Source organism: Schistocerca gregaria, unplaced genomic scaffold (assembly GCF_023897955.1).
Source record: "Schistocerca gregaria isolate iqSchGreg1 unplaced genomic scaffold, iqSchGreg1.2 ptg000001l___fragment_3, whole genome shotgun sequence".
In the NCBI taxonomy this organism is placed as follows: Eukaryota; Metazoa; Arthropoda; class Insecta; order Orthoptera; family Acrididae; genus Schistocerca; species Schistocerca gregaria.
In genome coordinates this window covers 4483130-4627308 of record NW_026061699.1, presented here as the reverse complement: position 1 = coordinate 4627308, position 144179 = coordinate 4483130, and positions in this window count along the sequence as shown.

The window sequence follows — 144179 nt, the reverse complement described above, 5'->3', positions numbered from 1 at the left end:
CAGAAAATGCATCGGGATTGAATACAACAGTCACCATGCGCACTTTCCTCCACGGGAGTATTGTCACAAACAATCTACGCTTCGATCGTTCCCTGGAAGACCAGTAGTAGTTTCCGATGCTCCTCTGGTGGCATTCTGTAATGTGTAGACTATCAGAGTGTTGATGAAACACAGAAATTGGATCGGGATTGAATACAACATTCTCCATGTGCAGTTTCCTCCATGGGAGTAATGTCTCAAACAGTCTACGCTTTGATCGTTCCCTGGAAGACCAGTAGTAGTTTCCGATGCAAATTTGGAGGCATTCTGTAATCTGTGGAGTATCAGAGTGTTGATGAAACACAGAAATTGCATCGGGATTGAATACAACAGTCACCATGCGCACTTTCCTCCATGGGAGTAATGTCACAAACAGTCTACGCTTTGATCGTTCAAGGGGAGGCCAGTAGTAGTTTCCGATGCACATCTCGTGGCATTCTGTAATCTGTGGACTATCGGAGTGTTGATGAAACACAGAAAATGCATCGGGAATGAATACAACAGTAACCATGCGCACTTTCCTCCATGGGAGTAATGTCTCAAAGAGTTTACGCTTTGATTGTTCCCTGGAAGACCAGTAGTAGTTTCCGATGCACATCTGGAGGCATTCTGTAATCTGTGGACTATTAGAGTGTTGATGAAACACAGAAATTGCATCGGGATTGAAAACAACAGTCACCATGCGCACATTCCTTCATAAAAGTAATGTCTCAAACAGTCTACGCTTTGATCGTTAGCTGGAAGACCAGTAGTAGTTTCCGATGCACATCTCGTGGCATTCTGTAATCTGTGGACTATCAGAGTGTTGATGAAACACAGAGAATGCATCGGGATTGAAAACAATAGTCACCATGCGCACTTTCCTCCATGGGAGTAATGTCTCAAAGAGTTTACGCTTTGATCGTTCCCTGGAAGACCAGTAGTAGTTTCCGATGCACCTCTGGTGGCATTCTGTAATGTGTAAGCTATCAGAGTGTTGATGAAACACAGTAATTGCATCGGGATTGAATAAAACAGTCATAATGCTCACTTTCCTCCGTGGGAGTAATGTCTCTAACAGTTTACGCTTTGATCGTTCCCTGGAAGACCAGTCGTAGTTTCCGATTCACATGTGGAGGCATTCTGTAATCTGTGGACTATCAGAGTGTTGATGAAACACAGAAATTGCATCGGGATTGAATACAACAGTCACCATGCGCTGTTTCTTACATAAAAGTAATGTCTCAAACAGTCTACGCTTTCATCGTTCCCTGGAAGACCAGTAGTGGTTTCCGATGCACATCTCGTGGCATTCTGTAATCTGTGGTCTATCAGAGTGTTGATGAAACACAGTAAATTGCATCGGGATTGAATACAACAGTCACCATGCGCACTTTCCTCCATGGGAGTGATGTCTCAAAGAGTTTACGCTTTGATTCTTCAGTGAAAGACCAGTAGTAGTTTCCGATGCACATCTGGAGGCACTCTGTAATCTGTGGACTATTAGAGTGTTGATGAAACACAGAAATTGCATCGGGATTGAATACAACAGTCACCATGCGCACATTCCTCCATAAAAGTAATGTCTCAAACTGTCTACGCTTTGATCGTTCCCTGGAAGACCAGTAGTAGTTTCCGATGCACATCTGGAGGCATTCTGTAATCTGTGGAGAATCAGAGTGTTGATGAAACACAGAAATTGCATCGGTATTGAATACAACAGTAACCATGCGCACTTTCCTCCATGTGAGTAATGTCTCAAACAGTCTACGCTTTGATCGTTCCCTGGAAGACCAGTAGTAGTTTCCGATGCATATCTGCAGGCATTCTGTTATCTGTGGACTATCAGAGTGTTGATGAAACACAGAAAATGCATCGGGATTGAATACAACAGTCACCATGCGCACTTTCCTCCACGGGAGTATTGTCACAAACAATCTACGCTTCGATCGTTCCCTGGAAGACCAGTAGTAGTTTCCGATGCTCCTCTGGTGGCATTCTGTAATGTGTAGACTATCAGAGTGTTGATGAAACACAGAAATTGGATCGGGATTGAATACAACATTCTCCATGTGCAGTTTCCTCCATGGGAGTAATGTCTCAAACAGTCTACGCTTTGATCGTTCCCTGGAAGACCAGTAGTAGTTTCCGATGCAAATTTGGAGGCATTCTGTAATCTGTGAAGTATCAGAGTGTTGATGAAACACAGAAATTGCATCGGGATTGAATACAACAGTCACCATGCGCACTTTCCTCCATGGGAGTAATGTCACAAACAGTCTACGCTTTGATCGTTCCCTGGAAGACCAGTAGTAGTTTCCGATGCACATCTCGTGGCATTCTGTAATCTGTGGACTATCGGAGTGTTGATGAAACACAGAAAATGCATCGGGAATGAATACAACAGTAACCATGCGCACTTTCCTCCATGGGAGTAATGTCTCAAAGAGTTTACGCTTTGATTGTTCCCTGGAAGACCAGTAGTAGTTTCCGATGCACATCTGGAGAAATTCTGTAATCTGTGGACTATTAGAGTGTTGATGAAACACAGAAATTGCATCGGGATTGAAAACAACAGTCACCATGCGCACATTCCTTCATAAAAGTAATGTCTCAAACAGTCTACGCTTTGATCGTTAGCTGGAAAACCAGTAGTAGTTTCCGATGCACATCTCGTGGCATTCTGTAATCTGTGGACTATCAGAGTGTTGATGAAACACAGAGAATGCATCGGGATTGAAAACAATAGTCACCATGCGCACTTTCCTCCATGGGAGTAATGTCTCAAAGAGTTTACGCTTTGATCGTTCCCTGGAAGACCAGTAGTAGTTTCCGATGCACCTCTGGTGGCATTCTGTAATGTGTAAGCTATCAGAGTGTTGATGAAACACAGTAATTGCATCGGGATTGAATAAAACAGTCATAATGCTCACTTTCCTCCGTGGGAGTAATGTCTCTAACAGTCTACGCTTTGATCGTTCCCTGGATGACCAGTCGTAGTTTCCGATTCACATGTGGAGGCATTCTGTAATCTGTGGACTATCAGAGTGTTGATGAAACACAGAAATTGCATCGGGATTGAATACAACAGTCACCATGCGCTGTTTCTTACATAAAAGTAATGTCTCAAACAGTCTACGCTTTCATCGTTCCCTGGAAGACCAGTAGTGGTTTCCGATGCACATCTCGTGGCATTCTGTAATCTGTGGTCTATCAGAGTGTTGATGAAACACAGTAAATTGCATCGGGATTGAATACAACAGTCACCATGCGCACTTTCCTCCATGGGAGTGATGTCTCAAAGAGTTTACGCTTTGATTCTTCAGTGAAAGACCAGTAGTAGTTTCCGATGCACATCTGGAGGCACTCTGTAATCTGTGGACTATTAGAGTGTTGATGAAACACAGAAATTGCATCGGGATTGAATACAACAGTCACCATGCGCACATTCCTCCATAAAAGTAATGTCTCAAACTGTCTACGCTTTGATCGTTCCCTGGAAGACCAGTAGTAGTTTCCGATGCACATCTGGAGGCATTCTGTAATCTGTGGAGAATCAGAGTGTTGATGAAACACAGAAATTGCATCGGTATTGAATACAACAGTCACCATGCGCACTTTCCTCCATGTGAGTAATGTCTCAAACAGTCTACAGTTTGATCGTTCCCTGGAAGACCAGTAGTAGTTTCCGATGCATATCTGCAGGCATTCTGTTATCTGTGGACTATCAGAGTGTTGATGAAACACAGAAAATGCCTCGGGATTGAATACAACAGTCACCATGCGCACTTTCCTCTACGGGAGTATTGTCACAAACAATCTACGCTTTGATCGTTCCCTGGAAGACCAGTAGTAGTTTCCGATGCACCTCTGGTGGCATTCTGTAATGTGTAGACTATCAGAGTGTTGATGAAACACAGAAATCGGATCGGGATTGAATACAACATTCTCCATGCGCAGTTTCCTCCATGGGAGTAATGTCTCAAACAGTCTACGCTTTGATCGTTCCCTGGAAGACCAGTAGTAGTTTCCGATGCAAATTTGGAGGCATTCTGTAATCTGTGGAGTATCAGAGTGTTGAAGAAACACAGAAATTGCATCGGGATTGAAAACAACAGTCACCATGGGCACATTCCTTCATAAAAGTAATGTCTCAAACGGTCTACGCTTTGATCGTTCCCTGGAAGACCAGTAGTAGTTTCCGATGCACATCTCGTGGCATTCTGTAATCTGTGGACTATCGGAGTGTTGATGAAACACAGAGAATGCATCGGGATTGAATACAATAGTCACCATGCCCACTTTCCTCCATGGGAGTAATGTCTCGAAGAGTTTACGCTTTGATCGTTCCCTGGAAGACCAGTAGTAGCTTCCGATGCACATTTGGGGCATTCTGTAATCTGTGGACTATCAGAGTGTTGATGAAACACAGAAATTGCATCGGGATTGAATACAACAGTCAGCATGCGCTGTTTCTTATATAAAAGTAATGTGTCAAACAATCTATGCTTTGATCGTTCCCTCGAAGACCAGTAGTAGTTTCCGATGCACCTCTGGTGGCATTCTGTAATGTGTAGACTATCAGAGTGTTGATGAAACACAGTAATTGCATCGGGATTGAATAAAACAGTCATAATGCTCACTTTCCTCCGTGGGAGTAACGTCTCAAACAGTCTACGTTTTGATCGCTCCCTGGAAGACCAGTAGAAGTTTCCGATGCACTTCTGGTGGCATTCTGTAATGTGTAGACTATCAGAGTACTGATGAAACACAGTAATTGCATCGGGATTGAATAAAACAGTCACCATGCTCACTTTCCTCCATGGGAGTAATGTCTCAATGAGTTTACGCTTTGATTGTTCCCTGGAAGACCAGTAGTAGTTTCCGATGCACATCTGGAGGCATTCTGTAATCTGTGGACTATTAGAGTGTTGATGAAACACAGAAATTGTATCGGGATTGTATACAACAGTCACCATGCGCACATTCCTCCATAAAAGTAATGTCTCAAACAGTCTACGCTTTGATCGTTCCCTGGAAGACCAGTAGTAGTTTCCGATGCACATCTGGAGGCATTCTGTAATCTGTGGACTATTAGAGTGTTGATGAAACACAGAAATTGCATCGGGATTGAATACAACAGTCACCATGCGCACATTCCTCCATAAAAGTAATGTCTCAAACAGTCTACGCTTTGATCGTTCCCTGGAAGAGCAGTAGTACTTTCCGATGCACATCTGGAGGCATTCTGTAATCTGTGGACTATCAGTGTGTTGATGAAACACAGAAAATGCATCGGGATTGGATACAACAGTCACCATGCGCACTTTCCTCCATGGGAGTAATGTCTCAAAGAGTCTACGATTTGATCGTTCCCGGGAAGACCAGTAGTAGTTTCCGATGCACATCTCGTGGCATTCTGTAATCAGTGGTCTATCAGAGTGTTGATGAAACACTGTCAATGCATCGGGATTGAATACAACTGTCACCATGCGCCCTTTCCTCCATGGGAGTAATGTAACAAACAGCCTACGCTTTGATCGTTAACTGGAAGACCAGTAGTAGTTTCCGATTAACATCTGGAGGCATTCTGTAATCTGTGGGCTATCAGAGTGTTGATGAAACACAGAAATTGCATCGGGATTGAATACAACATTCTCCATGCGCAGTTCCCTCCATAGGAGTAATGTCTCAAACAGTCTACGCTTTGATCGTTCAGTGGAAGGCCAGTAGTAGTTTCAACTGCACATCTGGTGGCATTCTGTAATCTGTTGAGTATCAGAGTGTTGATGAAACACAGAAATTGCATCGGGATTGAATACAACAGTCACCATGCGCACTTTCCTCCATGGAAGTAATGTCTCAAAGAGTCTACGCTTTGATCGTTCCCGGGAAGTCCAGTAGTAGTTTCTGATGCACTTCTCGTGGCTTTCTGTAATCTGTGGACTATCAGAGTGTTGATGAAACACAGAAAATGCATCGGGATTGAATACAACAGTCACTATGCGCACATTCCTCCATGGGAGTAATGTCTCAAACAGTCTACGCTTTGATCGTTCCCTGGAAGAGCAGTAGTAGTTTCCGATGCACATCTGGAGGCATTCTGTAATCTGTGGACTATCAGAGTGTTGATGAAACACAGATATTGCATCGGGATTGAATACGACAGTCACCATGCGCACTTTCCTCCATGGGAGTAATGTCTCAAACAGTCTACGCTTTGACCGTTCCCGGGAAGACCAGTAGTAGTTTCCGATGCACGTCTCGTGGCATTCTGTAATCTGTGGACTATCAAAGTGTTGATGAAACACAGAAATTGCATCGGGATTGAATACAACATTCTCCAAGCGCAGTTTCCTCCATTCGAGTAATGTCTCAAAGAGTCTACGCTTTGATCGTTCCCTGGAAGACCAGTAGTAGTTTCCGATTAACATCTGGAGGCATTCTGTAATCTGTGGACTATCAGAGTGTTGATGAAACACATAAATTGCATGGGGATTGAATACAACAGTCACCATGCGTACATTCCTCCATAAATGTAATGTCTCAAACAGTCTACGCTTTGATGGTTACCTGGAAGACCAGTAGTAGTTTCCGATTCACATGTGGAGGCATTCTGTAATTTGTGGACTATCAGAGTGTTAATGAAACTCAGAAATTGCATCGGGATTGAATACAACAGTCACCATGCGTTGTTTCTTACATAAAAGTAATGTCTCAAACAGTCTACGCATTCATCGTTCCCTGGAGACCAGTAGTAGTTTCCGATGCACATCTCGTGGCATTCTGTAATCTGTGGTCTATCAGAGTGTTGATGAAACACTGTAAATGCATCGGGATTGAATACAACAGTCACCATGCGCCCTTACCTCCATGGGAGTAATGTAACAAACAGCCTACGATTTGATCGTTCCCTGGAAGACCAGTAGTAGTTTCCGATGCACATCTCTTGGCATTCTGTAATCTGTGGACTATCAGAGTGTTGATGAGACACAGTGTTTGCATCGGGAATGAATACAACAGTCACCATGCGCACATTCCTCCATGGGAGTAATGTCTCAAACAGTCTACAATTTGATCGTTCCCTGGAAGACCAGTAGAAGTTTCCGATGCACATCTGGAGGCATTCTGTAATCTGTTTAGTATTAGAGAGTTGATGAAACTCAGAAATTGTATCGGGATTGAATAAAACAGTCATCATCCGCACTTTCCTCCATGGGAGTAATGTCTGAAACAGTCTACAATTTGATCGTTCCCTGGAAGACCAGTAGAAGTTTCCGATCCACAACTGGAGGCATTCTGTAATCTGTGGAGTATTAGAGAGTTGATGAAACACAGAAATTGTATCGGGATTGAATAAAACAGTCACCATCCGCACTTTCCTCCATGGGAGTAATGTCTGAAACAGTCTACGCTTTGATCGTTCCCGGGAAGACCAGTAGTAGTTTCCGATTAACATCTGGAGGCATTCTGTAATCTGTGGACTATCAGAGTGTTCATGAAACACAGAAATTGCATCGGTATTGAATACAACAGTCACCATGCGCACATTCCTCCATAAAAGTAATGTCTCAAACAGTCTACGCTTTGATCGGTCCCTGGAAGAGCAGTAGTAGTCTCCGATGCACATCTGGAGGCATTCTGTAATCTGTGGACTATCAGAGTGTTGATGAAACACAGAAAATGCATCGGGATTGAATATAACAGTCACCATGCGCACTTTCCTCCACGGGAGTAATGTCTCAAACAATCTACACTTTGATCGTTCCCTGGAAGACCAGTAGTAGTTTCCGATGCACCTCTGGTGGCATTCTGTAATGTGTAGACTATCAGTGTGTTGATGAAACACAGTAATTGCATCCGGATTGAATAAAACAGTCACCATGCTCACTTTCCTCCATGGGAGTAATGTCTCTAACAGTCTACGCCTTGATCGTTCCCTGGAAGACCAGTTGTAGTTTCCGCTGAACTTCTGGAGGCTTTCTGTAATCTGTGGACTATCAGAGTGTTGATGAAACACAGAAATTGCATCGGGATTGAATACGACAATCACCATGCGCACTTTCCTCCATGGGAGTAATGTCTCAAACAGTCTACGCTTTGATCGTTGCCGGGAAGACCAGTAGTAGTTTCCGATGCACATCTCGTGGCATTCTGTAATCTGTGGAGTATCAGAGTGTTGATGAAACATAGAAATTGCATCGGGATTGAATACAACAGTCACCATGCGCACTTTCCTTCATGGGAGTAATGTCCCAAGGACCAGTAGTAGTTTCCGTTTAACATCTGGAGGCATTCTGTAGTCTGTGGACTATCAGAGTGTTGATGAAACTCAGAAATTGCATCGGGAGTGAATACAACAGTCACCATGCGTACATTCCGCCATAAAAGTAATGTCTCAAACAGTCTACGCTTTGATGGTTTCCAAGAAGACCAGTAGTAGTTTCTGATTCACATGTGGAGGCATTCTGTAATCTGTGGACTATCAGAGTGTTGATGAAACACAGAAATTTCATCGGGATTCAATACAACAGTCACCATGCGCTGTTTCTTACATAAAAGTAATGTCTCAAACGGTCTACGCTTTCATCGTTCCCTGGAGACCAGTAGTAGTTTCCGATTCACATCTCGTGGCATTCTGTAATCTGTGGACTATCAGAGTGTTGATGAAACACGGAAAATGCTTCGGGATTGAATACAACAGTCACCATGCGCACTTTCCTCCATGAGAGTAATGTCTCAAAGAGTTTACGCTTTGATCGTTCCCTGGAAGACCAGTAGTAGTTTCTGATGCACATTTGGAGGCATTCCGTAATCTGTGGAGTATCAGAGTGTTGATAAAACACAGAAATTGCATCGGGATTGAATACAACAGTCACTATGCGCACATTCCTCCATGGGAGTAATGTCTCAAACAATCCACGCTTTGATCGTTCCCTGGAAGACCAGTAGCAGTTTCCGATGCACCTCTCGTGGCATTCTGTAATCTGTAGACTATCAGAGTGTTGATGAAACACAGTAATTGCATCCGGATTGAATAAAACACTCACCATGCTCACTTTCCTCCATGGGAGTAATGTCTCTAACAGTCTACGCTTTGATCGTTCCCTGGAAGACCAGTAGTAGTTTCCGATGAACTTCTGGAGGCTTTCTGTAATCTGTGGACTATCAGAGTGTTTATGAAACACAGAATCTGCATCGGGATTGAATACGACAGTCACCATGCGCACTTTCCTCCATGGGAGTAATGTCTCAAACAGTCTACGATTTGATCGTTCCCTGTAAGACCAGTAGTAGTTTCCGATGCACATCTGGAGGCATTCTGTAATCTGTGGACTATTAGAGTGTTGATGAAACACAGAAATTGCATCGGGTTTGAATACAACAGTCACCATGCGCACATTCCTCCATAAAAGTAATGTCTCAAACAGTCTACGCTTTGATCGTTCCCTGGAAGACCAGTAGTAGTTTCCGATGCACATCTGGAGGCATTCTGTAATCTGTGGACTATCTGAGTGTTGATGAAACACAGAAATTGCATCGGTATTGAATACAACAGTCACCATGCGCACTTTCCTCCATGGGAGTAATGTCTCAAACAGTCTACGCTCTGATCGGTCCCTGGAAGAGCAGTAGTAGTTTCCGATGCACATCTGGAGGCATTCTGTAATCTGTGGACTATCAGAGTGTTGATGAAACACAGAAAATGCATCGGGATTGAATACAACAGTCACCATGCGCACTTTCCTCCACGGGAGTAATGTCTCAAACAGTCTACGCTTTGATCGTTCCCTGGAAGACCAGTAGTAGTTTCCGATGCACCTCTGGTGGCATTCTGTAATGTGTAGACTATCAGAGTGTTGATGAAACACAGTAATTACATCCGGATTGAATAAAACAGTCACCATGCTCACTTTCCTCCATGGGAGTAATGTCTCTAACAGTCTACGCTTTGATCGTTCCCTGGAAGACCAGTTGTAGTTTCCGCTGAACTTCTGGAGGCTTTCTGTAATCTGTGGACTATCAGAGTGTTGATGAAGCACAGAAATTGCATCGGGATTGAATACGACAGTCTCCATGGGCACTTTCCTCCATGGGAGTAATGTCTCAAACAGTCTACGCTTTGATCGTTGCCGGGAAGACCAGTAGTAGTTTCCGATACACATCTCGTGGCATTCTGTAATCTGTGGACTATCAGAGTGTTGATGAAACACAGAAAATGCATCGGGATCGGATACAAAAGTCACCATGCGCACTTTCCTCCATGGGAGTAATGTCTCAAATAGTCTACGCTTTGATCGTTCCCTGGAAGACTAGTAGTAGTTTCCGATGCACATTTGGAGGCATTCTGTAATCTGTGGAGTATCAGAGTGTTGATGAAACACAGAAATTGTATCGGGATTGAATACAACAGTCACCATGCGCACTTTCATTCATGGGAGTAATGTCCCAAACAGTCTACGCTTTGATCGTTCCCTGGAGGACCAGTAGTAGTTTCCGTTTAACATCTGGAGGCATTTTGTAATCTGTGGACTATCAGAGTGTTGATGAAACACATAAATTGCATCGGGATTGAATACAACGTTCTCCATGCGCAGTTTCCTCCATGAAGTAATGTCTCAAACAGTCTACGCTTTGATCGTTCCCTGGAAGACCAGTAGTAGTTTCCGATGCACATCTCGTCGCATTCTGTAATGTGTAGACTATCAGAGTGTTGATGAAACACAGTAATTGCATCGGGATTGAATACAACAGTCACCATGCGCACATTCCTCCATAAAAGTAATGTCTCAAACAGTCTACGCTTTGATCGTTCCCTGGAAGACCAGTAGTAGTTTCCGATGCACAGCTGGAGGCATTCTGTAATCTGTGGACTATTAGAGTGTTGATGAAACACAGAAATTGCATCGGGATTGAATACAACAGTCACCATGCGCACATTCCTCCATAAAAGTAATGTCTCAAACAGTCTACGCTTTGATCGTTCCCTGGAAGAGCAGTAGTACTTTCCGATGCACATCTGGAGGCATTCTGTAATCTGTGGACTATCAGTGTGTTGATGAAACACAGAAAATGCATCGGGATTGAATACAACAGTCACCATGCGCACTTTCCTCCACGGGAATAATGTCTCAAACAATCTACGCTTTTATCGTTCCCTGGAAGACCAGTAGTAGTTTCCGATGCACCTCTGGTGGCATTCTGTAATGTGTAGACTATCAGAGTGTTGATGAAACACAGAAAATGCATCGGGATTGGATACAACAGTCACCATGCGCACTTTCCTCCATGGGAGTAATGTCTCAAACAGTCTACGCTTTGATCGTTCCCTGGAAGACCAGTAGTTGTTTCAATTGCACATCTGGAGGCATTCTGTAATCTGTGGAGTATCAGAGAGTTGATGAAACACAGAAATTGCATCGGTATTGAATACAACAGTCACCATGCGCACTTTCCTCCATGGGAGTAATGTCTCAAACTGTCTACGCTTTGATCGTTCCCTGGAAGAGCAGTAGTAGTTTCCGATGCACATCTGGAGGCATTCTGTAATCTGTGGACTATCAGTGTGTTGATGAAACACAGAAAATGCATCGGGATTGAATACAACAGTCACCACTCGCACTTTCCTCCACGAGAGTAATGTCTCAAACAATCTACGCTTTGATCGTTTCCTGAAAGACCAGTAGTAGTTTCCGATGCACCTCTGGTGGTATTCTGTAATGTGTAGACTATCACAGTGTTGATGAAACACAGTTATTGCATCCGGATTGAATAAAACAGTCACCATGCTCACTTTCCTCCATGGGAGTAATGTCCCAAACAGTCTACGCTTTGATCGTTCCCTGGAAGACCAGTAGTAGTTTCCGATGCACATCTCGTGGCATTCTGTAATCAGTGGTCTATCAGAGTGTTGATGAAACACTGTCAATGCATCGGGATTGAATACAACTGTCACCATGCGCCCTTTCCTCCATGGGAGTAATGTAACAAACAGCCTACGCTTTGATCGTTAACTGGAAGACCAGTAGTAGTTTCCGATTAACATCTGGAGGCATTCTGTAATCTGTGGACTATCAGAGTGTTGATGAAACACAGAAATTGCATCGGGATTGAATACAACATTCTCCATGCGCAGTTCCCTCCATAGGAGTAATGTCTCAAACTGTCTACGCTTTGATCGTTCAGTGGAAGGCCAGTAGTAGTTTCAACTGCACATCTGGAGGCATTCTGTAATCTGTTGAGTATCAGAGTGTTGATGAAACACAGAAATTGCATCGGGATTGAATACAACAGTCACCATGCGCACTTTCCTCCATGGAAGTAATGTCTCAAAGAGTCTACGCTTTGATCGTTCCCGGGAAGCCCAGTAGTAGTTTCTGATGCACTTCTCGTGGCTTTCTGTAATCTGTGGACTATCAGAGTGTTGATGAAACACAGAAAATGCATCGGGATTGAATACAACAGTCACCATGCGCACTTTCCTCCAAGGGACTAATGTCTCAAAGAGTTTACGCTTTGATCGTTCCCTGGAAGACCAGTAGTAGTTTCCGATGCACATTTGGAGGCATTCCGTAATCTGTGGAGTATCAGAGTGTTGATAAAACACAGAAATTGCATCGGGATTGAATACAACAGTCACTATGCGCACATTCCTCCATGGGAGTAATGTCTCAAACAGTCTACGCTTTGATCGTTCCCTGGAAGAGCAGTAGTAGTTTCCGATGCACATCTGGAGGCATTCTGTAATCTGTGGACTATCAGAGTGTTGATGAAACACAGAAATTGCATCGGGATTGAATACAACATTCTCCATGCGCAGTTTCCTCCATGGGAGTAATGTCTCAAAGAGTCTACGCTTTGATCGTTCCCTGGAAGACCAGTAGTAGTTTCCGATTAACATCTGGAGGCATTCTGTAATCTGTGGACTATCAGAGTGTTGATGAAACACAGAAATTGCATGGGGATTGAATACAACAGTCACCATGCGTACATTCCTCCATAAAAGTAATGTCTCAAACAGTCTACGCTTTGATGGTTACCTGGAAGACCAGTAGTAGTTTCCGATTCACATGTGGAGGCATTCTGTAATCTGTGGACTATCAGAGTGTTAATGAAACTCAGAAATTGCATCGGGATTCAATACAACAGTCACCATGCGCTGTTTCTTACATAAAAGTAATGTCTCAAACAGTCTGCGCTTTCATCGTTCCCTGGAGACCAGTAGTAGTTTCCGATGCACATCTCGTGGCATTCTATAATCTGTGGTCTATCAGAGTGTTGATGAAACACTGTAAATGCATCGGGATTGAATACAACAGTCACCATGTGCACATTCCTCCATGGGAGTAATGTCTCAAACAGTCTACAATTTGATCGTTCCCTGGAAGACCAGTAGAAGTTTCCGATGCACATCTGGAGGCATTCTGTAATCTGTGGAGTATTAGAGAGTTGATGAAACACAGAAATTGTATCGGGATTGAATAAAACAGTCATCATCCGCACTTTCCTCCATGGGAGTAATGTCTGAAACAGTCTACAATTTGATCGTTCCCTGGAAGACCAGTAGAAGTTTCCGATCCACAACTGGAGGCATTCTGTAATCTGTGGAGTATTAGAGAGTTGATGAAACACAGAAATTGTATCGGGATTGAATAAAACAGTCACCATCCGCACTTTCCTCCATGGGAGTAATGTCTGAAACAGTCTACGCTTTGATCGTCCCGGGAAGACCAGTAGTAGTTTCCGATTAACATCTGGAGGCATTCTGTAATCTGTGGACTATCAGAGTGTTCATGAAACACAGAAATTGCATCGGTATTGAATACAACAGTCACCATGCGCACTTTCCTCCATGGGAGTAATGTCTCAAACAGTCTACGCTTTGATCGGTCCCTGGAAGAGCAGTAGTAGTTTCCGATGCACATCTGGAGGCATTCTGTAATCTGTGGACTATCAGAGTGTTGATGAAACACAGAAAATGCATCGGGATTGAATACAACAGTCACCATGCGCACTTTCCTCCACGGGAGTAATGTCTCAAACAGTCTACGCTTTGATCGTTCCCTGGAAGACCAGTAGTAGTTTCCGATGCACCTCTGGTGGCATTCTGTAATGTGTAGACTATCAGAGTGTTGATGAAACACAGTAATTGCATCCGGATTGAATAAAACAGTCACCATGCTCACTTTCCTCCATGGGAGTAATGTCTCTAACAGTCTACGCTTTGATCGTTCCCTGGAAGTCCAGTTGTAGTTTCCGCTGAACTTCTGGAGGCTTTCTGTAATCTGTGGACTATCAGAGTGTTGATGAAACACAGAAATTGCATCGGGATTGAACACGACAGTCACCATGGGCACTTTCCTCCATGGGAGTAATGTCTCAAACAGTCTACACTTTGATCGTTGCCGGGTAGACCAGTAGTAGTTTCCGATACACATCTCGTGGCATTCTGTAATCTGTGGACTATCAGAGTGTTGATGAAACACAGAAAATGCATCGGGATCGGATACAACAGTCACCATGCGCACTTTCCACCATGGGAGTAATGTCTCAAATAGTCTACGCTTTGATCGTTCCCTGGAAGACTAGTAGTAGTTTCCGATGCACATTTGGAGGCATTCTGTAATCTGTGGAGTATCAGAGTGTTGATGAAACACAGATATTGTATCGGGATTGAATACAACAGTCACCATGCGCACTTTCATTCATGGGAGTAATGTCCCAAACAGTCTACGCTTTGATCGTTCCCTGGAGGACCAGTAGTAGTTTCCGTTTAACATCTGGAGGCATTTTGTAATCTGTGGACTATCAGAGTGTTGACGAAACACATAAATTGCATCGGGATTGAATACAACATTCTCCATGCGCAGTTTCCTCCATGGGAGTAATGTCTCAAACAGTCTACGCTTTGATCGTCCCCTTGAAGACCAGTAGTAGTTTCCGATTAACATCTGGAGGCATTCTGTAATCTGTGGACTATCAGAGTGTTAATGAAACACAGAAATTGCATCGGGATTGAATACAACATTCTCCATGTGCAGTTCCCTGCATAGGAGTAATGTCTCAAAGAGTCTACGCTTTGATCGTTCAGTGGAAGGCCAGTAGTAGTTTCAACTACACATCTGGAGGCATTCTGTAATCTGTTGAGTATCAGAGTGTTGATGAAACACAGAAATTGCATCGGGATTGAATACAACAGTCACCATGCGCCCTTTCCTCCATGGGAGTAATGTCTCAAAGGGTCTACGCTTTGATCGTTCCCGGGAAGACCAGTAGTAGTTTCCGATGCACTTCTCGTGGCATTCTGTAATCTGTGGACTATCAGAGTGTTGATGAAACACAGAAAATGCATCGGGATTGAATACAACAGTCACCATGCGCACTTTCCTCCATGGGAGTAATGTCTCAAAGAGTTTACGCTTTGATCGTTCCCTGGAAGACCAGTAGTAGTTTCCGATGCACATTTGGAGGCATTCTGTAATCTGTGGAGTATCAGACTGTTGATAAAACACAGAAATTGCATCGGGATTGAATACAACAGTAACTATGCGCACATTCCTCCATGGGAGTAATGTCTCAAACAGTCTACGCTTTGATCGTTCCCTGGAAGAGCAGTAGTAGTTTCCGATGCACATCTGGAGGCATTCTGTAATCTGTGGACTATCAGAGTGTTGATGAAACACAGAAAATGCTTCGGGATTGAATACAACAATCACCATGCGCACTTTCCTCCACGGGAGTAATGTCTCAAACAATCTACGCTTTGATCGTTCCCTGGAAGACCAGTAGTAGTTTCCGATGCACATTTGGAGGCATTCTGTAATCTGTGGAGTATCAGAGTGTTGATGAAACACAGAAATTGCATCGGGATTGAATACAACAGTCACCATGCGCACTTTCCTTCATGGGAGTAATGTCCCAAACAGTCTACGCTTTGATCGTTCCCTGGAGGACCAGTAGTAGTTTCCGATTAACATCTGGCGGCATTTTGTAAACTGTGGAATATCAGAGTGTTGATGAAACACAGAAATTGCATCGGGATTGAATACAACATTCTCCATGCGCAGTTCCCTCCATGGGAGTAATGTCTCAAACAATCTACGCTTTGATCGTTCCCTGGAAGACCAGTAGTAGATTCCGATGAACCTCTAATGGCATTCTGTAATCTGTAGACTATCAGAGTGTTGATGAAACACATTAATTGCATCCGGATTGAATAAAACACTCACCATGCTCACTTTCCTCCATGGGAGCAATGTCTCTAACAGTCTGCGCTTTGATCGTTCCCTGGAAGACCAGTAGTAGTTTCCGATGAACTTCTGGAGGCTTTCTGTAAACTGTGGACTATCAGAGTGTTTATGAAACACAGAAATTGCATCGGGATTGAATACGACAGTCACCATGGGCACTTTCCTCCATGGGAGTAATGTCTCAAACAGTCTACGCTTTGATCGTTGCCGGGAAGACCAGTAGTAGTTTCCGTTTAACATCTGGAGGCATTTTGTAATCTGTGGACTATCAGAGTGTTGATGAAACACATAAATTGCATCGGGATTGAATACAACATTCTCCATGCGCAGTTTCCTCCATGGGAGTAATGTCTCAAACAGTCTACGCTTTGATCGTTCCCTGGAAGACCAGTAGTAGTTTCCGATGCACATCTCGTCGCATTCTGTAATGTGTAGACCATCAGAGTGTTGATGAAACACAGTAATTGCATCGGGATTGAATACAACAGTCACCATGCGCACATTCCTCCATAAAAGTAATGTCTCAAACAGTCTACGCTTTGATCGTTCCCTGGAAGACCAGTAGTAGTTTCCGATGCACAGCTGGAGGCATTCTGTAATCTGTGGACTATTAGAGTGTTGATGAAACACAGAAATTGCATCGGGATTGAATACAACAGTCACCATGCGCACATTCCTCCATAAAAGTAATGTCTCAAACAGTCTACGCTTTGATCGTTCCCTGGAAGAGCAGTAGTACTTTCCGATGCACATCTGGAGGCATTCTGTAATCTGTGGACTATCAGTGTGTTGATGAAACACAGAAAATGCATCGGGATTGAAGACAATAGTCACCATGCGCACTTTCCTCCACGGGAATAATGTCTCAAACAATCTACGCTTTTATCGTTCCCTGGAAGACCAGTAGTAGTTTCCGATGCACCTCTGGTGGCATTCTGTAATGTGTAGACTATCAGAGTGTTGATGAAACAGAGAAAATGCATCGGGATTGGATACAACAGTCACCATGCGCACTTTCCTCCATGGGAGTAATGTCTCAAACAGTCTACGCTTTGATCGTTCCCTGGAAGACCAGTAGTTGTTTCAATTGCACATCTGGAGGCATTCTGTAATCTGTGGAGTATCAGAGAGTTGATGAAACACAGAAATTGCATCGGTATTGAATACAACAGTCACCATGCGCACTTTCCTCCATGGGAGTAATGTCTCAAACTGTCTACGCTTTGATCGTTCCCTGGAAGAGCAGTAGTAGTTTCCGATGCACATCTGGAGGCATTCTGTAATCTGTGGACTATCAGTGTGTTGATGAAACACAGAAAATGCATCGGGATTGAATACAACAGTCACCACTCGCACTTTCCTCCACGAGAGTAATGTCTCAAACAATCTACGCTTTGATCGTTCCCTGAAAGACCAGTAGTAGTTTCCGATGCACCTCTGGTGGTATTCTGTAATGTGTAGACTATCAGAGTGTTGATGAAACACAGTTATTGCATCCGGATTGAATAAAACAGTCACCATGCTCACTATCCTCGATGGGAGTAATGTCCCAAACAGTCTACGCTTTGATCGTTCCCTGGAAGACCAGTAGTAGTTTCCGATGCACATCTCGTGGCATTCTGTAATCAGTGGTCTATCAGAGTGTTGATGAAACACTGTCAATGCATCGGGATTGAATACAACTGTCACCATGCGCCCTTTCCTCCATGGGAGTAATGTAACAAACAGCCTACGCTTTGATCGTTAACTGGAAGACCAGTAGTAGTTTCCGATTAACATCTGGAGGCATTCTGTAATCTGTGGACAATCAGAGTGTTGATGAAACACAGAAATTGCATGGGGATTGAATACAACAGTCACCATGCGTACATTCCTCCATAAAAGTAATGTCTCAAACAGTCTACGCTTTGATGGTTACCTGGAAGACCAGTAGTAGTTTCCGATTCACATGTGGAGGCATTCTGTAATCTGTGGACTATCAGAGTGTTAATGAAACTCAGAAATTGCATCGGGATTCAATACAACAGTCACCATGCGCTGTTTCTTACATAAAAGTAATGTCTCAAACAGTCTGCGCTTTCATCGTTCCCTGGAGACCAGTAGTAGTTTCCGATGCACATCTCGTGGCATTCTGTAATCTGTGGTCTATCAGAGTGTTGATGAAACACTGTAAATGCATCGGGATTGAATACAACAGTCACCATGCGCACATTCCTCCATGGGAGTAATGTCTCAAACAGTCTACAATTTGTTCGTTCCCTGGAAGACCAGTAGAAGTTTCCGATGCACATCTGGAGGCATTCTGTAATCTGTGGAGTATTAGAGAGTTGATGAAACACAGAAATTGTATCGGGATTGAATAAAACAGTCATCATCCGCACTTTCCTCCATGGGAGTAATGTCTGAAACAGTCTACAATTTGATCGTTGCCTGGAAGACTAGTAGAAGTTTCCGATCCACAACTGGAGGCATTCTGTAATCTGTGGAGTATTAGAGAGTTGATGAAACACATAAATTGTATCGGGATTGAATAAAACAGTCACCATCCGCACTTTCCTCCATGGGAGTAATGTCTGAAACAGTCTACGCTTTGATCGGTCCCTGGAAGAGCAGTAGTAGTTTCCGATGCACATCTGGAGGCATTCTGTAATCTGTGGACTATCAGAGTGTTGATGAAACACAGAAAATGCATCGGGATTGAATTCAACAGTCACCATGCGCACTTTCCTCCACGGGAGTAATGTCTCAAACAGTCTACGCTTTGATCGTTCCCTGGAAGACCAGTAGTAGTTTCCGATGCACATCTGGAGGCATTCTGTAATCTGTGGACTATCAGAGTGTTGATGAAACACAGAAAATGCATCGGGATTGAATTCAACAGTCACCATGCGCACTTTCCTCCACGGGAGTAATGTCTCAAACAGTCTACGCTTTGATCGTTCCCTGGAAGACCAGTAGTAGTTTCCGATGCACCTCTGGTGGCATTCTGTAATGTGTAGACTATCAGAGTGTTGATGAAACACAGTAATTGCATCCGGATTGAATAAAACAGTCACCATGCTCACTTTCCTCCATGGGAGTAATGTCTCTAACAGTCTACGCTTTGATCGTTCCCTGGAAGTCCAGTTGTAGTTTCCGCTGAACTTCTGGAGGCTTTCTGTAATCTGTGGACTATCAGAGTGTTGATGAAACACAGAAATTGCATCGGGATTGAACACGACAGTCACCATGGGCACTTTCCTCCATGGGAGTAATGTCTCAAACAGTCTACGCTTTGATCGTTGCCGGGAAGACCAGTAGTAGTTTCCGATACACATCTCGTGGCATTCTGTAATCTGTGGACTATCAGAGTGTTGATGAAACACAGAAAATGCATCGGGATCGGATACAACAGTCACAATGCGCACTTTCCACCATGGGAGTAATGTCTCAAATAGTCTACGCTTTGATCGTTCCCTGGAAGACTAGTAGTAGTTTCCGATGCACATTTGGAGGCATTCTGTAATCTGTGGAGTATCAGAGTGTTGATGAAACACAGAAATTGTATCGGGATTGAATACAACAGTCACCATGCGCACTTTCATTCATGGGAGTAATGTCCCAAACAGTCTACGCTTTGATCGTTCCCTGGAGGACCAGTGGTAGTTTCCGTTTAACATCTGGAGGCATTTTGTAATCTGTGGACTATCAGAGTGTTGATGAAACACATAAATTGCATCGGGATTGAATATAACATTCTCCATGCGCAGTTTCCTCCATGGGAGTAATGTCTCAAACAGTCTACGCTTTGATCGTTCCCTGGAAGACCAGTAGTAGTTTCCGATTAACATCTGGAGGCATTCTGTAATCTGTGGACTATCAGAGTGTTAATGAAACACAGAAATTGCATCGGGATTGAATACAACATTCTCCATGCGCAGTTCCCTCCATAGGAGTAATGTCTCAAAGAGTCTACGCTTTGATCGTTCAGTGGAAGGCCAGTAGTAGTTTCAACTACACATCTGGAGGCATTCTGTAATCTGTTGAGTATCAGAGTGTTGATGAAACACAGAAATTGCATCGGGATTGAATACAACAGTCACCATGCGCACTTTCCTCCATGGGAGTAATGTCTCAAAGGGTCTACGCTTTGATCGTTCCCGGGAAGACCAGTAGTAGTTTCCGATGCACTTCTCGTGGCATTCTGTAATCTGTGGACTATCAGAGTGTTGATGAAACACAGAAAATGCATCGGGATTGAATACAACAGTCACCATGCGCACTTTCCTCCATGGGAGTAATGTCTCAAAGAGTTTACGCTTTGATCGTTCCCTGGAAGACCAGTAGTAGTTTCCGATGCACATTTGGAGGCATTCTGTAATCTGTGGAGTATCAGACTGTTGATAAAACACAGAAATTGCATCGGGATTGAATACAACAGTCACTATGCGCACATTCCTCCATGGGAGTAATGTCTCAAACAGTCTACGCTTTGATCGTTCCCTGGAAGAGCAGTAGTAGTTTCCGATGCACATCTGGAGGCATTCTGTAATCTGTGGACTATTAGAGTGTTGATGAAACACAGAAATTGCATCGGGATTGAATACAACAGCCACCATGCGCACTTTCCTCCACGGGAGTAATTTCTCAAACAGTCTACGCTTTGATCGTTCCCTGGAAGACCAGTAGTAGTTTCCGATTAACATCTGGAGGAATTCTGTAATCTGTGGTTTATCAGAGTGTTGATGAAACACAGAAATTGCATCGGAATTGAATACAACAGTCCCCATGCCTACATTCCTCCATAAAAGTAATGTCTTAAACAGTCTACGCTTTGATGGTTTCCTGGAAGACCAGTAGTAGTTTCCGATTCACATCTGGAGGCATTCTGTAATCTGTGGACTATCAGAGTGTTGATGAAACACAGAAATTGCATCGGGATTCAATACAACAGTCACCATGCGCTGTTTCTTACATAAGAGTAATGTCTCAAACAGTCTACGCTTTCATCGTTCCCTGGAGACCAGTAGTAGTTTCCGATGCACATCTCGTGGCATTCTGTAATCTGTGGTCTATCAGAGTGTTGATTAAACACTGTAAATGCATCGGGATTGAATACAACTGTCACCATGCGCACTTTCCTCCATGGGAGTAATGTCTCAAAGAGTCTACGCTTTGATCGTTCCCGGGAAGACCAGTAGTAGTTTCCGATGCACTTCTCGTGGCATTCTGTAATCTGTGGACTATCAGAGTGTTGATGAAACACAGAAAATGCATCGGGATTGAATACAACAGTCACCATGCGCACTTTCCTCAACGGGAGTAATGTCTCAAACAATCTTCGCTTTGATCGTTCCCTGGAAGACCAGTAGTAGTTTCCAATGCACCTCTGGTGGCATTCTGTAATCTGTAGACTATCAGAGTGTTGATGAAACACAGTAATTGCATCCGGATTGAATAAAACACTCACCATGCTCACTTTCCTCCATGGGAGTAATGTCTCTAACAGTCTACGCTTTGATCGTTCCCTGGAAGACCAGTAGTAGTTTCCGATGAACTTCTGGAGGCTTTCTGTAATCTGTGGACTATCAGAGTGTTGATGAAACACAGAAATTGCATCGGGATTGAATACGACAGTCACCATGCGCACTTTCCTCCATGGGAGTAATGTCTCAAACAGTCTACGCTTTGATCGTTCCCGGGAAGACCAGTAGTAGTTTCCGATGCACATCTCGTGGCATTCTGTAATCTGTGGACTACCAGAGTGTTGATGAAACACAGAAAATGCATCGGGATTGGATACAACAGTCGCCATGCGCACTTTCCTCAATGGGAGTAATGTCTCAAACAGTCTACGCTTTGATCGTTCCCTGGAGGACCAGTAGTAGTTTCCGATTAACATCTGGAGGCATTTTGTAAACTGTGGACTATCAGAGTGTTGATGAAACACAGAAATTGCATCGAGATTGAATACAACATTCTCCATGCGCAGTTTCCTCCATGGGAGTAATTTCTCAAACAGTCTACGCTTTGATCGTTCCCTGGAAGACCAGTAGTAGTTTCCGATTAACATCTGGAATCATTCTGTAGTCCGTGGACTATCAGAGTGTTGATGAAACACAGAAATAGCATCGGGATTGAATACAACAGTCACCATGAGTACATTCCTCCATAAAAGTAATGTCTTAAGCAGTCTACGCTTTGAAGGTTTCCTGGAAGACCATTAGTAGTTTCCGATTCACATGTGGAGGCATTCTGTAATCTGTTGAGTATCAGAGTGTTGATGAAACACAGAAATTGCATCGGGATTGAATACAACAGTCACCATGCGCACTTTCCTCCATGGGAGTAATGTCTCAAAGAGTCTACGCTTTGATCTTTCCCGGGAAGACCAGTAATAGTTTCCGATGCTCATTTGGAGGCATTCTGTAATCTGTGGAGTATTATAGTGTTGATAAAACACAGAAATTGCATCGGGATTGAATACAACAGTCACTATGAGCACATTCCTCCATGGGAGTAATGTCTCAAACAGTCTACGCTTTGATCGATCCCTGGAAGAGCAGTAGTAGTTTCCGATGCACAGTAGTAGTAGTAGTAGTAGTAGTTTCCGCTGTTTCTTACATAAAAGTAATGTCTCAAACAGTCTACGCTTTCATCGTTCCCTGGAGACCAGTAGTAGTTTCCGATGCACATCTCGTGGCATTCTGTAATCTGTGGTCTATCAGAGTGTTGATGAAACACTGTAAATGGATCGGGATTGAATACAACTGTCACCATGCGCCCTTTCCTCAGTGGGAGTAATGTAACAAACAGCCTACGCTTTGATCGTTAACTGGAAGACCAGTAGTAGTTTCTGATTAACATCTGGAGGCATTCTGTAATCTGTGGACTATCAGAGTGTTGATGAAACACAGAAATTGCATCGGGATTGAATACAACATTCTCCATGCGCAGTTCCCTCCATAGGAGTAATGTCTCAAACAGTCTACGCTTTGATCGTTCAGTGGAAGGCCAGTAGTAGTTTCCACTGCACATCTTGAGGCATTCTGTAATCTGTTGAGTATCAGAGTGTTGATGAAACACAGAAATTGCATCGTGATTGAATACAACAGTCACCATGCGCACTTTCCTCCATGGGAGTAATGTCTCAAAGAGTCTACGCTTTGATCGTTCCCGGGAAGACCAGTAGTAGTTTCCGATGCACTGCTCGTGGCATTCTGTAATCTGTGGACTATCAGAGTGTTGATGAAACACAGAAAATGCATCGGGATTGAATACAACAGTCACCATGCGCACTTTCCTCCATGGGAGTAATGTCTCAAAGAGTTTACGCTTTGATCGTTCCCTGGAAGACCAGTAGTAGTTTCCGGTGCACATTTGGAGGCATTCTGTAATCTGTGGAGTATCAGAGTGTTGATAAAACACAGAAATTGCATCGGGATTGAATACAACAGTCACCATGCGCAGTTTCCTCCATGGGAGTAATGTCTCAAACAGTCTACGCTTTGATCGTTCCCTGGAAGACCAGTAGTCGTTTCCGATGCACATCTGGAGGCATTCTGTAATCTGTGGACTATCAGAGTTTTGATGAAACACAGAAATTGCTTCGGGATTGAATACAACAGTCACAATGCGCACTTTCCTCCATAGGAGTAATTCTCAAGCAGTCTACGCATTGATCGTTCCCTGGAAGACCAGTAGTATTTCCTATGCACATCTGGTGGCATTCTGTAATCTGTGGACTATCAGAGTATTGATGAAACACAGAAATTGCATCGGGATTGAATACAACAGTCACCATGCGCACTATCCTCCATGGGAGTAATGTCCCAAACAGTCTATGCTTTTATCGTTCCCTGGATGACCAGTAGTAGTTTCCGATTAACATCTGGAGGCATTCTGTAATCTGTGGACTATCAGAATGTTGATGAAACACAGATATTGCATCGGGATTGAATACAACACTCTCCATGCGCAGTTTCCTCCATGGGAGTAATGTCTCAAACAGTCTACGATTTGATCGTTCAGTGGAAGGCCAGTAGTAGTTTCAACTGCACATCAGGAGGCATTCTGTAATCTGTTGAGTATCAGAGTGTTGAAGAAACACAGAAATGGCATCGGGATTGAATACAACATTCTCCATGCGCAGTTTCCTCCATGGGAGTAATGTCTCATACAGTCTACGCTTTGATCGTTCCCTGGAAGACCAGTAGTAGTTTCCGATTAACATCTGGAGGCATTCTGTAATCTGTGGACTATCAGAGTGTTGATGAAACACAGAAATTGCATCGGGATTGAATACAACAGTCACCATGCGTACATTCCTCCATAAAAGTAATGTCTCAAACAGTCTACGCTTTGATGGTTTCCTGGAAGACCAGTAGTAGTTTCCGATTAACATCTGGAGGCATTCTGTAATCTGTGGACTATCAGAGTGTTGATGAAACACAGAATATGCATCGAGATTGAATACAACAGTCACCATGCGTACATTCCTCCATAAAAGTAATGTCTCAAACAGTCTACGCTTTGATGGTTTCCTGAAAGACCCGTAGTAGTTTCCGATTCACATGTGGAGGCATTCTGTAATCTGTGGACTATCAGAGTGTTGATGAAACACAGAAAATGCATCGGGATTGAATACAACAGTCACCATGCGCACTTTCCTCCACGGGAGTAATGTCTCAAACAATCTACGCTTTGATCGTTCCCTGGAAGAGCAGTAGTAATTTCCGATGCACCTCTGGTGGCATTCTGTAATCTGTAGACTATCAGAGTGTTGATGAAACTCAGTAATTGCATCCGGATTGAATAAAACACTCGCCATGCTCACTTTCCTCCATGGGAGTAAAGTCTCTAAGAGTCTACGCTTTGATCGTTCCCTGGAAGACCAGTAGTAGTTTCCGATGAACTTCTGGAGGCTTTCTGTCATCTGTGGACTATCAGAGTGTTGATGAAACACAGAAATTGCATCGGGATTGAATACAGCCGTCACCATGCGCACTTTCCTCCATGGAAGTAATGTCTCAAACAGTCTACGCTTTGATCGTTCCCTGGAAGACCAGTAGTAGTTTCCGATTAACATCTGGAGGCATTCTGTAATCCGTGGACTATCAGATTGTTGATGAAACACAGAAATTGCATCGGGATTGAATACAACAGTCACCATGCGTACATTCCTCCATAAAAGTAATGTCTCAAACAGTCTACGCTTTGATGGTTTCCTGGAAGACTAGTAGTGGTTTCCGATTCACATGTGGAGGCATTCTGTAATCTGTGGACTATCAGAGTGTTGATGAAACACAGAAATTGCATCGGGATTCAATACAACAGTCACCATGCGCTGTTTCTTACATAAAAGTAATGTCTCAAACAGTCTACGCTTTCATCGTTCCCTGGAGAATAGTAGTAGTTTCCGATGCACATCTCGTGGCATTCTGTAATCTGTGGTCTATCAGAGTGTTGATGAAACACTGTAAATGCATCGGGATTGAATACAACAGTCACCATGCGAACTTTCCTCCATGGGAGTAATGTCTCAAAGAGTCTACGTTTGGTCGTTCCCGGGAAGACCAGTAGTAGTTTCCGATGCACCTCTGGTGGCATTCTGTAATCTGTAGACTATCAGAGTGTTGATGAAACACAGTAATTGCATCGGGATTGAATGCAACAGTCACCATGCGCACTTTCCTCCATGGGAGTAATGTCCCAAACAGTCTACGCTTTGATCGTTCCCTGGAAGACCTGTAGTAGTTTCCGATTAACATCTGGAGGCATTTTGTAATCTGTGGAATATCAGAGTGTTGATGAAACACAGAAATTGCATCGGGATTGAATACGACAGTCACCATGCGCACTTTCCTCCATGGGAGTAATGTCCCAAACAGTCTACGCTTTGATCGTTTCCTGGAAGACCAGTAGTAGTTTCCGATTAACATCTGGAGGCATTCTGTAATCTGTGGACTATCAGAGTGTTGATGAAACACAGAAAATGCATCGGGATTGAATACAACAGTCACCATGCGCACTTTCCTCCACGGGAGTAATGTCTCAAACAATCTACGCTTTGATCGTTCCCTGGAAGACCAGTAGTAGTTTCCGATGCACCTCTGGTGGCATTCTGTAATCTGTAGACTATCAGAGTGTTGATCAAACACAGTAATTGCATCCGGATTGAATAAAACTCTCACCATGCTCACTTTCCTCCATGGGAGTAATGTCTCTAACAGTCTACGCCTTGATCGTTCCCTGGAAGACCAGTAGTAGTTTCCGATGAACTTCTGGAGGCTTTCTGTAATCTGTGGACTATCAGAGTGTTTATGAAACACAGAAATTGCATCGGGATTGAATACGACAGTCACCATGCGCACTTTCCTCCATGGGAGTAATGTCTCAAACAGTCTACGATTTGATCGTTCCCGGGAAGACCAGTAGTAGTTTCCGATGCACATCTCGTGGCATTCTGTAATCTGTGGAGTATCAGAGTGTTGATAAAACACAGAAATTGCATCGGGAGTGAATACAACAGTCACTATGCGCACATTCCTCCATGGGAGTATTGTCTCAAACAGTCTACGCTTTGATCGTTCCCTGGAAGAGCAGTAGTAGTTTCCGATTCACATCTGGAGGCATTCTGTAATCTGTGGACTATCAGAGTGTTGATAAAACACAGACAATGCATCGGGATTGAATACAACATTCTCCATGCGCAGTTTCCTCCATGGGAGTAATGTCTCAAACAGTCTACGCTTTGATCGTTCCCTGGAGGACCAGTAGTAGTTTCCGATTAACATCTGGAGGCATTTTGTAAACTGTGGACTATCAGAGTGTTGATGAAACACAGAAATTGCATCGGGATTGAATACAACAGTCACCATGCGTACATTCCTCCATAAAAGTAAAGTCTTAAACAGTCTACACTTTGATGGTTTCCTGGAAGACCAGTAGTAGTTTCCGATTCACATGTGGAGGCATTCTGTAATCTGTGGACTATCAGAGTGTTGATGAAACACAGAAATTGCATCGGGATTCAATACAACAGTCACCATGCGCTGTTTCTTACATAAAAGTAATGTCTCAAACAGTCTACGCTTTCATCGTTCCCTGGAGACCAGTAGTAGTTTCCGATGCACATTTCGTGGCATTCTGTAATCTGTGGTCTATCAGAGTGTTGATTAAACACTGTAAATGCATCGGGATTGAATACAACAGTCACCATGCGCACTTTCCTCAACTGGAGTAATGTCTCAAACAATCTACGCTTTGATCGTTCCCTGGTAGACCAGTAGTAGTTTCCGATGCACATCTCGTGGCATTCTGTAATCTGTAATCTATCAGAGTGTTGATTAAACACTGTAAATGCATCGGGATTGAATACAACTGTCACCATGCGCCCTTTCCTCCATGGGAGTAATGTAATAAACAGCCTACGCTTTGATCGTTAACTGGAAGACCAGTAGTAGTTTCCGATTAACATCTGGAGGCATTCTGTAATCTGTGGACTATCAGAATGTTGATGAAACACAGATATTGCATCGGGATTGAATACAACACTCTCCATGCGCAGTTTCCTCCATGGGAGTAATGTCTCAAACAGTCTACGATTTGATCGTTCAGTGGAAGGCCAGTAGTAGTTTCAACTGCACATCAGGAGGCATTCTGTAATCTGTTGAGTATCAGAGTGTTGAAGAAACACAGAAATGGCATCGGGATTGAATACAACATTCTCCATGCGCAGTTTCCTCCATGGGAGTAATGTCTCATACAGTCTACGCTTTGATCGTTCCCTGGAAGACCAGTAGTAGTTTCCGATTAACATCTGGAGGCATTCTGTAATCTGTGGACTATCAGAGCGTTGATGAAACACAGAAATTGCATCGGGATTGAATACAACAGTCACCATGCGTACATTCCTCCATAAAAGTAATGTCTCAAACAGTCTACGCTTTGATGGTTTCCTGGAAGACCAGTAGTAGTTTCCGATTAACATCTGGAGGCATTCTGTAATCTGTGGACTATCAGAGTGTTGATGAAACACAGAATATGCATCGAGATTGAATACAACAGTCACCATGCGTACATTCCTCCATAAAAGTAATGTCTCAAACAGTCTACGCTTTGATGGTTTCCTGAAAGACCCGTAGTAGTTTCCGATTCACATGTGGAGGCATTCTGTAATCTGTGGACTATCAGAGTGTTGATGAAACACAGAAAGTGCATCGGGATTGAATACAACAGTCACCATGCGCACTTTCCTCCACGGGAGTAATGTCTCAAACAATCTACGCTTTGATCGTTCCCTGGAAGACCAGTAGTAATTTCCGATGCACCTCTGGTGGCATTCTGTAATCTGTAGACTATCAGAGTGTTGATGAAACTCAGTAATTGCATCCGGATTGAATAAAACACTCACCATGCTCACTTTCGTCCATGGGAGTAAAGTCTCTAAGAGTCTACGCTTTGATCGTTCCCTGGAAGACCAGTAGTAGTTTCCGATGAACTTCTGGAGGCTTTCTGTCATCTGTGGACTATCAGAGTGTTGATGAAACACAGAAATTGCATCGGGATTGAATACAGCCGTCACCATGCGCACTTTCCTCCATGGAAGTAATGTCTCAAACAGTCTACGCTTTGATCGTTCCCTGGAAGACCAGTAGTAGTTTCCGATTAACATCTGGAGGCATTCTGTAATCTGTGGACTATCAGATTGTTGATGAAACACAGAAATTGCATCGGGATTGAATACAACAGTCACCATGCGTACATTCCTCCATAAAAGTAATGTCTCAAACAGTCTACGCTTTGATGGTTTCCTGGAAGACTAGTAGTAGTTTCCGATTCACATGTGGAGGCATTCTGTAATCTGTGGACTATCAGAGTGTTGATGAAACACAGAAATTGCATCGGGATTCAATACAACAGTCACCATGCGCTGTTTCTTACATAAAAGTAATGTCTCAAACAGTCTACGCTTTCATCGTTCCCTGGAGAATAGTAGTAGTTTCCGATGCACATCTCGTGGCATTCTGTAATCTGTGGTCTATCAGAGTGTTGATGAAACACTGTAAATGCATCGGGATTGAATACAACAGTCACCATGCGAACTTTCCTCCATGGGAGTAATGTCTCAAAGAGTCTACGTTTGGTCGTTCCCGGGAAGACCAGTAGTAGTTTCCGATGCACCTCTGGTGGCATTCTGTAATCTGTAGACTATCAGAGTGTTGATGAAACACAGTAATTGCATCGGGATTGAATGCAACAGTCACCATGCGCACTTTCCTCCATGGGAGTAATGTCCCAAACAGTCTACGCTTTGATCGTTCCCTGGAAGACCTGTAGTAGTTTCCGATTAACATCTGGAGGCATTTTGTAATCTGTGGAATATCAGAGTGTTGATGAAACACAGAAATTGCATCGGGATTGAATACGACAGTCACCATGCGCACTTTCCTCCATGGGAGTAATGTCCCAAACAGTCTACGCTTTGATCGTTTCCTGGAAGACCAGTAGTAGTTTCCGATTAACATCTGGAGGCATTCTGTAATCTGTGGACTATCAGAGTGTTGATGAAACACAGAAAATGCATCGGGATTGAATACAACAGTCACCATGCGCACTTTCCTCCACGGGAGTAACGTCTCAAACAATCTACGCTTTGATCGTTCCCTGGAAGACCAGTAGTAGTTTCCGATGCACCTCTGGTGGCATTCTGTAATCTGTAGACTATCAGAGTGTTGATCAAACACAGTAATTGCATCCGGATTGAATAAAACTCTCACCATGCTCACTTTCCTCCATGGGAGTAATGTCTCTAACAGTCTACGCCTTGATCGTTCCCTGGAAGACCAGTAGTAGTTTCCGATGAACTTCTGGAGGCTTTCTGTAATCTGTGGACTATCAGAGTGTTTATGAAACACAGAAATTGCATCGGGATTGAATACGACAGTCACCATGCGCACTTTCCTCCATGGGAGTAATGTCTCAAACAGTCTACGATTTGATCGTTCCCGGGAAGACCAGTAGTAGTTTCCGATGCACATCTCGTGGCATTCTGTAATCTGTGGAGTATCAGAGTGTTGATAAAACACAGAAATTGCATCGGGAGTGAATACAACAGTCACTATGCGCACATTCCTCCATGGGAGTATTGTCTCAAACAGTCTACGCTTTGATCGTTCCCTGGAAGAGCAGTAGTAGTTTCCGATTCACATCTGGAGGCATTCTGTAATCTGTGGACTATCAGAGTGTTGATAAAACACAGACAATGCATCGGGATTGAATACAACATTCTCCATGCGCAGTTTCCTCCATGGGAGTAATGTCTCAAACAGTCTACGCTTTGATCGTTCCCTGGAGGACCAGTAGTAGTTTCCGATTAACATCTGGAGGCATTTTGTAAACTGTGGACTATCAGAGTGTTGATGAAACACAGAAATTGCATCGGGATTGAATACAACAGTCACCATGCGTACATTCCTCCATAAAAGTAAAGTCTTAAACAGTCTACACTTTGATGGTTTCCTGGAAGACCAGTAGTAGTTTCCGATTCACATGTGGAGGCATTCTGTAATCTGTGGACTATCAGAGTGTTGATGAAACACAGAAATTGCATCGGGATTCAATACAACAGTCACCATGCGCTGTTTCTTACATAAAAGTAATGTCTCAAACAGTCTACGCTTTCATCGTTCCCTGGAGACCAGTAGTAGTTTCCGATGCACATTTCGTGGCATTCTGTAATCTGTGGTCTATCAGAGTGTTGATTAAACACTGTAAATGCATCGGGATTGAATACAACAGTCACCATGCGCACTTTCCTCAACTGGAGTAATGTCTCAAACAATCTACGCTTTGATCGTTCCCTGGTAGACCAGTAGTAGTTTCCGATGCACATCTCGTGGCATTCTGTAATCTGTGGACTATCAGAGTGTTGATGAAACACAGAAAATGCATCGGGATTGAATACAACAGTCACCATGCGCACTTTCCTCCACGGGAGTAATGTCTCAAACAATCTACGCTTTGATCGTTCCCTGGAAGACCAGTAGTAATTTCCGATGCACCTCTGGTGGCATTCTGTAATCTGTAGACTATCAGAGTGTTGATGAAACTCAGTAATTGCATCCGGATTGAATAAAACACTCACCATGCTCACTTTCGTCCATGGGAGTAAAGTCTCTAAGAGTCTACGCTTTGATCGTTCCCTGGAAGACCAGTAGTAGTTTCCGATGAACTTCTGGAGGCTTTCTGTCATCTGTGGACTATCAGAGTGTTGATGAAACACAGAAATTGCATCGGGATTGAATACAGCCGTCACCATGCGCACTTTCCTCCATGGAAGTAATGTCTCAAACAGTCTACGCTTTGATCGTTCCCTGGAAGACCAGTAGTAGTTTCCGATTAACATCTGGAGGCATTCTGTAATCTGTGGACTATCAGATTGTTGATGAAACACAGAAATTGCATCGGGATTGAATACAACAGTCACCATGCGTACATTCCTCCATAAAAGTAATGTCTCAAACAGTCTACGCTTTGATGGTTTCCTGGAAGACTAGTAGTAGTTTCCGATTCACATGTGGAGGCATTCTGTAATCTGTGGACTATCAGAGTGTTGATGAAACACAGAAATTGCATCGGGATTCAATACAACAGTCACCATGCGCTGTTTCTTACATAAAAGTAGTGTCTCAAACAGTCTACGCTTTCATCGTTCCCTGGAGAATAGTAGTAGTTTCCGATGCACATCTCGTGGCATTCTGTAATCTGTGGTCTATCAGAGTGTTGATGAAACACTGTAAATGCATCGGGATTGAATACAACAGTCACCATGCGAACTTTCCTCCATGGGAGTAATGTCTCAAAGAGTCTACGTTTGGTCGTTCCCGGGAAGACCAGTAGTAGTTTCCGATGCACCTCTGGTGGCATTCTGTAATCTGTAGACTATCAGAGTGTTGATGAAACACAGTAATTGCATCGGGATTGAATGCAACAGTCACCATGCGCACTTTCCTCCATGGGAGTAATGTCCCAAACAGTCTACGCTTTGATCGTTCCCTGGAAGACCTGTAGTAGTTTCCGATTAACATCTGGAGGCATTTTGTAATCTGTGGAATATCAGAGTGTTGATGAAACACAGAAATTGCATCGGGATTGAATACGACAGTCACCATGCGCACTTTCCTCCATGGGAGTAATGTCCCAAACAGTCTACGCTTTGATCGTTTCCTGGAAGACCAGTAGTAGTTTCCGATTAACATCTGGAGGCATTCTGTAATCTGTGGACTATCAGAGTGTTGATGAAACACAGAAAATGCATCGGGATTGAATACAACAGTCACCATGCGCACTTTCCTCCACGGGAGTAATGTCTCAAACAATCTACGCTTTGATCGTTCCCTGGAAGACCAGTAGTAGTTTCCGATGCACCTCTGGTGGCATTCTGTAATCTGTAGACTATCAGAGTGTTGATCAAACACAGTAATTGCATCCGGATTGAATAAAACTCTCACCATGCTCACTTTCCTCCATGGGAGTAATGTCTCTAACAGTCTACGCCTTGATCGTTCCCTGGAAGACCAGTAGTAGTTTCCGATGAACTTCTGGAGGCTTTCTGTAATCTGTGGACTATCAGAGTGTTTATGAAACACAGAAATTGCATCGGGATTGAATACGACAGTCACCATGCGCACTTTCCTCCATGGGAGTAATGTCTCAAACAGTCTACGATTTGATCGTTCCCGGGAAGACCAGTAGTAGTTTCCGATGCACATCTCGTGGCATTCTGTAATCTGTGGAGTATCAGAGTGTTGATAAAACACAGAAATTGCATCGGGAGTGAATACAACAGTCACTATGCGCACATTCCTCCATGGGAGTATTGTCTCAAACAGTCTACGCTTTGATCGTTCCCTGGAAGAGCAGTAGTAGTTTCCGATTCACATCTGGAGGCATTCTGTAATCTGTGGACTATCAGAGTGTTGATAAAACACAGACAATGCATCGGGATTGAATACAACATTCTCCATGCGCAGTTTCCTCCATGGGAGTAATGTCTCAAACAGTCTACGCTTTGATCGTTCCCTGGAGGACCAGTAGTAGTTTCCGATTAACATCTGGAGGCATTTTGTAAACTGTGGACTATCAGAGTGTTGATGAAACACAGAAATTGCATCGGGATTGAATACAACAGTCACCATGCGTACATTCCTCCATAAAAGTAAAGTCTTAAACAGTCTACACTTTGATGGTTTCCTGGAAGACCAGTAGTAGTTTCCGATTCACATGTGGAGGCATTCTGTAATCTGTGGACTATCAGAGTGTTGATGAAACACAGAAATTGCATCGGGATTCAATACAACAGTCACCATGCGCTGTTTCTTACATAAAAGTAATGTCTCAAACAGTCTACGCTTTCATCGTTCCCTGGAGACCAGTAGTAGTTTCCGATGCACATTTCGTGGCATTCTGTAATCTGTGGTCTATCAGAGTGTTGATTAAACACTGTAAATGCATCGGGATTGAATACAACAGTCACCATGCGCACTTTCCTCAACTGGAGTAATGTCTCAAACAATCTACGCTTTGATCGTTCCCTGGTAGACCAGTAGTAGTTTCCGATGCACATCTCGTGGCATTCTGTAATCTGTAATCTATCAGAGTGTTGATTAAACACTGTAAATGCATCGGGATTGAATACAACTGTCACCATGCGCCCTTTCCTCCATGGGAGTAATGTAATAAACAGCCTACGCTTTGATCGTTAACTGGAAGACCAGTGGTAGTTTCCGATTAACATCTGGAGGCATTCTGTAATCTGTGGACTATCAGAGTGTTGATGAAACACAGAAATTGCATTGGGATTGAATACAACATTCTCCATGCGCAGTTCCCTCCATAGGAGTAATGTCTCAAACAGTCTACGCTTTGATCGTTCAGTGGAAGGCCAGTAGTAGTTTCAACTGCACATCTGGAGGCATTCTGTAATCTCTTGAGTATCAGAGTGTTGATGAAACACAGAAATTGCATCGGGATTGAATACAACAGTCACCATGCGCACTTTCCTCCATGGGAGTAATGTCTCAAAGAGTTTACGCTTTGATCGTTCCCTGGAAGACCAGTAGTAGTTTCCGATGCACATTTGGAGGCATTCTGTAATCTGTGGAGTATTAGAGTGTTGATAAAACACAGAAATTGCATCGGGATTGAATACAACAGTCACTATGCGCACATACCTCCATGGGAGTAATGTCTCAAACAGTCTACGCTTTGGTCGGTCCCTGGAAGAGCAGTAGTAGTTTCCGATGCACATCTGGAGGCATTGTGTAATCTGTGGACTATCAGAGTGTTGATGAAACACAGAAAATGCATCGGGATTGAATACAACAGTCACCATGCGCACTTTCCAACACGGGAGTAATGTCTCAAACAATCTACTCTTTGATCGTTCCCTGGAAGACCAGTAGTAGTTTCCGATGCACATTTGGAGGCATTCTGTAATCTGTGGAGTATCAGAGTGTTGATGAAACATAGAAATTGCATCGGGATTGAATACAACAGTCACCATGCGCACTTTCCTTCATGGGAGTAGTGTCCCAAACAGTCTACGCTTTGATCGTTCCCTGGAGGACCAGTAGCAGTTTCCGATTAACATCTGGAGGCATTTTGTAATCTGTGGACTATCAGAGTGTTGATGAAACACAGAAATTGCATCGGGATTGAATACAACATTCTCCATGCGCAGTTTCCTCCATGGGAGTAATGTCTCAAACAGTCTACGCTTTGATCGTTCCCTGGAAGACCAGTAGTAGTTTCCGATTAACATCTGGAGGCATTCTGTAATCTGTGGACTATCAGAGTGTTGATGAAACACAGAAATTGCATCGGGATTGAATACAACAGTCACCATGCGTACATTCCTCCATAAAAGTAATGTCTCAAACAGTCTACGCTTTGATGGTTTCCTGGAACACCAGTAGTAGTTTCCGATTCACATGTGGAGGCATTCTGTAATCTGTGGACTATCAGAGTGTTGATGAAACACAGAAATTGCATCGGGATTCAATACAACAGTCACCATGCGCTGTTTCTTACATAAAAGTAATTTCTCAAACAGTCTACGCTTTCATCGTTCCCTGGAGACCAGTAGTAGTTTCCGATGCACATCTCGTTTCATGCTGTAATCTGTGGTCTATCAGAGTGTTGATGAAACACAGAAATTGCATCGGGATTGAATACAACTGTCACCATGCGCCCTTTCCTCAGTGGGAGTAATGTCCCAAACAGTCTACGCTTTGATCGTTAACTGGAAGACCAGTAGTAGTTTCCGATTAACATCTGGAGGCATTCTGTAATCTGTGGACTATCAGAGTGTTGATGAAACACAGAAATTGCATCGGGATTGAATACAACATTCTAGATGCGCAATTCCCTCCATAGGAGTAATGTCTCAAACAGTCTACGCTTTGATCGTTCAGTGGAAGGCCAGTAGTAGTTTCAACTGCACATCTGGAGGCATTCTGTAATCTGTTGAGTATCAGAGTGTTGATGAAACACAGAAAATGCATCGGGATTGAATACAACAGTCACCATGCGCACTTTCCTCCATGGGAGTAATGTCTCAAAGAGTTTACGCTTTGATCGATCCCTGGAAGACCAGTAGTAGTTTCCGATGCACATTTGGAGGCATTCTGTAATCTGTGGAGTATCAGAGTGTTGATAAAACACAGAAATTGCATCGGGATTGAATACAACAGTCACCATGCGCACTTTCCTTCATGGGAGTAATGTCCCAAACAGTCTACGCTTTGATCGTTCCCTGGAGGACCAGTAGTAGTTTCCGATTAACATCTGGAGGCATTCTGTAGATTGTGGACTATCAGAGTGTTGATGAAACACAGACATTGCATCGGGATTGAATACAACAGTCACCATGCGTACATTCCTCCATAAAAGTAATGTCTCAAACAGTCTAGGCTTTGATGGTTTCCTGGAAGACCAGTAGTAGTTTCCGATTCATATGTGGAGGCATTCTGTAATCTGTGGACTATCAGAGTGTTGATGAAACACAGAAAATGCAACGGGATTGAATACAACAGTCACCATGCGCACTTTCCTCCACGGGAGTAATGTCTCAAACAATCTACGCTTTGATCGTTCCCTGGAAGACCAGTAGTAGTTTCCGATGCACCTCTGGTGGCATTCTGTAATCTGTAGACTATCAGAGTGTTGATGAAACACAGTAATTGCATCCGGATTGAATAAAACACTCACCATGCTCACTTTCCTCCATGGGAGTAAAGTCTCTAACTGTCTACGCTTTGATCGTTCCCTGGAAGACCAGTAGTAGTTTCCGATGAACTTCTGGAGGATTTCAGTAATCTGTGGACTATCAGAGTGTTGATGAAACACAGAAATTGCATCGGGATTGATACAACAATCTCCATGCGCAGTTTCCTCCATGGGAGTAATCTCTCAAACAGTCTACGCTTTGATCGTTCCCTGGAACACCAGTAGTAGTTTCCGATTAACATCTGGAAGCATTCTGTAATCTGTGGACTATCAGATTGTTGATGAAACACAGAAATTGCATCGGGATTGAATACAACAGTCACCATGCGTACATTCCACCATAACAGTAATGTCTCAAAGAGTCTACGCTTTGATGGTTTCCTTGAAGACCAGTAGTAGTTTCCGATTCACATGTGGAGGCATTCTGTAATCTGTGGACTATCAGAGTGTTGATGAAACACAGAAATTGCATCGGGTATCAATACAACGGTCACCATGCGCTGTTTCTTACATAAAAGTAATGTCTCAAACAGTCTACGCTTTCATCGTTCCCTGGAGACCAGTAGTAGTTTCCGATGCACATTTGGAGGCTTTCTGTAATCTGTGGAGTATCAGAGTGTTGATGAAACAAAGAAATTGCATCGGGATTGAATACAACAGTCACCATGCGTACATTCCTCCATAAAAGTAATGTCTCAAAGAGTCTACGCTTTGATGGTTTCCTTGAAGACCAGTAGTAGTTTCCGATACACATGTGGAGGCATTCTGTAATCTGTGGACTATCAGAGTGTTGATGAAACACAGAAATTGCATCGGGATTGAATACAACAGTCACCATGCGCACTTTCCTTCATGGGAGTAATGTCCCAAACAGTCTACGCTTTGATCGTTCCCTGGAGGACCAGTAGTAGTTTCCGATTAACATCTGGAGGCATTTTGTAATCTGTGGACTATCAGAGTGTTGATGAAACACAGAAATTGCATCGGGATTGAATACAACATTCTCCAAGCGTAGTTTCCTCCATTGGAGTAACGTCTCAAACAGTCTATGCTTTGATCGGTCCCTGGAAGACCAGCAGTAGTTTCCGATTCACATGTGGAGGCATTCTGTAATCTGTGGACTATCAGAGTGTTGATGAAACACAGAAATTGCATCGGGATTGAATACAACAGTCACCATGAATACATTCGTCCATAAAAGTAATGTCTCAAACAGTCTACGCTTTGATGGTTTCCTGGAAGACCAGTAGTAGTTTCCGATTCACATGTGGAGGCATTCTGTAATCTGTGGACTATCAGAGTGTTGATGAAACACAGAAATTGCATCGGGATTCAATACAACAGTCACCATGCGCTGTTTCTTACATAAAAGTAATGTCTCAAACAGTCTACGCTTTCATCGTTCCCTGGAGACCAGTAGTAGTTTCCGATGCACATCACGTGGCATTCTGTAATCTGTGGTCTATCAGAGTGTTGATGAAACACTGTAAATGCATCGGGATTGAATACAACTGTCACCATGCGCCCTTTCCTCCGTGGGAGTAATGTAACAAACAGCCTACGCTTTGATCGTTAACTGGAAGACCAGTAGTAGTTTCCGATTAACATCTGGAGGCATTCTGTAATCTGTGGACTATCAGAGTGTGGATGAAACACGGAAGTTGCATCGGGATTGAATACAACAGTCACCATGAATACATTCGTCCATAAAAGTAATGTCTCAAACAGTCTACGCTTTGATGGTTTCCTGGAAGACCAGTAGTAGTTTCCGATTCACATGTGGAGGCATTCTGTAATCTGTGGACTATCAGAGTGTTGATGAAACACAGAAATTGCATCGGGATTCAATACAACAGTCACCATGCGCTGTTTCTTACATAAAAGTAATGTCTCAAACAGTCTACGCTTTCATCGTTCCCTGGAGGACCAGTAGTAGTTTCCGATTAACATCTGGAGGCATTTTGTAAACTGTGGACTATCAGAGTGTTGATGAAACACAGAAATTGCATCGGGATTGAATACAACAATCTCCATGCGCAGTTTCCTCCATGGGAGTAATGTCTCAAAGAGTCTACGTTTGGTCGTTCCTGGGAAGAACAGTAGTAGTTTCCGATGCACATCTCGTGGCATTCTGTAATCTGTGGACTATCAGAGTGTTGATGAAACACAGAAAATGCATCGGGATTGAATACAACATTCACCATGTGCACTTTCCTACATGGGAGTAATGTCTCAAAGAGTTTACGCTTTGATCGTTCCCTGGAAGGCCAGTAGTAGTTTCCGATGCACATTTGGAGGCATTCTGTAATCTGTGGAGTATTAGAGTGTTGATGAAACTCAGAAATTGCATCGGGATTGAATACAACAATCACCATGCGCACTTTCCTACATGGGAGTAATGTCCCAAACAGTCTACGCTTTGATCGTTCCCTGGAAGACCAGTAGTAGTTTCCGATTAACATCTGGAGGCATTTTGTAATCTGTGGACTATCAGAGTGTTGATGAAACACAGAAATTGCATCAGGATTGAATACAACACTCACCATGCGTACATTCCTCAAAAAAATTAATGTCTCAAACAGTCTACGCTTTGATCGTTTCTGGAAGAACAGTAGTAGTTTCCGATTCACATGTGGAGGCATTCTGTAATCTGTGGACTATCAGAGTGTTGATGAAACACAGAAATTGCATCGGGATTGAATACAACAGTCACCATGCCCTGTTTCTTACATAAAAGTAATGTCTTAAACAGTCTACGCTTTTATCGTTCCCTGCAAGACCAGTAGTATTTTCCGATGCATATCTCGTGGCAATCTGTAATCTGTGGTCTATCAGAGTGTTGATGAAACACAGTAAATGCATCGGGATTGAATAAAACAGTCACCATGCGCACTTTCCTCCATGGGAGTAATGTCTCAAAGAGTTTACGCTTTGATTGTTCCCTGGAAGACCAGTAGTAGTTTCCGATGCACATCTGGAGGCATTCTGTAATCTGTGGACTATTAGAGTGTTGATGAAACACAGAAATTGCTTCGGGATTGAATACAACAGTCACCATGCGCACATACCTCCATAAAAGTAATGTCTCAAACAGTCTACGCTTTGATCGTTCCCTGGAAGACCAGTAATAGTTTACGATGCACATCTGGAGGCATCCTGTAATCTGTGGAGTATCAGAGTGTTGATGAAACACAGATATTGCATCGGTATTGAATACAACAGTCACCATGCGCACTTACCTCCATGTGAGTAATGTCTCAAACAGTCTACGTTTTGATCGTTCCCTGGGAGACCAGTAGTAGTTTCCGATGCACATCTGCAGGCATTCAGTAATCTGTGGACTATCAGAGTGTTGATGAAACACAGAAAATGCATCGGGATTGAATACAACAGTCACCATGCGCACTTCCCTCCACGGGAGTATTGTCACAACCAATCTACGATTTGATCGTTCCCTGGAAGACCAGTAGTAGTTTCCGATGCACATCTGGAGGCATTCTGTAATCTGTAGTCTATCAGAGTGTTGATGAAACACAGAAATTGCATCGGGATTGAATACAACAGTCACCATGCGCACTTTACTCCGTGGGAGTAATGTCTCTAACAGTCTACGCTTTGATCGTTCCCTGGAAGACCAGTAGTGGTTTCCGATGTACATCTGCAGGCATTCAGTAATCTGTGGACTATCAGAGTGTTGATGAAACACAGAAAATGCATCAGGATTGAATACAACAGTCACCATGCGCACTTTCCTCCACGGGAGTATTGTCACAAACAATCTACGCTTTGAACGTTCCCTGGAAGACCAGTAGTCGTTTCCGATGCACATCTGGAGGCATTCTGTAATCTGTGGACTATTAGAGTGTTGTTGAAACACAGTAATTGCATCGGGATTGAATAAAACAGTCACCATGCTCACTTTCCTCCGTGGAAGTAATGTCTCTAACAGTCTACGCTTTGATCGTTCCCTGGAAGACCAGTAGTACTTTCCGATGAACATCTGGAGGCTTTCTGTAATCTGTGGACTATCAGAGTGTTGATGAAACACAGAAATTGCATCGGGATTGAATACAACATTCTCCATGCGCAGTTTCCTCCGTCGGAGTAATGTCTCAAACAGACTACGCTTTGATCGTTAAGTGGAAGACCAGTAGTAGTTTCAACTGCACATCTGGAGGCATTCTGTAATCTGTGGAGTATCAGAGTGTTGATGAAACACAGAAATTGCATCGGGATAGAATACAACAGTCACCATGCGCACTTTCCTCCATGGGACTAATGTCTCAAACAGTCTACGCTTCGATCGTTCCCGGGAAGACCAGTAGTACTTTCCGATGCACATCTCGTGGCATTCTGTAATCTGTGGACTATCAGAGTGTTGATGAAACACAGAAAATGCATCGGGATTGAATGCAACAGTCACCATGCGCACTTTCCTCCATGGGAGTATTGTCTCAAAGAGTTTACGCTTTGATCGTTACATGGAAGACCAGTAGTAGTTTCCGATGCACATTTGGAGGCATTCTGTAATCTGTGGAATATCAGAGTGTTGATAAAACACAGAAATTGCATCGGGATTGAATACAATAGTCACCATGCGCACATTCCTCCATGGGAGTAATGTCTCAAACAGTCTACAATTTGATCGTTCCCTGGAAGACCAGTAGAAGTTTCCGATGCACATCTGGAGGCATTCTGTAATCTGTGGAGTATTAGAGAGTTGATGAAACACAGAAATTGTATCGGGATTGAATAAAACAGTCCTCATCCGCACTTTCCTCCATGGGAGTAATGTCTGAAACAGTCTACGCGTTGATCGTTCCCGGGTAGACCAGTAGTAGTTTCCGATTAACATCTGGAGGCATTCTGTTATCTGTCGAGTATCAGAGTGTTGATGTAACACAGAAATTGCATCGGGATTGAATACAACAGTCACCATGCGCACTTTCCTCCAAGGGAGTAATGTCAAAAACAGTCTACGTTTTGATCGTTCCCTGGAAGACCAGTAGTAGTTCCCGATGCACATCTGGAGGCATTCTGTAATCTGTGGAGTATCAGAGTGTTGATGAAACACAGAAATTGCATCGGGATTGAATACAACAGTCACCATGCGCACTTTCCTCCATGGGAGTAATGTCTCAAAGAGTCTACGCTTTGATCGTTCCCGGGAAGACCAGTAGTAGTTTCCGATGCACATCTCGTGGCATTCTGTAATCTGTGGACTATCAGAGTGTTGATGAAACACAGAAAATGCATCGGGATTGAATACAACAGTCACCATGCGCACTTTCCTCCATAGGAGTAATGTCTCAAAGAGTTTACGCTTTGATCGTTCCCTGAAAGGCCAGTAGTAGTTTCCGATGCACATTTGGAGGCATTCTGTAATCTGTGGAGTATCAGAGTGTTGATGAAACTCAGAAATTGCATCGGGATTGAATACAACAGTCACCATGCGCACTTTCCTCCATGGGAGTAATGTCCCAAACAGTCTACGCTTTGATCGTTCCCTGGAAGACCAGTAGTAGTTTCCGATTAACAACTGGGGGCATTCTGTAATCTGTGAACTATCAGAGTGTTGATGAAACACAGAAATTGCATCGGGATTGAATACAACAGTCACCATGCGCTGTTTCTTACATAAACGTAATGTCTCAAACAGTCTACGCTTTGATCGTTCCCTGGAAGACCAGCAGTAGTTTCCGAAGAACATCTGGAGGCATTCTGTAATCTGTGGACTATCAGAGTGTTGATGAAACACAGAAATTGCATCGGGATTGAATACAACAGTCACCATGCGCACATTCCTCCACGGGAGTAATGTCTCAAACTGTCTACGCTTTGATCGTTCCCTGGAAGACCAGTAGTAGTTTCCGATGCACATCTGGAGGCATTCTGTAATCTGTGGAGTATCAGAGTGTTGATGAAACACAGAAATTGCATCGGGATTGAATACAACAGACACCATGCGCACTTCCCTCCATGGGAGTATTTCTCAAACAGTCTACGCTTTGATCGTTCCCTGGAAGACCAGTAGTAGTTTCCGATGCACATCTCGTGGCATTCTGTAATCTGTGGACTATCAGAATGTTGATGAAACACAGAAAATGCATCGGGATTGAATACAACAGTCACCATGCGCACTTTCCTCCATGAGAGTAATGTCTAAAACAGTCTACGCTTTGATCGTTCCCTGGAGGACCAGTAGTAGTCCCCGATGCACATCTGGAGGCTTTCTGTAATCTGTGGACTACCAGAGTGTTGATGAAACACAGAAATTGCATCGGGATTGAATACAACAGTCACCATGCGCACTTTCTTCCATGGGAGTAATTCTCAAACAGTCTACGCTTTGATCGTTCCCTGGAAGACCAGTAGTAGTTTCCGATACAAATTTGGAGGCATTCTGTAATCTGTGGAGTATCAGAGTGTTGATGAAACACAGAAATTGCATCGGGATTGAATACAACAGTCACCATGCGCACTTTCCTCCATGGGAGTAATGTCACAAACAGTCTACGCTTTAATCGTTCCCAGGAAGACCAGTAGTAGTTTACGATGCACATCTCGTGGCATTCTGTAATCTGTGGACTATCAGAGTGTTGATGAAACACAGAAAATGCATCGGGATTGAATACAACAGTCACAATGCACACTTTCCTCCATGGGAGTAATGTCTCAAAGAGTTTACGCTTTCATTGTTCCCTGGAAGACCAGTAGTAGTTTCCTATGCACATCTGCAGGCATTCTGTAATCTGTGGACTATCAGAGTGTTGATGCAACACAGAAAATGCATCGGGATTGAATTCAACAGTCACCATGCGCACATTCCTCCATAAAAGTAATGTCTCAAACAGTCTACGCTTTGATCGTTCCCTGGAAGACCAGTAGTAGTTTCCGATGCACATCTCGTGGCATTCTGTAATCTGTGGACTACCAGAGTGTTGATGAAACACAGAAAATTCATCGGTATTGAATACAATAGTCACCATGCGCACTTTCCTCCATGGCAGTAATGTCTCAAAGAAATTACGCTTTGACCGTTCCCTGGAAGACCAGTAGTATTTTCCGATGCACATTTGGAGGCATTCTGTAATCTGTGGACTATCAGAGTGTTGATGAAACACAGAAATTGCATCGGGATTGAATACAACAGTCACCATGCGCTGTTTCTTACATAAAAGTAATGTGTCAAACAATCTATGCTTTGATCGTTCCCTCGAAGACCAGTAGTAGTTTCCGATGCACCTCTGGTGGCATTCTGTAATGTGTAGACTATCAGAGTGTTGATGAAACACAGTAATTGCATCGGGATTGAGTACAACAGTCACCATGCTCACTTTCCTCCGTGGGAGTAATGTATCTAACAGTCTACGCTTTGATCGTTCCCTGGAAGACCAGTAATAGTTTCCGATGAACATCTGGAGGCTTTCTGTAATCTGTGGACTATCAGAGTGTTGATGAAACACAGAAATTGCATCGGGATTGAATACAACAGTCACCATGCGCACTTTCCTCCATGGGAGTAATTTCTCTAACAGTCTACGCTTTGATCGTTCCCTGGAAGACCAGCAGTAGTTTCCGAAGCACATCTGGAGGCTTTCCGTAATCTGTGGACTATCAGAGTGTTGATGAAACACAGAAATTGCATCGGGATTGAATACAACAGTCACCATGCGCACTTTCCTACATGGGAGTAATGTCTCAAACGCTCTACGCTTCGATCGTTCCCGGGAAGACCAGTAGTAGTTTCAAATGCACATCTCGTGGCATTCTGTAATCTGTGGACTATCAGAGTGTTGATGAAACACAGAAAATGCATCGGGATTGAATGCAACAGTCACCATGCGCACTTTCCTCCATGGGAGTAATGTCTCAAAGAGTTTACGCTTTGATCGTTACATGGAAGACCAGTAGTAGTTTCCGATGCACATTTGGTGGCATTCTGTAATCTGTGGAGTATCAGAGTGTTGATAAAACACAGAAATTGCATCGGGATTGATTACAACAGTCACCATGCGCACATTCCTCCATGGGAGTAATGTTCCAAACAGTCTACAATTTGATCGTTCCCTGGAAGACCAGTAGAAGTTTCCGATGCACATCTGGAGGCATTCTGTAATCTGTGGAGTGTTAGAGAGTTGATGAAACACAGAAAGTGTATCGGGATTGAATAAAACAGTCACCATCCGCACTTTCCTCCAGGGGAGTAATGTCTGAAACAGTCTACGCTTTGATCGTTCCCAGGAAGACCAGTAGTGTTTCCGATTAACATCTGGAGGCATTCTGTAATCTGTGGACTATCAGAGTGTTGATGAAAGACACAAATTGCATCGGGATTGAATACAACAGTCACGATGCGCACTTTCCTCCATGGGAGTAAAGTCTCAAACACTCTACGCTTTGATCGTTCCCTGGAAGACCAGTAGTAGTTTCCTATGAACTTCTGGAGGCTTTCTGTAATCTGTGGACTATCAGAGTGTTGATGAAACACAGAAATTGCATCGGGATTGAATACGACAGTCACCATGCGCACTTTCCCCCATGGGAGTAATGTCTCAAACAGTCTACGCTTTGATCTTTCCCGGGAAGACCAGTAGTAGTTTCCGATGTACATCTCGTGGCATTCTGTAATCTGTGGACTATCAGAGTGTTGATGAAACACAGAAAATGCATCGGGATTGGATACAACAGTTACCATGCGCACTTTCCTCCATGGGAGTAATGTCTCAAACAGTCTACGCTTTGATCGTTCCCTTTAAGACCAGCAGTAGTTTCCGATGCACATTTGGAGGCATTCTGTAATCTGTGGAGTATCAGAGTGTTGATGAAACACAGAAATTGCATCGGGATTGAATACAACAGTCTCCATGCGCACTTTCCTTCATGGGAGTAATGTCCCAAACAGTCCACGCTTTGATCGTCCCCTGGAGGACCAGTAGTAGTTTCCGATTAACATCTGGAGGCATTTTGTAATCTGTGGACTATCAGAGTGTTGATGAAACATAGAAATTGCATCGGGATTGAATACAACAATCACCATGAGCACATTCCTCCATAAAAGTAATGTCTCAAACAGTCTACGCTTTGATCGTTCCCTGGAAGACCAGTAGTAGTTTCCGATGCAGTTCTGGTGGCATTCTGTAATGTGTAGACTATCAGAGTACTGATGAAACACAGTAATTACATCGGGATTGAATAAAACAGTCACCATGCCCACTTTCCTCCATGGGAGTAATGTCTCAAAGAGTTTTTCGCTTTGATTGTTCCCTGGAAGACCAGTAGTAGTTTCCGATGCACATCTGGAGGCATTCTGTAATCTGTGGACTATTAGAGTGTTGATGAAACACAGAAATTGCATCGGGATTGAATACAACAGTCACCATGCGCACTTTCCTCCATGGGAGTAATGTCTCAAACAGTCTACGCTTTGATCGGTCCCTGGAAGAGCAGTAGTAGTGTCCGATGCACATCTGGAGGCATTCTGTAATCTTTGGACTATCAGAGTGTTGATGAAACACAGAAAATGCATCGGGATTGAATACAACAGTCACCATGCACACTTTCCTCCGCGGGAGTAATGTCTCAAACAATGTACGCTTTGATCGTTCCCTGGAAGACCAGTAGTAGTTTCCGATGCACCTCTGGTGGCATTCTGTAATGTGTATACTATCAGAGTGTTGATGAAACACAGTAATTGCATCCGGATTGAATTAAACAGTCACCATGCTCACTTACCTCCATGGGGGTAATGTTTCTAACAGTCTACACTTTGATCGTTCCCTGGAAGACCAGTAGTAGTTTCCGATGCACATTTGGAGGCATTCTGTAATCTGTGGAGTATCAGAGTGTTGATGAAACACAGAAATTTCATCGGGATTGAATACGACAGTCACCATGCGCACTTTCCTCCATGGGAGTAATGCCTCAAACAGTCTACGCTTTGATCGTTCCCGGGAAGACCAGTAGTAGTTTCCGATACACATCTCGTGGCATTCTGTAATCTGTGGACTATCAGAGTGTTGATGAAACACAGAAATTGCATCGGGATTGAATACAACATTCTCCATGCGCAGTTTCCTCCATGGGAGTAATGTCTCAAACAGTCTACGCTTTGATCGTTAACTGGAAGACCAGTAGTAGTTTCCGATTAACATCTGGAGACATTCTGTAATCCGTGGACTATCAGAGTGTTGATGAAACACAGAAGTTGCATGGGGATTGAATACAACAGTCACCATGCGTACATTCCTCCATAAAAGTAATGTCTCAAACAGTCTACGCTTTGATGGTTTCCTGGAAGACCAGTAGTAGTTTCCGAAGCACATCTCGTGGCATTCTGTAATCTGTGGTCTATCAGAGTGTTGATGAAACACTGTAAATGCATCGGGATTGAATACAACAGTCACCATGCGCCCTTTCCTCCATGGGAGTAATGTAACAAACAGCCTACGCTTTGTTGGTTAACTGGAAGACCAGTAGTAGTTTCCGATTAACATCTGGAGGCATTCTGTAATCTGTGGACTATCAGAGTGTTGATGAAACACAGAAATTTCATCGGGATTGAATACAACATTCTCCATGCGCAGTTCGATCCATAGGAGTAATGTCTCAAACAGTCTACGCTTTGATCGTTCAGTGGAAGGCCAGTAGTAGTTTCAACTGCACATCTGGAGGCATTCTGTAATCTGTTGAGTATCAGAGTGTTGATGAAACACAGAAATTGCATCGGGATTGAATACAACAGTCACCATGCGCACTTTCCTCCATGGGAGTAATGTCTCAAAGAGTCTACGCTTTGATCGTTCCCGGGAAGACCAGTAGTCGTTTCCGATGCACATTTGGAGGCATTCTGTAATCTGTGGAGTATCAGAGTGTTGATGAAACACAGAAAATGCATCGGGATTGAATACAACAGTCACCATGATCACTTTACTCCATGGGAGTAATGTCTCAAAGAGTTTACGCTTTGATCGTTCCCTGGAAGACCAGTAGTAGCTTCCGATGCACATTTGGAGGCATTCTGTAATCTGTGGACTATCAGAGTGTTGACGAAACACAGAAATTGCATTGGGATTGAATACAACAGTCACCATGCACACTTTCCTCCATGGCAGTAATGTCTCAAACAGTCTACGCTTTGATCGTTCCAAGGGAAGACAAGTAGTAGCTTCCGATGCACATCTCGTGGCATTCTGTAATCTGTGGACTATCAGAGTGTTGATGAAACACAGAAAATGCATCGGGATTGGATACAACAGTCACCATGCGCACTTTCCTCCATGGGAGTAATTTCTCTAACAGTCTACGCTTTGATCGTTCCCTGGAAGACCAGCAGTAGTTTCCGAAGCACATCTGGAGGCTTTCCGTAATCTGTGGACTATCAGAGTGTTGATGAAACACAGAAATTGCATCGGGATTGAATACAACAGTCACCATGCGCACTTTCCTACATGGGAGTAATGTCTCAAACGCTCTACGCTTCGATCGTTCCCGGGAAGACCAGTAGTAGTTTCAAATGCACATCTCGTGGCATTCTGTAATCTGTGGACTATCAGAGTGTTGATGAAACACAGAAAATGCATCGGGATTGAATGCAACAGTCACCATGCGCACTTTCCTCCATGGGAGTAATGTCTCAAAGAGTTTACGCTTTGATCGTTACATGGAAGACCAGTAGTAGTTTCCGATGCACATTTGGTGGCATTCTGTAATCTGTGGAGTATCAGAGTGTTGATAAAACACAGAAATTGCATCGGGATTGATTACAACAGTCACCATGCGCACATTCCTCCATGGGAGTAATGTTCCAAACAGTCTACAATTTGATCGTTCCCTGGAAGACCAGTAGAAGTTTCCGATGCACATCTGGAGGCATTCTGTAATCTGTGGAGTGTTAGAGAGTTGATGAAACACAGAAAGTGTATCGGGATTGAATAAAACAGTCACCATCCGCACTTTCCTCCAGGGGAGTAATGTCTGAAACAGTCTACGCTTTGATCGTTCCCAGGAAGACCAGTAGTGTTTCCGATTAACATCTGGAGGCATTCTGTAATCTGTGGACTATCAGAGTGTTGATGAAAGACACAAATTGCATCGGGATTGAATACAACAGTCACGATGCGCACTTTCCTCCATGGGAGTAAAGTCTCAAACACTCTACGCTTTGATCGTTCCCTGGAAGACCAGTAGTAGTTTCCTATGAACTTCTGGAGGCTTTCTGTAATCTGTGGACTATCAGAGTGTTGATGAAACACAGAAATTGCATCGGGATTGAATACGACAGTCACCATGCGCACTTTCCCCCATGGGAGTAATGTCTCAAACAGTCTACGCTTTGATCTTTCCCGGGAAGACCAGTAGTAGTTTCCGATGTACATCTCGTGGCATTCTGTAATCTGTGGACTATCAGAGTGTTGATGAAACACAGAAAATGCATCGGGATTGGATACAACAGTTACCATGCGCACTTTCCTCCATGGGAGTAATGTCTCAAACAGTCTACGCTTTGATCGTTCCCTTTAAGACCAGCAGTAGTTTCCGATGCACATTTGGAGGCATTCTGTAATCTGTGGAGTATCAGAGTGTTGATGAAACACAGAAATTGCATCGGGATTGAATACAACAGTCTCCATGCGCACTTTCCTTCATGGGAGTAATGTCCCAAACAGTCCACGCTTTGATCGTCCCCTGGAGGACCAGTAGTAGTTTCCGATTAACATCTGGAGGCATTTTGTAATCTGTGGACTATCAGAGTGTTGATGAAACATAGAAATTGCATCGGGATTGAATACAACAATCACCATGAGCACATTCCTCCATAAAAGTAATGTCTCAAACAGTCTACGCTTTGATCGTTCCCTGGAAGACCAGTAGTAGTTTCCGATGCAGTTCTGGTGGCATTCTGTAATGTGTAGACTATCAGAGTACTGATGAAACACAGTAATTACATCGGGATTGAATAAAACAGTCACCATGCCCACTTTCCTCCATGGGAGTAATGTCTCAAAGAGTTTTTCGCTTTGATTGTTCCCTGGAAGACCAGTAGTAGTTTCCGATGCACATCTGGAGGCATTCTGTAATCTGTGGACTATTAGAGTGTTGATGAAACACAGAAATTGCATCGGGATTGAATACAACAGTCACCATGCGCACTTTCCTCCATGGGAGTAATGTCTCAAACAGTCTACGCTTTGATCGGTCCCTGGAAGAGCAGTAGTAGTGTCCGATGCACATCTGGAGGCATTCTGTAATCTTTGGACTATCAGAGTGTTGATGAAACACAGAAAATGCATCGGGATTGAATACAACAGTCACCATGCACACTTTCCTCCGCGGGAGTAATGTCTCAAACAATGTACGCTTTGATCGTTCCCTGGAAGACCAGTAGTAGTTTCCGATGCACCTCTGGTGGCATTCTGTAATGTGTATACTATCAGAGTGTTGATGAAACACAGTAATTGCATCCGGATTGAATTAAACAGTCACCATGCTCACTTACCTCCATGGGGGTAATGTTTCTAACAGTCTACACTTTGATCGTTCCCTGGAAGACCAGTAGTAGTTTCCGATGCACATTTGGAGGCATTCTGTAATCTGTGGAGTATCAGAGTGTTGATGAAACACAGAAATTTCATCGGGATTGAATACGACAGTCACCATGCGCACTTTCCTCCATGGGAGTAATGCCTCAAACAGTCTACGCTTTGATCGTTCCCGGGAAGACCAGTAGTAGTTTCCGATACACATCTCGTGGCATTCTGTAATCTGTGGACTATCAGAGTGTTGATGAAACACAGAAATTGCATCGGGATTGAATACAACATTCTCCATGCGCAGTTTCCTCCATGGGAGTAATGTCTCAAACAGTCTACGCTTTGATCGTTAACTGGAAGACCAGTAGTAGTTTCCGATTAACATCTGGAGACATTCTGTAATCCGTGGACTATCAGAGTGTTGATGAAACACAGAAGTTGCATGGGGATTGAATACAACAGTCACCATGCGTACATTCCTCCATAAAAGTAATGTCTCAAACAGTCTACGCTTTGATGGTTTCCTGGAAGACCAGTAGTAGTTTCCGAAGCACATCTCGTGGCATTCTGTAATCTGTGGTCTATCAGAGTGTTGATGAAACACTGTAAATGCATCGGGATTGAATACAACAGTCACCATGCGCCCTTTCCTCCATGGGAGTAATGTAACAAACAGCCTACGCTTTGTTGGTTAACTGGAAGACCAGTAGTAGTTTCCGATTAACATCTGGAGGCATTCTGTAATCTGTGGACTATCAGAGTGTTGATGAAACACAGAAATTTCATCGGGATTGAATACAACATTCTCCATGCGCAGTTCGATCCATAGGAGTAATGTCTCAAACAGTCTACGCTTTGATCGTTCAGTGGAAGGCCAGTAGTAGTTTCAACTGCACATCTGGAGGCATTCTGTAATCTGTTGAGTATCAGAGTGTTGATGAAACACAGAAATTGCATCGGGATTGAATACAACAGTCACCATGCGCACTTTCCTCCATGGGAGTAATGTCTCAAAGAGTCTACGCTTTGATCGTTCCCGGGAAGACCAGTAGTCGTTTCCGATGCACATTTGGAGGCATTCTGTAATCTGTGGAGTATCAGAGTGTTGATGAAACACAGAAAATGCATCGGGATTGAATACAACAGTCACCATGATCACTTTACTCCATGGGAGTAATGTCTCAAAGAGTTTACGCTTTGATCGTTCCCTGGAAGACCAGTAGTAGCTTCCGATGCACATTTGGAGGCATTCTGTAATCTGTGGACTATCAGAGTGTTGACGAAACACAGAAATTGCATTGGGATTGAATACAACAGTCACCATGCACACTTTCCTCCATGGCAGTAATGTCTCAAACAGTCTACGCTTTGATCGTTCCAAGGGAAGACAAGTAGTAGCTTCCGATGCACATCTCGTGGCATTCTGTAATCTGTGGACTATCAGAGTGTTGATGAAACACAGAAAATGCATCGGGATTGGATACAACAGTCACCATGCGCACTTTCCTCCATGGGAGTAATGTCTCAAACAGTCTACGCTTTGATCGTTCCCGGGAAGACCAGTAGTAGTTTCCGATGCACATCTCGTGGCATTCTGTAATCTGTGGACTATCAGAGTGTTGATGAAACACAGAAAATGCATCGGGATTGAATACAACAGTCACCATGCACACTTTCCTCCATGGGAGTAATGTCTCAAAGAGTTTACGCTTTCATTGTTCCCTGGAAGACCAGTAGTAGTTTCCTATGCACATCTGCAGGCATTCTGTAATCTGTGGACTATCAGAGTGTTGATGCAACACAGAAAATGCATCGGTATTGAATTCAACAGTCACCATGCGCACATTCCTCCATAAAAGTAATGTCTCGAACAGTCTACGCTTTGATCGTTCCCTGGAAGACCAGTAGTAGTTTCCGATGCACATCTCGTGGCATTCTGTAATCTGTGGACTACCAGAGTGTTGATGAAACACAGAAATTGCATCGGGATTGAATACAACAGTCACCACGCGCTGTTTCTTACATAAAAGTAATGTGTCAAACAATCTATGCTTTGATCGTTCCCTCGAAGACCAGTAGTAGTTTCCGATGCACCTCTGGTGGCATTCTGTAATGTGTAGACTATCAGAGTGTTGATGAAACACAGTAATTGCATCGGGATTGAGTACAACAGTCACCATGCTCACTTTCCTCCGTGGGAGTAATGTATCTAACAGTCTACGCTTTGATCGTTCCCTGGAAGACCAGTAATAGTTTCCGATGAACATCTGGAGGCTTTCTGTAATCTGTGGACTATCAGAGTGTTGATGAAACACAGAAATTGCATCGGGATTGAATACAACAGTCACCATGCGCACTTTCCTCCATGGGAGTAATGTCTCTAACAGTCTACGCTTTGATCGTTCCCTGAAAGACCAGTAGTAGTTTCCGAAGCACATCTGGAGGCTTTCCGTAATCTGTGGACTATCAGAGTGTTGATGAAACACAGAAATTGCATCGGGATTGAATACAACAGTCACCATGCGCACTTTCCTACATGGGAGTAATGTCTCAAACGCTCTACGCTTCGATCGTTCCCGGGAAGACCAGTAGTAGTTTCAAATGCACATCTCGTGGCATTCTGTAATCTGTGGACTATCAGAGTGTTGATGAAACACAGAAAATGCATCGGGATTGAATGCAACAGTCACCATGCGCACTTTCCTCCATGGGAGTAATGTCTCAAAGAGTTTACGCTTTGATCGTTACATGGAAGACCAGTAGTAGTTTCCGATGCACATTTGGTGGCATTCTGTAATCTGTGGAGTATCAGAGTGTTGATAAAACACAGAAATTGCATCGGGATTGATTACAACAGTCACCATGCGCACATTCCTCCATGGGAGTAATGTTCCAAACAGTCTACAATTTGATCGTTCCCTGGAAGACCAGTAGAAGTTTCCGATGCACATCTGGAGGCATTCTGTAATCTGTGGAGTGTTAGAGAGTTGATGAAACACAGAAAGTGTATCGGGATTGAATAAAACAGTCACCATCCGCACTTTCCTCCAGGGGAGTAATGACTGAAACAGTCTACGCTTTGATCGTTCCCAGGAAGACCAGTAGTAGTTTCCGATTAACATCTGGAGGCATTCTGTAATCTGTGGACTATCAGACTGTTGATGAAAGACACAAATTGCATCGGGATTGAATACAACAGTCACGATGCGCACTTTCCTCCATGGGAGTAAAGTCTCAAACACTCTACGCTTTGATCGTTCCCTGGAAGACCAGTAGTAGTTTCCTATGAACTTCTGGAGGCTTTCTGTAATCTGTGGACTATCAGAGTGTTGATGAAACACAGAAATTGCATCGGGATTGAATACGACAGTCACCATGCGCACTTTCCCCCATGGGAGTAATGTCTCAAACAGTCTACGCTTTGATCTTTCCCGGGAAGACCAGTAGTAGTTTCCGATTAACATCTGGAGGCATTTTGTAATCTGTGGACTATCAGAGTGTTGATGAAACATAGAAATTGCATCGGGATTGAATACAACAATCACCATGAGCACATTCCTCCATAAAAGTAATGTCTCAAACAGTCTACGCTTTGATCGTTCCCTGGAAGACCAGTAGTAGTTTCCGATGCACTTCTGGTGGCATTCTGTAATGTGTAGACTATCAGAGTACTGATGAAACACAGTAATTGCATCGGGATTGAATAAAACAGTCACCATGCCCACTTTCCTCAATGGGAGTAATGTCTCAAAGAGTTTTTCGCTTTGATTGTTCCCTGGAAGACCAGTAGTAGTTTCCGATGCACATCTGGAGGCATTCTGTAATCTGTGGACTATTAGAGTGTTGATGAAACACAGAAATTGCATCGGGATTGAATACAACAGTCACCATGCGCACTTTCCTCCATGGGAGTAATGTCTCAAACAGTCTACGCTTTGATCGGTCCCTGGAAGAGCAGTAGTAGTGTCCGATGCACATCTGGAGGCATTCTGTAATCTTTGGACTATCAGAGTGTTGATGAAACACAGAAAATGCATCGGGATTGAATACAACAGTCACCATGCACACTTTCCTCCGCGGGAGTAATGTCTCAAACAATGTACGCTTTGATCGTTCCCTGGAAGACCAGTAGTAGTTTCCGATGCACCTCTGGTGGCATTCTGTAATGTGTATACTATCAGAGTGTTGATGAAACACAGTAATTGCATCCGGATTGAATTAAACAGTCACCATGCTCACTTACCTCCATGGGGGTAATGTTTCTAACAGTCTACACTTTGATCGTTCCCTGGAAGACCAGTAGTAGTTTCCGATGCACATTTGGAGGCATTCTGTAATCTGTGGACTATCAGAGTGTTGATGAAACACAGAAATTTCATCGGGATTGAATACGACAGTCACCATGCGCACTTTCCTCCATGGGAGTAATGCCTCAAACAGTCTACGCTTTGATCGTTCCCGAGAAGACCAGTAGTAGTTTCCGATACACATCTCGTGGCATTCTGTAATCTGTGGACTATCAGAGTGTTGATGAAACACAGAAAATGCATCGGGATTGGATACAACAGTCACCATGCGCACTTTCCTCCATGGTAGTAATGTCTCAAACAGTCTACGCTTTGATCGTTCCCTGGAAGACCAGTAGTAGTTTCCGATGCCCATTTTTAGGCATTCTGTAATCTGTGGAGTATCAGAGTGTTGATGAAACACAGAAATTGCATCGGGATTGAATACTACAGTCACATTGCGCACTTTCCTTCATGGGAGTAATGTCCCAAACAGTCTACGCTTTGATAGTTCACTGGAGAACCAGTAGTAGTTTCCGATTAACGTCTGTGAGGCGTTTTGTAATCTGTGGACTATCAGAGTGTTGATGAAACACAGAAATTGCATCGGGATTGAATACAACATTCTCCATGCGCAGTTTCCTCCATGGGAGTAATGTCTCAAACAGTCTACGCTTTGATCGTTAACTGGAAGACCAGTAGTAGTTTCCGATTAACATCTGGAGACATTCTGTAATCCGTGGACTATCAGAGTGTTGATGAAACACAGAAGTTGCATGGGGATTGAATACAACAGTCACCATGCGTACATTCCTCCATAAAAGTAATGTCTCAAACAGTCTACGCTTTGATGGTTTCCTGGAAGACCAGTAGTAGTTTCCGATTCACATGTGGAGGCATTCTGTAATCTGTGGACTATCAGAGTGTTGATGAAACACAGAAATTGCAGCGGGATTCAATACAACAGTCACCATGCGCTGTTTCTTACATAAATGTAATGTCTCAAACAGTCTACGCTTTCATCGTTCCCTGGAGACCAGTAGTAGTTTCCGAAGCACATCTCGTGGCATTCTGTAATCTGTGGTCTATCAGAGTGTTGATGAAACACTGTAAATGCATCGGGATTGAATACAACAGTCACCATGCGCCCTTTCCTCCATGGGAGTAATGTAACAAACAGCCTACGCTTTGTTGGTTAACTGGAAGACCAGTAGTAGTTTCCGATTAACATCTGGAGGCATTCTGTAATCTGTGGACTATCAGAGTGTTGATGAAACACAGAAATTTCATCGGGATTGAATACAACATTCTCCATGCGCAGTTCGATCCATAGGAGTAATGTCTCAAACAGTCTACGCTTTGATCGTTCAGTGGAAGGCCAGTAGTAGTTTCAACTGCACATCTGGAGGCATTCTGTAATCTGTTGAGTATCAGAGTGTTTATGAAACACAGAAATTGCATCGGGATTGAATACAACAGTCACCATGCGCACTTTCCTCCATGGGAGTAATGTCTCAAAGAGTCTACGCTTTGATCGTTCCCGGGAAGACCAGTAGTAGTTTCCGATGCACATTTGGAGGCATTCTGTAATCTGTGGAGTATCAGAGTGTTGATGAAACACAAAAAAAGCATCGGGATTGAATACAACAGTCACCATGATCACTTTCCTCCATGGGAGTAATGTCTCAAAGAGTTTACACTTTGATCGTTCCCTGGAAGACCAGTAGTAGTTTCCGATGCACATTTGGAGGCATTCTGTAATCTGTGGAGTATCAGAGTGTTGATAAAACACAGAAATTGCATCGGGATTGAATACAACAGTCACTATGCGCACATTCCTCCATGGGAGTAATGTCTCAAACAGTCTACGCTTTGATCGTTCCCGGGAAGACCAGTAGTAGTTTCCGATGCACATCTCGTGGCATTCTGTAAACTGTGGACTATCAGAGTGTTGATGAAACACAGAAAATGCATCGGGATTGAATACAACAGTCACCATGCGCACTTTACTCCATGGGAGTAATGTCTCAAAGAGTTTACGCTTTGATCGTTCCCTGGAAGACCAGTAGTAGTTTCCGATGCACATTTGGAGGCATTCTGTAATCTGTGGACTATCAGAGTGTTGACGAAACACAGAAATTGCATTGGGATTGAATACAACAGTCACCATGCACACTTTCCTCCATGGCAGTAATGTCTCAAACAGTCTACGCTTTGATCGTTCCAAGGGAAGACAAGTAGTAGCTTCCGATGCACATCTCGTGGCATTCTGTAATCTGTGGACTATCAGAGTGTTGATGAAACACAGAAAATGCATCTGGATTGGATACAACAGTCACCATGCGCACTTTCCTCCATGGGAGTAATGTCTCAAACAGTCTACGCTTTGATCATTCCCGGGAAGACCAGTAGTAGTTTCCGATGTACATCTCGTGGCATTCTGTAATCTGTGGACTATCAGAGTGTTGATGAAACACAGAAAATGCATCGGGATTGGATACAACAGTTACCATGCGCACTTTCCTCCATGGGAGTAATGTCTCAAACAGTCTACGCTTTGATCGTTCCCTTTAAGACCAGCAGTAGTTTCCGATGCACATTTGGAGGCATTCTGTAATCTGTGGAGTATCAGAGTGTTGATGAAACACAGAAATTGCATCGGGATTGAATACAACAGTCTCCATGCGCACTTTCCTTCATGGGAGTAATGTCCCAAACAGTCCACGCTTTGATCGTCCCCTGGAGGACCAGTAGTAGTTTCCGATTAACATCTGGAGGCATTTTGTAATCTGTGGACTATCAGAGTGTTGATGAAACATAGAAATTGCATCGGGATTGAATACAACAATCACCATGAGCACATTCCTCCATAAAAGTAATGTCTCAAACAGTCTACGCTTTGATCGTTCCCTGGAAGACCAGTAGTAGTTTCCGATGCACTTCTGGTGGCATTCTGTAATGTGTAGACTATCAGAGTACTGATGAAACACAGTAATTGCATCGGGATTGAATAAAACAGTCACCATGCCCACTTTCCTCCATGGGAGTAATGTCTCAAAGAGTTTTTCGCTTTGATTGTTCCCTGGAAGACCAGTAGTAGTTTCCGATGCACATCTGGAGGCATTCTGTAATCTGTGGACTATTAGAGTGTTGATGAAACACAGAAATTGCATCGGGATTGAATACAACAGTCACCATGCGCACTTTCCTCCATGGGAGTAATGTCTCAAACAGTCTACGCTTTGATCGGTCCCTGGAAGAGCAGTAGTAGTGTCCGATGCACATCTGGAGGCATTCTGTAATCTTTGGACTATCAGAGTGTTGATGAAACACAGAAAATGCATCGGGATTGAATACAACAGTCACCATGCACACTTTCCTCCGCGGGAGTAATGTCTCAAACAATGTACGCTTTGATCGTTCCCTGGAAGACCAGTAGTAGTTTCCGATGCACCTCTGGTGGCATTCTGTAATGTGTATACTATCAGAGTGTTGATGAAACACAGTAATTGCATCCGGATTGAATTAAACAGTCACCATGCTCACTTACCTCCATGGGGGTAATGTTTCTAACAGTCTACACTTTGATCGTTCCCTGGAAGACCAGTAGTAGTTTCCGATACACATCTCGTGGCATTCTGTAATCTGTGGACTATCAGAGTGTTGATGAAACACAGAAATTTCATCGGGATTGAATACAACATTCTCCATGCGCAGTTTCCTCCATGGGAGTAATGTCTCAAACAGTCTACGCTTTGATCGTTAACTGGAAGACCAGTAGTAGTTTCCGATTAACATCTGGAGACATTCTGTAATCCGTGGACTATCAGAGTGTTGATGAAACACAGAAGTTGCATGGGGATTGAATACAACAGTCACCATGCGTACATTCCTCCATAAACGTAATGTCTCAAACAGTCTACGCTTTGATGGTTTCCTGGAAGACCAGTAGTAGTTTCCGAAGCACATCTCGTGGCATTCTGTAATCTGTGGTCTATCAGAGTGTTGATGAAACACTGTAAATGCATCGGGATTGAATACAACAGTCACCATGCGCCCTTTCCTCCATGGGAGTAATGTAACAAACAGCCTACGCTTTGTTGGTTAACTGGAAGACCAGTAGTAGTTTCCGATTAACATCTGGAGGCATTCTGTAATCTGTGGACTATCAGAGTGTTGATGAAACACAGAAATTTCATCGGGATTGAATACAACATTCTCCATGCGCAGTTCGATCCATAGGAGTAATGTCTCAAACAGTCTACGCTTTGATCGTTCAGTGGAAGGCCAGTAGTAGTTTCAACTGCACATCTGGAGGCATTCTGTAATCTGTTGAGTATCAGAGTGTTGATGAAACACAGAAATTGCATCGGGATTGAATACAACAGTCACCATGCGCACTTTCCTCCATGGGAGTAATGTCTCAAAGAGTCTACGCTTTGATCGTTCCCGGGAAGACCAGTAGTAGTTTCCGATGCACATTTGGAGGCATTCTGTAATCTGTGGAGTATCAGAGTGTTGATGAAACACAGAAAATGCATCGGGATTGAATACAACAGTCACCATGATCACTTTACTCCATGGGAGTAATGTCTCAAAGAGTTTACGCTTTGATCGTTCCCTGGAAGACCAGTAGTAGTTTCCGATGCACATTTGGAGGCATTCTGTAATCTGTGGACTATCAGAGTGTTGACGAAACACAGAAATTGCATTGGGATTGAATACAACAGTCACCATGCACACTTTCCTCCATGGCAGTAATGTCTCAAACAGTCTACGCTTTGATCGTTCCAAGGGAAGACAAGTAGTAGCTTCCGATGCACATCTCGTGGCATTCTGTAATCTGTGGACTATCAGAGTGTTGATGAAACACAGAAAATGCATCGGGATTGGATACAACAGTCACCATGCGCACTTTCCTCCATGGGAGTAATGTCTCAAACAGTCTACGCTTTGATCGTTCCCGGGAAGACCAGTAGTAGTTTCCGATGCACATCTCGTGGCATTCTGTAATCTGTGGACTATCAGAGTGTTGATGAAACACAGAAAATGCATCGGGATTGAATACAACAGTCACCATGCACACTTTCCTCCATGGGAGTAATGTCTCAAAGAGTTTACGCTTTCATTGTTCCCTGGAAGACCAGTAGTAGTTTCCTATGCACATCTGCAGGCATTCTGTAATCTGTGGACTATCAGAGTGTTGATGCAACACAGAAAATGCATCGGTATTGAATTCAACAGTCACCATGCGCACATTCCTCCATAAAAGTAATGTCTCAAACAGTCTACGCTTTGATCGTTCCCTGGAAGACCAGTAGTAGTTTCCGATGCACATCTCGTGGCATTCTGTAATCTGTGGACTACCAGAGTGTTGATGAAACACAGAAATTGCATCGGGATTGAATACAACAGTCACCACGCGCTGTTTCTTACATAAAAGTAATGTGTCAAACAATCTATGCTTTGATCGTTCCCTCGAAGACCAGTAGTAGTTTCCGATGCACCTCTGGTGGCATTCTGTAATGTGTAGACTATCAGAGTGTTGATGAAACACAGTAATTGCATCGGGATTGAGTACAACAGTCACCATGCTCACTTTCCTCCGTGGGAGTAATGTATCTAACAGTCTACGCTTTGATCGTTCCCTGGAAGACCAGTAATAGTTTCCGATGAACATCTGGAGGCTTTCTGTAATCTGTGGACTATCAGAGTGTTGATGAAACACAGAAATTGCATCGGGATTGAATACAACAGTCACCATGCGCACTTTCCTCCATGGGAGTAATGTCTCAAACAGTCTACGCTTTGATCGGTCCCTGGAAGAGCAGTAGTAGTGTCCGATGCACATCTGGAGGCATTCTGTAATCTTTGGACTATCAGAGTGTTGATGAAACACAGAAAATGCATCGGGATTGAATACAACAGTCACCATGCACACTTTCCTCCGCGGGAGTAATGTCTCAAACAATGTACGCTTTGATCGTTCCCTGGAAGACCAGTAGTAGTTTCCGATGCACCTCTGGTGGCATTCTGTAATGTGTATACTATCAGAGTGTTGATGAAACACAGTAATTGCATCCGGATTGAATTAAACAGTCACCATGCTCACTTACCTCCATGGGGGTAATGTTTCTAACAGTCTACACTTTGATCGTTCCCTGGAAGACCAGTAGTAGTTTCCGATGCACATTTGGAGGCATTCTGTAATCTGTGGAGTATCAGAGTGTTGATGAAACACAGAAATTTCATCGGGATTGAATACGACAGTCACCATGCGCACTTTCCTCCATGGGAGTAATGCCTCAAACAGTCTACGCTTTGATCGTTCCCGGGAAGACCAGTAGTAGTTTCCGATACACATCTCGTGGCATTCTGTAATCTGTGGACTATCAGAGTGTTGATGAAACACAGAAATTGCATCGGGATTGAATACAACATTCTCCATGCGCAGTTTCCTCCATGGGAGTAATGTCTCAAACAGTCTACGCTTTGATCGTTAACTGGAAGACCAGTAGTAGTTTCCGATTAACATCTGGAGACATTCTGTAATCCGTGGACTATCAGAGTGTTGATGAAACACAGAAGTTGCATGGGGATTGAATACAACAGTCACCATGCGTACATTCCTCCATAAACGTAATGTCTCAAACAGTCTACGCTTTGATGGTTTCCTGGAAGACCAGTAGTAGTTTCCGAAGCACATCTCGTGGCATTCTGTAATCTGTGGTCTATCAGAGTGTTGATGAAACACTGTAAATGCATCGGGATTGAATACAACAGTCACCATGCGCCCTTTCCTCCATGGGAGTAATGTAACAAACAGCCTACGCTTTGTTGGTTAACTGGAAGACCAGTAGTAGTTTCCGATTAACATCTGGAGGCATTCTGTAATCTGTGGACTATCAGAGTGTTGATGAAACACAGAAATTTCATCGGGATTGAATACAACATTCTCCATGCGCAGTTCGATCCATAGGAGTAATGTCTCAAACAGTCTACGCTTTGATCGTTCAGTGGAAGGCCAGTAGTAGTTTCAACTGCACATCTGGAGGCATTCTGTAATCTGTTGAGTATCAGAGTGTTGATGAAACACAGAAATTGCATCGGGATTGAATACAACAGTCACCATGCGCACTTTCCTCCATGGGAGTAATGTCTCAAAGAGTCTACGCTTTGATCGTTCCCGGGAAGACCAGTAGTAGTTTCCGATGCACATTTGGAGGCATTCTGTAATCTGTGGAGTATCAGAGTGTTGATGAAACACAGAAAATGCATCGGGATTGAATACAACAGTCACCATGATCACTTTACTCCATGGGAGTAATGTCTCAAAGAGTTTACGCTTTGATCGTTCCCTGGAAGACCAGTAGTAGTTTCCGATGCACATTTGGAGGCATTCTGTAATCTGTGGACTATCAGAGTGTTGACGAAACACAGAAATTGCATTGGGATTGAATACAACAGTCACCATGCACACTTTCCTCCATGGCAGTAATGTCTCAAACAGTCTACGCTTTGATCGTTCCAAGGGAAGACAAGTAGTAGCTTCCGATGCACATCTCGTGGCATTCTGTAATCTGTGGACTATCAGAGTGTTGATGAAACACAGAAAATGCATCGGGATTGGATACAACAGTCACCATGCGCACTTTCCTCCATGGGAGTAATGTCTCAAACAGTCTACGCTTTGATCGTTCCCGGGAAGACCAGTAGTAGTTTCCGATGCACATCTCGTGGCATTCTGTAATCTGTGGACTATCAGAGTGTTGATGAAACACAGAAAATGCATCGGGATTGAATACAACAGTCACCATGCACACTTTCCTCCATGGGAGTAATGTCTCAAAGAGTTTACGCTTTCATTGTTCCCTGGAAGACCAGTAGTAGTTTCCTATGCACATCTGCAGGCATTCTGTAATCTGTGGACTATCAGAGTGTTGATGCAACACAGAAAATGCATCGGTATTGAATTCAACAGTCACCATGCGCACATTCCTCCATAAAAGTAATGTCTCAAACAGTCTACGCTTTGATCGTTCCCTGGAAGACCAGTAGTAGTTTCCGATGCACATCTCGTGGCATTCTGTAATCTGTGGACTACCAGAGTGTTGATGAAACACAGAAATTGCATCGGGATTGAATACAACAGTCACCACGCGCTGTTTCTTACATAAAAGTAATGTGTCAAACAATCTATGCTTTGATCGTTCCCTCGAAGACCAGTAGTAGTTTCCGATGCACCTCTGGTGGCATTCTGTAATGTGTAGACTATCAGAGTGTTGATGAAACACAGTAATTGCATCGGGATTGAGTACAACAGTCACCATGCTCACTTTCCTCCGTGGGAGTAATGTATCTAACAGTCTACGCTTTGATCGTTCCCTGGAAGACCAGTAATAGTTTCCGATGAACATCTGGAGGCTTTCTGTAATCTGTGGACTATCAGAGTGTTGATGAAACACAGAAATTGCATCGGGATTGAATACAACAGTCACCATGCGCACTTTCCTCCATGGGAGTAATGTCTCTAACAGTCTACGCTTTGATCGTTCCCTGAAAGACCAGTAGTAGTTTCCGAAGCACATCTGGAGGCTTTCCGTAATCTGTGGACTATCAGAGTGTTGATGAAACACAGAAATTGCATCGGGATTGAATACAACAGTCACCATGCGCACTTTCCTACATGGGAGTAATGTCTCAAACGCTCTACGCTTCGATCGTTCCCGGGAAGACCAGTAGTAGTTTCAAATGCACATCTCGTGGCATTCTGTAATCTGTGGACTATCAGAGTGTTGATGAAACACAGAAAATGCATCGGGATTGAATGCAACAGTCACCATGCGCACTTTCCTCCATGGGAGTAATGTCTCAAAGAGTTTACGCTTTGATCGTTACATGGAAGACCAGTAGTAGTTTCCGATGCACATTTGGTGGCATTCTGTAATCTGTGGAGTATCAGAGTGTTGATAAAACACAGAAATTGCATCGGGATTGATTACAACAGTCACCATGCGCACATTCCTCCATGGGAGTAATGTTCCAAACAGTCTACAATTTGATCGTTCCCTGGAAGACCAGTAGAAGTTTCCGATGCACATCTGGAGGCATTCTGTAATCTGTGGAGTGTTAGAGAGTTGATGAAACACAGAAAGTGTATCGGGATTGAATAAAACAGTCACCATCCGCACTTTCCTCCAGGGGAGTAATGACTGAAACAGTCTACGCTTTGATCGTTCCCAGGAAGACCAGTAGTAGTTTCCGATTAACATCTGGAGGCATTCTGTAATCTGTGGACTATCAGAGTGTTGATAAAAGACACAAATTGCATCGGGATTGAATACAACAGTCACGATGCGCACTTTCCTCCATGGGAGTAAAGTCTCAAACACTCTACGCTTTGATCGTTCCCTGGACGACCAGTAGTAGTTTCCTATGAACTTCTGGAGGCTTTCTGTAATCTGTGGACTATCAGAGTGTTGATGAAACACAGAAATTGCATCGGGATTGAATACGACAGTCACCATGCGCACTTTCCCCCATGGGAGTAATGTCTCAAACAGTCTACGCTTTGATCTTTCCCGGGAAGACCAGTAGTAGTTTCCGATTAACATCTGGAGGCATTTTGTAATCTGTGGACTATCAGAGTGTTGATGAAACATAGAAATTGCATCGGGATTGAATACAACAATCACCATGAGTACATTCCTCCATAAAAGTAATGTCTCAAACAGTCTACGCTTTGATCGTTCCCTGGAAGACCAGTAGTAGTTTCCGATGCACTTCTGGTGGCATTCTGTAATGTGTAGACTATCAGAGTACTGATGAAACACAGTAATTGCATCGGGATTGAATAAAACAGTCACCATGCCCACTTTCCTCCATGGGAGTAATGTCTCAAAGAGTTTTTCGCTTTGATTGTTCCCTGGAAGACCAGTAGTAGTTTCCGATGCACATCTGGAGGCATTCTGTAATCTGTGGACTATTAGAGTGTTGATGAAACACAGAAATTGCATCGGGATTGAATACAACAGTCACCATGCGCACTTTCCTCCATGGGAGTAATGTCTCAAACAGTCTACGCTTTGATCGGTCCCTGGAAGAGCAGTAGTAGTGTCCGATGCACATCTGGAGGCATTCTGTAATCTTTGGACTATCAGAGTGTTGATGAAACACAGAAAATGCATCGGGATTGAATACAACAGTCACCATGCACACTTTCCTCCGCGGGAGTAATGTCTCAAACAATGTACGCTTTGATCGTTCCCTGGAAGACCAGTAGTAGTTTCCGATGCACCTCTGGTGGCATTCTGTAATGTGTATACTATCAGAGTGTTGATGAAACACAGTAATTGCATCCGGATTGAATTAAACAGTCACCATGCTCACTTACCTCCATGGGGGTAATGTTTCTAACAGTCTACACTTTGATCGTTCCCTGGAAGACCAGTAGTAGTTTCCGATGCACATTTGGAGGCATTCTGTAATCTGTGGACTATCAGAGTGTTGATGAAACACAGAAATTTCATCGGGATTGAATACGACAGTCACCATGCGCACTTTCCTCCATGGGAGTAATGCCTCAAACAGTCTACGCTTTGATCGTTCCCGAGAAGACCAGTAGTAGTTTCCGATACACATCTCGTGGCATTCTGTAATCTGTGGACTATCAGAGTGTTGATGAAACACAGAAAATGCATCGGGATTGGATACAACAGTCACCATGCGCACTTTCCTCCATGGTAGTAATGTCTCAAACAGTCTACGCTTTGATCGTTCCCTGGAAGACCAGTAGTAGTTTCCGATGCCCATTTTTAGGCATTCTGTAATCTGTGGAGTATCAGAGTGTTGATGAAACACAGAAATTGCATCGGGATTGAATACTACAGTCACATTGCGCACTTTCCTTCATGGGAGTAATGTCCCAAACAGTCTACGCTTTGATAGTTCACTGGAGAACCAGTAGTAGTTTCCGATTAACGTCTGGAGGCGTTTTGTAATCTGTGGACTATCAGAGTGTTGATGAAACACAGAAATTGCATCGGGATTGAATACAACATTCTCCATGCGCAGTTTCCTCCATGGGAGTAATGTCTCAAACAGACTACGCTTTGATCGTTAACTGGAAGACCAGTAGTAGTTTCCGATTAACATCTGGAGACATTCTGTAATCCGTGGACTATCAGAGTGTTGATGAAACACAGAAGTTGCATGGGGATTGAATACAACAGTCACCATGCGTACATTCCTCCATAAAAGTAATGTCTCAAACAGTCTACGCTTTGATGGTTTCCTGGAAGACCAGTAGTAGTTTCCGATTCACATGTGGAGGCATTCTGTAATCTGTGGACTATCAGAGTGTTGATGAAACACAGAAATTGCATCGGGATTCAATACAACAGTCACCATGCGCTGTTTCTTACATAAATGTAATGTCTCAAACAGTCTACGCTTTCATCGTTCCCTGGAGACCAGTAGTAGTTTCCGAAGCACATCTCGTGGCATTCTGTAATCTGTGGTCTATCAGAGTGTTGATGAAACACTGTAAATGCATCGGGATTGAATACAACAGTCACCATGCGCCCTTTCCTCCATGGGAGTAATGTAACAAACAGCCTACGCTTTGTTGGTTAACTGGAAGACCAGTAGTAGTTTCCGATTAACATCTGGAGGCATTCTGTAATCTGTGGACTATCAGAGTGTTGATGAAACACAGAAATTTCATCGGGATTGAATACAACATTCTCCTTGCGCAGTTCGATCCATAGGAGTAATGTCTCAAACAGTCTACGCTTTGATCGTTCAGTGGAAGGCCAGTAGTAGTTTCAACTGCACATCTGGAGGCATTCTGTAATCTGTTGAGTATCAGAGTGTTTATGAAACACAGAAATTGCATCGGGATTGAATACAACAGTCACCATGCGCACTTTCCTCCATGGGAGTAATGTCTCAAAGAGTCTACGCTTTGATCGTTCCCGGGAAGACCAGTAGTAGTTTCCGATGCACATTTGGAGGCATTCTGTAATCTGTGGAGTATCAGAGTGTTGATGAAACACAAAAAAAGCATCGGGATTGAATACAACAGTCACCATGATCACTTTCCTCCATGGGAGTAATGTCTCAAAGAGTTTACACTTTGATCGTTCCCTGGAAGACCAGTAGTAGTTTCCGATGCACATTTGGAGGCATTCTGTAATCTGTGGAGTATCAGAGTGTTGATAAAACACAGAAATTGCATCGGGATTGAATACAACAGTCACTATGCGCACATTCCTCCATGGGAGTAATGTCTCAAACAGTCTACGCTTTGATCGTTCCCGGGAAGACCAGTAGTAGTTTCCGATGCACATCTCGTGGCATTCTGTAAACTGTGGACTATCAGAGTGTTGATGAAACACAGAAAATGCATCGGGATTGAATACAACAGTCACCATGCGCACTTTACTCCATGGGAGTAATGTCTCAAAGAGTTTACGCTTTGATCGTTCCCTGGAAGACCAGTAGTAGTTTCCGATGCACATTTGGAGGCATTCTGTAATCTGTGGACTATCAGAGTGTTGACGAAACACAGAAATTGCATTGGGATTGAATACAACAGTCACCATGCACACTTTCCTCCATGGCAGTAATGTCTCAAACAGTCTACGCTTTGATCGTTCCAAGGGAAGACAAGTAGTAGCTTCCGATGCACATCTCGTGGCATTCTGTAATCTGTGGACTATCAGAGTGTTGATGAAACACAGAAAATGCATCTGGATTGGATACAACAGTCACCATGCGCACTTTCCTCCATGGGAGTAATGTCTCAAACAGTCTACGCTTTGATCGTTCCTGGGAAGACCAGTAGTAGTTTCCGATGCACATCTCGTGGCATTCTGTAATCTGTGGACAATCAGAGTGTTGATGAAACACAGAAAATGCATCGGGATTGGATACAACAGTCAACATGCGCACTTTCCTCCATGGTAGTAATGTCTTAAACAGTCTACGCTTTGATCGTTCCCTGGAAGACCAGTAGTAGTTTCCGAAGCACATTTGTAGGCATGCTGTAATCTTTGGAGTATAAGAGTGTTGATGAAAAACAGAAATTGCATCGGGATTGAATACAACAGTCACCATGCGCAGTTTCGTCCATGGGAGTAATGTCTCAAACAGTCTACGCTTTGATCGTTCCCTGGAAGACCAGTAGTAGTTTCCGATTAACATCTGGAGGCATTCTGTAATCTGTGGTCTATCAGAGTGTTGATGAAACACAGAAATTGCATCGGGATTCAATACAACAGTCACCATGCGCTGTTTCTTACATAAAAGTAATGTCTCAAACAGTCTACGCTTTCATCGTTCCCTGGAGACCAGTAGTAGTTTCCGATGCACATCTCGTGGCATTCTGTAATCTGTGGTCTATCAGATTGTTGATGAATCACTGTAAATGCATCGTGATTGAATACAACAGTCACCATGCGCCCTTTCCTCCATGGGAGTAATGTAACAAACAGCCTACGCTTTAATCGTTAACTGGAAGACCAGTAGTAGTTTCCGATTAACATCTGGAGGCATTCTGTAATCTGTGGACTATCAGAGTGTTGATGAAACACAGAAATTGCATCGGGATTGAATACAACAGTCACCATGCGCAGTTCGATCCATAGGAGTAATGTCTCAAACAGTCTACGCTTTGATCGTTCAGTGGAAGGCCAATAGTAGTTTCAACTGCACATCTAGAGGCATTCTGTAATCTGTTGAGTATCAGAGTGTTGATGAAACACAGAAATTGCATCGGGATTGAATACAACAGTCACCATGCGCACTTTCCTCCATGGGAGTAATGTCTCAAAGAGTTTACACTTTGATCGTTCCCTGGAAGACCAGTAGTAGCTTCCGATGCACATTTGGAGGCATTCTGTAATCTGTGGAGTATCAGAGTGTTGATAAAACACAGAAATTGCATCGGGATTGAATACAACAGTCACTATGCGCACATTCCTCCATGGGAGTAATGTCCCAAACAGTCTACACTTTGATCGTTCCCGGGAAGACCAGTAGTAGTTTCCGATGCACATCTCGTGGCATTCTGTAATCTGTGGACTATCAGAGTGTTGATGAAACACAGAAAATGCATCGGGATTGAATACAACAGTCACCATGATCACTTTCCTCCATGGAAGTAATGTCTCAAAGAGTTTACACTTTGTTCGTTCCCTGGAAGACCAGTAGTAGTTTCCGATGCACATTTGGAGGCATTCTGTAATCTGTGGAGTATCAGAGTGTTGATAAAACACAGAAATTGCATCAGGATTGAATACAACAGTCACTATGCGCACATTCCTCCATGGGAGTAATGTCTCAAACAGTCTACACTTTGATCGTTCCCGGGAAGACCAGTAGTAGTTTCCGATGCACATCTCGTGGCATTCTGTAATCTGTGGACTATCAGAGTGTTGATGAAACACTGAAAATGCATCGGGATTGAATACAACAGTCACCATGCGCACTTTCCTCCATGGGAGTAATGTCTCAAAGAGTTTACGCTTTGATAGTTCCCTGGAAGACCAGTAGTAGTTTCCGATGCACATTTGGAGGCATTTTGTAATCTGTGGACTATCAGAGTGTTGATGAAACACAGAAATTGCATTGTGATTGAATACAACAGTCACCATGCACACTTTCCTCCATGGCAGTAATGTCTCAAACAGTCTACGCTTTGATCGTTCCCTGGAAGAGCAGTAGTAGTTTCCGATGCACCCCTGGTGGCATTCTGTAATCTGTGGACTGTCAGAGTGTTGATGAAACACAGTTATTGCATCCGGATTGAATAAAACACTCACCATGCTCACTTTCCTCCATGGGAGTAATGTCTCTAACAGTCTACGCTTTGATCGTTCCCTGGAAGACCAGTAGTAGTTTCCGATGAACTTCTGGAGGCTTTCTGTAATCTGTGGACTATCAGAGTGTTGATGAAACACAGAAATTGCATCGGGATTGAATACGACAGTCACCATGCGCACTTTCCTCCATGGGAGTAATGTCTCAAACAGTCCTCGCTTTGATCGTTCCCGGGAAGACAAGTAGTAGTTTCCGATGCACATCTCGTGGCATTCTGTAATCTGTGGACTATCAGAGTGTTGATGAAACACAGAAAATGCATCGGGATTGGATACAACAGTCACCATGCGCACTTTCCTCCATGGGAGTAATGTCTCAAACAGTCTACGCTTTGATCGTTCCCTGGAAGACCAGTAGTAGTTTCCGATGCACATTTGGAGGCATTCTGTAATCTGTGGAGTATCAGAGTGTTGATGAAACACAGAAATTGCATCGGGATTGATTACAACAGTCACCATGCGCACTTTCCTCCATGGGAGTAGTGTCTCAAACAGTCTACGCTTTGATCGTTCCAAGGGAAGACAAGTAGTAGCTTCCGATGAACATCTCGTGGCATTCTGTAATCTGTGGACTATCAGAGTGTTGATGAAACACAGAAAATGCATCGGGATTGGATACAACAGTCACCATGCGCACTTTTCTCCATGGGAGTAATGTCTCAAACAGTCTAAGCTTTGATCGTTCCTGGGACGACCAGTAGTAGTTTCCGATGCACATCTCGTGGCATTCTGTAATCTGTGGACTATCAGAGTGTTGATGAAACACAGAAAATGCATCGGGATTGGATACAACAGTCAACATGCGCACTTTCCTCCATGGGAGTAATGTCTTAAACAGTCTACGATTTGATCGTTCCCTGGAAGACCAGTAGTAGTTTCCGAAGCACATTTGGAGACATTCTGTAATCTGTGGAGTATAAGAGTGTTGATGAAACACAGAAATTGCATCGGGATTGAATACAACAGTCACCATGCGCAGTTTCGTCCATGGGAGTAATGTCTCAAACAGTCTACGCTTTGATCGTTCCCTGGAAGACCAGTAGTAGTTTCCGATTAACATCTGGAGGCATTCTGTAATCTGTGGACTATCAGAGTGTTGATGAAACACAGAAATTGCATCGGGATTGAATACAACAGTCACCATGCGTACATTCCTCCATAAAAGTAATGTCTCAAACAGTCTACGCTTTGATCATTCCCTGGAAGAGCAGTAGTAGTTTCCGATGCACCCCTGGTGGCATTCTGTAATCTGTGGACTGTCAGAGTGTTGATGAAACACAGTAATTGCATCCGGATTGAATAAAACACTCACCATGCTCACTTTCCTCCATGGGAGTAATGTCTCTAACAGTCTACGCTTTGATCGTTCCCTGGAAGACCAGTAGTAGTTTCCGATGAACTTCTGGAGGCTTTCTGTAATCTGTGGACTATCAGAGTGTTGATGAAACACAGAAATTGCATCGGGATTGAATACGACAGTCACCATGCGCACTTTCCTCCATGGGAGTAATGTCTCAAACAGTCCTCGCTTTGATCGTTCCCGGGAAGACAAGTAGTAGTTTCCGATGCACATCTCGTGGCATTCTGTAATCTGTGGACTATCAGAGTGTTGATGAAACACAGAAAATGCATCGGGATTGGATACAACAGTCACCATGCGCACTTTCCTCCATGGGAGTAATGTCTCAAACAGTCTACGCTTTGATCGTTCCCTGGAAGACCAGTAGTAGTTTCCGATGCACATTTGGAGGCATTCTGTAATCTGTGGAGTATCAGAGTGTTGATGAAACACAGAAATTGCATCGGGATTGATTACAACAGTCACCATGCGCACTTTCCTCCATGGGAGTAGTGTCTCAAACAGTCTACGCTTTGATCGTTCCAAGGGAAGACAAGTAGTAGCTTCCGATGAACATCTCGTGGCATTCTGTAATCTGTGGACTATCAGAGTGTTGATGAAACACAGAAAATGCATCGGGATTGGATACAACAGTCACCATGCGCACTTTTCTCCATGGGAGTAATGTCTCAAACAGTCTAAGCTTTGATCGTTCCTGGGACGACCAGTAGTAGTTTCCGATGCACATCTCGTGGCATTCTGTAATCTGTGGACTATCAGAGTGTTGATGAAACACAGAAAATGCATCGGGATTGGATACAACAGTCAACATGCGCACTTTCCTCCATGGGAGTAATGTCTTAAACAGTCTACGATTTGATCGTTCCCTGGAAGACCAGTAGTAGTTTCCGAAGCACATTTGGAGACATTCTGTAATCTGTGGAGTATAAGAGTGTTGATGAAACACAGAAATTGCATCGGGATTGAATACAACAGTCACCATGCGCAGTTTCGTCCATGGGAGTAATGTCTCAAACAGTCTACGCTTTGATCGTTCCCTGGAAGACCAGTAGTAGTTTCCGATTAACATCTGGAGGCATTCTGTAATCTGTGGACTATCAGAGTGTTGATGAAACACAGAAATTGCATCGGGATTGAATACAACAGTCACCATGCGTACATTCCTCCATAAAAGTAATGTCTCAAACAGTCTACGCTTTGATGGTTTCCTGGAAGACCAGTAGTAGTTTCCGATTCACATGTGGAGGCATTCTGTAATCTGTGGACTATCAGAGTGTTGATGAAACACAGAAATTGCATCGGGATTCAATACAACAGTCACAATGCGCTGTTTCTTACATAAAAGTAATGTCTCAAACAGTCTACGCTTTCATCGTTCCCTGGAGACCAGTAGTAGTTTCCGATGCACATCTCGTGGCATTCTGTAATCTGTGGTCTATCAGATTGTCGATGAATCACTGTAAATGCATCGAGATTGAATACAACAGTCACCATGCGCCCTTTCCTCCATGGGAGTAATGTAACAAACAGCCTACGCTTTGATCGTTAACTGGAAGACCAGTAGCAGTTGCCGATTAACATCTGGAGGCTTCTGTAATCTGTGGACTATCAGAGTGTTGATGAAACACAGAAATTGCATCGGGATTGAATACAACTTTCTCCATGCGCAGTTCGATCCATAGGAGTAATGTCTCAAACAGTCTACGCTTTGATCGTTCAGTGGAAGGCCAGTAGCAGCTTCAACTGCACATCTGGAGGCATTCTGTAGTCTGTTGAGTATCAGAGTGTTGATGAAACACAGAAATTGAATCGGGATTGAATACAACAGTCACCATGCGCACTTTCCTCCATGGGAGTAATGTCTCTAACAGTCTACGCTTTGATCGTTCCCTGGAAGACCAGTAGTAGTTTCCGATGCACATTTGGAGGCATTCTGTAATCTGTGGTGTATCAGAGTGTTGATGAAACACAGAAATTGCATCGGGATTGAATACAACAGTCACCATGCGCACTTTCCTTCATGGGAGTAATGTCCCAAACAGTCTACGCTTTGATCGTTCCCTGGAGAACCAGTAGTAGTTTCCGATTAACATCTGGAGGCATTTTGTAATCTGTGGACTATCAGAGTGTTGATGAAACACAGAAATTGCATCGGGATTGAATACAACATTCTCCATGCGCAGTTTCCTCCATGGGAGTAATGTCTCAAACAGTCTACGCTTTGATCGTTCCCTGGAAGACCAGTAGTAGTTTCCGATTAACATCTGGAGGCATTCTGTAATCTGTGGACTATCAGAGTGTTGATGAAACACAGAAATTGCATGGGGATTGAATACAACAGTCACCATGCGTACATTCCTCCATAAAAGTAATGTCTCAAACAGTCGACGCTTTGATGGTTTCCTGGAAGACCAGTAGTAGTTTCCGATTCACTTGTGGATGCATTCTGTAATCTGTGGACTATCAGAGTGTTGATGAAACAAAGAAATTGCATCGGGATTCAATACAACAGTCACCATGCGCTGTTTCTTACATAAAAATAATGTCTCAAACAGTCTACGCTTTTATCGTTCCCTGGAGACCAGTAGTAATTTCCGATGCACATCTCGTGGCATTCTGTAATCTGTGGTCTATCAGAGTGTTGATGAAACACTGTAAATGCATCGGGACTGAATACAACAGTCACCATGCGCCCTTTCCTCCATGGGAGTAATGTAACAAACAGCCTACGCTTTGATCGTTAACTGGAAGACCAGTAGTAGTTTCCGATTAACATCTGGAGGCATTCTGTAATCTGTGGACTATCAGAGTGTTGATGAAACACAGAAATTTCATCGGGATTGAATACAACATTCTCCATGCGCAGTTCGATCCATAGGAGTAATGTCTCAAACAGTCTACGCTTTGATCGTTCAGTGGAAGGCCAGTAGTAGTTTCAACTGCACATCTCGTGGCATTCTGTAATCTGTGGACTATCAGAGTGTTGATGAAACACAGAAATTGCATCGGGATTCAATACAGTAGTCACCATGCGCTGTTTCTTACATAAAAGTAATGTCTCAAACAGTCTACGCTTTCATCGTTCCCTGGAGACCAGTAGTGGTTCCCGATGCACATCTCGTGGCATTCTGTAATCTGTGGTCTATCAGATTGTTGATGAATCACTGTAAATGCATCGTGATTGAATACAACAGTCACTATGCGCCCTTTCCTCCATGGGAGTAATGTAACAAACAGCCTACGCCTTGATCGTTAACTGGAAGACCAGTAGTAGTTTCCGATTAACATCTGGAGGCATTCTGTAATCTGTGGACTATCAGAGTGTTGATGAAACACAGAAATTGCATCGGGATTGAATACAACATTCTCCATGCGCAGTTCGATCCATAGGAATAATGTCTCAAACAGTCTACGCTTTGATCGTTCAGTGGAAGGCCAGTAGCAGTTTCAACTGCACATCTGGAGGCATTCTGTAATCTGTTGAGTATCAGAGTGTTGATGAAACACAGAAATTGCATCGGGATTGAATACAACAGTCACCATGCGCACTTTCCTCCATGGGAGTAATGTCCCAAATAGTCTACGGTTTGATCAATCCCTGGAGAATCAGTAGTAGTTTCCGATTAACATCTGGAGGCATTTTGTAATCTGTGGACTATCAGAGTGTTGATGAAACACAGAAATTGCATCGGGATTGAATACAACATTCTCCATGCGCAGTTTCCTCCATGGGAGTAATGTCTCAAACAGTCTACGCTTTGATCGTTCCCTGGAAGACCAGTAGTAGTTTCCGATTAACATCTGGAGGCATTCTGTAATCTGTGGACTATCAGAGTGTTGATGAAACACAGAAATTGCATGGGGATTGAATACAACAGTCACCATGCGTACATTCCTCCATAAAAGTAATGTCTCAAACAGTCTACGCTTTGATGGTTTCCTGGAAGACCAATAGTAGTTTCCGATTCACATGTGGATGCATTCTGTAATCTGTGGACTATCAGAGTGTTGATGAAACACAGAAATTGCATCGGGATTCAATACAACAGTCACCATGCGCTGTTTCTTACATAAAAGTAATGTCTCAAACAGTCTACGCTTTTATCGTTCCCTGGAGACCAGTAGTAGTTTCCGATGCACATCTCGTGGCATTCTGTAATCTGTGGTCTATCAGAGTGTTGATGAAACACTGTAAATGCATCGGGATTGAATACAACATTCACCATGCGCCCTTTCCTCCATGGGATTAATGTAACAAACAGCCTACGCTTTGATCGTTAACTGGAAGACCAGTAGTAGTTTCCGATTAACATCTGGAGGCATTCTGTAATCTGTGGACTATCAGAGTGTTGATGAAACACAGAAATTGTATCGGGATTGAATACAACATTCTTCATGCGCAGTTCGATCCATAGGAGTAATGTCTCAAACAGTCTACGCTTTGATCGTTCAGTGGAAGGCCAGTAGTAGTTTCAACTGCACATCTGGAGGCATTCTGTAATCTGTTGAGTATCAGAGTGTTGATGAAACACAGAAATTGCATCGGGATTGATTACAACAGTCACCATGCGCACTTTCCTCCATGGGAGTAATATCTCAAAGAGTTTACACTTTGATCGTTCCCTGGAGGACCAGTAGTAGTTTCCGATGCACATTTGGAGGCAATCTGTAATCTGTGGAGTATCAGAGTGTTGATAAAACACAGAAATTGCATCGGGATTGAATACAACAGTCACTATGCGCACATTCCTCCATGGGAGTAATGTCTCAAACAGTCTACACTTTGATCGTTCCCGGGAAGACCAGTAGTAGTTTCCGATGCACATCTCGTGGCATTCTGTAATCTGTGGAGTATCAGAGTGTTGATGAAACACAGAAAATGCATCGGGATTGAATATAACAGTCACCATGATCACTTTCCTCCATGGGAGTAATGTCTCAAAGAGTTTACACTTTGATCGTTCCCTGGAAGACCAGTAGTAGTTTCCGATGCACATTTGGAGGCATTCTGTAATCTGTGGAGTATCAGAGTGTTGATAAAACACAGAAATTGCATCGGGATTGAATACAACAGTCACTATGCGCACATTCCTCCATGGGAGTAATGTCTCAAACAGTCTACACTTTGATCGTTCCCAGGAAGACCAGTAGTAGTTTCCGACGCACATCTCGTGGCATTCTGTAATCTGTGGACTATCAGAGTGTTGATGAAACACTGAAAATGCATCGGGATTGAATACAACAGTCACCATGCGCACTTTCCTCCATGGGAGTAATGTCTCAAAGAGTTTACGCTTTGATCATTCCCTGGAAGACCAGTAGTAGTTTCCGATGCACATTTGGAGGCATTCTGTAATCTGTAGGCTATCAGAGTGTTAATGAAACACAGAAATTGCATTGTGATTGAATACAACAGTCACCATGCACACTTTCCTCCATGGCAGTAATGTCTCAAACAGTCTACGCTTTGATCGTTCCCTGGAAGAGCAGTAGTAGTTTCCGATGCACATCTCGTGGCATTCTGTAATCTGTGGAATATCAGAGTGTTGATGAAACACAGAGAATGCATCGGAATTGGATACAACAGTCACCATGCGCACTTTCCTCCATGGGAGTAATGTCTCAAACAGTCTACGCTTTGATCGTTCCCTGGAAGACCAGTAGTAGTTTCCGATGCACATTTGGAGGCATTCTGTAATCTGTGGAGTATCAGAGTGTTGATGAAACACAGAAATTGCATCGGGATTGAATACAACAGTCACCATGCGCACTTTCCTCCATGGGAGTAATGTCTCAAACAGTCTACGCTTTGATCGTTCCAAGGGAAGACAAGTAACAGCTTCCGATGCACATCTCGTGGCATTCTGTAATCTGTGGACTATCAGAGTGTTGATGAAACACAGAAAATGCATCGGGATTCGATACAACAGTCACCATGCGCACTGTCCTCCATGGGAGTAATGTCTCAAACAGTCTACGCTTTGATCGTTCCTGGGAAGACCAGTAGTAGTTTCCGATGCACATCTCGTGGCATTCTGTAATCTGTGGACTATCAGAGTGTTGATGAAACACAGAAAATGCATCGGGATTGGATACAACAGTCAACATGCGCACTTTCCTCCATGGGAGTAATGTCTTAAACAGTCTACGCTTTGATCGTTCCCTGGAAGACCAGTAGTAGTTTCCGATTAACATCTGGAGGCATTCTGTAATCTGTGGACTATCAGAGTGTTGATGAAACACAGAAATTGCATCGGGATTGAATACAACAGTCACCATGCGTACATTCCTCCATAAAAGTAATGTCTCAAACAGTCTACGCTTTGATGGTTTCCTGGAAGTCCAGTAGTAGTTTCCGATTCACATGTGGAGGCATTCTGTAATCTGTGGACTATCAGAGTGTCGATGAAACACAGAAATTGCATCGGGATTCAATACAACAGTCACCATGCGCTGTTTCTTACATAAAAGTAATGTCTCAAACAGTCTACGCTTTTATCGTTCCCTGGAGACCAGTAGTAGTTTTCGATGCACATCTCGTGGCATTCTGTAATCCGTGGTCCATCAGATTGTCGATGAATCACTGTAAATGCATCGAGATTGAATACAACAGTCACCATGCGCCCTTTCCTCCATGGGAGTAATGTAACAAACAGCCTACGCTTTGATCGTTAACTGGAAGACCAGTAGTAGATCCGATTAACATCTGGAGGCTTCTGTAATCTGTGGACTATCAGAGTGTTGATGAAACACAGAAATTGCATCGGGATTGAATACAACATTCTCCATGCGCAGTTCGATCCATAGGAGTAATGTCTCAAACAGCCTACGCTTTGATCGTTCAGTGGAAGGCCAGTAGCAGCTTCAACTGCACATCTGGAGGCATTCTGTAATCTGTTGAGTATCAGAGTGTTGATGAAACACAGAAATTGAATCGGGATTGAATACAACAGTCACCATGCGCACTTTCCTCCATGGGAGTAATGTCTCTAACAGTCTACGCTTTGATCGTTCCCTGGAAGACCAGTAGTAGTTTCCGATGCACATTTGGAGGCATTCTGTAATCTGTGGAGTATCAGAGTGTTGATGAAACACAGAAATTGCATCGGGATTGAATACAACAGTCACCATGCGCACTTTCCTTCATGGGAGTAATGTTCCAAACAGTCTACGCTTTGATCGTTCCCTGGAGAACCAGTAGTAGTTTCCGATTAACATCTGGAGGCATTTTGTAATCTGTGGACTATCAGAGTGTTGATGAAACACAGAAATTGCATGGGGATTGAATACAACAGTCACCATGCGTACATTCCTCCATAAAAGTAATGTCTCAAACAGTCGACGCTTTGATGGTTTCCTGGAAGACCAGTAGTAGTTTCCGATTCACATGTGGATGCATTCTGTAATCTGTGGACTATCAGAGTGTTGATGAAACACAGAAATTGCATCGGGATTCAATACAACAGTCACCATGCGCTGTTTCTTACATAAAAGTAATGTCTCAAACAGTCTACGCTTTTATCGTTCCCTGGAGACCAGTAGTAGTTTCCGATGCACATCTCGTGGCATTCTGTAATCTGTGGTCTATCAGAGTGTTGATGAAACACTGTAAATGCATCGGGATTGAATACAACAGTCACCATGCGCCCTTTCCTCCATGAGAGTAATGTAACAAACAGCCTTCGCTTTGATCGTTAACTGGAAGACCAGTAGTAGTTTCCGATTAACATCTGGAGGCATTCTGTAATCTGTGGACTATCAGAGTGTTGATGAAACACAGAAATTTCATCGGGATTGAATACAACATTCTCCATGCGCAGTTCGATCCATAGGAGTAATGTCTCAAACAGTCTACGCTTTGATCGTTCAGTGGAAGGCCAGTAGTAGTTTCAACTGCACATCTGTAGGCATTCTGTAATCTGTTGAGTATCAGAGTGTTGATGAAACACAGAAATTGCATCGGGATTGAATACAACATTCACCATGCGCACATTCCTCCATGGGAGTAATGTCTCAAAGAGTCTACGCTTTGATCGTTCCCGGGAAGACCAGTAGTAGTTTCCGATGCACATCTCGTGGCATTCTGTAATCTGTGGACTATCAGAGTGTTGATGAAACACAGAAATTGCATCGGGATTCAATACAACAGTCACCATGCGCTGTTTCTTACATAAAAGTAATGTCTCAAACAGTCTACGCTTTGATCGTTCAGTGGAAGGCCAGTAGCAGTTTCAACTGCACATCTGGAGGCATTCTGTAATCTGTTGAGTATCAGAGTGTTGATGAAACACAGAAATTGCATCGGGATTGAATACAACAGTCACCATGCGCACTTTCCTCCATGGGAGTAATGTCCCAAATAGTCTACGGTTTGATCAATCCCTGGAGAATCAGTAGTAGTTTCCGATTAACATCTGGAGGCATTTTGTAATCTGTGGACTATCAGAGTGTTGATGAAACACAGAAATTGCATCGGGATTGAATACAACATTCTCCATGCGCAGTTTCCTCCATGGGAGTAATGTCTCAAACAGTCTACGCTTTGATCGTTCCCTGGAAGACCAGTAGTAGTTTCCGATTAACATCTGGAGGCATTCTGTAATCTGTGGACTATCAGAGTGTTGATGAAACACAGAAATTGCATGGGGATTGAATACAACAGTCACCATGCGTACATTCCTCCATAAAAGTAATGTCTCAAACAGTCTACGCTTTGATGGTTTCCTGGAAGACCAATAGTAGTTTCCGATTCACATGTGGATGCATTCTGTAATCTGTGGACTATCAGAGTGTTGATGAAACACAGAAATTGCATCGGGATTCAATACAACAGTCACCATGCGCTGTTTCTTACATAAAAGTAATGTCTCAAACAGTCTACGCTTTTATCGTTCCCTGGAGACCAGTAGTAGTTTCCGATGCACATCTCGTGGCATTCTGTAATCTGTGGTCTATCAGAGTGTTGATGAAACACTGTAAATGCATCGGGATTGAATACAACATTCACCATGCGCCCTTTCCTCCATGGGATTAATGTAACAAACAGCCTACGCTTTGATCGTTAACTGGAAGACCAGTAGTAGTTTCCGATTAACATCTGGAGGCATTCTGTAATCTGTGGACTATCAGAGTGTTGATGAAACACAGAAATTGCATCGGGATTGAATACAACATTCTTCATGCGCAGTTCGATCCATAGGAGTAATGTCTCAAACAGTCCACGCTTTGATCGTTCAGTGGAAGGCCAGTAGTAGTTTCAACTGCACATCTGGAGGCATTCTGTAATCTGTTGAGTATCAGAGTGTTGATGAAACACAGAAATTGCATCGGGATTGAATACAACAGTCACCATGCGCACTTTCCTCCATGGGAGTAATGTCTCAAAGAGTTTACACTTTGATCGTTCCCTGGAGGACCAGTAGTAGTTTCCGATGCACATTTGGAGGCAATCTGTAATCTGTGGAGTATCAGAGTGTTGATAAAACACAGAAATTGCATCGGGATTGAATACAACAGTCACTATGCGCACATTCCTCCATGGGAGTAATGTCTCAAACAGTCTACACTTTGATCGTTCCCGGGAAGACCAGTAGTAGTTTCCGATGCACATCTCTTGGCATTCTGTAATCTGTGGAATATCAGAGTGTTGATGAAACACAGGAAATGCATCGGGATTGAATATAACAGTCACCATGATCACTTTCCTCCATGGGAGTAATGTCTCAAAGAGTTTACACTTTGATCGTTCCCTGGAAGACCAGTAGTAGTTTCCGATGCACATTTGGAGGCATTCTGTAATCTGTGGAGTATCAGAGTGTTGATAAAACACAGAAATTGCATCGGGATTGAATACAACAGTCACTATGCGCACATTCCTCCATGGGAGTAATGTCTCAAACAGTCTACACTTTGATCGTTCCCAGGAAGACCAGTAGTAGTTTCCGACACACATCTCGTGTCATTCTGTAATCTGTGGACTATCAGAGTGTTGATGAAACACTGAAAATGCATCGGGATTGAATACAACAGTCACCATGCGCACTTTCCTCCATGGGAGTAATGTCTCAAACAGTCTACACTTTGATCGTTCCCAGGAAGACCAGTAGTAGTTTCCGACACACATCTCGTGTCATTCTGTAATCTGTGGACTATCAGAGTGTTGATGAAACACTGAAAATGCATCGGGATTGAATACAACAGTCACCATGCGCACTTTCCTCCATGGGAGTAATGTCTCAAAGAGTTTACGCTTTGATCATTCCCTGGAAGACCAGTAGTAGTTTCCGATGCACATTTGGAGGCATTCTGTAATCTGTGGACTATCAGAGTGTTGATGAAACACAGAAATTGCATTGTGATTGAATACAACAGTCACTATGCGCACATTCCTCCATGGGAGTAATGTCTCAAACAGTCTACACTTTGATCGTTCCCGGGAAGACCAGTAGTAGTTTCCGATGCACATCTCGTGGCATTCTGTAATCTGTGGAATATCAGAGTGTTGATGAAACACAGAAAATGCATCGGAATTGGATACAACAGTCACCATGCGCACTTACCTCCATGGGAGTAATGTCTCAAACAGTCTACGCTTTGATCGTTCCCTGGAAGACCAGTAATAGTTTCCGATGCACATTTGGAGGCATTCTGTAATCTGTGGAGTATCAGAGTGTTGATGAAACACAGAAATTGCATCGGGATTGAATACAACAGTCACCATGCGCACTTTCCTCCATGGGAGTAATGTCTCAAACAGTCTACGCTTTGATCGTTCCAAGGGAAGACAAGTAACAGCTTCCGATGCACATCTCGTGGCATTCTGTAATCTGTGGACTATCAGAGTGTTGATGAAACACAGAAAATGCATCGGGATTCGATACAACAGTCACCATGCGCACTGTCCTCCATGGGAGTAATGTCTCAAACAGTCTACGCTTTGATCGTTCCTGGGAAGACCAGTAGTAGTTTCCGATGCACATCTCGTGGCATTCTGTAATCTGTGGACTATCAGAGTGTTGATGAAACACAGAAAATGCATCGGGATTGGATACAACAGTCAACATGCGCACTTTCCTCCATGGGAGTAATGTCTTAAACAGTCTACGCTTTGATCGTTCCCTGGAAGACCAGTAGTAGTTTCCGAAGCACATTTGGAGGCATTCTGTAATCTGTGGAGTATAAGAGTGTTGATGAAACACAGAAATTGCATCGGGATTGAATACGACAGTCACCATGCGCAGTTTCGTCCATGGGAGTAATGTCTCAAACAGTCTACGGTTTGATCGTTCCCTGCAAGACCAGTAGTAGTTTCCGATTAACATCTGGAGGCATTCTGTAATCTGTGGACTATCAGAGTGTTGATGAAACACAGAAATTGCATCGGGATTGAATACAACAGTCACCATGCGTACATTCCTCCATAAAAGTAATGTCTCAAACAGTCTACGCTTTGATGGTTTCCTGGAAGACCAGTAGTAGTTTCCGATTCACATGTGGAGGCATTCTGTAATCTGTGGACTATCAGAGTGTCGATGAAACACAGAAATTGCATCGGGATTCAATACAACAGTCACCATGCGCTGTTTCTTACATAAAAGTAATGTCTCAAACAGTCTACGCTTTTATCGTTCCCTGGAGACCAGTAGTAGTTTCCGATGCACATCTCGTGGCATTCTGTAATCTGTGGTCCATCAGATTGTCGATGAATCACTGTAAATGCATCGAGATTGAATACAACAGTCACCATGCGCCCTTTCCTCCATGGGAGTAATGTAACAAACAGCCTACGCTTTGATCGTTAACTGGAAGACCAGTAGTAGTTCCGATTAACATCTGGAGGCTTCTGTAATCTGTGGACTATCAGAGTGTTGATGAAACACAGAAATTGCATCGGGATTGAATACAACATTCTCCATGCGCAGTTCGATCCATAGGAGTAATGTCTCAAACAGCCTACGCTTTTATCGTTCAGTGGAAGGCCAGTAGCAGCTTCAACTGCTCATCTGGAGGCATTCTGTAATCTGTTGAGTATCAGAGTGTTGATGAAACACAGAAATTGAATCGGGATTGAATACAACAGTCCCCATGCGCACCTTCCTCCATGGGAGTAATGTCTCTAACAGTCTACGCTTTGATCGTTCCCTGGAAGACCAGTAGTAGTTTCCGATGCACATTTGGAGGCATTCTGTAATCTGTGGAGTATCAGAGTGTTGATGAAACACAGAAATTGCATCGGGATTGAATACAACAGTCACCATGCGAACTTTCCTTAATGGGAGTAATGTCCCAAACAGTCTACGCTTTGATCGTTCCCTGGAGAACCAGTAGTAGTTTCCGATTAACATCTGGAGGCATTTTAAAATCTGTGGACTATCAGAGTGTTGATGAAACACAGAAATTGCATGGGGATTGAATACAACAGTCACCATGCGTACATTCCTCCATAAAAGTAATGTCTCAAACAGTCGACGCTTTGATGGTTTCCTGGAAGACCAGTAGTAGTTTCCGATTCACATGTGGATGCATTCTGTAATCTGTGGACTATCATAGTGTTGATGAAACACAGAAATTGCATCGGGATTCAATACAACAGTCACCATGCGTTGTTTCTTACATAAAAGTAATGTCTCAAACAGTCTACGCTTATATCGTTCCCTGGAGACCAGTAGTAGTTTCCGATGCACATCTCGTGGCATTCTGTAATCTGTGGTCTATCAGAGTGTTGATGAAACACTGTAAATGCATCGGGATTGAATACAACAGTCACCATGCGCCCTTTCCTCCATGGGAGTAATGTAACAAACAGCCTTCGCTTTGATCGTTAACTGGAAGACCAGTAGTAGTTTCCGATTAACATCTGGAGGCATTCTGTAATCTGTGGACTATCAGAGTGTTGATGAAACACAGAAATTTCATCGGGATTGAATACAACAATCTCCATGCGCAGTTCGATCCATAGGAGTAATGTCTCAAACAGTCTACGCTTTGATCGTTCAGTGGAAGGCCAGTAGTAGTTTCAACTGCACATCTGGAGGCATTCTGTAATCTGTTGAGTATAAGAGTGTTGATGAAACACAGAAATTGCATCGGGATTGAATACAACATTCACCATGCGCACATTCCTCCATGGGAGTAATGTCTCAAAGAGTCTACGCTTTGATCGTTCCCGGGAAGACCAGTAGTAGTTTCCGATGCACATCTCGTGGCATTCTGTAATCTGTGGAGTATCAGAGTGTTGATGAAACACAGAAATTGCATCGGGATTCAATACAACAGTCACCATGCGCTGTTTCTTACATAAAAGTAATGTCTCAAACAGTCTACGCTTTCATCGTTCCCTGGAGACCAGTAGTAGTTCCCGATGCACATCTCGTGGCATTCTGTAATCTGTGGTCTATCAGATTGTTGATGAATCACTGTAAATGCATCGTGAATGAATACAACAGTCACCATGCGCCCTTTCCTCCATGGGAGTAATGTAACAAACAGCCTACGCTTTGATCGTTAACTGGAAGACCAGTAGTAGTTTCCGATTAACATCTGGAGGCATTCTGTAATCTGTGGACTATCAGAGTGTTGATGAAACACAGAATTTGCATCGGGATTGAATACAACATTCTCCATGCGCAGTTCGATCCATAGGAGTAATGTCTCAAACAGTCTACGCTTTGGTCGTTCAGTGGAAGGCCAGTAGCAGTTTCAACTGCACATCTGGAGGCATTCTGTAATCTGTTGAGTATCAGAGTGTTGATGAAACACAGAAATTGCATCGGGATTGAATACAACAGTCACCATGCGTACATTCCTCCATAAAAGTAATGTCTCAAACAGTCTACGCTTTGATGGTTTCCTGGAAGACCAGTAGTAGTTTCCGATTCACATGTGGATGCATTCTGTAATCTGTGGACTATCAGAGTGTTGACGAAACACAGAAATTGCATCGGGATTCAATACAACAGTCACCATGCGCTGTTTCTTACATAAAAGTAATGTCTCAAACAGTCTACGCTTTTATCGTTCCCTGGAGACCAGTAGTAGTTTCCGATGCACATCTCGTGGCATTCTGTAATCTGTGGTCTATCAGAGTGTTGATGAAACACTGTAAATGCATCGGGATTGATTACAACAGTCACCATGCGCCCTTTCCTCCATGGGAGTAATGTAACAAACAGCCTACGCTTTGATCGTTAACTGGAAGACCAGTAGTAGTTTCCGATTAACATCTGGAGGCATTCTGTAATCTGTGGACTATCAGAGTGTTGATGAAACACAGAAATTGCGTCGGGATTGAATACAACATTCTTCATGCGCAGTTCGATCCATAGGAGTAATGTCTCAAACAGTCAACGCTTTGATCGTTCAGTGGAAGGCCAGTAGTAGTTTCAACTGCACATCTGGAGGCATTCTGTAATCTGTTGAGTATCAGAGTGTTGATGAAACACAGAAATTGCATCGGGATTGAATACAACAGTCACCATGCGCACTTTCCTCCATGGGAGTAATGTCTCAAAGAGTTTACACTTTGATCGTTCCCTGGAAGACCAGTAGTAGTGTCCGATGCACATTTAGAGGCATTCTGTAATCTGTGGAGTATCAGAGTGTTGATAAAACACAGAAATTGCATCGGGATTGAATACAACAGTCACTATGCGCACATTCCTCCATGGGAGTAATGTCTCAAACAGTCTACACTTTGATCGTTCCCGGGAAGACCAGTAGTAGTTTCCGATGCACATCTCGTGGCATTCTGTAATCTGTGGACTATCAGAGTGTTGATGAAACACAGAAAATGCATCGGGATTGAATACAACAGTCACCATGCGCACTTTCCTCCATGGGAGTAATGTCTCAAAGAGTTTACGCTTTGATCGTTCCCTGGAAGACCAGTAGTAGTTTCCGATGCACATTTGGAGGCATTCTGTAATCTGTGGACTATCGGAATGTTGATGAAACACAGAAATTGCATTGTGATTGAATACAACAGTCACCATGCACACTTTCCTCCATGGCGGTAATGTCTCAAACAGTCTACGCTTTGATCGTTCCCTGGAAGAGCAGTAGTAGTTTCCGATGCACATCTGGAATCATTCTGTAATCTGAGGACTATCAGAGTGTTGATGAAACACAGAAAATGCGTCGGGATTGAATACAACAGTAACCATGCGAACTTTCCTCCAAGGGAGTAATGTCTCAAACAATCTACGCTTTGATCGTTCCCTGGAAGACCAGTAGTAGTTTCCGATGCACCTCTGGTGGCATTCTGTAAACTGTGGACTGTCAGAGTGTTGATGAAACACAGTAATTGCATCCGGATTGAATAAAACACTCACCATGCTCACTTTCTTCCATGGGAGTAATGTCTCTAACAGTCTACGCTTTGATCGTTCCCTGGAAGACCAGTAGTAGTTTCCGATGCACATTTGGAGGCATTCTGTAATCTGTGGACTATCAGAGTGTTGATGAAACACAGAAATTGCATTGTGATTGAATACAACAGTCACTATGCGCACATTCCTCCATGGGAGTAATGTCTCAAACAGTCTACACTTTGATCGTTCCCGGGAAGACCAGTAGTAGTTTCCGATGCACATCTCGTGGCATTCTGTAATCTGTGGAATATCAGAGTGTTGATGAAACACAGAAAATGCATCGGGATTGGATACAACAGTCACCATGCGCACTTTCCTCCATGGGAGAAATGTCTCAAACAGTCTACGCTTTGATCGTTCCCTGGAAGACCAGTAGTAGTTTCCGATGCACATTTGGAGGCATTCTGTAATCTGTGGAGTATCAGAGTGTTGATGAAACATAGAAATTGCATCGGGATTGAATACAACAGTCACCATGCGCACTTTCCTCCATGGGAGTAATGTCTCAAACAGTCTACGCTTTGATCGTTCCAAGGGAAGACAAGTAGTAGCTTCCGATGCACATCTCGTGGCATTCTGTAATCTGTGGACTATCAGAGTGTTGATGAAACACAGAAAATGCATCGGGATTGGATACAACAGTCACCATGCGCACTTTCCTCCATGGGAGTAATGTCTCAAACAGTCTACGCTTTGATCTTTCCTGGGAAGACCAGTAGTAGTTTCCGATGCACCTCTGGTGGCATTCTGTAATCTGTAGACTATCAGAGTGTTGATGAAACACAGTAATTGCATCCGGATTGAATAAAACACTCACCATGGTCACTTTCCTCCATGGGAGTAATGTCTCTAACAGTCGACGCTTTGATCATTCCCTGGAAGACCAGTAGTAGTTTCCGATGAACTTCTGGAGGCTTTCTGTAATCTGTGGACTATCAGAGTGTTGATGAAACACAGAAAATGCATCGGGATTGAATACAACAGTCACCATGCGCACTTTCCTCCATGGGAGTAATGTCTCAAAGAGTTTACGCTTTGATCGTTCCCTGGAAGACCAGTAGTAGTTTCCGATGCACATTTGGAGGCATTCTGTAATCTGTGGACTATCAGAGTGTTGATGAAACACAGAAATTGCATTGGGATTGAATACAACAGTCACCCTGCACACATTCCTCCATGGCAGTAATGTCTCAAACAGTCTACGCTTTGATCGTTCCCTGGAAGAGCAGTAGTAGTTTCCGATGCACATCTGGAGGCATTCTGTAATCTGTGGACTATCAGAGTGTTGATGAAACACAGAAATTGCATCGGGATTGAATACGACAGTCACCATGCGCACTTTCCTCCATGGGAGTAATGTCTCAAACAGTCCTCGCTTTGATCGTTCCCGGGAAGACAAGTAGTAGTTTACGATGCACATCTCGTGGCATTCTGTAATCTGTGGACTATCAGAGTGTTGATGAAACACAGAAAATGCATCGGGATTGGATACAACAGTCACCATGCGCACTTTCCTCCATGGGAGTAATGTCACAAACAGTCTACGCTTTGATCGTTCCCTGGCAGACCAGTAGTAGTTTCCGATGCACATTTGGAGGCAATCTGTAATCTGTGGAGTATCAGAGTGTTGATGAAACACAGAAATTGCATCGGGATTGATTACAACAGTCATCATGCGCACTTTCCTCCATGGGAGTAATGTCTCAAACAGTCTACGCTTTGATCGTTCCAAGGGAAGACAAGTAGTAGCTTCCGATGCACATCTCGTGGCATTCTGTAATCTGTGGAGTATCAGAGTGTTGATGAAACACAGAAAATGCATCGGGATTGGATACAACAGTCACCATGCGCACTTTCCTTCATGGGAGTAATGTCTCAAACAGTCTACGCTTTGATCGTTCCTGGGAAGACCAGTAGTAGTTTCCGATGCACATCTCGTGGCATTCTGTAATCTGTGGACTATCAGAGTGTTGATGAAACACAGAAAATGCATCGGGATTGGATACAACAGTCACCATGCGCACTTTCCTCCATGAAAGTAATGTCTTAAACAGTCTACGCTTTGATCGTTCCCTGGAAGACCAGTAGTAGTTTCCGATGCACATCTCGTGGCATTCTGTAATCTGTGGTCTATCAGATTGTTGATGAATCACTGTAAATGCATCGTGATTGTATACAACAGTCACCATGCGCCCTTTCCTCCATGGGAGTAATGTAACAAACAGCCTACGCTTTGATCGTTAACTGGAAAACCAGTAGTAGTTTCCGATTAACATCTGGAGGCATTCTGTAATATGTGGACTATCAGAGTGTTGATGAAACACAGAAATTGCATCGGGATTGAATACAACATTCTCCATGCGCAGTTCGATCCATAGGAGTAATGTCTCAAACAGTCTACGCTTTGATCGTTCAGTGGAGGGCCAGTAGCAGTTTCAACTGCACATCTGGAGGCATTCTGTAATCTGTTGAGTATCAGAGTGTTGATGAAACACAGAAATTGCATCGGGATTAAATACAACAGTCACCATGCGCACTTTCCTCCATGGGAGTAATGTCTCAAAGAGTCTACGCTTTGATCGTTCCCGGGAAGACCAGTAGTAGTTTCCGATGCACATCTCGTGGCATTCTGTAATCTGTGGACTATCAGAGTGTTGATGAAACACAGAAAATGCATCGGGATTGAATACAACAGTCACCATGCGCACTTTCCTCCATGGGAGTAATGTCTCAAAGAGTTTACGCTTTGATCGTTCCCTGGAAGACCAGTAGTAGTTTCCGATGCACATTTGGAGGCATTCTGTAATCTGTGGACTATCAGAGTGTTGATGAAACACAGAAATTGCATGGGGATTGAATACAACAGTCACCATGCACACTTTCCTCCATGGCAGTAATGTCTCAAACAGTCTACGCTTTGATCGTTCCCTGGAAGAGCAGTAGTAGTTTCCGATGCACATCTGGAGGCATTCTGTAATCTGTGGACTATCAGAGTGTTGATGAAACACAGAAATTGCATCGGGATTGAATACGACATTCACCATGCGCACTTTCCTCCATGGGAGTAATGTCTCAAACAGTCTACGCTTTGATCGTTCCCTGGAAGAGCAGTAGTAGTTTCCGATGCACATTTGGAGGCATTCTGTAATCTGTGGACTATCAGAGTGTTGATGAAACACAGAAATTGCATTGGGATTGAATACAACAGTCATCATGCTCACTTCCCTCCATGGAAGTAATGTCTCTAACAGTCTACGCTTTGATCGTTCCCTGGAAGACCAGTAGTAGTTTCCGATGAACTTCTGGAGGCTTTCTGTAATCTGTGGAGTATCAGAGTGTTGATGAAACACAGAAATTGCATCGGGATTGAATACGACAGTCACCATGCGCACTTTCCTCCATGGGAGTCATGTCTCAAACAGTCTACGCTTTGATCGTCCCGGGAAGAAAAGTAGTAGTTTCCGATGCACATCTCGTGGCATTCTGTAATCTGTGGACAATCAGAGTGTTGATGAAACACAGAAAATGCTTCGGGATTGGATACAACAGTCACCATGCGCACTTTCCTCCATGGGAGTAATGTCTCAAACAGTCTACGCTTTGATCGTTCCCTGGAAGACCAGTAGTAGTTTCCGATGCACATTTGGAGGCATTCTGTAATCTGTGGAGTATCAGAGTGTTGATGAAACACAGAAATTGCATCGGGATTGAATACAACAGTCACCATGCGCAGTTTCCTCCATGGGAGTAATGTCTCAAACAGTCTACGCTTTGATCGTTCCCTGGAAGACCAGTAGTAGTTTCCGATTAACATCTGGAGGCATTCTGTAATCTGTGACTCTCAGAGTGTTGATGAAACACAGAAATTGCATCGGGATTGAATACAACAGTCACCATGCGTACATTCCGCCATAAAAGTAATGTCTCAAACAGTCTACGCTTTGATGGTTTCCTGGAAGACCAGTAGTAGTTTCCGATTCTTATGTGGAGGCATTCTGTAATCTGTGGACTATCAGAGTGTTGATGAATCACAGAAATTTCACCGGGATTCAATTCAACAGTCACCATGCGCTGTTTCTTACATAAAAGTAATGTCTCAAACAGTCTACGCTTTCATCGTTCCCTGGAGACCATTAGTAGTTTCCGATGCACATCTCGTGGCATTCTGTAATCTGTGGTCTATCAGATTGTTGATGAATCACTGTAAATGCATCGTGATTGAATACAACAGTCACCATGCGCCCTTTCCCCCATGGGAGTAATGTAACAAACAGCCTTCGCTTTGATCGTTAACTGGAAGAAAAGTAGTAGTTTCCGATTAACATCTGGAGGCATTCTGTAATCTGTGGACTATCAGAGTGTTGATGAAACACAGAAATTGCATCGGGATTGAATACAACATTCTCCATGCGCAGTTCCCTCCATAGGAGTAATGTCTCAAACAGTCTACGCTTTGATCGTTCAGTGGAAGGCCAGTAGTAGTTTCAACTGCACATCTTGAGGCATTCTGTAATCTGTTGAGTATCAGAGTGTTGATGAAACACAGAAATTGCATCGGTATTGAATACAACAGTCACCATGCGCACTTTCCTCCATGGGAGTAATGTCTCAAAGAGTCTACGCTTTGATCGTTCCCGGGAAGACCAGTAGTAGTTTCCGAAGCACATCTCGTGGCATTCTGTAATCTGTGGACTATCAGAGTGTTGATGAAACACAGAAAATGCATCGGGATTGAATACAACAGTCACCATGCGCACTTTCCTCCATGGGAGTAATGTCTCAAAGAGTTTACGCTTTGATCGTTCCCTGGAATACCAGTAGTAGTTTCCGATGCACATTTGGAGGCATTCTGTAACCTGTGGAGTATCAGAGTGTTGATAAAACAGAGAAATTGCATCGGGATTGAATACAACAGTCACTATGCGCACATTCCACCATGGGAGTAATGTCTCAAACAGTCTACGCTTTGATCGTTCCCGGGAAGACCAGTAGTAGTTTCCGATGCACATCTCGTGGCATTCTGTAATCTGTGGACTATCAGGGTGTTGATGAAACACAGAAAATGCATCGGGATTGAATACAACAGTCACCATGCGCACTTTCCTCCATGGGAGTAATGTCTCAAACAGTCTACGCTTTGATCGTTCCCTGGAAGAGCAGTAGTAGTTTCCGATGCACATCTGGAGGCATTCTGTAATCTGTGGACTATCAGAGTGTTGATGAAACACAGAAAATGCATCGGGATTGAATACAACAGTCACCATGCGCACTTTCCTCCACGGGAGTAATGTCTCAAAAAATCTACGCTTTGATCGTTCCCTGGAAGACCAGTAGTAGTTTCCGATGCACCTCTGGTGGCATTCTGTAATCTGTAGACTATCAGAGTGTTGATGAAACACAGTAATTGCATCCGGATTGAATAAAACACTCACCATGCTCACTTTCCTCCATGGGAGTAATGTCTCTAACAGTCTACGCTTTGATCGTTCCCTGGAAGGCCAGTAGTAGTTTCCGATGAACTTCTGGAGGCTTTCTGTAATCTGTGGACTATCAGAGTGATGATGAAACACAGAAATTGCATCGGGATTGAATACGACAGTCACCATGCGCACTTTCCTCCATGGGAGTAATGTCTCAAACAGTCTACACTTTGATCGTTCCCGGGAAGACAAGTAGTAGTTTCCGAGGCACATCTCGTGGCATTTCTGTAATCTGTGGACTATCAGAGTGTTGATGAAACACAGAAAATGCATCGGGATTGGATACAACAGTCACCATGCGCACTTTCCTCCATGGGAGTAATGTCTCAAACAGTCTACGCTTTGATCGTTCCCTGGAAGACTATTAAAAGTTTCCGATGCACATTTGGAGGCATTCTGTAATCTGTGGAGTATCAGAGTGTTGATGAAACACAGAAATTTCATCGGGATTGAATACAACAGTCACCATGCGCACTTCCCTTCATCGGAGTAATGTCCCAAACAGTCTACGCTTTGATCGTTCCAGTGGAGGACCAGTAGTAGTTTCCGATTAACATCTGGAGGCATTTTGTAATCTGTGGACTATCAGAGTGTCGATGAAACACAGAAATTGCATCGGGATTGAATACATCATTCTCCATGCGCAGTTTCCTCCATGGGAGTAATGTCTCAAACAGTCTACGCTTTGATCGTTCCCTGGAAGTCCAGTAGTAGTTTCCGATTAACATCTGGAGGCATTCTGTAATCTGTGGACTATCAGAGTGTTGATGAAAAACAGAAATTGCATCGGGATTCAATACAACAGTCACCATGCGCTGTTTCTTACATAAAAGTAATGTCTCAAACAGTCTACGCTTTCATCGTTCCCTGGAGACCAGTAGTAGTTTCCGATGCACATCTCGTGGCATTCTGTAATCTGTGGACTATCAGAGTGTTGATGAAACACAGAAAATGCATCGGGATTGAATACAACAGTCACCATCCGCACTTCCCTCCATGGGAGTTATGTCTCAAATAGTCTACGCTTTGATCGTTCCCTGGAAGACCAGTAGTAGTTTCCGATGCCCATCTGGAGGCATTCTGTAATCTGTGGAGTATCAGAGAGTTGATGAAACACAGATTTTGTTTCGGGATTGAATAAAACAGTCACCATCCGCACTTTCCTCCATGGGAGTAATGTCTGAAACAGTCTACGCTTTGATCGTTCCCGGGAAGACAAGTAGTAGTTTCTGATTAACATCTGGAGGCATTCTGTAATCTGTGGTCTATCAGAGTGTTGATGAAACACAGAAATTGCATCGGGATTGTATACAACAGTCACCATGCGCACTTTCCTCCATGGGAGTAATGTCTCAAACATTCTACACTTTGATCGTTCCCGGGAAGACCAGTAGTAGTTTCCGATGCACATCTCGAGGCATTCTGTAATCTGTGGACTATCAGAGTGTTGATGAAACACAGAAAATGCATCGGGATTGAATACTACAGTCACCATGCGCACTTTCCTCTATGGAAGTAATGTCTCAAAGAGTTTACGCTTTGATCGTTCCTTGGAAGACCAGTAGTAGTTTCCGATGCACATTTGGAGGCATTCTGTAATCTGTGGAGTATCAGAGTGTTGATAAAACACAGAAATTGCATCGGGATTGAATACAAGAGTCACTATGCGCACATTCCTCCATGGGAGTAATGTTTCAAACAGTCTACGCTTTGATCGTTCCCGGGAAGACCAGTAGTAGTTTCCGATGCACATCTCGTGGCATTCTGTGATCTGTGGACTATCAGAGTGTTGATGAAACACAGAAAATGCATCGGGATGTAATACATCAGTCACCATGCGCAATTTCCTCCATGGGAGTAATGTCTCAAAGAGTTTACGCTTTGATCGTTCCCTGGAAGACCAGTAGTAGTTTCCGATGCACATTTGGAGGCATTCTGTAATCTGTGGAGTATCAGAGTGTTGATAAAACACAGAAATTGCATCGGGATTGAATACAACAGTCACTATGCGCACATTCCTCCATGGGAGTAATGTCTCAAACAGTCTACGCTTTGATCGTTCCCGGGAAGACCAGTAGTAGTTTCCGATGCACATCTCGTGGCATTCTGTAATCTGTGGACTATCAGAGTGTTGATGAAACACAGAAAATGAATCGGGATTGAATACAACAGTCACCATACGCATTTTCCTCCATGGGAGTAATGTCTCAAAGAGTTTACGCTTTGATCGTTCCCTGGAAGACCAGTAGTAGTTTCCGATGCTCATTTGGAGGCATTCTGTAATCTGTGGAGTATCAGAGTGTTGTTAAAATACAGAAATTGCAGCGGGATTGAATACAACAGTCACTATGCGCACATTCCTCCATGGGAGTAATGTCTCAAACACTCTACAATTTGATCGTTCCCTGGAAGACCAGTAGAAGTTTCCGATTAACATCTGGAGGCATTCTGTAATCTGTGGACTATCAGAGTGTTGATGAAACACAGAAATTGCATCGGGATTGAATACAACAGTCACCATGCACACTTTCCTCCATGGCAGTAATGTCTCAAACAGTCTACGCTTTGATCGTTCCCTGGAAGACCAGTAGTAGTTTCCGATGCCCATCTGGAGGCATTCCGTAATCTGTGGAGTATCAGAGTGTTGATGAAACACAGAAATTGTATCGGGATTGAATAAAACAGTCACCATCCGCACTTTCCTCCATGGGAGTAATGTCTGAAACAGTCTACGAATTGATCGCTCCCGGGAAGACCAGTGGTAGTTTCCGATTAACATCTGCAGGCATTCTGTAATCTATGGACTATCAGAGTGTTGATGAAACACAGAAAGTGCATCGGGATTGAATATAACATTCTCCATGCGCAGTTTCCTCCATAGGAGTAATGTCTCAAACAGTCTACGCTTTGATCGTTCAGTGGAAGGCCTGTAGTAGTTTCAACTGCACATCTGGAGGCATTCTGTAATTTGTGGAGTATCAGAGTGTTGATGAAACACAGAAATTGCATCGGGGTTGAATACAACAGTCACCATGCGCACTTTCCTCCATGGGAGTAATATCTCTAACAGTCTACACTTTGATCGTTCCCGGGAAGGCCAGTAGTAGTTTCCGATGCACATCTCGTGGCAAACTGTAATCTGTGGACTATCAGAGTGTTGCTGGAACACAGAAAATGCATCGGGATTGAATACAACAGTCACCATGCGCACTTTCCTCCATGGGAGTAATGTCTCAAAGAGTTTACGCTTTGATCGTTCCCTGGAAGACCAGTAGTAGTTTCCGATGCACATTTGCAGGCATTCTGTAATCTGTTTAGTATCAGAGTGTTGATAAAACACAGAAATTGCATCGGGATTGAATACAACAGTCACTATGCGCACATTCCTCCATGGGAGTAATGTCTCAAACAGTCTACGCTTTGATCGTTCCCGGGAAGACCAGTAGTAGTTTCCGATGCACATCTCGTGGCATTCTGTAATCTGTGGACTATCAGAGTGTTGATGAAACACAGAAAATGCATCGGGATTGAATACAACAGTCACCACGCGCAATTTCCTCCATGGGAGTAATGTCTCAAAGAGTTTACGCTTTGATCGTTCCCTGGAAGACCAGTAGTAGTTTCCGATGCACATTTGGAGGCATTCTGTAATCTGTAGAGTATCAGAGTGTTGATAAAACACAGAAATTGCATCGGGATTGAATACAACAGTCACTATGCGCACATTCCTCCATGGGAGTAATGTCTCAAACAGTCTACGCTTTGATCGTTCCTGGGAAGACAAGTAGTAGTTTCCGATGCACATCTCGTGGCATTCTGTAATCTGTGGACTATCAGAGTGTTGATGAAACACAGAAAATGCATCGGGATTGAATACAACAGTCACCATGCGCACTTTCCTCCATGGGAGTAATGTCTTAAAGAGTTTACGCTTTGATCGTTCCCTGGATGACCAGTAGTAGTTTCCGATGCACATTTGGAGGCATTCTGTAATCTGTGGACTATCAGAGTGTTGATGAAACACAGATAATGCATCGGGATTGAATACAACAGTCACCATGCGCACTTTCCTCTGTGGGAGTAATGACTCAAACAGTCTACACTTTGATCGTTCCCGCTAAGACCAGTAGTAGTTTCCGATGCACATTTGGAGGCATTCTGTAACCAGTGGAGTATCAGAGTGTTGATAAAACACAGAAATTGCATTAGGATTGAATACAACAGTCACTATGCGCACATTCCTCCATGGGAGTAATGTCTCAAACAGTCTACGATTTGATCGTTCCCGGGAAGACCAGTAGTAGTTTCCAATGCACATCTCGTGGCATTATGTAATCTGTGGACTATCAGAGTGTTGATGAAACACAGAAAATGCATCGGGATTGAATACAACACTCAGCATGCGCACTTTCCTCCATGGGAGTAATGTCTCAAAGAGTTAACGCTTTGATCTTTCCCTGGAAGACCAGTAGAAGTTTCCGATGCACAATTGGAGGTATTCTGAAATCTGTGGAGTATCAGAGTGTTGATAAAACACAAAAATTGCATCGGGATTGAATACAACAGTCACTATGCGCACATTCCTCCGTGGGAGTAAAGTTTCAAACACTCTACAATTTGATCGTTCCCTGGAAGAGCAGTAGAAGTTTCCGATTAGCATCTGGAGGCATTCTGTAATCTGTGGACTATAAGAGTGTTGATGAAACACAGAAATTGCATTGGAATTGTATACAACAGTCACCATGCACACTTTCCTCCATGGCAGTAATGTCTCAAGCAGTCTACGCTTTGATCGTTCCCTGGAAGACCAGTAGTAGTTTCCGATGCACATGTGGATGCATTCTGTAATCTGTGGAGTATCAGAGAGTTGATGAAACACAGAAATTGTATCGGGATTGAATAAAACAGTCACCATCCGCAATTTCCTCCATGGGTGTAATGTCTGAAACAGTCTACGCTTTGATCGTTCCCGGGAAGACCAGTAGTAGTTTCCGATTAACATCTGGAGTCATTCTGTAATCTGTGGACTATCTGAGTGTTGATGCAACACAGAAATTGCATCGGGATTGAATACAACAGTCACCATGCGCACTTTCCTCCATGGGAGTAATGTCCCAAAAAGTCTACGCTTTGATCGTTCCCTGGAAGACCAGTAGTAGTTTCCGATGCACATCTGGAGGCATTCTGTAATCTGTGGACTATCAGAGTGTTGATGAATCACAGAAATTGCTTCGGGATTGAATACAACAGTCACCATGCGCACTTTCCTCCATGGGAGTAATGTCCCAAACAGTCTACGTTTTGATCGTTCCCTGGAAGACCAGTAGTAGTTTCCGATGAACATCTGGAGGCTTTCTGTAATCTGTGGAGTATCAGAGTGTTGATGAAACACAGAAAATGCATCGGGATTGAATACAACAGTCACCATGCGCACTTTCCTCTATGGGAGTAATGTCTCAACGAGTTTACGCTTTGATCGTTCCCTGGAAGACCAGTAGTAGTTTCCGATGCACATCTGGAGGCATTCTGTAATCTGTGGAGTATCAGAGTGTTGATGAAACACAGAAATTGCATCGGGATTGAATACGACAGTCACCATGCGCACATTCCCCCATGGGAGTAATGTCTCTAACAGTCTACGCTTTGATCGTTCTTGGGAAGACCAGTAGTAGTTTCCGATGCACATCTCGTGGCATTCTGTAATCTGTGGACTATCAGAGTGTTTATGAAACACAGAAAATGCATCGGGATTGAATACAACAGTCACCATGCGCACATTCCTCCATGGGAGTAATGTCTCAAAGAGTTTACGCTTTGATCGTTCCCTGGAAGACCAGTAGTAGTTTCCGATGCACATTTGGAGGCATTCTGTAATCTGTGGAGTATCAGAGTGGTGATAAAACACAAAAATTGCATCGGGATTGAATACAACAGTCACTATGCGCACATTCCTCCATGGGAGTAATGTCTCAAACACTCTACGCTTTGATCGTTCCCTGGAAGACCAGTAGAAGTTTCCGATTAACATCTGGAGGCATTCTGTAAACTGTGGACTATCAGAGTGTTGATGAAACACCGAAATTGCATCGGGATGGAATACAACAGTCACAATGCACACTTTCCTCCATGGCAGTAATGTCTCAAACAGTCTACGCTTTGATCGTTCCCTGGAAGATTAGTAGTAGTTTCCGATGCCCATCTGGAGGCATTCTGTAATCTGTGGAGTATCAGAGAGTTGATGAAACACAGAAATTGTATCGGGATTGAATAAAACAGTCACCATCCGCACTTTCCTCCATGGGAGTAATGTCTGAAACAGTCTACGCTTTGATCGTTCCTGGGAAGACCACTAGTAGTTTCCGATTAACATCTGGAGGCATTCTGTAATCTGTGGACTATCAGAGTGTTGATGAAACACAGAAATTGCATCGGGATTGAATACAACAGTCACCATGCGCACTTTCCTCCATGTGAGTAATGTCCCAAACAGTCAACGTTTTGATTGTTCCCTGGAAGACCAGTAGTAGTTTCCGATGAACATCTGAAGGCTTTCTGTAATCTGTGGAGTATCAGAGTGTTGATGAAACACAGAAAATGCATCGGGATTGAATACAACAGACACCATGCGGACTTCCCTCCAAGGGAGTAATTTCTCAAACAATCTACGCTTTGATTGTTCCCTGGAAGACCAGTAGTAAATTCCGATGCACTTCTGGTGGCATTCTGTAATGTCTAGACTATCAGAGTGTTGATGAAACACAGTAATTGCCTCGGGATTGAATAAAACAGTCACCATGCTCACTTTCCTCCATGGGAGTAATGTCTCAAGCAGTCTACGCTTTGATCGTTCCCGGAAAGACCAGTATTACTTTCCGATGCACATCTGGAGGCATTCTGTAATCTGTGGACTATCGGAGTGTTGATGAAACACAGAAATTCCATCGGGATTGCATACAACATTCACCATGCGCTGTTTCTTCCTTAAAAGCAATGTCTCAAACAGTCTACGCTTTATTCGTTCCCTGGAAGACAAGTAGTAGTTTCCGATGCACATCTGGAGGCATTCTGTAATCTGTGGAGTATCAGAGGGTTGAAGAAACACAGAAATTTCATCGGGATTGAATAAAACAGTCACCATCCGCACTTTCCTCCATGGGTGTAATGTCTGAAACAGTCTACGCTTTGATCGTTCCCAGGGAAGACCAGTAGTAGTTTCCGATTAACATCTGGAGGCATTCTGTAATCTGTGTACTTTCAGAGTGTTGATGCAACACAGAAATTGCATCGGGATTGAATACAACAGTCACCATGCGCACTTTCCTCCCTAGGAGTAATGTCCCAAACAGTCTACGCTTTGATAGTTCCCTGGAAGACCAGTAGTAGTTTCCGATGCACATCTGGATGCATTCTGTAATCTGTGGACTATCAGAGTGTTGATGAAACATAGAAATTGTATCGGGATTGAATACAACACTCACCATGTGCACCTTCCTCCATTTGAGTAATGTCTCAAACAGTCTACGCTTTGATCGTTCCCTGGAAGACCAGTAGTAGTTTCCGTTGCACATCTGGAGGCATTCTGTAATCTGTGGACTATCAGAGTGTTGATGAAACACAGAAATTGCTTCGGGATTGAATACAACAGTCACAATGCGCACTTTCCCCCATAGGAGTAATTCTCAAGCAGTCTACGCATTGATCGTTCCCTGGAAGACCAGTAGTATTTCCTATGCACATCTGGTGGCATTCTGTAATCTGTGTACTATCAGAGTATTGATGAAACACAGAAATTGCATCGGGATTGAATACAACAGTCACCATGCGCACTTTCCTCCATGGGAGTAATGTCCCAAACAGTCTACGCTTTGATCGTTCCCTGGACGACCAGTAGAAGTTTCCGATTAACATCTGGAGGCATTCTGTAATCTGTGGACTATCAGAGTGTTGATGAAACACAGAAATTGCATCGGGATTGAATACAACAGTCACTATGCGCACTTTCCTCCATGTGAGTAATGTCCCAAACAGTCAACGTTTTGATGGTTCCCTGGAAGACCAGTAGTAGTTTCCGATGAACATCTGAAGGCTTTCTGTAATCTGTGGAGTATCAGAGTGTTGATGAAACACAGAAAATGCATCGGGATTGAATACAACAGACACCATGCGCACTTCCCTCCAAGGGAGTAATTTCTCAAACAATCTACGCTTTGATTGTTCCCTGGAAGACCAGTAGTAAATTCCGATGCACTTCTGGTGGCATTCTGTAATGTCTAGACTATCAGAGTGTTGATGAAACACAGTAATTGCCTCGGGATTGAATAAAACAGTCACCATGCTCACTTTCCTCCATGGGAGTAATGTCTGAAGCAGTCTACGCTTTGCTCGTTCCCGGAAAGACTAGTAGTAGTTTCCGCTGCACATCTGGAGGCATTGTGTAATCTGTGGAGTATCAGAGTGTTGATGAAACACAGAAAATGCATCGGGATTGAATACAACAGTCACCATGCGCACTTTCTTCCATGGGAGTAATGTCTCAAAGAGTTTACGCTTTGATCGTTCCCTGGAAGACCAGTAGTAGTTTCCGATGCACAATTGGAGGCATTCTGTAATCTGTGGAGTATCAGAGTGTTGATAAAACACAGAAATTGCATTTGGATTGAATACAACAGTCACTATGCGCACATTCCTCCTTGGGAGTAATGTCTCTAACAGTCTACGCTTTGATCGTTCTCGGAAAGACCAGTAGTAGTTTCCGATGCACATCTCGTGGCATTCTGTAATCTGTGGACTACCAGAGTGTTTATGAAACACAGAAAATGCATCGGGATTGAATACAACAGTCACCATGCGCACTTTCCCCCATGGAAGTAATGTCTAAAAGAGTCTACGCTTTGATCGTTCCCTGGACGACCAGTAGAAGTTTCCGATTAACATCTGGAGGCATTCTGTAATCTGTGGACTATCAGAGTGTTGATGAAACACAGATTGCATTGGGATTGAATCCAACAGTCACCAAGCGCACATTCCTCCATGGCAGTAATGTCTCAAACAGTCTACGTTTTGATCGTTCCCTGGAAGACCAGTAGTAGTTTCCGATGCCCATCTGGAGGCATTCTGTAATCTGTGGAGTATCAGAGAGTTGATGAAACACAGAAATTGTATCGGGATTGAATAAAACAGTCACCATCCGCACTTTCCTCCATGGGAGTAATGTCTGAAACAGTCTATACTTTGATCGTTCCCGGGAAGACCAGAAGTAGTTCCCGATTAACATCTGGAGGCATTCTGTAATCTGTGGACTATCAGAGTGTTGATGAAACACAGAAATTGCATCGGGATTGAATACAACAGTCACCATGCGCACTTTCCTCCATGGGAGTAATGTCCCAAACAGTCAACGTTTTGATCGTTCCCTGGAAGACTAGTAGTAGTTTCCGATGAACATCTGAAGGCTTTCTAAAATCTGTGGAGTATCAGAGTGTTGATGAAACACAGAATATGCATCGGGATTGAATACAACAGTCACCATGTGCACTTTCCTCCAAGGGAGTAATGTCTCAAACAATCTACGCTTTGATCGTTCCCTGGAAGACCAGTAGTAGTTTCCGATGCACTTCTGGTGGCATTCTGTAATGTCTAGACTATCAGAGTGTTGATGAAACACAGTAATTGCCTCGGGATTGAAAAAAACAGTCACCATGCTCACTTTCCTCCATGGGAGTAATGTCTGAAGCAGTCTACGCTTTGCTCGTTCCCGGAAAGACCAGTAGTAGTTTCCGCTGCACATCTGGAGGCATTCTGTAATCTGTGGACTATCAGAGTGTTGATGAAACACAGAAATTCCATCGGGATTGAATACAACAGTCACCATGCGATGTTTCTTCCATAAAAGAAATGTCTCAAACAGTCTACGATTTATTCGTTCCCTGGAAGACATGTAGTAGTTTCCGATGCATATCTGGAGGCATTCTGTAATCTGTGGACTATCAGAGTGTTGATGAAACACATAAATTGCATCGGGATTGAATAAAACAGTCACCATCCGCGCTTTCCTCCATGGGTGTAATGTCTGAAACAGTCTACGCTTTGATCGTTCCCGGGAAGACCAGTAGTAGTTTCCGATTAACATCTGGAGTCATTCTGTAATCTGTGGATTATCAGAGTGTTGATGCAACACAGAAATTGCATCGGGATTGAATACAACAGTCACCATGCGCACTTTCCTCCATGGGAGTAATGTCCCAAAGAGTCTACGCTTTGATCGTTCCCTGGAAGACCAGTAGTAGTTTCCGATGCACATCTGGATGCATTCTATAATCTGTGGACTATCAGAGTGTTGATGAAGCACAGAAATTGTATCGGGATTGAATACAACACTCACCATGTGCACCTTCCTCCATTTGAGTAATGTCTCAAACAGCCTACGCTTTGATCGTTCCCTGGAAACCAGTAGTAGTTTCCGATGCACATCTGGAGGCATTCTGTAATCTGTGGACTATCAGAGTGTTGATGATACACAGATATTGCTTCGGGATTGAATACAACAGACACCATGCGCACTTTCCTCCACGGGAGTAATGTCCCAAACAGTCTACGTTTTGATCGTTCCCTGGAAGACCAGTAGTAGTTTCCGATGAACATCTGGAGGCTTTCTGTAATCTGTGGAGTATCAGAGTGTTGATGAAACACAGAAAATGCATCGGGATTGAATACAACAGTCACCATGCGCACTTTCTTCCATGGGAGTAATGTCTCAAAGAGTTTACGCTTTGATCGTTCCCTGGAAGACCAGTAGTAGTTTCCGATGCACAATTGGAGGCATTCTGTAGTCTGTGGAGTATCAGAGTGTTGATAAAACACAGAAATTGCATTTGGATTGAATACAACAGTCACTATGCGCACATTCCTCCTTGGGAGTAATGTCTCTAACAGTCTACGCTTTGATCGTTCTCGGAAAGACCAGTAGTAGTTTCCGATGCACATCTCGTGGCATTCTGTAATCTGTGGACTACCAGAGTGTTTACGAAACACAGAAAATGCATCGGGATTGAATACAACAGTCACCATGCGCACTTTCCTCCATGGGAGTAATGTCTAAAAGAGTTTACGCTTTGATCGTTCCCTGGAAGACCAGTAGTAGTTTCCGATGCACATTAGGAGGCATTCTGTAATCTGTTTAGTATCAGAGTGTTGATAAAACACAAAAATTGCATCGGGATTGAATACAACAGTCACTATGCGCACATTCCTCCATGGGAGTAACGTCCCAAACAGTCTACGCTTCGATCGTTCCCTGGAAGACCAGTAGTAGTTTCCGATGCACATCTGGATGCATTCTATAATCTGTGGACTATCAGAGTGTTGATGAAACACAGAAATTGTATCGGGATTGAATACAACATTCACCATGTGCACCTTCCTCCATTTGAGTAATGTCTCAAACAGCCTACGCTTTGATCGTTCCCTGGAAGACCAGTAGTAGTTTCCAATGCACATCTGGAGGCATTCTGTAATCTGTGGACTATCAGAGTGTTGATGAAACACAGAAATTGCTTCGGGATTGAATACAACAGTCACCATGCGCACTTTCCTCCATGGGAGTAATGTCCCAAACAGTCTACGTTTTGATCGATCCCTGGAAGACCAGTAGTAGTTTCCGATGAACATCTGGAGGCTTTCTGTAATCTGTGGAGTATCAGAGTGTTGAAGAAACACAGAAATGGCATCGGGATTGAATACAACAGTCACCATGCGCACTTTCCTCCATGGGAGTAATGTCTCAAACAGTCTACGCTTTGATCGTTCCCGGGAAGACCAGTAGTAGTTTCCGATGCACATCTCGTGGCATTCTGTAATCTGTGGACTATCAGAGTGTTGATGGAACACAGAAAATGCATCGCGATTGAATACAACAGTCACCATGCGCACTTTCGTCCATCGGAGTAATGTCTCAAAGAGTTTACGGTTTGATCGTTCCTAGGAAGACCAGTAGTAGTTTCCGATGCACATTTGGAGGCATTCTGTAATCTGTGGACTATCAGAGTGTTGATAAAACACAGAAATTGCATCGGGATTGAATACAACAGTCACCATGCGCACATTCCTCCATGGGAGTAAAGTCTCAAACAGTCTACAATTAGATTGTTCCCTGGAAGACCAGTAGAAGTTTCCGATGCACATCTGGAGGCATTCTGTAATCTGTGGACTATAAGAGTGTTGATGAAACACAGACATTGCATCGGGATTGAATACAACAGTCACCATGCACACTTTCCTCCATGGCAGTAATGTCTCAAACAGTCTACGCTTTGATCGTTCCGTGGAAGACCAGTAGTAGTTTCCGATGCCCATCTGGAGGCATTTTGTAATCTGTGGAGTATCAGAGAGTTGATGAAACACAGAAATTGTATCGGGATTGAATAAAACAGTCACCATCCGCACTTTCCTCCATGGGAGTAATGTCTGAAAGAGTCTACGCTTTGATCGATCCCGGGAAGACCAGTAGTAGTTTCCGATTAACATCTGGAGGCACTCTGTAATCTGTGGACTATCAGAGTGTTGATGAAACACAGAAATTGCATCGGGATTGAATACAACAGTCACCATGCGCACTTTCCTCCATGGGAGTAATGTCTCAAACAATCTACGCTTTGATCGTTCCCTGGAAGACCAGGAGTAGTTTCCGATGCACTTCTGGTGGCATTCTGTAATGGCTAGACTATCAGAGTGTTGATGAAACACAGTAATTGCATCGGGATTGAATAAAACAGTCACCATGCTCACTTTCCTCCATGGGAGTAATGTCTCTAACAGTCTACGCTTTGATCGTTCCCTGGAACCCCAGTAGTAGTTTCCGATGAACATCTGGAGGCTTTATGTAATCTGTGGACTATCAGAGTGTTGATGAAACACAGAAATTGAATCGGTATTTAATACAACATTCTCCATGCGCAGTTACCTCCATGGGAGTAATGTCTCAAACAGTCTACGCTTTGATCGTTCCCTGGAAGACCAGTAGTAGTTTCCGATGAACATCTTTAGGCTTTCTGTAATCTGTGGACTATCAGAGTGTTGATGAAACACAGAAATTGCATCGGGATTGAATACAACAGTCACCATGCGCACTTTCATCCATGGGAGTAATGTCTCAAGCAGTCTACGCTTTGATCGTTCCCGGGAAGACCAGTAGTAGTTTCCGAAGTACATCTCGTGGCATTCTGTAATCTGTGGACTATTAGAGTGTTGATGAAACACAGAAAATGCTTCGGGATTGAATACAGCAGTCACCATGCGTACATTCCTCCATAAAAGTAATGTCTCAAACAGTCTACGCTTTGATCGTTTCCTGGAAGACCAGTAGTAGTTTCCGATGCACATCAGGAGGCATTCTGTAATCTGTGGACTATCAGAGTGTTGATGAAACACAGAAATTGCATCGGGATTGAATACAACAGTCACCATGGGCTGTTTCTTCCATAAAAGCAATGTCTCAAACAGACTACGCTTTATTCGTTCCCTGGAAGCCCAGTAGTAGTTTCCGATGCACATCTGGAGGCATTCTGTAATCTGTGGAGTATCAGAGACTTGATGAAACACAGAAATTGCATCGGATTTGAATAAAACAGTCACCATCCGCACTTTCCTCCATGGGTGTAAAGTCTGAAACAGTCTACGCTTTGATCGTTCCCTGGAAGACCAGTACTAGTTTCCGATGCACATCTGGAGGCATTCTTTAATCTGTGGACTATCAGAGTGTTGATGAAACACAGAAATTGTATCGGGGTTGAATACGATACTCACCATGTGCATCTTCCTCCATGGGAGTAATGTCTCAAACAGTCTACGCTTTGTTCGTTCCCTGGAAGACCAGTAGTAGTTTCCGATGCACATCTGGAGGCATTCTGTAATCTGTGGACAATCAGAGTGTTGATGAAACACAGAAATTGCATCGGGATTGAATACAACAGTCACAATGCGCACTTTCCTCCGTAGGAGTAATTGTCAAGCAGTCTAAGCATTGATCGTTCCCTGGAGGACCAGTAGTATTTCCTATGCACATCTGGTGGCATTCAGAAATCTATGGACTATCAGAGTATTGATGAAACTCAGAAATTGCATCGGGATTGAATACAACAGTCACCATGCGCACTTTCCTCCACGGTAGTAATGTCTCAAACAGTCTACGATTTGATCGTTCCCTGGAAGACCAGTAGTAGTTTCCGATGAACATCTTTAGGCATTCTGTAATCTGTTCACTGTCAGAGTGTTGATGAAACACAGAAATTGCATAGGGATTGAATACAACAGTCACCAAGCGCACATTCCTATACAGTAGTAAAGTCTCAAACAGTCTACGCTTTGATCGTTCCCTGGAAGACCAGTAGTACTTTCCGATGCACATCTGGTGGCATACTGTAAGTTGTAGACTATCAGAATGTTGATGAAACACAGAAAATGCATCGGGATTGAATACAACAGTCACCATGCGCGCTTTATTCCATGGGAGTCATGTCTCAAACAGTCTTCTCTTTGATCGTTATCTAGAAGAGCAGCAGTAGTTTCCGTTACACATCAGGAGGCTTTCTGTAATCTGTGGACTATCAGAGTGTTGATGAAAAACAGAAAATGCATCGGGATTGAATACAACAGTCACCAAGCGCACTTTCCTCCATGGGAGTAATGTCTCAAAGAGTTTACACTTTGATCGTTCCCTGGAAGACGAGTAGTAGTTTCCGATGCACATCTGGAGGCATTCTGTAATCTGTGGACTATTAGAGTGTTGATGAAACACAGAAATTGCATCGGGATTGAATACAACAATCACCATGCGCACATTCCTCCATAAAAGTAATGTCTCAAACAGTCTACGCTTTGATCGTTCCCTGGAAGACCTGTAGTAGATTCCGATGAACATCTGGAGGCATTCTGAATCTGTGGACTATCAGAGTGTTGATGAAACACAGATATTCCATCGGGATTGAATGCAACAGTAACCATGCAAACTTTCCTCCATGGGAGTAATGTCTCAAACAGTCTACGCTTTGATCGTTCCCAGGAAGACCAGTAGTTGTTTCCGATGCACATCTGGAGGCTTTCTGTAATCTGTGGACTATCAGAGTGTTGATGAAACACAGAAATTGCCTCGGGATTGAATACAACAGTCAGCATGCGCACTTTCCTCCATGGGAGTAATGTCTCAAACAGTCTACGCTTTGATAATTCCCTGGAAGACCAGTAGTAGTTTCCGATGCACATCTGGAGGCATTCTGTAACCTGTGGACTATTAGAGTGTTGGTGAAACACAGAATTTCATCGGGATTGAATACAACAATCACCATGCGCACTTTCCTCCATGGGAGTAATGTCTCAAACAGTCTACGCTTTGATAATTCCCTGGAAGACCAGTAGTAGTTTCCGATGCACATCTGGTGGCATTCTGTAATCTGTGGACTATCAGAGTGTTGATGAAACATAGAAATTGCATCGGGGTTGAATACAACAGTCACCATGCGCACTTTCCTCCACGGGAAGTATGTCTCAAAAAGTCTACGCTTTGATCGTTCCCTGGAGGACGAGTAATAGTTTCCGATGCACATCTGGTGGCATTCTGTAATCTGTGGACTATCAGAGTGTTGATGAAACATAGAAATTGCATCGGGATTGAATACAACAATCACCATGCGCACTTTCCTCCATTGGAATAATGTCTCAAACAGTCTACGTTTTGATCGTTCCATGGAAGATCAGTAGTAGATTCCGATGCACATCTGAAGCAATTCTGTAATCTGTGGACTATCAGACTGTTGATGAAACACAGAAATTGCATCGGGATTGAATACAACAGTCACCATGCGCACCTTCCTCAATGGGAGTAATGTCTCTAATAGTCTACGCTTTGATCGTTCCCTGGAAGACCAGTAGTAGTTTCCGATGCACATCTCGAGGCTTTCTGTAATCTGTGGACTATCAGAGTGTTGATAAAACACAGAAATTGCATCGGGATTGAATACAACAGTCACCATGCGCACTTTCCTCCACGGGAGTAATGTCTCAAACGGTCTACGCTTTAATCGTTCCCTGGAAGACCAGTAGTAGTTTCGAAAGCACATCTGAAGGCATTCTGTTATCTGTGGACTATCACAAAGTTGATGAAACACAGAAATGGCATACGGATTGAATACAACAGTCACCATGCGCACTTTCCTATATGGAAGCAATGTCTCAAACAGTCTACGTTTTGATCGTTTCCTGGGAGTTCAGTAGTAGTTTCCGATGCACATCTGGTGTCATTTTGTAATCTGTAGACTATCAGAGTGTTGATGAAACACATAAATTGCATCGGGATTGAATACAACAGTCACCATGCGCACATTCCTCCATTGGAGTAATGTCTCAAACAGACTACGCTTTGATCGTTCCCTGGAAGACAAGTAGTAGTTTCCGATGCTCATCTGGAATCATTCTGTAATCTGTGGACCTTCAAAGTGTGGATTGAAACACAGAAATTGCCTCGGGATTGAATACAACAGTCACCATGCGCACTTTCCTCCATGGCAGTAATGTGTCTAACAGTCTACGCTTTGATCGTTCCCTGTAAGACCAGTAGTAGTTTCCGAAGCACATCTGGAAGCAATCTGTTACCTGTGGACTATCAGAGTGTTGATGAAACACAGAAATTGCCTTGGGATTGAATACAACAGTCACCATGCGCACTTTCCTTCATGGGAGTAAAGTCTCAAACAGTCTAAGCTTTGATCGTTCCCTGTAAGACCAGTAGTAGTAACCGATGCACATCTGGAGGCATTCTGTAATCTGTGTACTATCAGAGTTTTGATGAAACACAGAAGTTGCATCGGGATTGAATACAACAGTCACAATGCGCACTTTCCTCCATGGGAGTAATGTCTCTAACAGTCTACGCCTTGATCATTCCCTGGAAGACCAGTAGTAGTTTCCGATGCACATCTGGAGGCATTCTGTAATCTGTGGACTATCAGAGTGTTGATGAAACACAGAAATTGCGACAGGATTGAATACAACAGTCACCATTAGCACTCTCCTCCATGGGAGTAATGTCTCAAACAGTCTACGATTTGATCGTTCCCTGGAAGACCAGTATTAGTTTCCGATGCACATCTGGAGTCATTCTGTAATCTGTGGACTATCAGACTATTGATGAAACACATAAATTGCATCGGGATTGAATACAACGGTAACCATGCGCACTTTCCTCCATGGGAGTAATGTCTCAAGCAGTCTACGCTTTCATTGTTCCCTGGAAGACCAGTAGTAGTTTCCGATGCTCATCTGGAATCATTCTGTAATCTGTGGACCTTCAAAGTGTGGATTGAAACACAGATTTTGCCTCGGGATTGAATACAACAGTCACCATGCGCCCTTTCCTCCATGGGAGTAATGTCTCTAACAGTCTACGCTTTGATCGTACCCTGGAAGACCAGTAGTAGTTTCCGAAGCACATCTGGAGGCAATCTGTAATCTGTGGACTGCCAGAGTGTTGATGAAACACAGATATTGCAGCGGGATTGAATACAACAGACACCATGCCCACTTTCCTCCATGGGGTAATTCTCAAACAGTCTACGGTTTGATCGTTCCCTGGAAGACCAGTAGTAGTTTCCGATGCACATCTGGAGGCATTTTGTAATCTCTGGACCTTTAAAGTGTGGATTGAAACACTGAAATTGCCTCGGGATTGAATACAACAGTCACCATGCGCACTTTCCTCCATGGGAGTAATGTCTCCAACAGTCTACGTTTGATCGTTCCCTGGAAGACCAGTTGTAGTTTCCGATGCACATCTGGAGGCAATCTGTTATCTGTGGACTATCAGAGTGTTGATGAAACACAGAAATTGCATCGGGATTGAATACAACAGACACCATGCGCACTTTCCTCATGGGGATAATTCTCAAACAGTCTACTCTTTGATCGTTCCCTTGAAGACCAGTAGTAGTTTCTGATGCACATCTGGAATCATTCTGTAATCTGTGGACCTACAAAGTGTGGATTGAAACACAGAAATTGCCTCCGGATTGAATACAACAGTCACCATGCGCACTTTCCTCCATGGGAGTAATGTCTCTAACAGTCTACGCTTTGATCGTTCCCTGGAAGACCAGTAGTAGTTTCCGAAGCACATCTGGAGGCAATCTGTAATCTGTGGACTGTCAGAGTGTTGATGAAACACAGATTTTGCAGCGGAATTGAATACAACAGACACCATGCCCACTTTCCTCCATGGGGTAATTCTCAAACAGTCTACGCTTTGATCGTTCCCTGGAAGACCAGTAGTAGTTTCCGATGCACATCTGGAGGCATTTTGAAATCTCTGGACCTTTAAAGTGTGGATTGAAACACAGAAATTGCCTCGGTATTGAATACAACAGTCACCATGCACACTTTCCTCCATGGGAGTAATATCTCAAACAGTCTACACTTTGATCGTTCCCGGGAAGACCAGTAGTAGTTTCCGATGCACATCTGGAAGCATTCTGTAATCTGTGGTCTATCTGAGTGTTTATGAAACACAGAAATTGCATTGGAATTGAATATAACAGTCACCATGCGCACTTTCCTCCATGGGAGTAATGTTTCTAACAGTCTACGATTTGATCATTCCCTGGAAGACCAGTAGTTGTTTCCGAAGCACATTTGGAAGCATTCTGTAATCTGTGGACTATCTGAGTGTTGATGAAACACAGATATTGCATCGGAATTGAATATAACAGTCACCATGCGCACTTTCCTCCATGGGAGTAACGATGAAACAGTCTACGCTTTGATCGTTCCCTAGAAGACCAGTAGTAGTTTCCAATGTACATCTGGAGGCATTCTGTAATCTGTGGACTATCAGAGTGTTGATGAAACACAGTAATTGCATCGGGATTGAATACAACAGTCACCATGCGCACTTTCCTCCATGGTAGTAATGTCTCTAACAGTCTACGCTTTGATCGTTCCCTGGAAGACCAGTGTTAGTTTCCGATGCACATCTGGAGTCATTCTGTAATCTGTGGACTATCAGAGTGTTGATGAAACAGAGAAATTGCATCCGGATTGAATACCCAGTCACCATGCGCACTTTCCTTCACGGGAGTAATGTCTCAAACAGTCTACGCTTTGATCAATCCCTGGAAGACCAGTAGTAGTTTCCGATGCACATCTGGAAGCATTCTGTAATCTGTGGAGTATCTGAGTGTTGATGAAACACAGAAATTGCATCGGAATTGAATATAACAGTCACCATGCGCACTTTCCTCCATGGGAGTAATGTCTTTATCAGTCTACGCTTTGATCGTTCCCTGGAAGACCAGTAGTAGTTTCCGATGCACATCTGGATGCAATCTGTTATCTGTGGAATATCAGAGTGTTGATGAAACACAGAAATTGCATCGGGATTGAATACAACAGTCACCATGCACACTTTCCTCCATAAAAGTAAAGTCGCAAACATTATACGCATTGATCATTCCCTGGAAGACCAGTAGTAGTTTCCGATGCACATCTGGAAGCATTCTGTAATCTGTGGACTATCTGAGTGTTGATGAAACACAGAAATTGCATCGGAATTGAATATAACAGTCGCCATGCGCACTTTCCTCCATGGGAGTAATGTCTCTATCAGTCTATGCTTTGATCGTTCCCTGGAAGACCAGTAGTAGTTTCCGAAGCACATCTGGAGGCTATCTGTAATCTGTGGACTGTCAGAGTGTTGATGAAACACAGATATTGCAGCGGGAATGAATACAACAGACACCATGCCCACTTTCCTCCATGGGGTAATTCTCAAACAGTCTACGCTTTGATCGTTCCCTGGAAGACCAGTAGTAGTTTCCGATGCACATCTGGAGGCATTTTGGAATCTCTGGACCTTTAATGTGTGGATTGAAACACAGAGATTGCCTCGGGATTGAATACAACAGTCACTATGCGCACATTCCTCCATGGGAGTAATGTCTCCAACAGTCTACGCTTTGATCGTTCCCTGGAAGACCAGTAGTAGTTTCCGATGCACATCTGGAGGCAATCTGTTATTTGTGGAATATCAGAGTGTTGATGAAACACAGAAATTGCATCGGGATTGAATACAACAGTCACCATGCACACTTTCCTCCATAAAAGTAAAGTCTCAAACAGTATACGCTTTGATCATTCCCTGGAAGACCAGTAGTAGTTTCCGATGCACATCTGGAAGCATTCAGTAATCTGTGGACTATCTGAGTGTTGATGAAACACAGAAATTGCATCGGAATTGAATATAACAGTCACCATGCGCACTTTCCTCCATGGGAGTAATGTCTCTAACAGTCTACGATTTGATCATTCCCTGGAAGACCAGTAGTAGTTTCCGATGCACATCTGGAAGCATTCTGTAATCTGTGGACTATCAGAGTGTTGATGAAACACAGAAAATGCATCGGGATTAAATACAACAGTCACCATCCGCACTTTCCTCCATGGGAGTAATGTCTGAAACAGTCTACGCTTCCATCGTTCCCTGGAAGACCAGTAGTAGTTTCCGACCCACATCTCTTGGCATTCTGTAATCTGTGGACTATCAGAGTGTTGATGAAACACAGAAAATGCATCGGGATTGAATACAACAGTCACCATGCGCACTTCCCTCCATGGGAGTAATGTCTCAAAGAGTTTACGCTTTGATCGTTCCCTGGATGACCAGCACCAGTTTCCGATGCACATCTGGAGGCATCCTGTAATATGTAGACTATCAGAGTGTTGATGAAACACAGAAATTGCATCGGGATTGAATACAACAGTCACCATGCGCAGTTTCCTCCACGGGAGGTATGTCTCAAACAGTCTACGCTTTGATCGTATAGTAGACTCCGACGCATATCTGGGGGCATTCTGTAATCTGTGGACTATCAGAGTGCTGATGAAACACAGAAATTGCTTCGGGATTGAATACAACAGTCATCATGCGCACATTCCTCAAAAAAAGTAGTGTCTCAAACAGTCTGCGCTTTGATCGTTCCCTGGAAGACGAGTAGTAGTTTCCGATGCACATCTGGTGGCATTCTGTAATCTGTGGACTATCAGTGTTTTGATGAAACACAGAAATTGCATTGGGATTGAATACAACAGTCACCATCCGCACTTTCCTCCATGGGAGTAATGTCTGAAACAGTCTACGCTCCCATCGTTCCCTGGAAGACCAGTAGTAGGTTCCGATCCACATCTCTTGGCATTCTGTAATCTGTGGACTATCAGAGTGCTGATGAAACACAGAAATTGCTTCGGGATTGAATACAACAGTCATCATGCGCACATTCCTCAAGAAAAGTAGTGTCTCAAACAGTCTGCGCTTTGATCGTTCCCTCGAAGACCAGTAGTAGTTTCCGATGCGCATCTGGTGGCATTCTGTAATCTGTGGACTATCAGTGTTTTGATGAAACACAGAAATTGCATTGGGATTGAATACAACAGTCACCATCCGCACTTTCCTCCATGGGAGTAATGTCTCAAACAGTCTACGCTTTGATCGTTCCCAGGAAGACCAGCAGTAGCTTACGATGCACATCTGGAGGCATTCTGTAATCTGTGGACTATCAGAGTGTTGATGAAACACAGAAATTGCATCGATATTGAATACAACAGTCACCATGCGCACATTCCTCCATAAAAGTAATGTCTCAAGCAGTCTACGCTTTGATCGTTCCCTGGAAGACCAGTATTAGTTCCCGATGCACATCTGGAGGCATTCTGTAATCTGTGGACCATCAGAGTGTTGGGGAAACACAGAAAATGCATCGGGATTGAATACAACAGTCACCATGCGCACTTCCCTCCATGGGAGTAATGTCTCAAAGAGTTTACGCTTGGATCGTTCCCTGGAAGACCAGTACCAGTTTCCGTTGCATATCTGGAGGCATTCTGTAATATGTAGAATATCAAAGTGTTGATGAAACACAGAAATTGCATCGGGATTGAATACAACAGTCACCATGCGCACATTCCTCCATAAAAGTAATGTCTCAAACAGTCTACGCTTTGATCGTTCCCTGGAAGACCAGCAGTAGTTTCCAATGCACATCTGGAGGCATTCTGTAATCTGTGGACTATCAGAATGTTGATGAAACACAGAAATTGCATCGGGATTGAATACAACAGTCACCATGCGCACTTTCCTCCATGGCAGTAATGTCACAAAGAGTTTACGCTTTGATCGTTCCCTGGTAGACCAGTAGTAGTTTTCGATGCACATCTGGAGGCATTCTGTTATCTATGGACAATCAGAGTGTTGATGTAACACAGAAATTACATCGGGATTGAATACAACAGTCACCATGCGCACTTTCCTGTACGGGAGTAATGTCTCAAACAATCTACGCTTTGATCGTTCCCTGGAAGACCAGTAGTAGTTTCCGATGCACATCTGGTTGCATCCTGTAATGTGTAGACTATCAGAGTGTTGATGAAACACAGTAATTGCATCGGGATTGAATACAACCGTCACCATGCGCACTTTCCTCCATGGGAGTAATGTCTCTAACAGTCTACGCTTTGATCGTTCCCTGGAAGGCCAGTAGTAGTTTCCGATGCACATCTGGTGGCATTCTGTAATCTGTGGACTATCAGAGTGTTGATGAAACACAGAAATTGCATCGGGATTTAATACAACAGTCTCCATGCGCACTTTCCTCCACGGGAGTTATGTCTCTAACAGTCTACGCTTTGATCGTTACCTGGAAGACCAGTAGTAGTTTCCGATGCACATCTGGTGGCATTATGTAATCTGTGGACTATCAGAGTGTTGATGAAACACAGAAATTGCATCGGGATTGAATAAAACAGTCACCATTCGCACTTTCCTCCACGGGAGGTATGTCTCAAACAGTCTACGCTTTGATCGTTCCCTGGAAGACCAGTAGTAGTCTCCGATGCATATCTGGAGGCATTCTGTAATCTGTGGACTATCAGAGTGCTGATGAAACACAGTATTTGCTTCGGGATTGAATACAACAGTCATCATGCGCACATTCCTCCATAAAATTTGTGTCTCTAACAGTCTACGCTTTGATCGTTCCCTGGAAGACCAGTAGTAGTTTCCGATCAACACCTCGTGGCATTCTGTAATCTGTGGACTATCAGAGTGCTGATGAAACACAGAAATTGCTTCGGGATTGAATACAACAGTCATCATGCGCACATTCCTCAAGAAAAGTAGTGTCTCAAACAGTCTGCGCTGTGATCGTTCCCTGGAAGACCAGTAGTAGTTTCCGATGCACATCTGGTGGCATTCTGTAATCTGTGGACTATCAGTGTTTTGATGGAACACAGAAATTGCATTGGGATTGAATGCAACAGTCACCATCCGCACTTTCCTCCATGGGAGTAATGTCTCAAACAGTCTGCGCTTTGATCGTTCCCTGGAAGACCAGCAGTAGTTTCCGATGCACATCTGGAGTCATTCTGTAATCTGTGGACTATCAGAGTGTTGATGAAACACAGAAAATGCATCGGGATTGAATACAACAGTCACCATGCGCACTTCCCTCCATGGGAGTAATGTCTCAAACAGTCTACGCTTTGATCGTTCCCTGGAAGACCAGCAGTAGTTTGCAATGCACATCTGGTGGCATTCTGTAATCTGTGGACTATCCGAGTGTTGATGAAACACAGAAATTGCATTGGGATAGAATACAACAGTCACCATCCGCACTTTCCTCCATGGGAGTAATGTCTGAAACAGTTTACGCTTTCATCGTTCCCTGGAAGACCAGTAGTAGTTTACGATCCACACCACGTGGCATTCTGTAATCTGTGGACTGTCAGAGTGTTGATGAAACACAGAAAAAGCATCGGGATTGCTTACAACAGTCACCATGCGCACTTTCCTCCATGGGAGTAATGTCTCAACGAGTTTACGCTTTGATCGTTACCTGGAAGACCAGTAGCAGTTTCCGATGCACATCCGGAGGCATTCTGAAATCTGTGGACTATCAGAGTGTTGATGAAACACAGAAATTGCATCCGCATTGAATACAACAGACACCATGCGCACATTCCTCCATAAAAGTAATGTCTCAAACAGTCTACGCTTTGATCGTTCCCTGGAAGACCAGCAGTAGTTTCCGATGCACATCTGGAGGCATTCTGTAATCTGTGGACTATCAGAAGGTTGATGAAAGACAGAAAATACATCGGGATTGAATACAACAGTCACGATGCGCACTTTCCTCCATGGGAGTAATGTCACAAAGAGTGTACGTTTTGATCGTTCCCATGAAGACCAGTAGTAGTTACCGATGCACATCTGGAGGCATACTGTAATCTGTGGACTATGAGAGGTTTGATGAAACACAGAAATCGCATCGGGGTTGAATACAACTGTCACCACGCGCACATTCCTCCATAAAAGTAATGTCTCAAACAGTCTACGCTTTGATCGTTCCCTGGCAGACTAGTAGTAGTTTCCGATGAACATCTGGAGGCATTCTGTTATCTGTGGACTATCAGAGTGTTGATGAAACACAGAAATTGCATCGGGATTGAATACAACAGTCACCATCCGCACTTTCCTCCATGGGAGTAATGTCTGAAACAGTCTACGCTTCCATCGTTCCCTGGAAGACCAGTAGTAGTTTCCGATCTACATCTCTTGGCATTCTGTAATCTGTGGACTATCAGAGTGTTGATGAAACACAGAAAATGCATCGGGATTGAATACAACAGTCACCATGCGCACTTCTCTCCATGGGAGTAATGTCTCAAAGAGTTTACGATTTGATCGTTCCCTGGATGACCAGTACCAGTTTCCGATGCACATCTGGAGGCATTCTGTAATATGTAGACTATCAGAGTGTTGATGAAACACAGAAATTGCATCGGGATTGAATACCACAGTCACCATGCGCAGTTTCCTCCACGGGAGGTATGTCTCAAACAGTCTACGCTTTGATCGTTCCCTGGAAGACCAGTAGTAGACTCCGACGCATATCTGGAGGCATTCTGTAATCTGTGGACTATCAGAGTGCTGATGAAACACAGAAATTGCTACGGGATTGAATACAACAGTCATCATGCGCACATTCCTCAAGAAAAGTAGTGTCTCAAACAGTCTGCGCTTTGATCGTTCCCTGGAAGACCAGTAGTAGTTTCCGATGCACATCTGGTGGCATTCTGTAATCTGTGGACTATCAGTGTTTTGATGAAACACAGAAATTGCATTGGGATTGAATACAACAGTCACCATCCGCACTTTCCTCCATGGGAGTAATGTCTGAAACAGTCTACGTTTCCATCGTTCCCTGGAAGACCAGTAGTAGTTTCCGATCCACACCACGTGGCATTCTGTAATCTGTGGACTGTCAGAGTGTTGATGAATCACAGAAAATGCATCGGGATTGATTACAACAGTCACCATGCGCACTTTCCTCCATGGGAGTAATGTCTCAACGAGTTTACGCTTTGATCGTTCCCTGGAAGACCAGTAGCAGTTTCCGATGCACATCTGGAGGCATTCTGAAATCTGTGGACTATCAGAGTGTTGATGAAACACAGAAATTGCATCGATATTGAATACAACAGTCACCATGCGCACATTCCTCCATAAAAGTAATGTCTCAAGCAGTCTACGATTTGATCGTTCCCTGGAAGACCAGTATTAGTTCCCGATGCACATCTGGAGCCATTCTGTTACCTGTGGACCATCAGAGTGTTGATGAAACACAGAAATTGCATCGGGATTGAATACAACAGTCACCATGCGCACTTTCCTCCATGGGAGTAATGTCTTAAACAGTCTACGCTTTGATCGTTCCCTGGAAGACCAGTAGTAGTTTCCGATGCACATCTGGAGGCACTCTGTAATCTGTGGACTATCAGAATGTTGATGAAACACAGAAATTGCATCGGGATTGAATACAACAGTCACCATGCGCACTTTCCTCCATGGCAGTAATGTCTTAAACAGTCTACGCTTTGATCGTTCCCTGGAAGACCAGTAGTAGTTTCCGATGCACATCTGGAGGCATTCTGTTATCTATGGACTATCAGAGTGTTGATGAAACACAGAAATTGCTTCGGGATTGAATACAACAGTCACCATGCGCACTTTCCTGTACGGGAGTAATGTCTCAAACAATCTACGCTTTGATCGTTCCCTGGAAGACCAGTAGTAGTTTCCGATGCACATCTGGTCGCATCCTGTAATGTGTAGACTATCAGAGTGTTGATGAAACACAGTAATTGCATCGGGATTGAATACAACCGTCACCATGCTCACTTTCCTCCATGGGAGTAATGTCTCTAACAGTCTACGCTTTGATCGTTCCCTGGAAGACCAGTAGTAGTTTCCGATGCACATCTGGTTACATTCTGTAATCTGTGGACTATCAGAGTGTTGATGAAACACAGAAATTGCATCGGGATTGAATACAACAGTCTCCATGCGCACTTTCCTCCACGGGAGTTATGTCTCTAACAGTCTACGCTTTGATGGTTCCCTGGAAGACCAGTAGTAGTTTCCGATGCACATCTGGTGGCATTATGTAATCTGTGGACTATCAGAGTGTTGATGAAACACAGAAATTGCATCGGGATTGAATACAACAGTCACCATGCGTACTTTCCTCCACGGGAGGTATGTCTCAAACAGTCTACGCTTTGATCGTTCCCTGGAAGACCAGTAGTAGTCTCCGATGCATATCTGGAGGCATTCTGTAATCTGTGGACTATCAGAGTGCTGATGAAACACAGTAATTGCTTCGGGATTGAATACAACAGTCATCATGCGCACATTCCTCCATAAAAGTTGTGTCTCAAACAGTCTACGCTTTGATCGTTCCCTGGAAGACCAGTAGTAGTTCCCGATGCACATCTGGAGGCATTCTGTAATCTGTGGACCATCAGAGTGTTGATGAAACACAGAAATTGCATCGGGATTGAATACAACAGTCACCATGCGCACTTTCCTCCATGGGAGTAATGTCTGAAACAGTCTACGCTTCCATCGTTCCCTGGAAGACCAGTAGTAGTTTCCGATCCACATCTCTTGGCATTCTGAAATCTGTGGACTATCAGAGTGTTGATGAAACAGAGAAATTGCATCGATATTGAATACAACAGTCACCATGCGCACATTCCTCCATAAAAGTAATGTCTCAAGCAGTCTACGATTTGATCGTTCCCTGGAAGACCAGTAGTAGTTCCCGATGCACATCTGGAGGCATTCTGTAATCTGTGGACCATCAGAGTTTTGATGAAACACAGAAATTGCATCGGGATTGAATACAACAGTCACCATGCGCACATTCCTCCATGGGAGTAATGTCTTAAAAAGTCTACGCTTTGATCGTTCCCTGGAAGACCAGTAGTAGTTTCCGATGCACATCTGGAGGCATTCTGTAATCTGTGGACTATTAGAATGTTGATGAAACACAGAAATTGCATCGGGATTGAATACAACAGTCACCATGCGCACTTTCCTCCATGGCAGTAATGTCTCAAAAAGTTTACGCTTTGATCGTTCCCTGGAAGACCAGTAGTAGTTTCCGATGCACATCTGGAGGCATTCTGTTATCTATGGACTATCAGAGTGTTGATGAAACACAGAAATTGCATCGGGATTGAATACAACAGTCACCATGCGCACTTTGCTGTACGGGAGTAATGTCTCAAACAATCTACGCTTTGATCGTTCCCTGGAAGACCAGTAGTAGTTTCCGATGCACATCTCGTCGCATTCTGTAATGTGTAGACTATCAGAGTGTTGATGAAACACAGTAATTGCATCGGGATTGAATACTACAGTGACCATGCGCACTTTCCTCCACGGGAGTAATGTCTCTAACAGTCTACGCTTTGATCGTTCCCTTGAAGACCAGTAGTAGTTTCCGATGCACATCTGGTGGCATTATGTAATGTGTGGACTATCAGAGTGTTGATGAAACACAGACATTGCATCGGGATAGAATACAACAGTCACCATGCGCACTTTCCTACACGGGAGGTATGTCTCAAACAGTCTACGCTTTGATCGTTCCCTGGAAGACCAGTAGTAGTCTCCGATGCATATCTGGAGGCATTCTGTAATCTGTGGATTATCAGAGTGCTGATGAAACACAGTAATTGCTTCGGGATTGAATACAACAGTCACCATGCGCACATTCCTCCATAAAAGTAATGTCTCAAACAGTCTACGCTTTGATCGTTCCCTGGAAGACCAGCAGTAGTTTCCGATGCACATCTGGTGGCATTCTGTAATCTATGGACTATCAGAGTGTTGATGAAACACAGAAATTGCATTGGGATTGAATACAACAGTCACCACCCGCACTTTGCTTCATGGGAGTAATTTCTGAAACAGTCTACGCTTTCATCGTTCCCTGGAAGACCAGTAGTAGTTTCCGATCCACACCTCGTGGCATTCTGTAATCTGTGGACTGTCAGAGTGTTGATGAAACACAGAAAATGCATCGGGATTGAATACAACAGTCACCATGAGCACTTTCCTCCATGGGAGTAATGTATCAACGAGTTTACGCTTTGATCGTTTCCTGGAAGACCAGTAGCAGTTTCCGATACACATCTGGAGGCATTCTGAAATCTGTGGAATATCAGAGTGTTGATGAAACACAGAAATTGCATCGATATTGAATACTACAGTCACCATGCGCACTTTCCTCCATGGGAGTAATGTCTATAACAGTCTACGCTTTGATCGTTCCCTGGAAGACCAGTAGTAGTTTCCGATGCACATCTGTTGGCATTCTGTAATCTGTGGTCTATCAAGGTGTTGATGAAACACAGAAATTGCATCGGGATTGAATACAACAGTCTCCATGCGCACTTTCCTCCACGGGAGTTATGTCTCTAACAGTCTACGCTTTGATCGTTCCCTGGAAGACCAGTAGTAGTTTCCGATGCACATCTGGTGGCATTATGTAATCTGTGGACTATCAGAGTGTTGATGAAACACAGAAATTGCATCGGGATTGAATACAACAGTCACCATCCGCACTTTCCTCCATGGGAGTAATGTCTGAAACAGTGTACGCTTCCATCGTTCCCTGGAAGACCAGTAGTAGTTTCCGATCCACATCTCTTGGCATTCTGTAATCTGTGGACTATCAGAGTGTTGATGAAACACAGAAAATGCATCGGGATTGAATACAACAGTCACCATGCGCACTTCTCTCCATGGGAGTAATGTCTCAAAGAGTTTACGATTTGATCGTTCCCTGGATGACCAGTACCAGTTTCCGATGCACATCTGGAGGCATTCTGTAATATGTAGACTATAAGAGTGTTGATGAAACACAGAAATTGCATCGGGATTGAATACCACAGTCACCATGCGCAGTTTCCTCCACGGGAGGTATGTCTCAAACAGTCTACGCTTTGATCGTTCCCTGGAAGACCAGTAGTAGTTTCCGATCCACACCACGTGGCATTCTGTAAACTGTGGACTGTCAGAGTGTTGATGAAACACAGAAAATGCATCGGGATTGATTACAACAGTCACCATGCGCACTTTACTCCATGGGAGTAATGTCTCAACGAGTTTACGCTTTGATCGTTCCCTGGAAGACCAGTAGCAGTTTCCGATGCACATATGGAGGCATTCTGAAATCTGTGGACTATCAGAGTGTTGATGAAACACAGAAATTGCAACGATATTGAATACAACAGTCACCATGCGCACATTCCTCCATAAAAGTAATGTCTCAAGCAGTCTACGATTTGATCGTTCCCTGGAAGACCAGTATTAGTTCCCGATGCACATCTGGAGGCATTCTGTAACCTGTGGACCATCAGAGTGTTGATGAAACACAGAAATTGCATCGGGATTGAATACAACAATCACCATGCGCACTTTCCTCCATGGGAGTAATGTCTTAAACAGTCTACGCTTTGATCGTTCCCTGGAAGACCAGTAGTAGTTTCCGATGCACATCTGGAGGCACTCTGTAATCTGTGGACTATCAGAATGTTGATGAAACACAGAAATTGCATCGGGATTGAATACAACAGTCACCATGCGCACTTTCCTCCATGGCAGTAATGTCACAAAGAGTTTACGCTTTGATCGTTCCCTGGAAGACCAGTAGTAGTTTCCGATGCACATCTGGAGGCATTCTGTTATCTATGGACTATCAGAGTGTTGATGAAACACAGAAATTGCTTCGGGATTGAATACAACAGTCACCATGCGCACTTTCCTGTACGAGAGTAATGTCTCAAACAATCTACGCTTTGATCGTTCCCTGGAAGACCAGTAGTAGTTTCCGATGCACATCTGGTCGCATCCTGTAACGTGTAGACTATCAGAGTGTTGATGAAACACAGTAATTGCATCGGGATTGAATACAACCGTCACCATGCTCACTTTCCTCCATGGGCGTAATGTCTCTAACAGTCTACGCTTTGATCGTTCCCTGGAAGACCAGTAGTAGTTTCCGATGCACATCTGGTGGCATTATGTAATCTGTGGACTATCAGAGTGTTGATGAAACACAGAAATTGCATCGGGATTGAATACAACAGTCACCATGCGCACTTTCCTCCACGGGAGGTATGTCTCAAACAGTCTACGCTTTGATCGTTCCCTGGAAGACCAGTAGTAGTCTCCGATGCATATCTGGAGGCATTCTGTAATCTGTGGACTATCAGAGTGCCGATGAAACACAGTAATTGCTTCGGGATTGAATACAACAGTCATCATGCGCACATTCCTCCATAAAAGTTGTGTCTCAAACAGTCTACGCTTTGATCGTTCCCTGGAAGACCAGTAGTAGTTCCCGATGCACATCTGGAGGCATTCTGTAATCAGTGGACCATCAGAGTGTTGATGAAACACAGAAATTGCATCGGGATTGAATACAACAGTCACCATGCGCACTTTCCTCCATGGGAGTAATGTCTGAAACAGTCTACGCTTCCATCGTTCCCTGGAAGACCAGTAGTAGTTTCCGATCCACATCTCTTGGTATTCTGAAATCTGTGGACTATCAGAGTGTTGATGAAACAGAGAAACTGCATCGGTATTGAATACAACAGTCACCATGCGCACATTCCTCCATAAAGGTAATGTCTCAAGCAGTCTACGATTTGATCGTTCCCTGGAAGACCAGTAGTAGTTCCCGATGCACATCTGGAGGCATTCTGTAATCTGTGGACCATCAGAGTTTTGATGAAACACAGAAATTGCATCGGGATTGAATACAAAAGTCACCATGCGCACTTTCCTCCATGGGAGTAATGTCTTAAAAAGTCTACGCTTTGATCGTTCCCTGGAAGAGCAGTAGTAGTTTCCGATGCACATCTGGAGGCATTCTGTAATCTGTGGACTATCAGAATGTTGATGAAACACAGAAATTGCATCGGGATTGAATACAACAGTCACCATGCGCATTTTCCTCCATGGCAGTAATGTCTCAAAGAGTTTACGCTTTGATCGTTCCCTGGAAGACCAGTAGTAGTTTCCGATGCACATCTGGAGGCATTCTGTTATCTATGGACTATCAGAGTGTTGATGAAACACAGAAATTGCATCGGGATTGAATACAACAGTCACCATGCGCACTTTCCTGTACGGGAGTAATGTCTCAAACAATCTACGCTTTGATCGTTCCCTGGAAGACCAGTAGTAGTTTCCGATGCACATCTCGTCGCATTCCGTAATGTGTAGACTATCAGAGTGTTGATGAAACACAGTAATTGCATCGGGATTGAATACAACAGTCACCATGAGCACTTTCCTCCATGGGAGTAATGTATCAACGAGATTACGCTTTGATCGTTTCCTGGAAGACCAGTAGCAGTTTCCGATGCACATCTGGAGGCATTCTGAAATCTGTGGAATATCAGAGTGTTGATGAAACACAGAAATTGCATTGATATTGAATACAACAGTCACCATGCGCACTTTCCTCCATGAGAGTAATGTCTATAACAGTCTACGCTTTGATCGTTCCCTGGAAGACCAGTAGTAGTTTCCGATGCACATCTGTTGGCATTCTGTAATCTGTGGTCTATCAGAGTGTTGATGAAACACAGAAATTGCATCGGGATTGAATACAACAGTCTCCATGCGCACTTTCCTCCACGGGAGTTATGTCTCTAACAGTCTACGCTTTGATCGTTCCCTGGAAGACCAGTAGTAGTTTCCGATGCACATCTGGTGGCATTATGTAATCTGTGGACTATCAGAGTGTTGATGAAACACAGAAATTGCATCGGGATTGAATACAACAGTCACCATGCGCACTTTCCTCCACAGGAGGTATGTCTCAAACAGTCTACGCTTTGATCGTTCCCTGGAAGACCAGTAGTAGTCTCCGAAGCATATCTGGAGGCATTCTGTAATCTGTGGAATATCAGAGTGCTGATGAAACACAGTAATTGCATCGGGATTGAATACAACAGTCACCATGCGCACTTCCCTCCATGGGAGTAATGTCTCAAAGAGTTTACGCTTTGATCGTTCCCTGGAAGACCAGTAGCAGTTTCCGTTGCACATCTGGAGGCATTCTGAAATCTGTGGAATATCAGAGTGTTGATGAAACACAGAAATTGCATCCATATTGAATACAACAGTCACCATGCGCACATTACTCCATAAAAGTAATGTCTCAAGCAGTCTACGCTTTGATCGTTCCCTGGAAGACCAGTAGTAGTTCCCGATGCACATCTGGAGGCATTCTGTAATCTGTGGCCCATCAGAGTGTTGATGAAACACAGAAATTGCATCGGGATTGAATACAACAGTCACCATGCGCACTTACCTCCATGGGAGTAATGTCTTAAACAGTCTACGCATTGATCGTTCCCTGGAAGACCAGTAGTAGTTTCCGATGCACATCTGGAGGCATTCTGTAATATGTGGCCTATCAGAATGTTGATGAAACACAGAAATTGCATCGGGATTGAATACAACAGTCACCATGAGCACTTTCCTGTACGGGAGTAAAGTCTCAAACAATATACGCTTTGATTGTTCCCTGGAAGACCAGTAGTAGTTTCCGATGCACATCTGGTCGCATTCTGTAATGTGTAGACTATCAGAGTGTTGATGAAACACAGTAATTGCATCGGGATTGAATATAACAGTCACCATGCGCACTTCCCTCCATGGGAGTAATGTCTCTTACAGTCTACGCTTTGATCGTTCCCTGGAAGACCAGTAGTAGTTTCCGATGCACATCTGGTCGCATTCTGTAATGTGTAGACTATCAGAGTGTTGATGAAACACAGTAATCACATCGGGATTGAATACAACAGTCACCATGCGCACTTTCCTCCATGGGAGTAATGTCTCTTACAGTCTACGCTTTGATCGTTCCCTGGAAGACCAGTAGTAGTTTCCGATGCACATCTGATGGCATTCTGTAATCTGTGGACTATCAGAGTGTTGATGAAACACAGAAATTGCATCGGGTTTGAATACAACAGTCACCATGCGCAGTTTCCTCCACGGGAGGTATGTCTCAAACAGTCTACGCTTTGATCGTTCCCTGGAAGACCAGTAGTAGCTTCCGATGCACATCTGGTGGCATTCTGTAATCTGTGGACTATCAGAGTTTTGATGAAACACAGAAATTGCATTGGGATTGAATACAACAGTCACCATCCGCACTTTCCTCCATGGGAGTAATGTCTGAAACAGTCTACGGTTCCATCGTTCCCTGGAAGACCAGTAAAAGTTTCCGATCCACATCTCTTGGCATTCTATAATCTGTGGACTATCAGAGTGTTGATGAAACACAGAAAATGCATCGGGATTGAATACAACAGTCACCATGCGCACTTCCCTCCATGGGAGTAATGTCTCAAAGAGTTTACGCTTTGATCGTTCCCTGGAAGACCAGTAGCAGTTTGCGATGCACATCTGGAGGCATTCTGTAATATGTAGACTATCCGAGTGTTGATGAAACACAGAAATTGCATCGGGATTGAATACAACAGTCACCATGCGCACATTCCTCCATAAAAGTAATGTCTCAAACAGTCTACACTTTGATCGTTCCCTGGAAGACCAGCAGTAGTTTCCGATGCACATCTTGTGGCATTCTGTAATCTGTGGACTATCAGAGTGTTGATGAAACATAGAAATTGCATTGGGATTGAATACAACAGTCACCATCCGCACTTTCCTCCATGGGAGTAATGTCTGAAACAGTCTACGCTTTCATCGTTCCCTGGAAGACCAGTAGTAGTTTCCGATCCACACCTCGTGGCATTCTGTAATCTGTGGACCGTCAGAGTGTTGATGAAACACAGAAAATGCATTGGGATTGAATACAACAGTCACCATGCGCACTTTCCTCCACGGGAGTAATGTCTCAACGAGTTTACGTTTTGATCGTTCCCTGGAAGACCAGTAACAGTTTCCGATGCACATCTGGATGCATTCTGAAATCTGTGGAATATCAGAGTGTTGATGAAACACAGAAATTGCATCGATATTGAATATAACAGTCACCATGCGCACATACTCCATAAAAGTAATGTCTCAAGCAGTCTACGCTTTGATCGTTCCCTGGAAGACCAGTAGTAGTTCCCGATGCACATCTGGAGGCATTCTGTAATCTGTGGCCCATCAGAGTGTTGATGAAACACAGAAATTGCATCGGGATTGAATACAACAGTCACCATGCGCACTTTCCTCCATGGGAGTAATGTCTTAAACAGTCTACGCTTTGATCGTCCCCTGGAAGACCAGTAGTAGTTTCCGATGCACATCTGGAGGCATTCTGTAATTTGTGGCCTATCAGAATGTTGATGAAACACAGAAAATGCATTGGGGTTGAATACAACAGTCACCATGCGCACTTTCCTCCATGGGAGTAATGTCTCAACGAGTTTACGCTTTGATCGTTCCCTGGAAGACCAGTAACAGTTTCCGATGCACATCTGGAGGCATTCTGAAATCTGTGGAACATCAGAGTGTTGATGAAACACAGAAATTGCATCGATATTGAATACAACAGTCACCATGCGCACATACTCCATAAAAGTAATGTCTCAAGCAGACTACGCTTTGATCGTTCCCTGGAAGACCAGTAGTAGTTCCCGATGCACATCTGGAGGCATTCTGTAATCTGTGGCCCATCAGAGTGTTGATGAAACACAGAAATTGCATCGGGGTTGAATACAACAGTCATCATGCGCACATTCCTCCATAAAAGTAGTGTCTCAAACAGTCTGCGCTTTGATCGTTCCCTGGAAGACCAGTAGTAGTTTCCGATGCACATCTGGTGGCATTCTGTAATCTGTGGACTATCAGAGTTTTGATGAAACACAGAAATTGCATTGGGATTGAATACAACAGTCACTATCCGCACTTTCCTCCATGGGAGTAATGTCTGAAACAGTCTGCGGTTCCATCGTTCCCTGGAAGACCAGTAAAAGTTTCCGATCCACATCTCTTGGCATTCTGTAATCTGTGGACTATCAGAGTGTTGATGAAACACAGAAAATGCATCAGGATTGAATACATCAGTCACCATGCGCACTTCCCTCCATGGGAGTAATGTCTCAAAGAGTTTACGCTTTGATCGTTCCCTGGAAGACAAGTAGCAGTTTCCGATGCACATCTGGAGGCATTCTGTAATATGTAGACTATCCGAGTGTTGATGAAACACAGAAATTGCATCGGGATTGAATACAACAGTCACCATGCGCACATTCCTCCATAAAAGTAATGTCTCAAACAGTCTACGCTTTGATCGTTCCCTGGAAGACCAGCAGTAGTTTCCGATGCACATCTGGTGGCATTCTGTAATCTGTGGACTATCAGAGTGTTGATGAAACATAGAAATTGCATTGGGATTGAATACAACAGTCACCATCCGCACTTTCCTCCATGGGAGTAATGTCTGAAACAGTCTACGTTTTCATCGTTCCCTGGAAGACCAGTAGTAGTTTCCGATCCACACCTCGTGGCATTCTGTAATCTGTGGACTGTCAGAGTGTTGATGAAACACAGAAAATGCATTGGGGTTGAATACAACAGTCACCATGCGCACTTTCCTCCATGGGAGTAATGTCTCAACGAGTTTACGCTTTGATCGTTCCCTGGAAGACCAGTAACAGTTTCCGATGCACATCTGGAGGCATTCTGAAATCTGTGGAATATCAGAGTGTTGATGAAACACAGAAATTGCATCGATATTGAATACAACAGTCACCATGCGCACATACTCCATAAAAGTAATGTCTCAAGCAGTCTACGCTTTGATCGTTCCCTGGAAGACCAGTAGTAGTTCCCGATGCACATCTGGAGGCATTCTGTAATCTGTGGCCCATCAGAGTGTTGATGAAACACAGAAATTGCATCGGGGTTGAATACAACAGTCACCATGCGCACTTTCCTGTACGGGAGTAATGTCTCAAACAATCTACGCTTTGATCGTTCCCTGGAAGACCAGTAGTAGTTTCCGATGCACATCTGGAGGCATTCTGTAATCTGTGGACTATCAGAATGTTGATGAAACACAGAAATTGCATCGGGATTGAATACAACAGTCACCATGCGCACTTTCCTGTACGGGAGTAATGTCTCAAAAAATCTACGCTTTGATCGTTCCCTGGAAGACCAGTAGTAGTTTCCGATGCACATCTGGTCGCATTCTGTAATGTGTAGACTATCAGAGTGTTGATGAAACACAGTAATTGCATCGGGATTGAATACAACAGTCACCATGCGCACTTTCTCCATGGGAGTAATGTCTCAACGAGTTTACGCTTTGATCGTTCCCTGGAAGACCAGTAGCAGTTTCCGTTGCACATCTGGAGGCATTCTGATATCTGTGGAATATCAGAGTGTTGATGAAACACAGAAATTGCATCCATATTGAATACAACAGTCACCATGCGCACATTACTCCATAAAAGTAATGTCTCAAACAGTCTACGCTTTGATCGTTCCCTGGAAGACCAGCAGTAGTTTCCGATGCACATCTGGTGGCATTCTGAAATCTTTGGAATATCAGAGTGTTGATGAAACACAGAAATTGCATCCATATTGAATACAACAGTCACCATGCGCACATTACTCCATAAAAGTAATGTCTCAAACAGTCTACGCTTTGATCGTTCCCTGGAAGACCAGCAGTAGTTTCCGATGCACATCTGGTGGCATTCTGTAATCTGTGGACTATCAGAGTGTTGATGAAACATAGAAATTGCATTGGGATTTAATACAACAGTCACCATCCGCACTTTCCTCCATGGGAGTAATGTCTGAAAGAGTCTGCGATTCCATCGTTCCCTGGAAGACCAGTAAAAGTTTCCGATCCACATCTCTTGGCATTCTGTAATCTGTGGACTATCAGAGTGTTGATGAAACACAGAAAATGCATCGGGATTGAATACAACAGTCACCATGCGCACTTCACTCCATGGGAGTAATGTCTCAAAGAGTTTACGCTTTGATCGTTCCCTGGAAGACCAGTAGCAGTTTCCGATGCACATCTGGAGGCATTCTGTAATATGTAGACTACCCGAATGTTGATGAAACACAGAAATTGCATCGGGATTGAATACAACAGTCACCATGCGCACATTCCTCCATAAAAGTAATGTCTCAAACAGTCTACGCTTTGATCGTTCCCTGGAAGACCAGTAGTAGTTTCCGGTGCACATCTGGTGGCATTCTGTAATCTGTGGACTATCAGAGTGTTGATGAAACACAGAAAATGCATCGGGATTGAATACAACAGTCACCATGCGCACTTTCCTCCATGGGAGTAATGTCTCAACGAGTTTACGCTTTGATCGTTCCCTGGAAGACCAGCAGTAGTTTCCGATGCACATCTGGTGGCATTCTGTAATATGTGGCCTATCAGAATGTTGATGAAACACAGAAATTGCATCGGGATTGAATACAACAGTCACCATTAGCACTTTCCTGTACGGGAGTAATGTCTCAAACAATCTACACTTTGATCGTTCCCTGGAAGACCAGTAGTAGTTTCCGATGCACATCTGGTCGCATTCTGTAATGTGTAGACTATCAGAGTGTTGATGAAACACAGTAATTGCATCGGGATTGAATACAACAGTCACCATGCGCACTTTCCTCCATGGGAGTAATGTCTCTTACAGTCTACGCTTTGATCGTTCCCTGGAAGACCAGTAGTAGTTTCCGATGCACATCTGATGGCATTCTGTAATCTGTGGACTATCAGAGTGTTGATGAAACACAGAAATTGCATCGGGTTTGAATACAACAGTCACCATGCGCAGTTTCCTCCACGGGAGGTATGTCTCAAACAGTCTACGCTTTGATCGTTCCCTGGAAGACCAGTAGTAGTCACCGATGCATATCTCGAGGCATTCTGTAATCTGTGGACTATCTGAGTGCTGATGAAACACAGAAATTGCTTCGGGATTGAATACAACAGTTATCATGCGCACATTCCTCCATAAAAGTAGTGTCTCAAACAGTCCGCGCTTTGATCGTTCCCTGGAAGACCAGTAGTAGTTTCCGATGCACATCTGGTGGCATTCTGTAATCTGTGGACTATCTGAGTTTTGATGAAACACAGAAATTGCATTGGGATTGAATACAACAGTCACCATCCGCACTTTCCTCCATGGGAGTAATGTCTGAAACAGTCTACGGTTCCATCGTTCCCTGGAAGACCAGTAAAAGTTTCCGATCCACATCTCTTGGCATTCTGTAATCTGTGGACTATCAGAGTGTTGATGAAACACAGAAAATGCATCGGGATTGAATACAACAGTCACCATGCGCACTTCCCTCCATGGGAGTAATGTCTCAAAGAGTTTACGCTTTGATCGTTCCCTGGAAGACCAGTAGCAGTTTCCGATGCACATCTGGAGGCATTCTGTAATATGTAGACTATCCGAGTGTTGATGAAACACAGATATTGCATCGGGATTGAATACAACAGTCACCATGCGCACATTCCTCCATAAAAGTAATGTCTCAAACAGTCTACGCTTTGATCGTTCCCTGGAAGACCAGCAGTAGTTTCCGATGCACATCTGGTGGCATTCTGTAATCTGTGGACTATCAGAGTGTTGATGAAACATAGAAATTGCATTGGGATTGAATACAACAGTCACAATCCGCACTTTCCTCCATGGGAGTAATGTCTGAAACAGTCTACGCTTTCATCGTTCCCTGGAAGACCAGTAGTAGTTTCCGATCCACACCTCGTGGCATTCTGTAATCTGTGGACTGTCAGAGTGTTGATGAAACACAGAAAATGCATTGTGATTGAATACAACAGTCACCATGCGCACTTTCCTCCATGGGAGTAATGTCTCAACGAGTTTAATCATTGATCGTGCCCTGGAAGACCAGTAACAGTTTCCGATGAACATCTGGAGGCATTCTGAAATCTGTGGAATATCAGAGTGTTGATGAAACACAGAAATTGCATCGATATTGAATACAACAGTCACCATGCGCACATACTCCATAAAAGTAATGTCTCAAGCAGTCTACGCTTTGATCGTTCCCTGGAAGACCAGTAGTAGTTCCCGATGCACATCTGGAGGCATTCTGTAATCTGTGGCCCATCAGAGTGTTGATGAAACACAGAAATTGCATCGGGATTGAATACAACAGTCACCATGCGCACTTTCCTCCATGGGAGTAATGTCTTAAACAGTCTACGCTTTTATCGTTCCCTGGAAGACCAGTAGTAGTTTCCGATGCACATCTGGAGGCATTCTGTAATAATTGGCCTATCAGAATGTTGATGAAACACAGAAATTGCATCGGGATTGAATTCAACAGTCACCATGAGCACTTTCCTGTACGGGAGTAATGTCTCAAACTGCCTACGCTTTGATCGTTCCCTGGAGGACCAGTAGCAATTTCCGATGCACATCTGGAGGCATTCTGAAATCTGTGGACTATCAGAGTGTTGATGAAACACAGAAATTGCATCGATATTGAATACAACAGTCACCATGCGCACATTCCTCCATAAAAGTAATGTCTCAAGCAGTCTACGTTTTGATCGTTCCCTGGAAGACCAGTAGTAGTTCCCGATGCACATCTGGAGGCATTCTGTAAACTGTGGACCATCAGAGTGTTGATGAAACACAGAAATTGCATCGGGATTGAATACAACAGTCACCATGCGCACTTTCCTGCATGGGAGTAATGTCTTAAACAGTCTACGGTTTGATCGTTCCCTGGAAGACCAGTAGTAGTTTCCGATGCACATCTGGAGGCATTCTGTAATCTGTGGACTATCAGAATTTTGATGAAACACAGAAATTGCACCGGGATTGAATACAACAGTCACCATGCGCACTTTCTCCATGGCAGTAATGTCTCAAAGAGTTTACGCTTTAATCGTTCCCTGGAAGACCAGTAGTAGTTTCCGATGCACATCTGGAGGCATTCTGTTATCTATGGACTATCAGAGTGTTGATGAAACACAGAAATTGCATCGGGATTGAATACAACAGTCACCATGCGCACTTTCCTGTACGGGAGTAATGTCTCAAACAATCACCGTTTGATCGTTCCCTGGAAGACCAGTAGTAGTTTCCGATGCACATCTGGTCGCATTCTGTAATGTGTAGACTATCAGAGTGTTGATGAAACACAGTAATTGCATCGGGATTGAATACAACCGTCACCATGCGCACTTTCCTCCATGGGAGTAATGTCTCTAACAGTCTACGCTTTGATCGTTCCCTGGAAGACCAGTAGTAGTTTCCGATGCACATCTGGTGGCATTATGTAATGTGTGGACTATCAGAGTGTTGATGAAACACAGAAATTGCATCGGGATAGAATTCAACAGTCACCATGCGCACTTTCCTACACGGGAGGTTTGTCTCAAACAGTCTACTCTTTGATCGTTCCCTGGAAGACCAGTAGTAGTCTCCGATGCATATCTGGAGGCATTTTGTAATCTATGGACTATCAGAGTGCTGATGAAACTAAGTAATTGCTTCGGGATTGAATACAACAGTCACCATGCGCACATTCCTCCATAAAAGTAATATCTCAAACAGTCTACGCTTTGATCGTTCCCTGGAAGACCAGCAGTAGTTTCCGATGCACATCTGGTGGCATTCTGTAATCTGTGGACTATCAGAGTGATGATGAAACACAGAAATTGCATTGGGAGTGAATACAACAATCACCACCCGCACTTTCCTCCATGGGAGTAATGTCTGAAACAGTCTACGCTTTCATCGTTCCCTGGAAGACCAGTAGTAGTTTCCGATCCACACCTCGTGGCATTCTGTAATCTGTGGACTGTCAGAGTGTTGATGAAACACAGAAAATGCATCGGGATTGAATACAACAGTCACCATGAGCACTTTCCTCCATGGGAGTAATGTATCAACGAGTTTACGCTTTGATCGTTCCCTGGAAGACCAGTAGTAGTTTCCGATGCACATCTGGAGGCATTCTGTTATCTATGGACTATCAGAGTGTTGATGAAACGCAGAAATTGCATCGGGATTGAATACAACAGTCACCATGCGCACTTTCCTGTACAGGATTAATGTCTCAAACAATCTACGCTTTGATCGTTCCCTGGAAGACCTGTAGTAGTTCCCGATGCACATCTGGAGGCATTCTGTAATCTGTGGACCATCAGAGTGTTGATGAAACACAGAAATTGCATCGGGATTGAATACAACAGTCACCATGCGCACTTTCCTCCATGGGAGTAATGTCTTAAACAGTCTACGCTTTGATCGTTCCCTGGAAGACCAGTAGTAGTTTCCGATGCACATCTGGAGGCATTCTGTAATCTGTGGACTATCAGAATGTTGATGAAACACAGAAATTGCACCGGGATTGAATACAACAGTCACCATGCGCACTTTCCTCCATGGCAGTAATGTCTCAAAGAGTTTACGCTTTGATCGTTCCCTGGAAGACCAGTAGTAGTTTCCGATGCACATCTGGAGGCATTCTGTTATCTATGGACTATCAGAGTGTTGATGAAACACAGATATTGCATCGGGATTGAATACAACAGTCACCATGCGCACTTTCCTGTACAGGATTAATGTCTCAAACAATCTACGCTTTGATAGTTCCCTGGAAGACCAGTAGTAGTTTCCGATGCACATCTGGTCGCATTCTGTAATGTGTAGACTATCAGAGTGTTGATGAAATACAGTAATTGCATCGGGATTGAATACAACCGTCACCATGCGCACTTTCCTCCATGGGAGTAATGTCTCTAACAGTCTACGCTTTGATCGTTCCCTGGAAGACCAGTAGTAGTTTCCGATGCACATCTGGTGGCATTCTGTAATCTGTGGACTATCAGAGTGTTGATGAAACACAGAAATTGCATTAGCATTGAATACAACAGTCACCATCCCCACTATCCTCGATGGGAGTAATGTCTGAAACAGTCTACGCTTTCATCGTTCCCTGGAAGACCAGTAGTAGTTTCCGATAAACACCTCGTGGCATTCTGAAATCTGTGGACTGTCAGAGTGTTGATGAAACACAGAAAACGCATCGGGATTGAATACAACAGTCACCATGCGCACTTTCCTCCATGGGAGTAATGTCTCAAAGAGTTTACAATTTGATCGTCCCTTGGAAGACCAGTACTAGTTTCCGATGCACTTCTGGAGGCATTCTGTAATCTGTGGACCATCAGAGTGTTGATGAAACACAGAAATTGCATCGGGATTGAATACAACAGTCACCATGCGCACCTTCCTCCATGGGAGTAATGTCTCAAACAGTCTACGCTTTATCCGTTCCCTGGAAGACCAGTACTAGTTTCTGATGCACATCTGGAGGCATTATGTAATCTGTGGAATATCAGAATGTTGATGAAACACAGAAATTGCATCGGGATAGAATACAACAGTCACCATGCGCACTTTCCTCCATGGGAGTAATGTCTTAAACAGTCTACGCTTTGATCGTTCCCTGGAAGACCAGTAGTAGTTTCCGATGCACATCTGGAGGCATTCTGTTATCTGTGGACTATCAGAGTGTTGATGAAACACAGAAATTGCATCGGGATTGAATACAACAGTCACCATGCTCACTTTCCTTCATGAAAGTAATGTCTCAAACACTATACGCTTTGATCGTTCCCTGGAAGACCAGTAGTAGTTTCCGATGCACATCTGGTGGCATTCTGCAATCTGTGGACTATCAGAGTGTTGATGAAACACAGAAATTGCATTGGGATTGAATACAACAGTCACCATCCGCACTATCCTGCATGGGAGTAATGTCTGAAACAGTCTACGGTTTGATCGTTCCCTGGAAGACCAGTAGTAGTTTCCGATGCACATCTGGAGGCATTCTGTAATCTGTGGACTATCAGAATTTTGATGAAACACAGAAATTGCACCGGGATTGAATACAACAGTCACCATGCGCACTTTCTCCATGGCAGTAATGTCTCAAAGAGTTTACGCTTTAATCGTTCCCTGGAAGACCAGTAGTAGTTTCCGATGCACATCTGGAGGCATTCTGTTATCTATGGACTATCAGAGTGTTGATGAAACACAGAAATTGCATCGGGATTGAATACAACAGTCACCATGCGCACTTTCCTGTACGGGAGTAATGTCTCAAACAATCACCGTTTGATCGTTCCCTGGAAGACCAGTAGTAGTTTCCGATGCACATCTGGTCGCATTCTGTAATGTGTAGACTATCAGAGTGTTGATGAAACACAGTAATTGCATCGGGATTGAATACAACCGTCACCATGCGCACTTTCCTCCATGGGAGTAATGTCTCTAACAGCCTACGCTTTGATCGTTCCCTGGAAGACCAGTAGTAGTTTCCGATGCACATCTGGTGGCATTCTGTAATCTGTGGACTATCAGAGTGTTGATGAAACACAGAAATTGGATCGGGATTGAATACAACAATTTCCATGCGCACTTTCCCCCACGGGAGTTATGTCTCAAACAGTCTACGCTTTGATCGTCCCTTGGAAGACCTGTAGTAGTTCCCGATGCACATCTGGTGGCATTCTGTAATCTCTGGACTATCAGAGTGTTGATGAAACACAGAAATTGCATTGGGATTGAATACAACAGTCACCATCCGCACTATCCTCCATAAGAGTAATGTCTGAAACAGTCTACGCTTTCATCTTTCCCTGGAAGACCAGTAGTAGTTTCCGATAAACATCTCGTGGCATTCTGTAATCTGTGGACTGTCAGAGTGTTGATGAAACACAGAAAACGCATCGGGATTGAATACAACAGTCACCATGCTCACTTTCCTCCACGGGAGTAATGTCTCAAAGAGTTTACACTTTGATCGTCCCTTGGAAGACCTGTACTAGTTTCCGATGCACATCTGGAGGCATTCTGTCATTTGTGGACCATCAGAGTGTTGATGAAACACAGATAATGCATCGGGATTGAATACGACAGTCACCATGCGCACCTTCCTGTACGGGAGTAATGTCTCAAACAATCTACGTTTTGATCGTTCCCTGGAAGACCAGTAGTAGTTTCCGATGCACATCTCGTCGCATTCTGTAATGTGTAGACTATCAGAGTGTTGATGAAACACAGTAATTGCATCGGGATTGAATACAACAGTGACCATGCGCTCTTTCCTCCATGGGAGTAATGTCTCTAACAGTCTACGCTTTGATCGTTCCCTGGAAGACCAGTAGTAGTTTCCGATGCACATCTGGTGGCATTATGTAATGTGTGGACTATCAGAGTGTTGATGAAACACAGAAATTGCATCGGGATAGAATTCAACAGTCACCATGCGCACTTTCCTACACGGTAGGTTTGTCTCAAACAGTCTACTCTTTGATCGTTCCCTGGAAGACCAATAGTAGTCTCCGATGCATATCTGGAGGCATTTTGTAATCTATGGACTATCAGAGTGCTGATGAAACTAAGTAATTGCTTCGGGATTGAATACAACAGTCACCATGCGCACATTCCTCCATAAAAGTAATATCTCAAACAGTCTACGCTTTGATCGTTCCCTGGAAGACCAGCAGTAGTTTCCGATGCACATCTGGTGGCATTCTGTAATCTGTGGACTATCAGAGTGATGATGAAACACAGAAATTGCATTGGGAGTGAATACAACAATCACCACCCGCACTTTCCTCCATGGGAGTAATGTCTGAAACAGTCTACGCTTTCATCGTTCCCTGGAAGACCAGTAGTAGTTTCCGATCCACACCTCGTGGCATTCTGTAATCTGTGGACTGTCAGAGTGTTGATGAAACACAGAAAATGCATCGGGATTGAATACAACAGTCACCATGAGCACTTTCCTCCATGGGAGTAATGTATCAACGAGTTTACGCTTTGATCGTTCCCTGGAAGACCAGTAGTAGTTTCCGATGCACATCTGGAGGCATTCTGTTATCTATGGACTATCAGAGTGTTGATGAAACGCAGAAATTGCATCGGGATTCAATACAACAGTCACCATGCGCACTTTCCTGTACAGGATTAATGTCTCAAACAATCTACGCTTTGATCGTTCCCTGGAAGACCTGTAGTAGTTCCCGATGCACATCTGGAGGCATTCTGTAATCTGTGGACCATCAGAGTGTTGATGAAACACAGAAATTGCATCGGGATTGAATACAACAGTCACCATGCGCACTTTCCTCCATGGGAGTAATGTCTTAAACAGTCTACGCTTTGATCGTTCCCTGGAAGACCAGTAGTAGTTTCCGATGCACATCTGGAGGCATTCTGTTATCTATGGACTATCAGAGTGTTGATGAAACGCAGAAATTGCATCGGGATTCAATACAACAGTCACCATGCGCACTTTCCTGTACAGGATTAATGTCTCAAACAATCTACGCTTTGATCGTTCCCTGGAAGACCTGTAGTAGTTCCCGATGCACATCTGGAGGCATTCTGTAATCTGTGGACTATCAGAATGTTGATGAAACACAGAAATTGCACCGGGATTGAATACAACAGTCACCATGCGCACTTTCCTCCATGGCAGTAATGTCTCAAAGAGTTTACGCTTTGATCGTTCCCTGGAAGACCAGTAGTAGTTTCCGATGCACATCTGGAGGCATTCGGTTATCTATGGACTATCAGAGTGTTGATGAAACACAGAAATTGCATCGGGATTGAATACAACAGTCACCATGCGCACTTTCCTGTACAGGATTAATGTCTCAAACAATCTACGCTTTGATAGTTCCCTGGAAGACCAGTAGTAGTTTCCGATGCACATCTGGTCGCATTCTGTAATGTGTAGACTATCAGAGTGTTGATGAAATACAGTAATTGCATCGGGATTGAATACAACCGTCACCATGCGCACTTTCCTCCATGGGAGTAATGTCTCTAACAGTCTACGCTTTGATCGTTCCCTGGAAGACCAGTAGTAGTTTCCGATGCACATCTGGTGGCATTCTGTAATCTGTGGACTATCAGAGTGTTGATGAAACACAGAAATTGCATTAGCATTGAATACAACAGTCACCATCCCCACTATCCTCGATGGGAGTAATGTCTGAAACAGTCTACGCTTTCATCGTTCCCTGGAAGACCAGTAGTAGTTTCCGATAAACACCTCGTGGCATTCTGTAATCTGTGGACTGTCAGAGTGTTGATGAAACACAGAAAACGCATCGGGATTGAATACAACAGTCACCATGCGCACTTTCCTCCATGGGAGTAATGTCTCAAAGAGTTTACAATTTGATCGTCCCTTGGAAGACCAGTACTAGTTTCCGATGCACTTCTGGAGGCATTCTGTAATCTGTGGACCATCAGAGTGTTGATGAAACACAGAAATTGCATCGGGATTGAATACAACAGTCACCATGCGCACCTTCCTCCATGGGAGTAATGTCTCAAACAGTCTACGCTTTATCCGTTCCCTGGAAGACCAGTACTAGTTTCCGATGCACATCTGGAGGCATTATGTAATCTGTGGAATATCAGAATGTTGATGAAACACAGAAATTGCATCGGGATAGAATACAACAGTCACCATGCGCACTTTCCTCCATGGGAGTAATGTCTTAAACAGTCTACGCTTTGATCGTTCCCTGGAAGACCAGTAGTAGTTTCCGATGCACATCTGGAGGCATTCTGTTATCTGTGGACTATCAGAGTGTTGATGAAACACAGAAATTGCATCGGGATTGAATACAACAGTCACCATGCTCACTTTCCTTCATGAAAGTAATGTCTCAAACACTATACGCTTTGATCGTTCCCTGGAAGACCAGTAGTAGTTTCCGATGCACATCTGGAGGCATTCTGTAATCTGTGGACTATCAGAGTGTTGATGAAACACGGAAATTGCATCCGGATTGAGTACAACAGTCACCATGCGCACTTTCCTCCATGGGAGTTATGTCTCAAACAGTCTACGCTTTGATCGTCCCTTGGAAGACCAGTAGTAGTTTCCGATGCACATCTGGTGGCATTCTGCAATCTGTGGACTATCAGAGTGTTGATGAAACACAGAAATTGCATTGGGATTGAATACAACAGTCACCATCCGCACTATCCTGCATGGGAGTAATGTCTGAAACAGTCTACGCTTTCATCGTTCCCTGGAAGACCAGTAGTAGTTTCCGATAAACACCTCGTGGCATTCTGTAATCTGTGGACTATCAGAGTGTTGATGAAACACAGAAATTGCATCGGAATTGAATACAACAGTCACCATGCGCACTTCCCTCCATGGGAGTACTGTCTTAAACAGTCTACGATTTGATCGTTCCCAGGAACACCAGTAGTAGTTTCCGATGCACATTTGGAGGCATTCTGTAATCTGTGGAGTATCAGAGTGTTGATGAAACACAGAAATTGCATCGGGATTGATTACAACAGTCACCATGCGCACTTTCCTCCATGGGAGTAATGTCTCAAACAGTCTACGCTTTATCCGTTCCCTGGAAGACCAGTACTAGTTTCCGATGCACATCTGGAGGCATTCTGTAATCTGTGGACTATCAGAATGTTGATGAAACACAGAAATTGCATCGGGATAGAATACAACAGTCACCATGCGCACTTTCCTCCATGGGAGTAATGTCTCAAAGAGTTTACGCTTTGATCATTCCCTGGAAGACCAGTAGTAGTTTCCGATGCACATCTGAAGGCATTCTTTTATCTGTGGACTATCAGAGTGTTGATGAAACACAGAAATTGCATCGGGATTGAATACAACAGTCACCATGCTCACTTTCCTTCATGAAAGTAATGTCTCAAACACTATACGCTTTGATCGTTCCCTGGAAGACCAGTAGCAGTTTCCGATGCACATCTGGAGGCATTCCGTAACCTGTGGACTATCAGAGTGTTGATGAAACACGGAAATTGCATCCGGATTGAATACAACAGTCACCATGCGCACTTTCCTCCATGGGAGTAATGTCTCAAACAGTCTACGATTTGATCGTTCCCAGGAACACCAGTAGTAGTTTCCGATGCACATTTGGAGGCATTCTGTAATCTGTGGAGTATCAGAGTGTTGATGAAACACAGAAATTGCATCGGGATTGATTACAACAGTCACCATGCGCACTTTCCTCCATGGGAGTAATGTCTCAAACAGTCTATGCCTTGAACGTTCCCTGGAAGACCAGTAGTAGTTACCGATGCACATCTGGTGGAATTCTGTAATCTGTGGACTATCAGAGTGTTGATGAAACACAGAAATTGCATCGGGATTGAATACAACAGTCTCCATGCGCACTTTCCTCCACGGGAGTTATGTCCCAAACAGTCTACGCTTTGATCGTCCCTTGGAAGACCATTAGTAGTTTCCGATGCACATCTGGTGGCATTCTGTAATCTGTGGACTATCAGAGTGTTGATGAAACACAGAAATTGCATTGGGATTGAATACAACAGTCACCATCCGCACTATCCTCCATGGGAGTAATGTCTGAAACAGTCTACGCTTTGATCGTTCCCTGGAAGACCAGTTGTAGTTTCCGATAAACACCTCGTGGCATTCTGTAATCTGTGGACTATCAGAGTGTTGATGAAACACAGAAATTGCATCGGAATTGTATACAACAGTCACCATGCGCACTTTCCTCCATGGGAGTAATGTCTTAAACAGTCTACGCTTTGATCGTCCCTTGGAAGACCAGTAGTAGTTTCCGATGCACATCTGGTGGCATTCTGTAATCTGTGGACTATCAGAGTGTTGATGAAACACAGAAATTGCATTGGGATTGAATACAACAGTCACCATCCGCACTATCCTCCATGGGAGTAATGTCTGAAACAGTCTACGCTTTCATCGTTCCCTGGAAGACCAGTGGTAGTTTCCGATAAACACCTCGTGAAATACTGTAATCTGTGGACTATCAGAGTGTTGATGAAACACAGAAATTGCATCGGAATTGAAGACAACAGTCACCATGCGCACTTTCCTCCATGGGAGTAATGTCTCAAAGAGTTTACGCTTTGATCGTTCCCTGGAAGACCAGTATTAGTTTCCGATGCACATCTGGAGGCATTCTTTTATCTGTGGACTATCAGAGTGTTGATGAAACACAGAAATTGCATCGGGATTGAATACAACAGTCACCATGCTCACTTTCCTTCATGAAAGTAATGTCTCAAACACTATACGCTTTGATCGTTCCCTGGATGACCAGTAGTAGTTTCCGATGCACATCTGGAGGCATTCTGTAATCTGTGGACTATCAGAGTGTTGATGAAACACGGAAATTGCATCCGGATTGAATACAACAGTCACCATGCGCACTTTCTTCCATGGGAGTAATGTCTCAAACAGTCTACGATTTGATCGTTCCCAGGAACACCAGTAGTAGTTTCCGATGCACATTTGGAGGCATTCTGTAATCTGGGGACTATCAGAGTGTTGATGAAACACGGAAATTGCATCCGGATTGAATACAACAGTCACCATCCGCACTATCCTCCATGGGAGTAATGTCTGAAACAGTCTACGCTTTCATCGTTCCCTGGAAGACCAGTTGTAGTTTCCGATAAACACCTCGTGGCATTCTGTAATCTGTGGACTATCAGAGTGTTGATGAAACACAGAAATTGCATCGGAATTGAATACAACAGTCACCATGCGCACTTTCCTCCATGGGAGTAATGTCTTAAACAGTCTACGCTTTGATCGTCCCTTGGAAGACCAGTAGTAGTTTCCGATGCACATCTGGTGGCATTCTGTAATCTGTGGACTATCAGAGTGTTGATGAAACACAGAAATTGCATTGGGATTAAATACAACAGTCACCATCCGCACTATCCTCCATGGGAGTAATGTCTGAAACAGTCTACGCTTTCATCGTTCCCTGGAAGACCAGTGGTAGTTTCCGATAAACACCTCGTGAAATTCTGCAATCTGTGGACTGTCAGAGTGTTGATGAAGCACAGAAAACGCATCGGGATTGAATACAACAGTCACCATGCGCACATTCCTCCATGGGAGTAATGTCTCAAAGAGTTTACACTTTGATCGTCCCTTGGAAGACCAGTACTAGTTTCCGATGCACATCTGGAGGCATTATGTAATCTGTGGACCATCAGAGTGTTGATGAAACACAGAAAATTCTTCGGGATTGAATACAACAGTCACCATGCGCACCTTCCTCCATGGGAGTAATGTCTCAAACAGTCTTCGCTTTATCCGTTCCCTGGAAGACCAGTAGTAGTTTCCGATGCACATCTGGAGGCATTCTGTAATCTGTGGACTATCAGAGTGTTGATGAAACACGGAAATTGCATAGAGATTGAATACAACAGTCACCATGCGCACTTTCTTCCATGGGAGTAATGTCTCAAACAGTCTACGATTTGATCGTTCCCAGGAAGACCAGTAGTAGTTTCCGATGCACATTTGGAATCATTCTGTAATCTGTGGAGTATCAGAGTGTTTATGAAACACAGAAATTGCATCGGGATTGAATACAACAGTCTCCATGCGCACTTTCCTCCACAGGAGGTATGTCTCAAACAGTCTACGCTTTGATCGTCCCTTGGAAGACCAGTAGTAGTTTCCGATGCACATCTGGTGGCATTCTGTAATCTGTGGACTATCAGAGTGTTGATGAAACACAGAAATTGCATTGGGATTGAATACAACAGTCATCATCCGCACTATCCTCCATGGGAGTAATGTCTGAAACAGTCTACGCTTTCATCGTTCCCTGGAAGACCAGTTGTAGTTTCCGATAAACACCTCGTGCATTCTGTAATCTGTGGACTATCAGGGTGTTGATGAAACACAGAAAATGCATCGGGATTGAATACAACAGTCACCATGCGCACTTTCCTCCATGGGAGTAATGTCTCAGCGAGTTTACGCTTTGATCGTTCCCTGGAAGACCAGTAGCAGTTTCCGATACACATCTGGAGGCATTCTGAAATTTGTGGAACATCAGGGTGTTGATGAAACACAGAAATTGCACCGATATTGAATACAACAGTCACCATGCGTACATTACTCCATAAAAGTAATGTCTCAAGCAGTCTACGCTTTGATCGTTCCCTGGAAGACCTGTAGTAGTTCCCGATGCACGTCTGGATGCATTCTGTAATCTGTGGACCATCAGAGTGTTGATGAAACACAGAAATTGCATCGGGATTGAATACAACAGTCACCATGCGCACTTTCCTCCATGGGAGTAATGTCTTAAACAGTCTACGCTTTGATCTTTCCCTGGAAGACCAGTAGTAGTTTCCGATGCACATCTGGTGGCATTCTGTAATGTGTAGACCATCAAAGTGTTGATGAAACACAGTAATTGCATCGGGATTGAGTACAACAGTCACCATTCGCACTTTCCTCCATGGGTGTAATGTTTCTAACAGTCTACGCAATGATCGTTCCCTGGAAGACCAGTAGTAGCTTCCGATGCACATCTTTAGGCATTCTGTAATCTGTGGACTATCAGAATGTTGATGAAAGACAGAAATTGCATCTGGATTGAATACATCAGTCACCATGCGCACTTTCCTCCATGGGAGTAATGTCTCAAAGAGTTTACGTTTTGATCTTTCTCTGGGTGACAAGTAGTAGTTCCCGATGCACATCTGGAGGCATTCTGTTATCTGTGGACTATCAGAGTGTTGATGAAACACAGAAATTGCATCGGGATTGAATACAACAATCACCATGCGCACATTCCTCCATAAAAGTAATGTCTCAAACAGTCTACGCTTTGATCGTTCCCTGGAAGACCAGTAGTAGGTTCCGATGCACATCTGGTCGCATTCTGTAATGTGTAGACTATCAGAGTGTTGATGAAACACAGTAATTGCATCGGGATTGAATACAACAGTCACCATGCGCACTTTCCTCCACGGGAGTAATGTCTCTAACAGTCTACGCTTTGATCGTTCCCTGGAAGACCAGTAGTAGTTTCCGATGCACATCTGGTGGCATTCTGTAATCTGTGGACTATCAGAGTGATTATGAAACACAGAAATTGCAAAGGGATTGAATACAACAGTATCCATGCGCACATTCCTCCATAAAAGTAATGTCTCAAACAGTCTACGCTTTGATCGTCCCTTGGAAGACCAGTAGTAGTTTCCGATGCACATGTGGTGGCATTCTGTAATCTGTGGACTATCAGAGTGTTGATGAAACACAGAAATTGCATTGGGATTGAATACAACAGTCACCATGCGCACTTTCCTCCATGGGAGTAATGTCTCTAACAGTCTACGCTTTGATCGTTCCCTGGAAGACCAGTAGTAGTTTCCGATGCACATCTGGTGGCATTCTGTAATCTGTGGACTATCAGAGTGTTTATGAAACACAGAAATTGCA